Consider the following 117,654-nt stretch of genomic DNA (forward strand, 5'->3'; position numbering starts at 1 on the left):
AATTCCTTAAATAGTAATCCGAAACTTGAAATAAATTATAGGAGCATGCTCAAAAGATATTAAATCCGAACCACAGAAGCGTAGCTACTAGCTTTTGGACATCTCGAGTTTCGGATATACGTCGTTTTGAACATGGCATAGGTTTCGGATATCTCAAGTTTGGACTAACAATAAAATCTATAAGAAGTTAGAATCGTATTCCATTATGATTTTGACGGTAGAATCCCCACGAGAAATACTAAAATTAGAAACAAGAGTTTTTACTCCAACAAATTTTTTAAAATAATATTTAATTATTATATATTACTATTATAAAATTATGGTTACAATAAAATTATATTTCCAGTTTAAAAAAATTAAGCTACACCAATATTAATCCTTTGTCTCAAAATTTCTCTATGTGGTCTCTCTGTGACTCGATACCCTCGCCTTTTCATCTTTCTTAAACTTAATTTCTTCTTTTCCTATATCAAGGAAGACGATCTGCGTTAATTAACTATCGAAACGGCTTATCCCGTCAAAAGTTAAGATAGCCGAAAGCAATTATCATCTTGTGTTGAAACTGCCGAGAACTCGGCAATCCTCAGACAGTTAATATATTGAAGGATTTGGTTACTAGTTACAAGCCGGATATTTTATTTTTGATGAAAACAAAAACTCTTAGTTTTCATATAAAAATTTTTCATAATTTTTTACATTTTGATGGTTGTTTCTCAGTTAATAGACAATAGTTGAGAGTAGACCTTTCGTTAATGTGGAAGATTTATGTGTTGGTTGATTTTTTTTTTTAATTTTATTGATTTCGAAAGGTCATGTTAAATGGAGATTTACTAGTTATTATGGATTTCCGGATAATTATTATTTTTACACAGAAAATAAAAAGAATATAATTAATATATTTAAAATAATAATTTTATATAATTTGTTTAAATATTATTTCATTATTAAATTATTGTTAGAATTAATAATTAATTTTACTTTTTCAATATACATGAAATGGAGATATATTAGAAAATTAATAAATAGATTATCAAATTAAAAAGGGAATGGACCCATATTTTGGGAGAATGAAAAGAAAAAAAACAAAAAATCTATTGCATGGCCAATTGAGCAAGATGAGTCAAAGAAAAACAAAGAACAAAAGAGAAAATTACTTTACCATTCAAATATACAAAAGAAAGTGGGAGAAAGAACAAAGAAAAAGAAAAAAGAAGTAGCAATCGATTGCATGGCCAAAACAAAAACATCAAAAAGTGAGAAATATGATTCAAAAGTAGGGTCCAAATATCATCATAATCATAATAAAGCTACTTTGAACTCATTAACCAAACTACTCACTGCATATTTAGCCTACTTCCTTCCTTTTTACACCAAATTGCAGCCCTCCCTTTGCCTCCTTCTCTCTTCTTTTTTTCACAGAGGCAGCAGCAATATCACACATAATAGAGTCATGTGAACTCCAAGTAGCCCCACTGCCACCTGCATAATCAATTTTCCTTTCAAAACCACTACCTCATCACATGCTTTTATCATCAACATAATGATGAGCTTTTTCTTTAATTTAATTTCTTTCTTTTCATGAAATGTCACTTGTGAAAAGAATGTGTATAATCTAGAGGGAAGATATTTAATCAGTGGATTAATGATGGAGTAGTATTTAAATGTAGAAAATTAATGATGAAGTAGAAGATGTAGAAAGTTTTAATGCTACAATGTAGAAAATTAAGAGATTTTCTGAAGGAAAAGAAAATGAAAAATATGTGTGCATGGGAGGAGAGGCACCTGATGATGATGACCAGAGGCAGGCAACGGGCGTATAGTGGCGGAATCAACTTCACCGGTCGGCAAAGGAACGGCTGGATTACTATTGATAAATGGTATGCCGCCACCTTTATCCGGCACCACTGTTGGAACTGTCAATGGAGAGCTTGTACCACTACTGGGTTCTGGAGCCGGTGAAGATGCTGCTTCTCGAGGATGGAATGGCCATGGATAAGCTGGAGAAGACGACACTTCACCACCGGAAATGGGTGGTGGAATTGGAGTTGGTGTTGGAGGGAACTGTGATGCTGGTAGTGGTGGTGGTGCTTGTGGAGATACCTTTATGAACAGTTTTTGAGAGTCTTGATTGCAAGATTTATGTGAGCCATTGTTGAATCCGAAGTAGTAGAAACCAGGACGTGATGGGTACCACTTGATTTGCATCAATTCGAGATCAGAAACTTTGTTAAACATTTTAGTAAAAGAAATTAAAATTCCAAGCTCTAAAAGGAGAAGAAAAATGGGAAAAACAAGAATTTCAGAGCTAGTCTTGGTATTGTAAAAGATTCCAGTTAGAAGCAAATCAAGAAACTTGAACCAAGTTTTCAAACCCAGAAGATCCTTTAGCCATTTCTCTAGCCTAATATGCATGCATAATGAGAGAGAGAGAGAGAGAGAGAGAGAGAGAGAGATACCGTATAGGAGGTGGAGTTGGGCTTGGTGAGAAGTGAGGCTTGAGTGAAGTTGCAGACATTGAAGGCTCTTAGATTCTGAAAAATGTAGAGTTTGAACTGATACTTGTGTTTGAAAACTGAAAGAAGAAGAAGAGAAAATGCAAAGGAATGTCAGCAATTGTAAGCTATAGTAGCCAAACAAAGAAAGAAACTAAAAGCAACAAATCAGAAACAACAAAGGGGAAAAAAAAAAAGTCTTTCATTAAGTGCTCACTGATTGTGTCTCCTACATGAACATTGGGATTTTTCCAATCTGAAACACCATCTACAAGGATTGTCATGGAGTGAGAAGCTTGAGAGAGCATGAAGAGTAGAAGAAAGAGAAGGAGAGTCATGGAAGAAATCCTCATGGGTGTTCAAGATTATTAGACTATTAGAGGCGGGGAATCAATTAGAAGAGAGCTTATTTATGAGTTAGGAGCAGCAAAAGGAAGCTTTGATTAGAAAAATATTAGAGAGGTGTTTGGCATTTTGATGGGAGGAGAGGAGATTTGAATGGAAAACAGAGAAGGGAAATTGGAGACTGTGTTTAGTGTATGATTATTTTATACAGTAAAAGGTGGTATGATTTTGTTTGTGGAAAATCTGAAACCCATCATCAAAAAAAGCTTTTAAAAAAGTAGAAAGAATAATTAAATAATATCAAGAAGGGAAATTTTGGGTTTGATTCTCAAAAAAAAAAATGATGAGAATTATTATTCTTAAATGATTAGGTCAGTGATTATAAGCCTGCAGTCCTTTGGCTATAAACAGCCTAAAATCACTTAATCTCATTGTTCTTTTTATTGGGTGGTGAAGAATCTAAATTTACTTTCTCTAATCAAATCTCTTACTTTCTTCAAAAAAAATAATAATTATTTGATTATTTAATTTGTAGAATGCAATGATGCTCATAATTTTATGCTTAAGGGAATAAATAAGGTTGTAAAGAAGAGAAAAAGATTTTCTAGTAAGCAGATTTAAGAAAGGAAACAAAGAGGAAAACTAAAGAACACAGCTTGTAAGCTTAGGATACTCATTTTTATTTTACCTAATTTTGTTTAGAATCACTTTAAGTGGTGTGAAAATTCTCTTGCCCATCATTAGTAGTGGAAATTTTTTTTATTAAATTAAATTTTTTTTTTTTACTTACTATGAACCAAAGAGCATTCCTTCTTTCTTAATTATCTAAAAAAATAAATATAAAAATATAATTATTATCAATAATTTTTTTTTTACAAAACTTAATTTAATTGATTTTTTTTATAATCTTATTATTTAAAATGAAAGACTCATTCTTTAAATTCTAAAAAATGTTTTTTAAAAATAAAATCAAACATAATTATGTAAATTTATATTTAAATTATTTTCTTGCATGGAACTTCCACCACCATTATGCATTCTGAATTAATCAGTATAGAATAATATGGTCTTGAAATTGCTTGGGAAGGGAACTGAATCTGAGTGTCAAGATTTATCTATCTAATGTGATATGGAATGCAGAATTTTAATAAAATAGTAATCCACTTTCTTCATTCTCAATAGATTCATACTATTTGGTTAAACATGGCGACAGTTGAGTTCTTGTCTGTAGTGAACACAAGGACTTGCATGCCTAGTTCCCAAGTCCAAGACATTTCAATTTTCAACCACATTGCTTAACTTTATAATTATTTTACTTGAATCAATTGAAGCTTTCAATGATCATTCAGAGAATTCTTGCAGAATCTGTAGAATTTATACTTTGTTTATAATAATGTGAAATCCATTTTTTTTTCAATGATTATGAAAAAAAGTCTTATGATGATAAATGCTAAATTCAGAGAAAGTGCCAATTCTTTTTCACAATATTATTTGACATTTTCATTATTTTTTTTGGGTATTTCATGATTGATATTGTTGGATTCTCAGGTTATAGTAATCATGGAATTATGTTCTAACATTATTGTAAATCGCCTAATGATTTATAAGGTGGATAGTTTGGATTCTGCAATTAGGAATGCAATCACTAGATGTTATCTGATTTTTATTTTTTTTTTAAAAAAGGTTATAACCGGCAAACTGCTCAAATTACACAGAAATTTTTTTTTAAACTAACTTTAATTAAAATTAACAGATTTCAAAATTGAAATGTTAATTTTTTTTTGAAAATTTGAATTTTAATTATTTTAGTTTTAATCAATATTTAGATTAGTCGGATTAGTTTAAACTGGTATTAAATTATCAATTAAGCTTTAAAAATCATAACCCCATTTCAAAGTCTATAAAATTTAAAATAAACTAACAATTATTTTAAACAAATGACTTTAAACTAGAATACGAGCAAAGATCAAAGTTTATCACATTTACCGTAACTTTAAGGACAAATTGGAGCAGGTTTTGTTTGTGAATTTGGGATGATGGGGGCAAAGGCTGTGAAGAATAAGAGGTCTGAGACGAATAGAGACAAGAATTAAAAGACAAAAGAACAGTCACAGATGCTCAGAAAAGATGCATCGAACCCCATAATTCACTTTCTTAAAAGTACATATTGAAAGCAGGTATACATTTCTCCTTGTTATTTGTGTTCTCCTTTCCCCATTTCACTCTTCCCATTTCGAATTTCCCCCAGCAAAAAAGAAAGTCCACCCATTTTAAGATTCCATTCTAATATTTATAGTAATAATTCATTAATAATTCATCTACTTTTACTCAATTCGTTAGGCTTATTTTATTATTATTATTTTAAATTTTCGATTAAAAGAAAAAAGAGCTTGAAAATGTTAAAAAGTATGAGAAGATGAAACCCATTATGAGTCGTATTGATTGATGGAATTTTGCATGATCCTCCTGCATATACTGCTTCATCATAGAATTAAAAGCTGCTGATGAAAATTCCAAACTTACACTCATTGGAATGAATATGTAGCAGTGTCATTTTTCTAATATGCTTTGAGCATGCAGATTCCAGACTACTCAAACTATCACAAGAAGCATCTTTTCTATATTGCCCTCCCAAAGGACCATTTCTTACATCATAACACAATCACCACATGCCTCAGAGAAAGAGAGATTCCCCAACAAGACAGCTCCAGTTCACATCAGTCATCATAAACATGCAACAAATTCTTTCCAGGAAGATAATGCAGCATCAGCTTTAATTTAAAATATTTACCATCCACCAATCTGTATTTTCTAAGCTATCATAAGCTGTCAACACATAAATACAGTATCACAGTCCAGAATCCCTTCCATCCCCCCATCCCCCCTTCACAATAGCAATTGGGAGGAAAAGGAACAAATGTATGCCTTTCTCTACACCTGCTAACTAGATAAATAACTAGATCCTTCTGCCGTCCATCTTCCCATTATAGATATTTCCTAAATTCAGTTAAGCAAAGGAATTCTCCTTTCCATGATTCAGATTGCAATTCCAACCCCCCCCCCCCCCCCCCCACACACACACACTCTCTTTCCCCTTCTATATCGTGTAACACAATTGGTCTCAGAAAATAATCGGGTTCAAATACCTAAATAAAAAGAAAACGAATGTTTTACTAAGAATAATGCTTCTCATTTACTCTCCATGTCAGTGAAGGATATCCATCTTCCATCTCACACCTCGAGCATATATATTCCTACCACTGCAAGGAGTGAACTCTCCGAAGCCTTCGAGGTGGTCTTCTCTTCTCAACAACAGGCACCACTTTCTCCATAAGCTGCAGGCATAAAAAAAATGTAAGGAAAGGAAAAAAAAAAAAACAGCTGATAAGTTCTTTGCCTATGCTTTGCTGTTCCTATTTAGCCTTGTCTCCTCTCTATCAATTTCATATGCTTACATATATGATAAAATCCATGGAACCATGTTCAAAGAAAACAACGAAACAAGTTATAATTTTCCTTCCCCAAATTTTATACCATGAGATAATTAAATATGTCCAAGCATTATAGATGCACACATAGGAAACTACTTTCACATTTTAGTTTTACCCTTGTTTCCTTCTTCTAGTTCTCATCTCTAAGACTTTCTTCTTATAACCTTGTAAGGAGAAAAACAAGTTGGCAGCTCTCTTTATAACATAAATAGTTGACTAGGAAATCTTAGATCTTATACCTTCATGCTGTAACATATCTTGTATTTACCTACAATTCTTTCTTTGCTTACATGGTTCTTTGATACGAGGTTTGGGTGTTGAATTCAAAATCATGTAAAAAATAAATTAAACCAATTTTCTGCTCATGATTCTAAAACATATTCCAATAGTAACTTATTTAAATATTTTCCTTACTTCAAGCTCATTTGGAAAATCTTTACTGCAACTCCAAGTTGCTGTGTAATTGTGTATGAATAATTGAAAGCTGGGAAATTAAAAATACAAATTTCCTTTCATATGTACAAATATAGAATGGGACTTCAAAGGAAATAGATAACCTACATCAACAATTCAGTATTAAAAGTAATTTTACTTAATTCCTGCATCTTTATGAATCTGGAATTCAGCCTTCTATACCCAAGTTACCCTGCAACATTCAGCTAAAAGAGTAGAAATTTCACTTTGGCTCTTTAAAATTATTAGACTGATTAATTTCCACTTCCCTAAATGGCAAAAGCTGTAAAAATAATCTTAAGAGATCTCATCTTTTATGCCAAGAAACATATGAAGAAAGGACTAACTTTCAGATGAGATGGCTATCTACAGGACTTCTCTCTGAACATGCTGAGTATGTGATGGAAACTCATCCAGAAAGAGGCATCTAAATGAATTTCATGCTGCACCAGCAAAACTTAGTCGGGCCTCTTGTGCTAAACAAATCTAGATCTTCCCTATATGTTCAATACATCAACATCAAAAACAAAAGATAGTCTCACCATCCCTTTTTCTCTTAAGATACTTTCAACAGGAAAAATTAAGAAATGTAACATTACCAAATGGTTTTGTCCTTTAATTTTACAAAAGGATAGATAGTCTATGCTCCTATGTAATATCGTGAGATTTGTCCTTCACAGATTCAATGCTTCTAGTTTACACTAAATCAAAAGTTTGTCACAGGGTTCCTTTACAACATGGGAAAGGTCCCAATAAGAGTCCATATATTTCTTAGTACTTCAAAAATAAGCTACTGACATTCTGTACCTATTCTCTTATCAAAATTAGACACCTTTCAATTGTGTTGAAAAATTATATATATATATATATATATATATCTACATAAACACACACAGACAGATACACAAACAAATACATCCTTAGGTACATCAGTCAGCCCCAACCCACAATACTGCAAGGAGAACCAAAACCAAAATCTTTTTTGTTCCTGTACATCTCTAGTACATGTATGGTCCACCAAAACCTATGTTGACAACAAAATCCTCAGTAGGTTAGAATACTAGGCTTCCTTCTCCTTTCTTCATGCATGTCATTTTGTTTTTATGCCAATGCCTAAATAATCCAGTATATTCGCCAATCCTCCATCTCAGTTAGTTAAAAGCTTGAACACGGTTCTCTTTTCTTTTCTTTCTTTCTTTCTGTCTTTCTTTATAATTATTAGTCAAAGAATCTAACCCAACCAAATGCAAGCATAAGAACATTCAAAATAATAATAACAGTATACCTGCTTGAACCTTTCTTTGGTCCTCTCTTCCTGCACAACAAATTTCATTGGTCAGAACACATAAAATACTTTGCTTAGGTAATGTAGAACAAGTAGAACATCAGTATGGCTAAAACTTGCAGGACGGTCCAAGACAAGTGAGAATACAAAATAATATTAAATAAAAATTGGATGTTCTCTTTGACAGTCGCTGACAATTAAAAATAAAAGTACAAACCAAGAGGAGAAACTAAAAGGTATAGCAACTGTGTTTACTTGATCCAATCAATTTTTTCAATATAAACAGAATCAAGAAATGACTAGCCTGCAAAACTCTCCAAACAAAATGAAATATGGTGAATACTTGATGAGATTTAACTTAAGCTTTGGTGCTCAAAAAATGTTTTTAGATAATTCCCGATTAAAAAAGTAGTCATTTAAGTGCCATGAAGATCATCTATATGAATGCCATAATCAGTGTGAGTTGAGCTATACTGTGAGGCTGGGTGAATACTCAGCATATTAAGAAGAGAAATGGAAGGAGGAATGAGGGCTCAGGATGTAGGGAAATAGTAACTCACACCAATTGCCAAAGTCTTACTCATTTAAATATTCTAAAGCTGTTTCAGAGAACTAAGAAAAACAAGTAGAAGAGAAGAAGCAATAGGACTGAAACGGAAACAGTATGAAACAGACACAGGTGCGCAGCTACAAAGTTACAAACTAAGACAACCTGTCTTATATGTACAATGATGCACATTTATTTTTAATTTACCCTTTTCCATTAATGATTAATGACTCCAAAAGTTAGAGAAAATCACAATATTAAACATGCAGATACTAGACACTTCACACTAGTTTAATTTAGCACACGCTGCACACCCCTAATGATGACAACGAGAACAGAATTAGATGCACTGCTTCAGGTAGACAACACCAAGAACATGAAATTAACACCAATAATTGATGGCAGACTTCATTACTTGAATTGATGGCACACTTCACTTCAAAGTAAGCAGCCAAACCAATCACAAAGTCTCTATGTTTTCCTATAGCTCGCCTACAAGTAATTAAGTAGGCAAGTGATAAATCAATAGTTAAAGGCATTTCCCTGGATCCACTGCAGATAGAGCAAGTCGATTCATGTTAAAGTTGTTCAAGGGACCATTCTTAAGGGAAAACCTTATCAACAGGACAATTTTTTTTTCACAACTTAATGGCAAAACATTGAAATAATGCAGAGTGGTGAACTTCAAATAGCCAGATCAGAAAGTTCATTGAAAAAAAAATGCAGTTGAACTTTTGTTATTGTAATTATCATTTTATTTTATACCATAACTTAGCTGCAAGTAGTTCTCTAGTCTGAACACTGCAATGAGAAATGTATTAACTATCAATAAAATTAGAAGTGTACTCTGATTACAGCAAAGGATTCTACACACCTAAAATTCCTTTTTTTCCCTAAAACATTTACAATGAGAAGTTACCTTCTCTTTCAACAACTGCTCATTCTCCTCCTCTAGCCTCACTGCCAAGGACTCCAATTCCACCTGATAAGCCTAAAACCCAGAAGAACCAGCAATTTAGAAAGAGAATGCGCCATAATTGCAACAAAATCCATCAAAAGAACATATATACCTCAGCATTTATGCCAAAAACAAAAAGAGAGAACATATTTCAACTTACCTGCTTCCTCTCTCTAGACCTGGCAGCTGACTCCCTATTCTTGATCATCCTCCTCTGTCTTTGCTGCGCCGCCTTATCTAATGGTTCCATTACGAGAGTCCTACCTCTCTTTCCCCTGCCTACAACATTTCCACCTCTTCCAGCAACCAACTCAGTCTCATTTGGAAACCCAACAATCGACCCCTCTACTTTATCCAACATCTGAAACGCACTGGGTGGAACCGGATCAAACGCATAAACTCCCCCACTCAACCTCTCCGGCGGTGGCATCTTGACTTCATCCTCCTCCCCAACCTCTACTGCCCCAGTCTTGACCAGAAAATCCTCCAACGTCATCATCTCATCAGGCTCCTCCTTCATCTCCTTTCTCCCCGCGACAATTTCCCGCCACACATCGTCCACGGTTTTACTAGCCTGAGGAAGAACACTGTTTATTTCTTGATTATTGCTACTATTAGTATGGTTTGTCTCAATTGTAGCCGGGGCCGGCGCCGGTGGAGGTGTTTCCGAGAGGAGCGGAGCAGGTGTGTCCATGAGAGTAATTTGGGCATCAAGGAGAGTGGACTCAGCCGAAGGAGTGGCGTAGACATTACTTAAGATGCCGTCGACGGTCATCGTAGACGCTGCCGATGATGATGAAGTTGACGTCAGACTATTGATGCGTCTAGTTGGATTAGAAGAACAAGAAAAAGAAGTAAAAGCAGTTAGTGGTTTTGCAGAAGCAGAAGCAGAAGCCGAAGAAGAAGCACGTCGAGATCGAGCCGTTACTGATGAAGATGATGATGAGGTCAGATCCGAACTTTTCGGTTTCGACGACGCCATCATCTTCGACGACGCCATTCCAGGGTAGTTTTCTCCTTTTTCTGCTCCGATATATCCTCTTTCTCTCTCTTTAGGATTTAGTTCGAAGAAATTACGATTCAACCTTCCTTTTCTTTTCCCTTGTTTCTTCACTCAGCTGTGTTCTTCTAGGCTCTAGCTATGGTGTGTATTTGGATTCTCTGTACATATTTTTCAGGTCTGAGTCTAGGGTTTCGGAATTTTGGGTTTTCCGACTGTTGGGATCGGGGGGACTGGGTTTGATGGAGCGTGGGCGCGTGCGCGCTGAAATTTATTTGGATTAGTTTAACTCCATTGAATTAACAACAATTTAGAGGGTTTTTGCGTTTCCCTTTTATTCTAATGGATCAGTTTCTAAACACTACTTTTAAAAAAAATACATTGATAAATAATTTAAAGGATGTGAAGATGTATGATTTAATTTATATTTAAATAGTATTTATATATTATGCTGTTAGTAAGAAGTGTTATTCCAGTTCAAAAAAAAAAAAAGTAAAAAGTGTTATTAATTATATTATTAAATATTAATTTAATTTAAATTAAATTATATATATTGAAATAAAATAATAATAAAAATATTATATATTTTTATTTTAATTAATACTATATTTTAATTGATACAGTTTTATTTTTTTATAACATTAAAAAATTATTACTATTTATTAATAATATAATATATATTAATTTTATATAAATTGAATTATAAATTTTAAAATAAAAATAAGTGAACTCATAAAATAATTTTTTATTTTTTTATATTTTATTTAGATTATATTATTTTGTTAGTATATATTAATTATTAAATTTTTATATTAATATAAATTTTAATATATATTAATAAATTATTATAATTATAAAATAAATATAAATATTATAAAAATAATTTATATATAGATAAAAAAATAAAATTTATTTTATAAATAATTACTTTTTAAATTTTATATATATTATAAAATAAATTATTAATTTTATGTATATTTAAATAATAAATAAATTATATAATATATACGATTATTCATCATTTTACATAAAAACCGCAACCATTAAACATAATTTTATTAAAGGTTTTAGATATTTCAGCTATAATTAATAATCGTTATTAGTTATTAACTATTAGCACCAGCACTACACTATCAATTATAAAATTGATATTTAATAGTTAAATCAAATAAACTTTTAATTTCTATTTAATTTTTGTTAATCAATTAAGTATTTAATTTTTTTTTTTTTGACAATAGACCTAATTACATATAGAATAAATAGATTAAAGCTAATCAAATCGATTTAAGTTAAACCAATCAAAATTCAAAAAATCAATCTAAATTCAGAAAGACCACGGCAATTTCATCGACCTTCTATATTCGACAAACCTACTAAGCTACTGCAACCCAACTCAACATAGCAGACAATCAAATGCTTTAGCTACTTCAAACTCAAATTAGAAAACAAAAATTAGAGACCCTAGAATCTTGAATGAAAGACACAAGCTAAAAATCTGAGAAAAGGACAAACTCCATGCATGTAATTGGAAATATATAAAGAACAACATCAATGGCGAAATGGCAGTGAAGAATCTTATTAACATCTCAATCTCCTATAGTATGAATAAAAATTGTAAAAAAAAATGTGAGGCAATGAAATCTCTAAAACAAAACACTACTGATTACCACATTTTTGTTAAGCACAATAAAAGAGTCACACCAGTACAGACCAACAAAGTCTGTCACATGCAAACCCCAATTCATAAGAAAAGAAGCTAAAACTAAACAAACACTATATAATGAAAGAATAAGACAATGGGAAGGGAATCATCGCCGCAAAAGCAACTCGAAGGACAGACTTTTCCCTTGCCCAGGAGGCAGAGAAAAGCAAACTAAAAAACAACTAACGAGAATCGAAGATGACTGCCTTGTTGCTAGACGAAGTAGAAGTGAGCTTCCCTCCTTGCAACCTTCCTCTTTGCTTTCTTCTTTATTGTTTCTTTCATTCCTCATTTTTCTCCCTCTAAAAACTCTTTCTTTTCTTCGCCCATTAAATTCATTAAAAAAATTATCTTTTCTGTTAAAAAAATTATTGTCAATTAATTTCTTAATAAGAGTAACATCTTTATATGATATTTCATGCTGAATTCTCATATCCTTTCATCCCTCCTCCACCTCTCTCGCTCTTTAATTTTTTTTTTTCGTCTCATAATTATATTTTTATTTTTATTTTTAACTGTTTTAAAATAGTGTTCTCTTTATTTTTTTATATTATAATTTATATATATCGACTATTATAATTTTAATTTATTTTATTTTATTTTCAATATAATTCATAATTAATTATTTTTTTTTTCATATAAAAATTCAAATAACCTTTTAATATTAAGTTCAAACCACATGTCTTTAACAATGATTTACTGTTTCAATGAAATTAATGTCTCCTTTTCTATTAAAAATAAGTATAATAAAAAAAATATTTTTTTACTAAAATAACTATATTTTTATTTATGTAAAAAATAAAGTAAATAAAAATTGAGGGACAGATTGAATATATGCATATGAAGTAGTTGCGTTCTGAACCATTTCCATCTCTAGTCTCTCCATCCCACTGTATCAAGCTCTCTTCTCTTTTTCAACACTTATAAGTAAACCTGAAATAAGAGCCTTCAAACTTTTCAATATGAACTATTATACATTGGTAGGTTTTGCTGCCATTCAAACTTCATCTTCATGTCATTACTACCATTCAAATTGTAAATGGAACTTTCTTCTTAGACAAGGTATCAAAGCAATTTCCCTCAAGGTCAAGAGAAATAAAGTTCCAAATACTAGACAAATTACCATGCTTGACCATTCTTCTTGATGGATAAATTAATATGCAAAATTTCTTTTTTTCCATAATATGGAGTAAAAAAATATGAGTTTTTTTGTTGATAATGCTAAAAAGATGAGCTTGGAATACCAAGCAAGAGAAAATATTTAAGAATAAGTGGGTAACAGGCAATATATGAAAAATGAGAGGAGAGTGGTTAATTTAAATTCGCTGTTTATGGATCGAATTGAATGTAAATTTGTTGTTAATTCGTAACTAAACAGATTAATAACAGATTTTTTATCGATTAGTAAGGAAAAAATTTACTAGAAAGATCTTGTAGTGCTATACAACGGTAATGCAAAGGAATAACGGCGAATTGCTGGTCTTCTTCATTAATTTGTAATTTACATAAATTGCATCATTAAATATTTTTTTTATAAGTAATTAATCAAATACTTATTTCTTATAATAAGTTTTTTTAAAAAAAGAACTTCTAAATATGTCAATCTCTGTATATTTTCGAATATTTATTTCTCTCCTTTTCTGTATGTATACGAATGGCTACCGATTTATTCTCAATAAGCATGTTGGTTGTTTTTTGGGACATTTTATTTAAATATAATACTTTTATATGTCACTTATTTTGTACCGCATGTTATTATTCACGAGAAATTATTTTATTTTAAATAATATTTGATGACCGCTGGATTTTTTCACCCCGGTCTAAGACCAGACCCATTAGGACAGTCTATACTCTGAAGGCTTCTAAGTCTCCTCCAAGAGTCAGGTCCAGCCCACTCAGCTTAAAGACCGGGCTCCAGTCAGATTCTTCAATCAGGCCGGCCCAGCTCTTTCGGCCCAATGAACAGATCCCCTTTGAGCCTAGTCTTAACTTTATCTTCCGACCCAACTCGGAACCAGGAAGGAATTCATCCCATTTGTCCCTCCGCATGTGTGCCCGGGGAGAATCAGGGGCCGTTACGCATGGGGCAGAGATCTGATTTTCTCGTACGTCCGTATCAACGTGGTAGAGACAGGTGGCCCAGTGATAGCCAGTTTGTTATACGTCATTAGCAGACGGAGGAAAGAGAAAAAGTGGAGATACTTCCCTCTAGGTCTAAGTTTTTCTCAAGCTTAGAGAACCCTTGTAAAACCCTATTTTTCTGGATCTCAAATCATCAATTGGCGCCGTCTGTGGGGACATAACCTGGTCCTCATGAGTACGGTGCGCTGAGCGAGCACGCTCAAGCCTGTATAGGGGAGAAAGAACCCTACACAGGTGGATCATAGGTATCCCACATCGGAAAGAGGTTGAAAGGGAGAAGGCCCTATAAGTCTCTACCCTTGAAACCCCAGTGGACGCGTTTTAAGCAAAACCGTGCGGCCTTGAGCCAAAGCGGACAATATTCATTGGTGTGGACTCAGGATCCAAATGACTCAACGTCATCAAATGGCGTCGTCTGTGGGAACATAACCTGGTCCTCATGAGTACGGTGCGCTGAGCGAGCACGCTCAGGCCTGTATGGGGAGAAAGAACCCTACGCAGGTGGATCATAGGTATCCCACATCGGAAAGAGGTTGAAAGGGAGAAGGCCTTATAAGTCTATGCCCTTGAAACCCCAATGGACGCGTTTTAAGCAAAACCGTGCGGCCTTAAGACAAAGCAGACAATATTCATCGGTGTGGACCCAGGACCTAAATGACTCAACGTCATCAATATTTATACTAAATTTAATTTTTTACCATTATTATCATTTATATCTTAATTTTTTATTTATCTTATTATTTGTAATAACTATTTCTCAAAATCTTATAGCTTTTCTAATTAATTTGTTATTTAAAAATTATTGTATTATTTTTCTTATAATATATAGCTAATTAACTTAACACTTTTTCCTTTAAAATTAGTAACATATATTAGCATCTATCTGTTTATATATAATATAAACATGTTTTTGTTTTGTTTTACTATTATAAAAATTAATAAACCACAATAATAATGTATTTAATATATATTATTTTAAATAAGTAATAATAATTATGTTATTATTATTATAATTTTAAATAAGAATAATAATGTAACAGCTGATTAATAACATAAAAGTTTATATAGGACAAAAAATTTTGATTTCACAATTTATTCAAAACAATATTAAATGAATTTTTTAAAAAAATCCAAGTTGAATTTTATATGTTAAAATTAAAATTTTAAATAATAATCTATAAAAATATAAATATTAATACTACATAACACTCACTCAAAATAAATAATAAAGTATTATTATAACACAAGTCACATGACGTAAGTCATAAATTGATATAAGAAATTCTTATCTAAAAGAGGATCAAAACACTATAATACTTGATGTTCCGCCAAATTCACCCCTTCTCGAGTTTTATATAAAAATGTATAGTTAGCGGATATATTTAATAAATTTTCGTTACACTTAAAATTGCGGAATTCTTTATCAGCTCTTCAGTATCAGTTAGATTTCTAAGAGATTAATAACTAATTCTATCTTCTTACAGTAGAAAATTAAAAATACACAAAATTCAATATATGCATTTTTACATACTCGTTCTAAATTCAAAATAATTTATTACATTCGTTTATTTTAATAAATAACTGATTTGAATATTAAAGTGGTTGTAGTTAAACGTTAACCACTTTATTTTTTCTCCTTTACAAATTGATGAATCACAATTTAATTATATTTTCAGTCACATAAGTATTTCCTTAATCATAAATCATAACAAGTTAACAGCATATCTTCTTTTAATTCCAATTAATGACTATGAGATAAGTTGAAATTTCTGTTTTAATTTGGATTGAAAGTTAAAAATCATGAACATTAAACATATACTAGAATTTTCAGTAAAAAATGCTAGAATTTGGGCAATCATTTTAATTTTAAATTGCAAAATGATAATTTATATTGATAAAATTGAAGTGATGGGACCCAAAGAGATGACGTACATTGCATACATATACATGAACAATGTGTTGTGGAAACAAAGAATAGATAGACACATAGATTTCCCCAACCAATTTTAAGGAATTGAAGTAGGGTTTGAAAGATTCCTAGACGTTACAAACTATAAAATTGTATTCATATAACAACCTTAACCTTTTTTTTTTTTTTTTTGGGGTATTTTTTGGATTTGCCTTGCTTTGTGCATAAGTTATGATAAAGGCATATATGCAGGTGGCTAGTGAAGATTTTATGAGGCATTATCTAATAGATACCTACTCTAACTCTGCCACCTTCTTCTCCATGCACGTAGCCTTTTTATCTTCACGTTATTTTCACTTGTTTTTTATTATTGGATTTTTCTTTTGTCTATCCCAAGCTTCATGTACCAGCTCTCACCCATTCTCAGGTGCACCAGTTACTCAAGTTAGCTGTATTTTGCAAGTTGATTTATTTTTGTATATATTAATTAAGGATTGGTATTTTAAATAAAATAGAATACAAAATTTTAAATAAGATAAAATATTAAATTTATTATATAAAAAAGATAACAAAATGATGCAAACCTCAAAAGGTTTGCTTTGATTCGCAATGCATAAAGTGATATTTACACCAATAAAGCTTAAAGTTAGATCGTAATATTAAACTTTCTTGACGAGTCATATGAAGATATAGTAGTTCGAATAAATTAAATTATTTAAAATTAAAATTTTGTAAAATTTTAATTTAATTAATTTTTTATTTAAAATAAAATAATTTAAAATTTTTAATTTAAGAAAAGAATAAAAATCATGTAAGATTATATAAAAATTTATTTAAATTTTTTATTTTTTTAAATTAATAATATCAAATTTATAAATCTTACAAGAAGGAAATCTTGACAAAAAATGGAAAATTATAAGCGAAACGTCTCACACAATTTGTTTTCTAACAAAATATTTGCTAACATAGGGCTAGCCATTCGATTATCAAATCGAAAATTCAAAATTTTAGTATTTATGAAAATCGAACCAAATTGATTTTAATTAAAAATCAAATTGAATCGGTCTGATTCGGTTTGATTTGATCGATTTAAATTTTTAATAATTTTTTTTATTTTTTACACTTTATTTTTAATATTTTAAATTTTAATTGAAATATTTTAATTTTAATATAATTAAAAATAATATACTATTATCATTAATCAATTCGATTCGTTTTTAATTTTTTTCTGATTAAACTCGAACTGAATCGAAATAACGAAATCGAAATAATAAAATTTTTAAAATTAAAAATTAAATAGAATCGAATCGAAATAAATAAAAAACTAAATTAAAATTTTAAATTAATTCAGTTCAATTTGAATCGAATATTTTTCGTTCGGCATAAGATAAAAAAAAAACCCTAAAAAGGAAGAAATATTAAGAGAAATTAAATTTGCTATAAATTATAAAATAACAAACATGTGTGAGAAATAACACAAAATGAGATAGAGATATACATACGCATAATCCATCCTCGGCCGTCATTCAACTTTCCACGTATATATACATAAAATACTCTAATGGATTGAGTATCTTATAGGTCTTTTATTATTATTATTGAGTTGTTTTTTATGCATGAGTTTTTTTGAAAAATTATTAAATTATAATTTTTAATATAAGAAAAAAACTCAACATGCATGATAACTTTATTTCCTGGGTATAGGAAATTAAATCACTCAAATATATTTTATTTTAATTATAAGATTTTTACTATAAATATTTCTTCAAAATTTTTATATGATAACAAAGTAAACTTTTGTGTATTCTAATTTAACGGTAATTAAAATAAATTATATAAATTTCTTATTTCATCAACCCAATTGAAAATGTTAACTACCTTGCATGATATTCAAAGGGTTTGTTATTATTATTATTATTATTATTATTATTATTTTTGTGACAGTTTTGAGCCTCAGGCTCTATGAAAATCTTGTGTTCTAGGTATGCAATAACCAATGGGAAACTGTGCAAAATGACAAAGTGGAGGAACAATATAAGGACAAGTAAACAGGTATAACAATATAAAGACAAAATATATAAAGACCAAAAGCCCTATCCTATGCAATAAAGGTCCTGAAGAGAAGGAGCTCTCTTCAGCAATTTTTGGCCTTAAGATAATTGCAGACAAATTGGAAAAACAAATAATTACTCTCTCTCTCTCTCTCTTTCTAAGATGATTAGATATATATGAAAAGGTGACGTGAATTATATTACTTAAAATGCCTTTTAGAGAGCTTTATAAGACATTAGATGCATAAATCAAAGGACAACCTACGAATCAGAGTTCCTTGTTCACTCTCCATCCTTAGAACCTGTAATTATTATCAAAAAAAAAAAAAAACTAATAGCTTGGAGACTTAGCTGTGAGAATTTTCATTCAAAGTGATTGACAGCTATTTCCATCTCTTAGTCTACCACCGTTCCCCCCCTCCTCCACCTCCTCCTCCTTCTTATACAAGGATTTATTGAGATGTGGGCCAGATTTAGAGTTGCAAAGATCAGAAAAGGTATGTCATAAATGAACATCTCTTTTCATTTTAATAATACCCATGAACAAATTTATTAATTAATTAACATGTTTTGTTGCTTTATCTGCAAAATGTGATTTTGGAGATATTTTCCTGTCAATTTTCAGATGAGAAAGAACTGGGAGATGTTGGTGAAAGCTTAAGCGTTAATGAAGAATATGTTTGTGCATTAAGAACACAATCATATGCTGATTTCTTTGCTAAAGCTCAATCACTTGTAAACCAGCAGCCATCATTTCCATCTTTCTGTCATCACAAATTCTCTCAAGTTCTTCTTGAACCAGATCAAGAAACTATTCCTGCAATTCTTGAATCTGCCATTTTCTCCAAGATCCCTGAACTCAAAGGCCTTATGCTTAACTACTTTGATTTAAGTGCTGAGGCTTCAAGAATTTGCAGTCACCTCCTTAAAAACATCAACCAAATCCAATCAAACCACCAATATATTCAACAAGTACTCGATACCACAGTCAATTATTACTCCCCTGAGAAGGCCAAACTCGCCGTTTCGGAGCTGAACTTGTTCATCAGCCAAAGAAATCCTTTTTCTACCCCTGACAAGAATGACTTCAAGCAGATTCATGACAGATATTCATCAGTATTAAATCATCTAAGATCCAAGAGAAAGAAACTGACAAGGAAGATGAAGCTAATCACATGTATCCACAAGGCAAGTGGGATTTGCATAACAGCAGCTGGTAGCTTAATAGCAATTACAGCAATTGTTTTAGCAGCACACACACTTACTGCAATAGTGATGGGTCCAGCAATCTTCAGCTTTCCACTAAAGGGCTTGAAGAAAAAAATCCAGAGGTTCAGGTTCCTGAGAAACGGATCATTTCTCAGGAAAGCTGAGCAGCAACTTGATGTTGCAGCTAAGGGAACTTATATACTGAACAGGGATTTTGACATAATGAGTAGACTTGTTGCTAGACTGCATGATGAGGTTGAACACAACAGGGCAATGATTCAGCTGTGTTTGGAGAGCAGGGAAAATAAATTTTCCCTGGAAATAGTGAAGGAGCTGAAGAAGAGTGATATTGGGTTCAGGAAGCAAGTAGCAGAGCTTGAAGAACATGTTTATCTTTGCCTTCTAACTATTAATAGAGCAAGAGGCTTAGTGATTAAGGAACTGAATAATTCTGCAGGCATTGGAAGTTTGAGATAGCATCAGTGAATTAGTGCATGATTTTTATGTACAGTGTAATAATCTGTTATTTGTTTTGTATATATACAATTAATTAAATGTAAAGCTTCCCCATAATTATTGTCTGAAAAATGAAAAATAAAGTCATTTTAAAAAAAAAAAGATTTAATATTTTTATTGATAATTTTTCTAAAAAATATTTTTAAGCAAATAAACATTGCTTAATTAGACACTTTTATAACAACAAATATTTTCTTAAATTCCTTATTTGAAATTAAAAAAAATTATGTTTTTACTAAATTTTTTTATTTAAAATGAAAATATTTAATTTTTTAATTTATAAAATTTTATTTTAAAGAAAATAAAAATCATACTTGATTTTGTTAGGAATTAATTTGAATTATTTTCTTATGAAATAAATTATATAGCAAATGGGGGAAAATATTTTAAAAGTTTTAATGTTTGAATCCTCAAAAAATTAAATTAAAGAAAATTGAAGGTCTTTTTTATTTTTAGAAATTTACTAGACTATATGCATATGTTCAACTTCACACTTTAAGAAAATAATCTACTTGAAGAAAATTTACTAGAAGAAAATAATCTACAACTTCACACTTTCTTCTCTGGAAAGTTGGCAGCAACTTGATGCGGTGGAAAAAGTCGGCAACATTATCATATCGTGTGCGAGAGAATGCAACGGGCAGAATAAAAAAATTGAAAGAGAAAAAAGAAAGGAGGAGAAAAAGAGAGAGCCGAGAAAAGCAGCATTTTTAGGGTAAAATCAGATTAACATGCGTTTGGGGGTTTGTTCACCGCTGGATCGCCCTTAAATTCAGAATTTCAGTTCCTGACATCTGATTCTTTAAATGGAACGGTGGAGATCAGATTGAAGGTTTGTCGGTCTACATCTCTCATCCATTTTTTCGTATTTAACATCTTTGTTGTTGAGATTAATTTGTGTATCTGCGACAAGAACATTACGATGGGGTGCTTGTGACCGTATTTAGTTTAAGTGGAGATTTGATGTAGAATCCGGTTTTCCTCTTTGATTTGAAGTGGTTTTCCTGTTACATGTTCTTGTATTCTTGGTAGACTTGATTTGGTTGTGTTTTGAGCAATTTGATGTTGAAGTTTGTTGCTCAAATTTTGATGGATTCGCAATAAATTGGTGCTGGGCTCGTAGACAATTTGGGATTATATGGTTGATCTTGTGTTGATAACCCCCAATAGAAGTGATATCAGAGCAGTGGAATTTTTTATTAACTTACGCATTCTAGAAATGGTGGGGAGAGTGAATAAAATGATTTGTTTGAGTGATTCAAATTACTACCTTTGGAAGTGCAAAATGAGTGATTTATTATTTGTGAAGTCATTGCATCTGCCTGTGTTTGCTACTCAAAAGCCTGATTTTAAAAGTGATGAAGACTGGGAATTTGAGCATGAACAAGTATGCGAGTATATTAGGCAATTTGTTGATGAAAATATTTACAAAAATATTAGCACTGAAAAAAAATGCAAAAGCATTGTGGAAAAAGCTTGAATTGTTGTATGCTTCAATGGAAGTAATAAGTTATTTTTAGTGACGAAATTGATTCCAGTTAAAATATAAAGAAGGGAGTTCTATGGCTGACCACTTGAATGAGTTTCAAGGAAATATAAATCAGTTGGCTGCTGTGGGTATGAAATTTGATGATGAAGTTCTTGGCTTATGGTTGCTGAGTACTTTACCTGATTCTTGGGAGACATTTAGATTCTCACTTGCTAATTCAACTCCTAATGGAGTTATCTCCTTTGAAGTTGCTAAAAGAGGTGTCTTAAATGAAGAAATAAGAAGAAAGACTCAAGGTTCTTCACCTCAATATGAGTTTCTAGTCACAGAAAATAGGGGGAGAAGTAAGCAGAAAGCTCAAGAAGGTAGAGATAAAAGTCGGAGCAAGTCAAGATCGAGATACAAGAATGTCGAGTGTTATTACTGTGGCAAGATGGATCATATACAAAAAAATTGCTTCAAATGGAAAAAGGAAAATAAGGGTGACGGTGCTAAACAAGAAAGAAAAGATTGAAAAAAGACAAACTGGGTTGTTACTGCTGCCATTAATGATCTCTAGGCTGAGTTTGAAACAATGTCCTTCTACAGATGAAGAGAATGAAAACGTGAAGAAAGTTCCTTGTAAATATTATTTTATGGAAAATTTAAAATTATAGAAAAAAATATAAAAAAATGAACTAGATATCCATAACAAAAAAGTTATAAATATTATTTTAATAAATTCATGATATATCATTTGAACTTATATATATATATATATATATACTGCATTTGAATTTGAAATTTTTAATTTAAAATCTTATTCTTTTAATTATATCATTTGGCAATTCTTAAATACCTTCGGGGAGAGAAAAACACATTTACATAGATTAGATATAGCTTTACATAGTAAAATAATTTTTAAGCCTTAGCTTCAATATAAATATATATAGCCACAGATATACGGATAGATTATTATCAAAACTTTAACCCTTAGCTTCCAATTTGTAATTTTCACCGTATGCTAAATTAATACAAAAATTTTAATTTAGGTTAAAATTGACACAAAAAAAAATCGACTATAATTAAAAAAAAAAAAATTTTTTTACTATTAAGCCTAAAGATAATTATAAAATCATAAATTTAGTAAAATAATAAATTTTACTTAATATTATATAATAGTAATTAACAATAACTAATAAAATATAGCTAAAATACATTGAATTTGAAATTTAGTGCTCCATGTAGTTAAAAAATATCAAGTTTAAATATTAAATATAAAATATATTTAAAATTTGAATAAGAAAATTTTACACTATTATTAACAGTCAGTCTAGTTCGAATTCAGAATAATTTTGAATAATTCAATTATTAAATTTATTTAAATAATTTATCTATTAAATTTTAGAGTGCAAGTAGTATATATAAAAAAGATATAGCTAAAAAACAGAAATAAGAAGCATTAGTCACTTAGTTATAAATGGTATTTTTTATTAATTATATCCTTAATTTCGATTGAAAAATTTATTTTTAAATTATAATTTATAAATATAGATCTATAATAATTTTTTTTTAAAACTTGGTTATTTAAGTTTAAGAAGTTAAAAAAAGTCCCATAATGATTATTATTGGAAAACGTAAAAATTAGAGAAGAGTTAGAGAAAAAAGAAAAAGGTAAAAAGAGAATAAAATCTAAGTTTTGTTGGGACGGCCTTCAAGTCTCCCTTCCATCTAATTGTTACTTTGCTTTTAGTCTTTTTTTTTTTTTTTTTTTTTTTTTTTTTTATTTATCGTAACTTGTTAGTGTGTTTACTGTGGTAGTTTTTATCTGTGGTAGTTTTGGATTTGTGAGTTTTGCATGTAGGTGTACTCGATCTACTCCAAGGAGGGTTTTTAAGTGCTGACATCGATATCTTGGGATCGCATCGCTACGTTCGGCAAATTCTGTTGCGTCCTCTCTCTCAATGGTGGTCACTCTGTCGGAGGTCTAGGCCTTTCTTATCTTGTTTTGGATTTTGGTGGATGGCAGAGGGTCGATCTTGATTGATTTATTATTGGTTCAGTTGTAGTGTTGGGCTCTTTTCTTCGACTCATCTGGTAGCTGCCCTTATACTCTTGTGTGGATTATTCTTTAGAGATATACATGGAGTTTTTGCCTTGTTTTCATCGCTTTCTTTCTCTGTTTTCTCCCGTTGTGGTTGTGGCTGTGGTAAAGGAATGGTTAGACTGATCTTTCTGTTGATTTTGAGTTAGATATTTATTGTTGAGTTTGTATATTTTATTTGGCTCTTTGAGCCTTTTAATGCAACACTCTTACATGGTAAAAAAATTATTACTAATAATAAAATTAATAAATTTTATTTTATTTATATTAACTATTAATAATAATGGCAAAAAATCTGTACTTACTAGTTTTGAAAGTTCTACTCAAAATCATAAACTTCTATATATTAATTAAGAAGCTAAACTTGTATATATGATTAATTAAGCTATAAGTTTTTTTTCTCCTTCATCCTTTGACATGGTCTCAAACTTTTTTTAAAAGAATTTTATAAATTTTTGTGAACGTAATCTTTAAAATAAGTAAACAACTTTTTCAACTATTTTTTCAATAATATTTGATAACCGAAAACAGATTAGATTTAGTTTTTTTTTTTGGCAATTGATATTTTTTCTTTTTTATTTAGCCACTTTTGTTTTTTTCCATGGTGTACAAATATTTTATTTTGTTTATTTTCCCAACAAAAATTTTCGTATAGTGTTGTGTCTTTTTTGTACAGTGTATTAAATGCTACTCATAGATTAATTCAACGTATGTTTTTGAAAGAAACAATTGTTATATGGCCCTTTCTTTAAGCTAATATTCCATCCATTATATTTAGACATATGTTTCTGACAGTCACAATATAGCCCATCATACCATCATATTGATGGTCCTCGGTTCCGGACTAATTTTGTTGGTCAGGAAGATAGGTTGGGTTCTTCTAGTTTTCTTATGACGTCTAGTAATATCCTCAAATCCATAATTAGGAATAATAACATCATTCGGTATGAATTAGGCTATTTCACTATTAGAGCAAATGACATTAGGGGAGGTGCTAGTTTATCTAAGTTATTTAGGGGAGCTACTAGCATAACTCTAAACTGCTAATAATTGAATCATAAAAAACTTAAATAAAGAAACGACATATCCAAAAATAAAGCAGACAGTGTGATTAGCAAGACGAAAATGAGTCACTTTCGAAAGGTGTTGAGGGTTTTTCGATGTGCTCACTTGAGGTGGTTGTTAAAATCTGACATGCTTAACTAAGTGAAAATGATTTGTAAAGGCTAAAAGCATAATTTAGTAGGTCAATTTATGAATATTGAAAAATTGAAAACTAAATTGAAACATGGTAAAGAGTTTAGTAGGTTAAAGTGTGAATATAGAAAGTTTAAAAGTAAAATTCAATTTTAGTCCTCTATTTTCTATTTCTTTATCTAAACCCTCCATGTGTTACCTAACTAAGTATGAAAGAAATGACAAAGCAAAATGAAAAATGAGTTGTTTTCTTCCACCCACCTTATGGCCGAAACTTATACCATTTGAAAACAAAAATCTTGTTTTTTTTTTCTTTCACCAAATCCAAGCTAATCTCTTATCAAATCAACTTCTTTCTTTAACAAAAATTCATCCTAAGATCAAAAGCTAAAGAAAGAGCCATATATTGAAAGAATTGAAGAAGAAAAGTTTAGGGTTCTGTATGTATCAAGCTTGAAAATCAAAGGTGAGTTTAGAAATGTGTAGGAAATAGAATCTTCTCATTTTTTTTATGCATGAATTTGAATTATAAAGTTTTAATTTTCAATTTATCCAATCCTTCCCTAAAATATAAATTGACCTAGGCGAAGGAACATCAAAGGAAAAGGAACATTAAAGGAAAAGGAGATAGTTAGAAAGTAGAAGTGGAAAAGAAAGAGAAATTCAAGAAATGTTTAGTATTTGTATGATTTTTCTGTTTTCTCATGAATATGTGAAATTAGGGATTGATTTTACTTGCTGGAAATATTGCTTTGATTGTATAAGTATGTAATAAGAATATTGGAATAATGTTTGAAAGGCTTAAAAAAAAAAGAAATTTAACATGGGAGTTAAAAGTGCAAACCTGGCAGGATAGGCTTTAACATAGCAACATGTGTTAGCAGTTTCATAACTCATTGTGTAATTATTAAAACTAGGCCTAAAATATACCAAATGAAAGCAGAGACAGAGCTAAAATTTTCATGAATTGATCAAATTTTAAATCTATACGTAAGATGATGTAAATTGTAAGCGATTTTAAACTAGACACAGTGATAGAGCATCCGAAATATACTGTATTGATTATACCATAACTTATTATGTACTTAATGAAATTAGTTAAAACTAGGGCAAAATGAATCTTAAGAAGTTTACCTGAAATTTTATATAAGATACTTAAACTTGAATTTGTATGAAAATGTATGCATCTGATATGTTTTTTGATACTATAAATAAGTACCAATACTTCACTTATTAAGATCTTATTGAGCAGTTTGTAAAAAAAAAATTTATAACTTAAGGTGATCAGATTTGCATAAATTATATCTTGTTGGAAAGATAAGACATAAATACACATTTGTTATGAATAAATTTAAGTCAATTTATAATTTTAAAGTACTTAAAAAGTTAATGCAAAATTTGATAGAATGCAGTTTTTTTGAATTGAAATGCATAAAATTGACATGTTTACTTAATTGGTAAGAACTATGGACGTACTTGCTTATCGTACTTGATTTTCTCACGTGCTTACTTGATAATAAAACTTATTTATGCATGATAATTTGAGTAAACTTGTCATTCTTTACTTGTTAGTGGTATGAAATGTAAGAAGTGAATTGACTTAACGCACTATTGGAATGCTAAGTCGACAAAGTTTTGCACTATTGCCATGAGTTTCTTATCTTCTTAATCTTGACATATGATATATGTACTTTAAAAATAATTTCAAATAACTTCAAATGACATGCATTTATGTTGAATAATTGATACATTGAATTAATGATACTTAACCCTGTTAAACTTAATAGGAGTCGAGGTTAGTTTAAGGGTATAACATGCCATATAAATATATAGAATTTTGCAGTATTGCTACTGATACATATATATATTTGAGATTACATATCAAGTAACTCATAAGCATTACTTGCTATCACAGTTTTGGTCTCTGAGCCTACCGTTTGGCACTCTGTGTCTATCGTTATAACTCCTTATCTATCTACTCGACCATACTATGTATTTATAAGGACTGAGAACCTAATTAGGATTGATACTCGATTTTTTTTGTGAAATTATCAGTGAATGTTAACATGTTTACATTTATTGCATGCATAAAGTTATGGTGATTTACTATAAATATAAAATATGCAATAGTGACAAAAGAAGATATTTTATTGAATCTAAAGAAAGTTCTTGGTGTGCATATGGATACATACGACACTCATATCTTATACAAAAAAATTTGACAAGTATGATTTGTATCATGTTGACTGCATTTGATAATGCTTGTAATTGTTTACTTAATTATCTATATATATGAATTTGTTTACTTAATTAGAATATATTTACTCTATTTTGTTATTTGCTTATATCACATACTAAGTATTAGTTCAACGTGTTAGTTTCATACAGGTTGTAAATAAAGTAATCATTATAGTGGTTGTCAGAGATCAATAGCAGACATCAAAACCATTATCATAGCGGGTTGTTTTGAGTTTTTGAGTCATTGTACAGTGATATTTTGACATATACATATTAAATAAAATGGGTTATGAATGCTATCTAAGTTAAAATAATGTAATCATGTAGGGATAAAGAAAAAGAGCTAAACGTCTGCATGTGATGATACTCATAGAAAAATAAGGGATAAAATTATTATGAAATATGTGCTAAATTAATAAATAGCAAGATGCCAAATGACAGTTGATAGTATAATTATAAATTTTTTTTAATATATACTACAGGTTGAAATACTAATAAAATAAAGGAAATTCTATTAAAATTTTAATTTAAAATCTCACATATACTTTATTCACTTTATGAAATTTACATGAACTAATAATTTGGTAATTAGATATAAAGGAAATGGTTTAATTTTGAAATATTTAAGAAAGTATAATTTATGATAATTCTTACTATATTTACACTTTGATAAGGAATGTTATATGTCTACTTGGACCTGTGTCACTCATAATTTTCAATCCATAACGGCTCAGTTCAATATCAAGTGAACCTTAATCGGCTTATTAAAGCATAATCCCTTTTTATATTAATATTTAAAAATATACTTTAAAAAAAACTATATTTCAGCCTCCACATCTTAATAACAAATGAGACTTAATATATGATAGTAATTTATTTTACCTATTTTTTCAAACTGGTGGAACTCTTTTTTTCAAAAAATGAAAGTGAAATATGACTTTTGAGAATACAAAAATATATTTAAAAAATATTTATCAATTAGTTTATTTTATCATTACTTAATTTTGTTTTATAGATTAAGATAATAATAATAATAACAATTCCTTAAACAAATTAGTAACAATTTGGTTAAACTTTTTTTTTACCTATTTTAATATTGGGTTAAATTTAACTATTAATTAATAGTCCTTCAATTTCATAATTTTTTATTATTTTTTAGTTATCTTAGTCTATTTTTTTATATTATAATAATTATAAATCGACTACTATAATTTTATTTACTTTATTTTATTTTTAAAGTATTTTTTAATATTTAATAAAAATTATTTTTTTAAATAAATATAATTAAAAAATTAATAAAAATTATTTTTTAAATATATATAAAAAATAAAATAGATAAAAATTATGTGAAAAAAATATTATATATTTATTCAATATAGTATTTAATATTTTCCATGTTTGAGTTTTCTTGTTTGTAAGGAATAAATTCTACCATTCATAATTCAGAAAAAAATTGAATTTTTACTTACGTGATAGTTTTGAGTGTATAGGATAATTTGCTTAAAAACATAATGATTTGAATTTATTAAAAAATTAATTAATTCATGAATTTTAAAAAATAGGACCTAAACATTGATTCCTTTTTCAAAAATTAATGATGTCATTTAAGAGAAAATCCACTTACTAGCAGTTAAAAAAACAAAAAGACACAATTTAACTAACCAAACTTCCACTGCCAAGTCGCCCACTTTTCTTACACCGCACTTTGGTCTCTTTTCCCGAAATCATCGTCGCCAGCGGCCAGACCATGAGGCGTTTGCCATCGGCGCGAACCACCGGCGGTTTAGGGGTGGCAGCGATGTCCTACGTGGCGGTGGATTACCTGCGCCACCTATCCCCAACTTGGCACGAGCGTCTACAGCCAGTACTTTGGTCTGTACTAGCTCTAATCGCCATTTCTCGGGTCCCTGTCTACAGGCACTGGTCCTCCGAGGTTCGAGCTGCCATCCCATTTGTTGCTTCCATGTTCTTTATGCTCGCCTCTCTTCTCTTCGAGGCCTTATGTGTGCGCTTCGCCACCGCCGTGCTTGGCCTGGATTGGCACCGGTAATTGCTTTGCCATTTTCTTTTGTGCTATAGTTTTTTGAGTTGAAACTGGAGCAACCCAGATGGTGAATGCGGTGTTACATGTGGTGGGGTTGCTTTATTTTTTTGTTTTTCTGGGTATATCATGTGGGTCGAGTTTGATTTGTGTTACTTTCTGTTCATTTGATTTAGAAGTGGGTCAAGTTTGGTTCTTCTTCAGATTTCATTTTCTGTATACTTTCTGGGTTGTGCAAAGTCTGCGACTAGTTTGAAGTAGTTTAGATCCCGTTTTCTTTGTCCTGTTCAACATCGATGTTTAATGTTTACTTGGGTCTGTTTTCTTTGCATTATACCAAGTTACTGATTTGGAATCTTATTGAGTTTCAGTGAGATTTGATCTTTATTGATTTTAGTATCCTGGGATATAAATGTGAGTTAATGTTTACAAGATACTGTTGAATCTAAAGTTCTTAAGGTTGCTAGTACAGTAAATCCCGATCTATCTCTTGCTCCGTGTTTTTCTGAGCTAGAATGCTTTTAATTGGTCAATCTGCACCATATGACTACTCCAGTTAAGAATTAATTTTGCTTGATTGAGTGGAAGATTTGAGTAAATTCTTCCAGAATTTTTTTCCCAGAATGTCTTAAGGTTTTGTTCAGATTGCTTTGTTTCATTAAATTTTCAGACTTGCAAATCATAAATATAAATTTATTTTGTAATTCTAAAAATTTTATCCAAAGACCAAGTTCACATTTGAAACAAGCATAAAATTATGAGTTAGGATCTTAGGCGAAATTTTCATTAATTCTATCAGAGGTCATACAACACAGTAAACTTTTCATGGGATGTGGTTTGTTCAAATTTTGTTGGTATGGTTGTCCAACATACTTGCTATAAATTATAGCTGAACTCAGTCTTGTAGACTCAGTTATTGAAAGTACATGCAGAATAGATATTCCATGAAGAATCATGCTCTAAATCCTGAAAAATTAGAATGTTGTTCTCTTAGTCAAAATCTCCACTAGTTGTCCAGTGATTCCAAATTTATCATGACTTAGATTTAAATAAAAGGATATAATGTGCCTCTGATTTACATTTGTATAAGTTGATATATTCCTTTCTCTTGCAGGAAGTTTCATGCTGCGAGTATATTTAACCTCCTATAACTATTTTATTTTTTTTTACATATTGTCAATTATTGTTAACGGGACTATTGATTGGCTTGGTAATGTTGAACAGTGATACATCTCCTCTTCCTGACACGGGCCAGTGGTTGCTCCTCTCACTGAATGAGAAACTTCCTGAACCATTGGTTGGGATACTGAGGGCTCGTATTATTGGACTGCACCATTTCCTGATGTTATTTATGATGCTGGCTTTCTCTGTGCTATTTGACTCTGTAGAAGGCCCTGGTCTTGGACTAGGAGCAAGGTACATGTTCACCATGGGAATTGGCCGTTTACTTCGGGCCATTACTTTTGTGTCGACTATCCTTCCATCGGCCCGGCCTTGGTGTGCTGCAGCTCGGTTTTCAGTTCCAACATACCCTCATCATTGGGCTCAAAAGTATTATGTCCCTTATGCCTCTGATGCTCATGCTATTCGTCAGATAATACAATGGGATATAGCTTATGGTAAGTTAAATTATTATGGACATCTGTTTTATCTTCTTAATTTTTTGTTTTATATTTGAACCCAAAGATTACATTTTCTTGTTAGGTTGAATTTCCAATTGTTCCTCATGAAGCTTTTGAATTTTTCAGTGCTTTTTAATGGGATTCATGTCCAAGCTACATTTGTTATGATGAGGTGCTAGTGAGGACTTTTGTCCTACTGTCATAAAGTTGGTTATTTAGAGATTTGAGATTTTTTATCACTGTGTTCTGATAATTTATTCTTTTGGATGCTTCAATTTATAGATTAGGCAAAACCCATTGTAGAGGCACCCATTAAGATTTAGAAAGGTTTACGATGATGGGACTTAAATTTTTGTTAATATAATGAAGCCGCTTTCGATTCTTCCTTGGACTTGTGCTCTGTTCTCCTTTGTTAGCTATTCTTTGACTAACTACAGAAGAGATCCTTCAAGCTCAAAATATTGTATTCACGTCTTTTCTGCAATTTTCCAGCTGACACGGGGGAGTACCAGGGTGATTACCGTCCGGATTGGGGTTCAATGAGTTTCCTTATAGATTTCTTGCGACCAACTACACAAGGATCATGGTACAGTCTTCTGAAGAAAGCTGGAGGTGGCTGCAATGACCTCATTTACAGTGGTCACATGCTTGTTGCCGTACTAACAGCTATGGCTTGGACGGTAAATTTGTAGCAACAGAACTGCATTCTGCAATCATCTAATGAGCATTACTCAAAGTTTGTAACGCCTAATAGTTTCTCGCGTCTCACTGCTGCAGGAAGCTTATGGAGGTTTTAGCTCAGCTTTCATATGGCTGCTTGTATTACACAGTGCACAAAGAGAAATACGAGAACGACATCATTATACTGTAGACTGCATTGTGGCCATATATGTAGGTATCCTTCTGTGGAAAATGACTGGCTATATCTGGCCAACTAAAGACGTCACGAGAAGTCGAAAACTCTTGAAGCTTGAGAAAATTCAGAGTAGATTAATGCAAGCTGCAAAAGACTCGGACATGGACGAAGTGAGAGAGCTACTTAAGGAGATTGAGTTAAGCAGCCAAGAGAGCCAGAACAAAGGCCAAAGCAAGTCTATGTGGTTGTTTGCTTGTGTGACGATATTCTCAGCGCTTACAATCGTCCTTCTAGCCTTCACTTTGACGAGCGATGGGTGATCTTCTAACAATTCTTCCCACGAGTTTGAACATTCGAAATTGTATGCGCATGTAATTTGAACATTGACAGTAGAAATTGTCTGAAATTCAGTTGAGATAGTTTAGTGGATGCAGCATCATAGTTGAAATCTCTGTGACCATGTCTGTGGTGCTTGGATTTGCAAGTACTCAAAACATAATTGAAAGAGTGAAAATTTTCTGTAAACAATATCTGGGAAGAAGTTTTTGGAGGTAAGGAATGGATTTTTAAAGTATTGTTTATTTGCATACATTGATACTTCCATGTATCATACCAGCAGTAATGTAGGAGGTATTTTTCTATAACTTTTTTTTCTAAAGAATCTTTAGAATTATCACTGCTTTCTATTGCCACTGACAATCAAACTAAGCTTTCTCAAGAGATGTAAGATTTTGGAGGTTTTAGGATCAGTGAACGACTTCTATTTTAAGGTAAATTACACTTTAATCTTTAAATTTTAACTTAAATTTTAACGTAATTAACGGATTAATTTATGTGTTTTTAAATTTAAACACTTAAATCCCTTTATAATCAATTTAAATTTTATCAAATTCATCTAAATTTGAAATTCTTCTATTCATAATTTTATTATTCAACTGGTCAAAAAGTAAATAAATACTTCAAATACCTAAAATACTTTTATCACTTAAATCCTTATCAATGTAAATCCTTATCAATGTAAGTGAAACATTTTATATTGAGCGAATTACATTTTAGTATCTGAATTTTAGTATAATTAACGGATTAATTTCTATATTTTAAAAATTAAATCTTAAATCTTTTTATATTCAGTTCGTTTAAAATTATAATTTTTCATCAATTATAAATATTAGTTTAAAGCTTATAGATGGTCAAACACATAAAAGTACAATTTATTTCTGAAACTTTTTATAAAAGTTTTTAACCTACTTAAAATTACTTAATACCACGTAAAAAAGTTTTCAACTTACTTAAAATTACTTGACACCATTTAAAAATAGTTAAAGATACTAAGTATTTTTTAAAAGATACTAAGTATTTTTTGAAAGTTTTTAAGTTACAAATACTCAAATATTTTAATGAATGAAAAGTAAAAGAGAAAAAGTGTTATAAATTAATTTATACTAAATAAAAAATTAAAGTGTATTTTATCTATTTAAAAAAATAAATATATTTTTATATTTTTAACAGTAAAAATAATTGAAAATATTTTTAATTTGAATGAACTCGTTATAAAAATATTTAAATTATTTATTTAAAAATTATAAGTTTAGATGAACTCATTATAAAAATATTTAAATTATTTATTTAAAAAATATAATAAATATACATTTATATTTTTAACGATAAAAATAATTAAAAGTATATATAGTTTGGATGAACTCATTATAAAAATATTTAAATAATTTATTTTAAAAATAGACGAATCAATTCATGACATAAAATTTAAAAATTAAAATATAATTTATTTTTTTTAACCGTCAAATTTGTTGGCCGGAAAGCTTTTGATGCCTTGAACAGCTGTAAAGCTTCTGCCTTTTCTCTTTTTCTGGTACCTTTCTCTTTTTTTTTTTTTTTTTTTTCTTTTCTTTTCTTTTAATTTTATTTATTTATTTATTTATTTTTTCCTTTCCTTGAAGTCGAAGTCGATTACTTCATAATTCTTCACAGTGAAAGTATTATGCTTGATAGTGGTTCCTCTCATTCAAAAATCAAAATTTGGAAGGATATATATTTCGAGTGGCATTTCCTTCTCACGTTTATGTTTTTTTTTTTAATCACAAGAATAGATAAAGAAAAGAAAAAGAAAGACAATAATAAGAAAAATCTTACCACGAATTTGTAATTGATTTTATAATAAAAAAAGAATATTATTGTTATTCTATTTATATTTACAAAATAAAAATAAAAAATTATAATTTTTTTAAAATAAATTTCTGTACCTCTAAATTTTATTAAAAAAATTTTATAACATTCTAAATTTTTTTAATTATATAAGCTATTTAAATGTAAAATTAAGACAAGTGCATTTGTATCCAATTTAGATAACGGTAATAATGAAAGAAATAGTATAAAACTATAACACTTCATTTTTGTGTGTGCATTGATGTGTAATTATTAATTATTAATTTATTATGTTATACTATTTTTCGTAAAAAAATTAAAATAATAAACATATAATATATCTAAATTTTATTGTAGAAATTAATTATATCTTATTAATAATAACAATGATTGTATTATTTCGCTTTAGACACATAAGAAGTTAGTTAACACTTAATTTTTTTATTAATATTTAATACTTAATATTTATAAATATATAATTATTTAATTTTACATGTGATTTCCCTCCCTGAGGTGGGGTTTTGGATTTTTTCTTCTTTAGTTTATATGTCTTGCTTGGTTGGCAGATGTGTAAAATGTTGAGAGAAGACTTTTTTTTTGTCGTGCGGAGACTGTAATCGGCTCTATCACTTTAATCTATTCTGTATCCAATGAAATTTGGTTTGGAGGAGCTCACGCAATTTTTTTGGAGGGCGTGAGTGAGTAATTAAAGAGTAACCCTCCGTCATTTTCTGTTTATTCACTTTGGGTCGGTTTGAGATTTTCTCGACCTTGAGAGTACTTATCTAGTGTCTCTCTAATAGTTGCATATATTGTTCTTCCACTACTTCTCCCCTTTTAAGTGGCTAAAAAGCTTTAGCTTGTTAGATCTTTTTCCTTTGAATGTCAATGGTTTTTATATGACCGAACATATTATTGTAGAGAGGACACTAAGCTAAGGTGACCAAAGGAATAAAGGAGAAGTGACAATCATGTAAAAATTGTAATGAGAAATTTTTGGTTGTCTTGCGAGTCAAGTTTTTAGGACTTTAAATGCTTGGATTTGCTTTGAACTTTTCATATATATTGTATTTGGGCATTTTTATGTTGATATTGGAATCTCTGTTTGCAAGCTTGGCCTGTTCTCTTATGATCAATGAATTTAATTTATTAAAAAAAAAATAAAGGTAAGGACTTTTCATATGTATTGTATTTAGGCATTTTTATGTTGATATTGGAATCTCTATATGCAAGCTTGGCATGTTCTCTTATCATCAATGAATTTAATTTATTAACAAAAAAAATAAAGAAGGTAAGGATGCATGCAGATAAATTACATGCTAATAATAACATAAAGAAAACCATAGAAAAAAGAACTAATTATAGCCAAATAAAAATATAAAAAATTACATTTTCTAAAAGAAATTCTATTATAAACACAAATCTATAATAAAAAAAGCAAAATAAGAGTTAGTTATCTATAAATTTCAATACAACTGGAGAGAAACAAAATTCACGCTCTGAATAGAAAATATGATTTTTGAGCTCTTATACATATAAACCTGTATTTATCGGTTTTTTAGATTTTTTTATATGATGCTGAACCTGATTGTGATGCTATTATGCAACTTTTATCTCTTATTTTGTAGCATATATGAAAGACATGAAACAATGAAATATTTGAATTCATTCTTTCAAATCCTTTAGCTATTTCATCTCGCATTACTCTTGGCATTGTGAAATGTAGACAATATGAAATTTTTGCTACTTTTTCATCGAGTAGCTCTATGTGTCAATTTCGACATAAGGTTTGATTACCTCTTTTTTATGGGACTTTAAAATATAACACATACTAGTTAAAAAAATATCAATTTTTTTCAACGGTTATTGTTGTAAGAGTTAGAAATAGCAATAATGTTTTAATAGATGAGATAACTAAACGTATTTGGAGTTGGCTCGTGCCGTATTTGAAACTCTTCGATTAATCTTAGCTCGAAGTTTATGATCTATATATATTATTCGTGTCATTGACTCATAAATTTTATTTGCAGTTTTAATTAATACGACTTCTTCATTATTTTATGTTATTGTGACTGCTTTTTCTTTTGAGTTTGTCCATGAAAAAACTAATAGAGCTACTGATATAGATGCTAAACTTTGTTTCATAAATATTTTAACGTCCGCTTGATTTGTGACTAGCTCTATTGTGTAGGGAAAAAAAAAAGTAAATATGGCTGTCCAATTGTTCCCTACTCAAAAAAATCAGAGGACTGCCGCAGATCAGATCGATTTGGGAGAAAAAAAAAAAAAACCGAACCGCAAAGTAGAAAACCAACGAAAACTGAGATAGTCTGTCTGGTACAAACTAGAGGGGAGACTTCCCGGTGGCAATCTTTGACCACAAGAAACAAGTGCAATTCCATCAACAAGGACAAATTATCTCCACGTATACGCCCCACCTCAATGGCGCGTGAACGGTCTCCACAGATACAGGAACACTATCCGCTCCCTCGGCCTCGAGTCCTTACCAAATCTTCTGGCGGTACAAGGTGGATCCCACCAAGCACCAATCAACGGCTCAAATCACCGGTTCTATCCTATTATCCTAGTATCAGCAGTATGTTCCAATTAACAAATAACCATCAAATTCGTTGGCTCTCTCCCATCTTCGTTTTCCCAATTTTTGTGTTCTTGCGCAGCGAAGCAGATTTTTTTTGCCCTTTCGTTCTATCCAGAGGAATTTGTTGATTCTTTTTATCGGTGGTAGAAGAACAAGGAGAAGAAAAGTCTAGAAAGCTATGGCGATTTCTTCACTCTCGGCTTCAACAGTTCCTCCTTTGAAGACTCCTCCCTCGCAGTTGAGTGCTAATTTGACTTCTTTGTCTTCGCTGCAGTTCCCGGTGCAGCTTCACAGGCTTCAGTTTGGGAATAGAGGGATTTCCTTTCTTTCCAGGTCCCGAATTTTGCCTTTGGTAATACTCTTACACTCGATTCCCCAATTTTTGTTTTGTTTTGTTTTTCTTTTCATTTTCGGATGAGCTAGAAGGATTAGCGTAGGTGATACGGATTTTGGAATAGGATAATAATCAAATTATGTTCAGTACAATTGCCTGTCTTGTTCAATATTTACGTATGAGATAGGTAACTGAGTTGAGGTCAATTTGAAGAGATACTTGCATATTCCATGGAGATTGTTCTTGATTTTCGGGAATTTTGGAAATTTTACTTAGGGTTTTAGCTGCTGTCAATGATTCTTTAGTGCTTGGTGTTGGATATCTTTGATTTGGTCGGTCAGCTAAAGGAGATGAATGATAAAGGGGAATATTAAAAAACTTGGTTCATGGGAAAACTGGAACTTCACGGTTTGAATCTATTTACTACGCATTATGCATGGAGCTGTAAAAAATATAACACTTGAAAAAGAGAGAGAGAGAGGGTGGTATGGGATTAAAAAGGGTTAACAAAATAAGTTTAATGGTTAATGGTTAACCTCTAAAAAAATTTCCTTTCATAGGTTAACTATTAATCTATTAACTTTTCTCAAAAAATAAAGAATACAAGAAGTTGAGAGGTTAAAATGTAAACCAACGTGATATAATTCATTTCGGATGTTGCACTAGGGGAGGAAGTGTAATGAATATGGGCTCACCAGGGGTGATATATTAACTTAGTCTAAATTTTAACCCAAAACCAATTATAGCTAAATGAGGTTAACTATTACTTTGTCATATATAACCCTTCTTTAACCCCATAGTTGAATAGTAACCAATTTTAATATGTGCATAATCCATTAAGTGTCTTTAGATTTTTCTGCTGAAAGGGAATTTGTGTATAGTCATTGACTCATCAGGGAATAGTTTGTAAGCTTATGGCCTCAAATCGTGTTGTACATAATAACATAGAGGGAGTAGCTAGATATAGAGTCATCATATCTGTTTTGCAATATCATCGAAAATTATTTATTTAAGGACTATGGCCTTTTTCTCTCGATTGTTCTAAAGTACTTTAATTGTAAATGCTATAAATAAACAGATTGGATGGGTCTTAAGAGTTGTTTTATCTACTAGTTATGTTTGCAGCTGTACTAAATTGACTTTAAATTTCCTTTCTGAAATTGAAGTGGTGGTATTTCTTTGGATAAATGATTGCTGCAGGTTGCAGCAAAGAAGCAAACGTTTTCCTCCTTTGATGAGTTGTTGGAAAATGCTGACAAACCAGTCTTGGTTGACTTTTATGCAACCTGGTAACTTCTTTTCATTTCTTTTCTATGTATTTTCTTTCTAGCCTTTCTTTTGGTGCATTTTATGAGAAAAAGATATAATGAACTGGAGATGGTGTCTAATCATCTGTTACCTAAAGCCCTGATCTGATTATTTGGAGAATTAAATCTTTCACTGTCCCCAAATGAAGGGAATAAAATAATTACAGTTGATTTGCTGGGCTTAGGAGATTTGGTTTACATTTTGCACGAAAGACTATTACAACGCGGAATGTTTAAGACTGCTTATTTTGAAAACATTGGAATAGGTTAGATTATTAGTTAAGGAGTAAGAGTAATCAAGCTCTTGTTTGCAGGTGTGGTCCTTGCCAGCTTATGGCTCCAATTCTTGATCAAGTCAGTGCCACCCTGAAAGACACAATCCAGGTGGTGAAAATCGATACTGAGAAGTATCCTAGCATTGCTGACAAATACAGAATAGAAGCATTGCCTACATTTATCATATTTAAGGATGGGAAACCTTTGGAACGCTTTGTAAGTTCGTTTAATATCTGTAAAACTTTTGTGGAAAAAAAAATTTACCTTTATGTCTCCTCTCTCCAGGATGATAACCTTCAAATACACAAAAGCTCCTTTTGAGGCCATCAGCAAGAAGTTTTAGTGTATCTGATTGCTAATTGTCTTGTCAATGGCATTTTTAATGTTAGGAAATGAAAATAGAATTTGAATAGGAATAAGGAGGAGTCATAAGAAAAATTGTTTGCTGCAACCCCTATAATCTGCATCTGGCAGAGGAGAGTAGTTCACTGTATTTATCACCATGCTGGATTTTTTTTACTCTGAGGCTCTGTTTGTTTCACAAAAAATATTTTTTAGGAAAACATTTTCTACAATTTTTGACGTTTGGCTCACTCAAAAAATTTTAGGTAACGGAAAATATTTTCGTGGTCAAAGGAAATATTAAATTATTATATACTTCATCTTTTCAAAAGAGGAAGTCATTTTCCACACTAGATTCTTATTAAGATTTCTATATATAAATTTATCAATATATTTTATTTTTAAAATTAAAATTAAATAATGAAAAATAAGTTATTGTAATTGAAAACATTTTCAATGGAAAATATTTTCCACAAAAAATAGTTTTCAAATGCAATTTATTTTTCACAAACAAATGGAGCCTTAGTTTGTTTTTTCATGTTTCCCTGTCCATATACTGCCATCCAGTTTCTGAGTTTGAGTTTTTAGTGATCTTGCTGCTGTGATGTGATAATTTTTCAGGAGGGTGCTTTCTCTAAAGATCGGTTCATCGAACGAATTGAAAATTCACTGCAAGTGAAGCAATAGTTAAGGTAGTACTTCTGTTATCCCTTCTAATTCTATGCCTTCGAAATGCATTTGCATGCTATGAGACACTAGAGAATAATCCACTCATTTTTTTACCTCAGGTTTTTACAAGGAATGCAGTATGAAGCCGTTACATATGATATGAATTTTTACTAGGAAGGTCGCCCATTCCTCCCCTCCCAGAATGTTGCAATGGCTGTTGTTAACCTAAAATGTTTGACAAACGCAAATTCTAATGGAATATTTGTTTGTAACTCCTGGAATTTTGCAAAAATGGTTGTATTTGTTTTGAAACTTGACAAGGGAAGTCTTTTTTAGATAGTTACTCTTGCGCTACTTGTGCAGACTTTGCAGAGGTCAAGATTATGTGTTGAATGCCTTCATCTCATTGCAATTTGTGGATAGACTAGGGCTAAGCTAGTAAATCAAGTGCTCAATTCTGAGTGTTTTAAAGAAGGGCTTCAGAAAATAATTGTCGGGGCAGGCAGCCCACGATGATTTGCAGCTAACTGTGGAAGCTGCTGAGTTTAACCTTTCTTCTTGGTTAGGTTCCATATAGGTTCAAGTATCCAAGAGAAACACTCGTGTTCCCAAAGACCTTCCTTTTCATGTTGCCTTGGAGTTTTAAAATTATGACTTGCGAATTCGAATTTCTCAAACATTTAATAGCAGGATGATCTTAAACTGTTCAAATAACTTGAAACAAGTGATAAGGGATGGAAGTATTCCATTTCCACATTTCTCTAGCTTACTTGATCTTGGGTTTTAGGAGTTCATTTCTCATAAACATTGCGAATATTAATCAAGCCTAACGTTGATAACCAATCCTAATGGTGGAAATTTTCTAGAGTTTAGTCCAAATTAAATAAACGACGCCGTAAAATGCAACACCATAAGATGCAGCAGGAAACCAGTCCACCCAACATATAATTTGCCGTACGGTATCCCAAAAATGGAAGATGAAATGGTGAACACGGAGATGCAGATGAGAGCCGGTGAGGACATAGGAATCGGCGAAGACATAACCCCTCCACTCTCTCCACTCTCCTTCTCTCTCCACGACTCTTTTATTCACTCTCACTGTTCTTCTTGCTTCTGCCCACTCCCTAATCGCCCTTCACATTCCACCACCATTCCTCACTCTCTCCTCTACTGTTCCCCCCTCTGCTCCTCCTTCGGCTCCCTTCTCCACTTCCACTCCGCCGAATTTCACCTCCTTCGTTGCCTTTCGTCCACATCTCCTCCCCCCTCATCCACCTCCGACCTCCGCGCTGCTCTCCGCCTTCTACGCCTTCTCCCTTCTCACTCCTCCCAACTTGGCAGGACTTCCGGATTGTTGACCAATCGCCACAAGTTGCTCGCAGATGAACAGATAGTCGCGAGAATTCGATGTGGAGCCAGGGCTATGGCGATCGCCAGGAGATTGCGAGATGGAAAACAAGAATTGATTGAGGTGGATGAAAATGAATATGACGCTGTGTTGTTTGAGGAGGAGGAGGCCGCTCTGTGCTTGGTGCTAACGAACTCTGTGGAGGTGCAGGATAATGATGGCCGGACTCTGGGGATTGCTGTTTATGATCCTACCTTCTCCTGGATTAATCACAGCTGTTCTCCCAATTCTTGTTACCGATTCTTGATTTCTCCACCGAGTACAGCCGCATCTCCGGCGGACTCCAAGTTGCGAATAGTTCCCAGCTGCAGCAATGTAAAGTCCTACTCTTTATAGCTGAAATATTACTGGCCTGTATTTCATTTTTTAAACGGGAGCTGAGAGATTAATACTGATTGCAGGGAGAGAAGAGTGTATATAGCAATATTGAATTTAGAAAAGGTTATACTATCTATCACTCTTTTTCCCCCTCGATTTGTATTAGTTTTTGTTTTGCGAATTGTTTTTTTTTTTCTTTTTTTCCTTTTTGAGCTTGTTAGTTTGGCTATTTTCCTGATTAGTTATTTTGCAGGATATGGTGAATATGGGCCAAGGATGATCGTGAGGAGCATTAAGAGGATCAAGAGAAGCGAGGAGGTAACAGTGGCATACACAGACTTGTTGCAACCTAAGGTGAGGAGGTAACTCCTTTTTATTCACTGGTCGCTTTTTTTTTTTCTGGATTTTTATTCATAAAGGTCTTGTAATTTTTGTTGAGATCTTTTGCAAATCAGTTCATCTAATTGCCATTGATTATGTTAATCAAATGTGTGCTAGTTTCCTTCTTAAATTATGTGTATGTATTAACTCAATTATGAGAGTATTGCATTCTTATGTCATTCACAGGCAATGATATTGATACCATTGGTGTTGCTCATAGCCTGCATGCCAGTGCTTGTGTATACAGCAAATTGATGCTGTGGTGGAAATACTATTGCGTTAGAAATGAATGCATTATCACCTTAGCAAAATGTTCCTGTATTTCATAGTTTGATTACTGTGGGATTTTTGATGGTGGTGATGTGAGTTCACCCTCCTGCCATAGAACAAAACAAATACTTTGCTATGTCCACCTTGGGTTTAATTACAACAGCTGATATACTATTTGCACCAATGCTTTTTGGCAGGCAATAAGGCGGTCAGAGTTGTGGTCAAAGTATTGTTTTATTTGTTGTTGTAAACGATGTAGTGCCTCTCCACCAGCTTATGTAGATCATATATTGCAGGTAAGTATCATACTTTCTTTTTCATAATGCAATCAAGGAAATCTAACTTCAGGAATTATTTTGATTTTTTCGTTGTAAAATTAAGATCTTTATCTCAAATTTTCTAGTACAATTTCTATTAGCAAGTTAGGATTCCTATTATTATTTAGGAATAGAAATTCAAGTACTTCTATTAGATTTGGTATTCCCAAATTAGTCTTTTTAGTGTTCTCTTATGTTGGGATTCCTAATCTTAACTGTAGCAGGATTTATTTTATACTATTGTCACGTATTTTAGGAAGAAATATAGAAATAAGAGGGACTAAAATGTATAGCAGTTAATATTATAGCTATTATAGGCTTTCATAGCAATTAATGAAGGTTTTTACAGCTAGGAGTGTACAACTGTCAAGTTAGTTACCGAGAAAAATAGTATATATCTCAGCACAGTGCACCTGTAAAGGCATCCAATGCATCAATACAAATATAGCCTGCTTCCCTCTAAAACTCTCTTCTTTATCCAAGCACTCTCTTCTCTTCTCTTCTTCTTCTTCTTCCCTTCTCTATTTCCCTGTTCTATTCCTATTTCAGTCTCGTTAGAGCCATTACTCTAACATTTGGTATCAGACCTAGCGCATCATTGGGTGATTGATTCTTAAGGATCAGAATTATGACTCAACCAGCTGTAGTGAGTCGAGAGATGGTAAAGATTGTGGAGCTAGAAGAACAACTTAGAACGCTATAGGAAAATACCCAGAAGAATAGCAAGGAGCTAAAGGAGTTCAAAGAGAAAGGAAGAACTCTCGAGATACCAATGCGATCTTGGATGAATTGTGCTCCTTGATGATTAAGTAAAAATTTTGGAAGGAATTTTTTATTCTATTCCAATTGAATTGATTTTACAAGGTTTGAATATTTATACACAAAAAATTAACCTAAATCAGGAATATTTATAATAAGAATAAAATTCTTATAATCAAGCCCTATAATGAAGGCTAATTAGGATCCCAAATATCTGAATCTCCTAATTAGGAGCCTTTTATGTTGGTTAACACTCCCCTCCAAGTTGGTGCATAGATATAACACGTGCCCAACTTGCAAACCAAGGTGTGATAGATCTTGTTGCTGTTCATTAGAAGTCACATGATCTAATCTCAAGACATTATTTATTAACTTCTCTTTAATGAAGTGTCGATCAATCTTTATGTGTTTCGTTCGGTCATGTTGAACCGAATTATGAGCTATACTGATGGTAGCTTTGTTGTCACAGTATGAGAGAAGTTTATCCCTCTCCAGTAGTTTTAATTTCTCCAACAATCTCTGCAACTATAGGAGTTTACAAACACCTTATGCCATCGCTCTATACTCCGCCTCAGCACTTGATCGAGCAACTAACACTTTGCTTTTTGCTTCTCCAAATGACAAGGTTTCCTCCTACAAGTGTGCAGGAACCACTAGTCGACCTTCTATCATCAAGTGATCGAGCCCAATTTGCATCTGTGAATGCGTATATGCGGAGATCGTGTTTAGAGAATAGGAGATCTTTTTCACTAGCAGAGGAGATCGTGTTTAGAGAATAGGAGATCTTTTTCAGGAGCAGACTTCAAGTATAGCAAAATGCAAAGAACAGCTTGCATGTGAATCATGCATAAACTGACTGATTAAGCTAACTGCATATATTATGTCTGGTCGAGTATGCGAAAGATAAATCAGTTTGTTTACCAACCTCTGATATTTGCCAATATCCACCGATTCACCAATCCCTGCATATAGCTTGTGATTGCTCTCGATGGGAGTTTTTGCTGGTTTGCAATCTAACATACTAGTTTTTTTCAAAAGATCCAAAATGCATTTTCTCTAAGAAATAAAAATTCCTTTTTTTGATCCGGCAACCTCGATTCTCAGAAAATATTAAAATTTCCCTAAATCTTTAATTTCGAACTTCTGTACTAAAAGTTTTTTCAGTCGAGTCATCTTTTCAGTGTCATTCCTTGCCATTACTATATCGTCAATATAGACTATGAAAAGAATAATTTTACTCTTGTGATGTCTGATAAATAGAGTATGGTTAGCATTCCTCTGTTGATAGTCAAAGGAAATCATATCTCTGCTGAATTGATCAAACCAAGCTCTGTGGGACTGTTTCAACCCATACAAAGTCTTCTTTAGCCTGCACATCTTTCTTTGTATTTTTTCATCAGCAAAACCAAGAGGAGTTTCCATATACACTTCCTCCTTCAAGTCTTCATGGAGGAATGCATTTTTCACATCAAATTGGTGTAGGTCCCAATCAAGATTGGCAGTGCAAGATAGCAATGCTATGACTGAGTTCATTTTGGCAACAGGGGGCAAATGTCTCATGGTCACTCTGTAGGTTTGAGTGTATCCTTTAACAAGTAGTTTGGCATTGAAATTTTCAATTGATCCATCTGCTTTGTGTTTCATAGTGAACATCCATATATAGTTAACTGTTTTTTTTCAGGTGGAAGAGACATCAACTCTCAGGTTTCATTTTTAGTCAAGACTTTCATTTCTTCAATCATTGCTCTCTTCCAATTAGAATCTTTTAGAACTTCCTTCCAATTCTTTGGGATAGACACAAAGAAAATAGATAAAGCAAAGACTCTATAGAATGGAGACAAAAGAATCATAAATGTTTTATGCAAGGCCTAACTCCTTTTCTTTGAGCATTTATCTAGATTATCAATGGGTTCAAAGTTTAGGGATGACTCACCAGATGGAGAAGAAGATTCATGACACTGAATAAACTGCACAGTGGCTTTTTCTGCTTCTGTTGTGTCTCTTATTGAGTATCTCCTTAAATCTGGTTTATCCAAACGCTCGATTATTATCTTTTCCTGATCACCATTAGTCTCCCCCTTATAGTAGTCTCCTCTAAAGTAAAACGCTCTAGAGTTATAGGGTTAGGAATCACCTTTCTCTCTCATTCTTCTCCCCCTGAAGAGGTAATGGAATAGTACTGAAGTAAGGTTCATTCTCTCTAAATGTAATATCCATACTAATAAAATATTTTCGAGATGGAGGATGGTAACACTTGTAACCCTTCTGTATGGGAGAGTATCCAACAAATACACATTTAAGAGCCCTCGGATCGAGCTTTCCACCTGTCCTAGTATGAACAAAACACGTGCATCTAAACACTTTTGGTGGAACAGTATATAAGTATTTTTCCCTTATAGCACCTCTAAAGAGCTTTTAAAGGCAATAGCTTTTAGAGGCATTCTATTAATAAGATAAATTGCGGCTAAGACTTCATCTCCTCAATAGGTTTTTAGAAGGTTCATGATAAAAATGAAAGATCGGGCTACTTTCAATAGGTGCCTATTTTTTCTTTCAGCAACATCATTTTGGGTACTGGTGTAAGGACAACTAGTTTGATGCAGTACAGAAAAACGTCCATTCATGTATTCTGTGCCATTATCAGTTCTCAAAACTTTTATTTTAGTATCAAATTGAGTACAAATTATCTTGTGAAAAGATTAAGAGCAAGAAAACACATCACTCTTTACCTTTATCAAATAAATCCAAGTCATACGAATGCAACAATTAATAAAAGTAACAAACTAACGATTACTAGATAGTGAGACCATTTGAATAGGTCCTCAAACATTAGAATGGATAGTCACAAAAGGGATTGTACTCTTATTGTCACCGGAGGAATAAGAGGTTCTTGTATGCCTAGGATACTCACAAGTATCACAAACTAAAAAATCACATTGAGCCTTAGAAAATAAATCAGAATAAAGTTTCTCTAAAACAAAGAAGGATGGGTATCGTGATTTCTTTCAAAAAGAGTCCGAAATGAATTCAAATCCAGAAATCCTTCCAATATATATAAGCCATCGTGCAATCTACCATAGCCAATCCTCTTCTCAGTTTTAAGGTCCTGAATAACACAATGATCCAAAAAAAAAAAACTCAATTTTACGGTTAATGGCGTTGGCTTAACAGGAAAATGAGGAACATAGAAAACAGAGGATAACTTAATATTGGAAGTACAAACAATCGATCTGGTTCTGGAGACAGGAATAAAAGAGTCATTAGCTATTCTGACTGTGTCCTTTTGTAGACACAGAAAGTAATTAAGGAAGTGTTTAGAGGAATTCGTCACGTGTCTATTTGCATCAGAATCAATAATTCATGGAGTAGTATCAAAAACATGTACATCACCTCCATTAGTGCTTTTTTTTATCTAACATTTTAAAGGTAAAAATGGGCTAGCAACACAGAGGTAGAAATGACCAAGTTACTATTAAAACACCTTAAAAAACCCAAAGGAGAATTCGGTCACGGAACAGGACCGGTCAAAGGCGCGACATGCTGGAAAGAAGCGCCGACGGAAAAGGACGCCGGAGGAAAGCTCACGCGCTGGCACATGGAAGGAGACGCAGAAGCTATGGCACATGAGTCTCACGCTCGTGATTTTCTAGCGTCGTAGTTGGGCGGTCTGGCCGGCGGCAGTCCGACGATCCTTCTAGTGTCGATAGTGAGATGTGAAAAGGTCTTAGATAGGGTAGTACTAAAAAGGTAGATTTAGGATTTTGAAAACTAAGAGGAAAAAATAAATTTAAATTCTAAAATCAGGAAAAAATTCTAATACCTTGAAGATTTTGGGAGGAATTTTTTATTTTATTCCAATTGAATTGATCTTTACAATATTTAAATATTTATACAGAAAGAATCAAGCTAAATTAGGAATATTTACAATAAGAATAAAATTTCTATAATCAAGCCTAATTAGGATCCCAAAGATTTAAATCCCCCTGATTAGGAACCTTTTATGTTGGGCAACAGTAAGCATGTAGCAGAAAAGGGTAAAGAAACTAGCAATTCCAATGAAGATGGAAATAGAGCATTGCAAGCTGTTTCTGGACATGACTGAGTAGTGTTGACAAGCCAAAATCAGTCCACCTAAGCTAAAGAGAAATATTCTGGGTTCTCAACTTATGTTTCTTTCAATGACTTCTCTCTTTAATCATATGACACAAATGCTTTCCAAGATAGAGTTAGCCACCTTTGATGGGAAGGAGCCGAGAGCTTGGCTGAGGAAGTGTGTGAAATACTTGGAAATTTATATGGTTCTTGCATAACAAAGGGTACAATTAGCAAACCTATTCTTAATGGATAAGGTGATTGCATGTTTCCTTAATTGGAACAAAGGACGAGAGCTTAATTGGGATGAATTTGAAAGGAGAGTCTGTAATAGATTTGGAGATGAATGTTTAGAAGATATATTGGAGGGGTTTGTGAAATTAAGGCAGGAGAATTCTGTTGAGGAATACCATGATGAGTTTGAGGACATAAGGATTAGATTGGAGAGGTTAATGCTGGAATTGGGTGAATCTTATTTTCTTTCTGGATTCATTGGAGGTCTCAAGGATGAAATTAGACTCATGGTGAAGATGATGAAACCTGTGTCTCTTTCTCAACCTATGGATATGGCCAAACTACAAGAGCAACTGTTAGACAAAAGTAAGCTGAAGGGGAACCTCACCAGTACTTTTAAAACCGCAATAAGTTCAAATCAGCCCCTCAACTTTTTGTTGAGGACCAAATAAGCTCAAATTATTTTTTTTTGTCAAATAAATCCATAACTATCCATTTAAGAAGATACAATTTGAAAGTTCATCGTTGAAGGACTTGTGGTACAAAAAGCAAGAGGATTGGATGAAAATATGAATATCAAAATGTATATAGGAGGATTAATGCTATTAAGATTTTTGGAGAATTGAAAATTTTGGAGATTAAATTGCAATGGGTAGAGTGACAGTAAGATAACGTTGGTTTAGATGAATAGGTGAAAGTGCAGCAAAAAGAGTGAAGAGTGAAGAGAAAGAAACAAAGATAAAATATATATATAAAAGGCTTCTTCCTACAGTTCTTTTTGTTGCAGTTGGACTATATATATACATATATATATATATATATATATATATACATATTCCCACAGCAAAAAGGACAAGTCCCTTTGATGTGTGTGTGTGTGTGTGTGTGTGTGTATATCCAAACTCCAGCTGCAAGAAGAATAAGGATGTCGAGTCTTCCTGCAGTGGGACTTAATCTCCTTCTTGTTGGAGAATATATATATATATATATATTAATATGTGAAAGTACACGTTGTCTAGAAGCTTATAGTTGGTTCTTTACCATTTAATCATTTGAAAACTTAATGAGCGATAAATGAGTTTACAACAAAACTAAAAACCTATCTCATTCAGCCTTCAGTGCAGCCACACACACACACTAAATGACCCAATGCTTTGAAGCATTCAATAAACTCAGCCTGCAGGGTGAAGATGGATTGATAAAAAACTGTTTTAGTTGCCACTCACCGGTGAAGGAAGCAAGAAGGTGCAGGACTTGTTGCTGTTGGATGTCACCTCTCTTAGTGAAGTATGCAGAGAAATTGGATCCGACAACACAACAGAAAATAAAAAAGGTGGTGGAGGAAACTTTAGGGTAAGTGGACATGGGAACTAACTAGTAGCAGTTTATTTTTTTTCCCTTTTTTTCCAAACAACTAGTAGAAGTTGATCTTGATGACAGGTTTATACATGGTGTAACCTTTTTTCTTTTAATTTTGTTTCTCTCCCCACTTTAATATTTTATTTTAAAAATAATAACTTCACGCTCCTTGTGCTGCCGTGCATTTCAAATGAGTTGTCTTTTACTGATGTTTGGTCTTATTTGGCCATTTTTGAAAACTTGATGGGTAATTTGGCCAAAATTTTTAAAATGGTCTTATTTGGCTCTCGACATATAATTGAGGGGCAAATTTGGACTTATTGCCTTTTTAAAACCTACAAAAGCATTAGCACTAGCCAAGCAACCCAATCCAATTCCACCAACACTTGCTCCAAACCAAACTAGCCTTATCAGTACTCCTTTAAAACCTATAATATAGACCAGAAACCCACTCTGTCTAACTTTGAAGGACCCCCAGTCAGCAACAATAGTTTAACTACCCCCAATGCAACCAATTCAGCCTCCACAAACATAACCATAGCCTCAAAAACTTCTTAGATACCAATCAAACACCCACTTGTACCTTGTTTTAGATGTGGAGATAAATATTTTCCTGACCATCAACTAATCCTAAGACCTGCAATTTGTTCACAGGAAAAGGAAATGGATGGAGCAGATGAAGAGATGAAGAGTGGTATGAAGTGAAGGGAGCTGAAGTAGATGAGGATGTGGGGAGGCAACTCTGTCTGTACATGCATTGGAAGGTAGCTTTGGAGTGGATACAATTAGGATTTTGGGATTTCATAAGAATAGATAGTTAGTAATCCTAGTTGACAGCGGTAGTACAACCAATTTCTTGGATAAATGGGTGGCATTGGAGATGAGACTGGATTTGATGACCATTCCTCCATCTTCTGTCACTGCGGCAGATCACAGATGGAATAAAGCTATGCTCTGATCATAAATGCCCTGGTTTCAAGTGGAAAATGCAGGAGCATGAGTTCCAGTTTGATGTGAGAACACTTGAATTAGGGGGTTTGATATGATATTCGGTGTAGATTGATTGAAAATCCATAATCCTGTTTTGTTGGAATTTAAGGCTTCAACAATCACCATTACCAGACAACATAAACCAATATTGTTGCATGGTTTTGGTGAAGGAGCTCTACAATTTGAGTTATAATATTCTGGGAACCTGTTACAAAGGAATGGAGAGGACTTGCAGACCACAATTTTCTGTATTTGGTAGACTTGAGAGCATATACAAGAGTCTCAGGATTAGGGAGTCTGTTGCTCCTGTCTTGACTGCTATTACTCATGAGAATGCAATCCTGCAAAGGTTGTTGCAACAATATCACTCGGTATTTGATGACCCTCAAGGATTACCACCTTAGAGGAGCTATAATCATGCTATTCCACATATGCCAAACACTCTGCCAATAAATGTGAGGCTTTACAAATACCCCAAATGCCAAAAAAATGAAATTGAAAAATTGGTAGTTAACATGCTCCAATCCTTTCTCCTCCAGCCTAGCATTAGTCCATATCTCTCCCCTATACTACTAGAAAAAGAAGGATGAGACTTAAAGATTTTGTGTGGATTACAAGAAGACGAATGAGGTAATTATTAAAGATAAATGTTCTATACTCATTATTGATGACCTTCTAGATGAATTGAAAGGAGATGCATTCTCTAAGATAGATTTGAAGGTTAATTATCATCAAATCAGAATGGGGGAGCATGATATTTCTAAAACTGCCTTTAAAATATACCATTGTCATTTTGGATTCAAAATTATGCCATTTGGTTTGACCAGTGCCCTTGCCACCTTCTACGCTTTAATGAATCATCTCTTTTGGCTCTTCCTTAGAAAATTTGTATTAGCAGTGTTTCAGGTGTTACTGGATCAACAACTATTTGACAAGCTCTCTAAGTGTTTTTATGGGCAAAATCAGATTGAATACCTTGGGCATATAATCCTTGAACATGGATTGGGTATGGATTTTGTGAAAATTGAAGCTATGGTTCATTGGCCAACACCACTTCTCTTAAAGATCTCAAAAATTTCCTGGGACTCACAGGGTACTATAGGAATTTTATCAGAAATTATGGGACTATTTGCAAGCCCTTAACCAATCTCTTGAAGAAAGATGCATTCAAATGGGTTGAGAAGCTCAGTTAACATTTGACCAGCTTAAACATTTTAGCCTTCCCAGGCTTCTCACTTCCATTCACCGTATAAACTGATGCAAGCAATTGGGGAATTGGGGTTGTTCTACAACAACAAGGACACCTTGTAGCCTACATATCTAAGGCTTTTGGACCCTGGAATCATGCTTTATCAGTTTATGAAGGGGAGTTGTTGGTTATTACCTTTGCAGTGAGTAAATGGAGGCATTATTTGGAGCAAGGACAGTTTTTTTTTTTTTATCAAAATAGACCATGAAAGCATTAAATATCTCCTAGAACAAAGATTGTACACTAACCTGCAATAGAGGGGCATTTCCAAACTGCTGGGTCTTGATTGCGAGATATTATACAGAAAAGGGGTAGAGAATAAGGTGGCTGATGCCCTTTCTAGGAGACCTCCTACTATAGACAACCAGCAATATAGCTTGCATTCAGTGGTCATCCTTTTTTGGATGCAGCATTTGGAGAACAATTATGAAGGAGAGATCTCAAGGCCACTAAATTAATCAAGCAACTTTCCCTTGCTTCTGCTGTTACCACTAATTAGCAAGTGAAGAATGAAGTCTTGTTTTATAAACAAGAATGTATATTGGGACAGCTACTAATCACTTATTTAAAGCTCAAAAAGTATTTTTACTGGCCTAGCATATTAAAGGAGGTAATGGAGTGGGTTAGAAAGTGTAATACTTGTGCAAAATGTAAAAAATGAATATTGTGCTTATCCAGGCTACTTGAGCTTGGAAAGAAATATCCATGGATTTTATTGAAGGACTTCTTAAGTCAAAAGGGAAGGACACTATCTTAGTGGTGATTTATAGGCTTACAAAATTAGCCCATTTTCTACTTCTTACTCACCCTTTCTCTGCCACTACAGTAGCCAATTTGATTCATGGTTCATATCGACAAGTTGCATGGTATTCCTAAGATTATAGTTTCCGGCAGAGACAAAGTCTTTACCAGTTTGTTTTGGCAAGAATTGTTTAAGAGCTGGGTGTTAAGCTGTTCTTTAGTTCACCTATCGTCCTCAATTTGATGGCCAAACTGAGAGGGTTAATCAGTGCCTAGAAACCTATCTGAGGTGTATGGTTCATTTGAAACCACAAGCTTGGATTCAATGGCATTCTATGGCTGAATGGTGGTATAACTCTATCCCTCACAGTGCTTTTAAGATGTCTCCTTTTCAAGCACTTTATGGCTATCCTCCTCCTAGCTTTCTTATGGAAGTTGTATTGCTGTTGACACTGTGGATAACTTTTTGCAAGATACACAGAGATTTGGACAACTTTTAAAGGAAAATTTGGAGTTGGCTCAGAATAGAATGAAGCAGTAGGCATATTCCAAAAGGACTAAAAGAGAATCTGCTGTAGGTGATTGGGTTTATTTAAAGCTTCAGCCTTATAGACAGATTTCATTAGCCCTCAGGCAGTCTCTAAAGCTGTGTGTTAAATATTATGGGCCTTATTAGATCTTGGCTAGGGTAGGAAAGGTAGCATACAAATTGGAGTTACCCTTGAATCTTCCCTTCATCCTGTTTTCCATGTCTCCTTTTTCAAGAAGAAAGTGGGAGACTGTCAACATTTCTTCAGAACTGCCAGAACTCTAGCATTATAGGCTATTATAGTTAGTAGTGAAGATTGTTACAGCTACGAGTGTACAACTATCAAGTTAGTTACTGAGAAATAGTATAATATTTCAGCATAGTGCACATGTAAAGGCATTTCAATACATCAATACAAATATAGCCTGCTTCCCTCTGAAACTCTCTTCTATATCCAAACACTTTCTTCTCTTCTTCTTTCTTCTTCACTTCTCTATTTCCCCGTTCTATTCCTATTTCAGTCTCGTTGGTGCCACCGCTCTAACAATTGTCAATACCTATATCATCTAGGTATTTTAGTAAAGAACTTGTAATGATTATTTTTGACAATTAATTTTGAGTAGTTTACTCCTTTCCCCTTTGTTTGCTTTATTGTTTTATTCCTTCCTAATTAGGTTGACTATGTAGATTACTAGCTTCTGTAGATGACTGTTTTTAACTTCTATTTATCCTGAACTCTTATATCTAGGAAATTACTGCTTCAAATCATGCCCCTTCAAGATTAAGTTCTGATCACAGTTCTTCCAGAGATGAAGCAAACAGAAAGCTGACAGATTATGTAGATGAAATTATATCCGAGTATTTATCTGTAGGTGATCCTGAGTCTTGCTGTGAGAAACTTGAGAGCATACTCGTTCTTGGTCTACATGATGAGCCATTGGAGACCAAAGAAGGAAAAATACAGTTGAATTTTAGGTTGCATCCTCTGCACCATATGGCACTGAATGCATACATAACACTGGCTTCTTCATATAAAATCCATGCAAATGACATGCTTGCTCTCTGTTCTGAAATGAATGGACATCAGTTGAAACCTTTCCACATGTCCAGGGCCGGTGCAGCATACTCCTTTCTGCTTGCAGCTGCAGCTCACCATCTGTTCAGCTTTGAAACTTCACTTATTGTCTCTGTTGCAAATTTCTGGACAAGCGCAGGGGAATCCTTGTTAACTTTTGCTAGAAGCTCGGCATGGGATTTGTTTGGGAAACAGGAAATAACTGGCTTGGAACTTCTTTCTCATGGTAATCGTAAGTGCTCAAAGTGCTCATTTCTGGATAAATTTGAAGCCAATTTTTCTCTTAGTCAAAATCTAAATGAAGATTTTGAGAACATATCAAGCAAATTTCTTGATTGTATCTCTAGTTATTCACGTGAAGTTTGGAATTTTCTGAGTCAGGGCAGCCATTACTTGAAGATGTTCAAAGAACCATTCGATTTCAGTTCTTCGGCAAACATGCCAAAGATATCAGACCTTGAGCCTACTTTATGCAGGAAAAATATGGATTCCTATTGCTGGAGCAGTTCTGGATTAGAGGAGGCACAGCAGGCCACAAACCAGGAAAGGATAAATATTTTGCATCTTGGCGTCCATTGCTTACTTTTTGGGGAATATCTAGCAAGCATATGTTATGGTACGCATTCGCATTATACCAGACAGGTTCAGAGACTTGTATATTGTGACGACAAATAAAACAAGTTCCTTTTGTTTTGCATTATCCACCATCTTTGATTGGAAAGTGAACTCGAGGAAATTTAGGTTGAAACTTTTCAGGCAGCTGCAAATTCAGCTGACGCCTCTCTAGAGATGGAGAATTTATTAAATTCAGTTGCTGTCTATTTAATGGATTCATTATAACAGTGACTATGGTGGAGTTTGTGTTAGTTCCATTATCATAAATGATGAAAATGTGTCCATTCGCTGCATTGAATAGTTTTCAAGCTGCTAATAGAAGCAAACTCTAAATTTAGCTGACACCACCTTCTTAAAGATGGAAGAATATTAAATACATTAGTTGTATGTTCAAAACATATATTGTAGTATTATTAATAATTAAAATTTAATTGTATTATTTAATTGTATTATATATTCTCAATATTTCTTAGTCTACTTTGCTCTTTTACTAAGAAATAATAGTTGCATAGTTGAGTCAACAATAGTAAATTTGTAGTATTTATATGGACTTGCACAAATTTCCTGTTTGCTCCTGATGTGTGCAAGACAAGGGTGTTCATAAATTTCCATGTGCATTTATAAACTAAATTAAACTACTAAACTAATCATTGTTAATTTATTAATAAACTAATCATTGTTGATTTACTTAATAATAGTTATTTATAAACTAAATTTACTATATATTTAATATAGTTGTTTATAACCTAAATATACTACATTAAAAGTTTATTGATTTTTTTTTAACATGTGGTATTTTTTAATACATTACGAATATTAAGTAATTACCCACATCTCACTGGTGCTTTTTAAAAAAATTACTTTTTCCAAGTCATATTAAAATTGAATTATGCATTTTTTGTTTTTAAAAATTAATATTTTACACAAATTAGATTAAAGATTTTTCTGTTGAATTGTTTTGTTAACTGTTTGAGAAATAATTAAAGGTTATTGAAAAAAATTTAATTCACCTTATATTTAAAACTTTAAATTTTTAAATGAAAATTCAAAATTTTCAATTTATCACAAATGAAATTGAATCTAGGAAATTTAACGATAAATTATAGTACTTTTTAAAATTTTATATTAATAAAATGTATAGTCCCTTAATTTAATTTTTTTTATTAAAAAAAATTATATTATATACTTATCATATGCAATCATAAATAGTATATATATATATTAAAAATAAATTTTTATTACGTAACATATAATATATAAATATTATATATTAAAGTATTTTATTACTTGATATTATAAATAATGCATATATTTTTCATATATAAAAAAAATTACTTCATATCAATAATATTAAATAAAATAATATATATTTTAATTTATTTTTTTTCACATTTTTAAATTTACATTAATTTATGATATGTATATAAGAGTAGGAATGAAGGGTAAATAATAATATATTTTAAAAATTATTTTACTAGTCAAATAAAATTTGAGAAATTATATTAAAATTTATTATTAATGTTTTAAATTTTAATTTAATATTAAGGTTAAATGGTTATAATAATGATAAATTAAAAAATTTAAATTTATTATTCAAAATTTTATGACAAATTAAAAATTAAAAATTTATTATTTAAAATTTTAAATTTAAAATATAAAATATGAATAAAACATTTAGATATTGTTGTTTATCAGGCCAATAATTAAAGTATCCTTAAAGTTAAATAATTTTTTAGATCCTGACATTATGTCAAATTCACGCATGTCCCCCAACTTTTAAAAGATGAATTGTTTAATCATTGTATTTTAATTTATTAAATTGAAAACAAAAATACATTTTTTTTTTCAAATATAAACAAATAAACTTTTAATTTCGTGAAATCAAAAATAAATCATTAATCTTTAGAAATTAAGGAATGTATTAACTTTAACGACGACTAAAATGGAAAAATTGGTTAGCTATGTTTTCTTCTTTTTGTTTTTTTTTTTTTTTCCCTATCATGAGAATTGCATTAATATGTTCTAATGGTCTAAAGGTACAATTAGAGAATAAAAAATAAAGTCTGAAAATCCAAATTTAGCCCATTTCAGAACAAATCAAATCAATAAATCAAACCAAAACAACCCAATTAAACAGCCAACCCAACCCTTTCCATGTAATCCTAGGAGATGAACCGACAACGGTCGTCGTCGCTGTTGCTACATTGGAAAACTACCAAACATCTTCACAGAAACTGGAATAAAACAATTCGGCCTCAGGGTGTTTCCTTCCAGCCAGATTTAAAGCACATTTCTAACAGCCACATAGACATTAAAATTAGTAAAAAGAACAAATCCATCACCGAAAGAGGTAAAAACGACAAAAAGAAATACAAGAAATAGAACTTTCCCTGCCCAGAAAATAGGGAAACTCACCATAATCTACAAGATCTCGAGAGTCAGCGACTCCGAGAGATTTCTGAGAAAGGGGATCGAAGAAGCACAAACTCTTATTTCCTTTTTCCCATTTCTCTTCATTAAAAGTTCCGTTTAGATATGTAATATCATGAAAAGCAGGTTTGTAATCCATTTGTTCATTTTTGTGTCTGAGAAAGATATGCTTTGACCTATACAAATCCTAATTTAAACTGCTAATATCCAATCGGACTAATCGAATGAAATTCATCATTCAATTAATAAACAATAAAGTTTTTTAATAAATATATTAAAAATATTGTAGTTTATATTCCTCTTAAACTTGGTTATTTACTGTCGAATTTACAAATATTTTGAGATTTTTTCTGGCTTTCAACCAGGTATTTATTATTCTCTATTTTCTTTTTCCCATTTCCATATTAAAAAATAAAAAGATTGAATAATTCTGTTGTATAAAAAAAAAAGAAAAAAAAAACGAAAACTTCACTAAAAATGTTTGTTTTATTTTATTTTTTTCTTGTTCTTTTCTTTCTAGCTAGCAAGAAGAATCGAGAGACTTAATTGTTAAGTTTTGAATTATTTTTTTCTTCAGTTTTGAATTATTGTTAAAATACATGAAATTTATTATTTGTAATTTGTGACATGAAATTTTGAACTTAATATATAAGGTCTTTATTGTCATTTTATAAATTTTAATTAAAAAAAAATCATATTTGATGACCGCTGGATTTTTCCACCCCAGTCAGGGGCCAAGCCCTCAATCGCGGCCCATCGCTTAGAAGCCCACACATTCTCTACACTAACAGGTCTGGCCCTTTCGAGCCTTGATACCGGGCCCCTCTGAATTTCTCAACCAGGCTGGCCTCGCCTTCACTGTACCTTGGGCCGATCTCCTTTGGGCCCAACTTTGCTCCTATCTCCCGGCCCAGCCCAGAACCAGAAGGAAAACTCATTTATCTGCCTTGTGGACCCATCTACACGTGCGTGAAGAGGATCAGAGACCGTTACGCATGGGGCAGAGATCTGATTCCCTCGTACGTACGAATCAACGTAGCAGGGACAGGTGGTCCAATGATATACGTTCTGTTAGCACGTCACTAGCAGACAAAAGGAAACATATAAAAGGAGAAATACTCTCCTCTAGGTCTAAGCTTTTTCTAGTTTTACAGAACCTCTTGTAAAACCCTATTTCTCTGGATCTCAGATCATCAATTGGCGCCTCTGTGGGAACGAAGGAGATCTTTTCATCACCGAAGTTCCACTCTTAACAAAACCCACTGAGATACACGATGGCTAATCACAATGAAAGCAACCTTAACATCCAAAACGACCTGAACTCTGCCCAAGAGGGGCAGCAGGTCTCCTTTTTTAGCCCTGCAACACTAAACAACCAAACACCCATTCCTCTCAATCCCTCGCCAAGCTTGGCAGGGAATGCTCCCAATGCTGCCTTATCTAACCAGGACCTTCAAACCACGGCCCTCCAACTACAGAACACCGCCCAGTGGTTGGGGCAGATGATGCAATAAAGGGGCCTCAGCACCCCGATAAATACACTCCTAGTGGTAAAAAAACCCCAAACCAATGAGCCCCAACCTATCCCCGACCGCCTTCAAACCAGCAGCCGCGGTACCGAGGAAAGGGAGAGAAGATCCGGAGAAGAGGAAGAGCCAGAGGCCCGAATCCATGGAAGGAGGGTGAGGGAGATGATAGAAAATGATGAGGCTAACAACTATTCCGCCGGGACAACCAGGTGGACCAGAAGTGAAGCAGAAGAGGAGGAATACCGCCCGGAGAAGAAGCCTAGGCCGGAAGATGAGGACGTGGACCAAAAGCTGCAGAAGTTGAGAGAGCAGCTCTTGGCCGAGCTGGGAAAGAAGGATCAAAGCCAAACCTTCCTGCCCACTTCTTCACCTTTCTCGAAATGGGTGCAGCAGGAGACTGTTCCTAAGAAGTTTATGATGCCATCAATGGCGGCTTATGATGGAGCTGGTAACCCGAGGGAGCACGTCATGAACTACAAGACCTTCATGGAATTGCAAACTTTATCGGATGCCTTGATGTGCAAGGTATTCCCAACGACGCTCTCGGGGCCAGCGCGAGCGTGGTTCAACAGCCTGGAGACCGGAAGCATAGGAAGTTTTGGAGATCTGGTCACTCGCTTCATCAGCCGGTTCATCCTCGGGGTGCCAGCGGACAGGAAGACGAGCTATCTAGAAACAGTAAGGCAGAGAAGGGAAGAATCGCTTAGAGAGTATGTAGCTCGTTTCAATACGGAGGCCCTGCAGATTCCCGAGCTCGATGAGGGAAGGGCGGTGGAGGCCATGCAAAAGGGGATGAACTCTGCCGAGTTCTTCGGCTCACTAAGCAGGAAGCCTTCGACCTCACTAGCCGAGCTGATGCAGAGGGCTGAAAAGTATATAAGGCAGGACGATGCCTTAGTGACAAGCCGATTCGCCAAGGGAGCGGTAGGTAAGGAGAAAGCCCCGGAAGAAAGGAGGCCGGAGAAGCATGAGAAGAAACATGGCAAAAGGCCTGAGCCTTACAGACAGCCCTGGGAACGAAGGGACCAAAGACCTTTCCCTCCTCGGGTCTCAGAACAAAGGCCACTCCCTCCGTGGGTCCCAGAGAAGCCGACCCCACTTAACGCTTCTAGAGCCGAAGTACACATGGTCGTCTAAGACAAAGAATTCGTAGAGTGGCCCAGACCCTGAGAACAGAAGCCGACCAGCGAAATCCTGACAAATACTGTCAGTTCCATCGCACTCATGGCCATGATACCAATAACTGCTTCCAGTTGATCGCAGAAATCGAGAGGCTGATAAAAAGAGGGCACCTGAAGAACTTCGTGAAGAAACCGGAAGGACAAAGACCTCAGCCCAATTCGACAACCCAAGCGCCGAAAAGAGCGGGAGCAGTGAATGATGGGTCTAGTGGGACCATTAACATGATTGTGGGGGGCACAAGAGGTCGGATGAGCCGTAGAGGAAAGAAAAGGAGTCAAGAGGGAGAAAGTAGTGGCGCCGAGGTCATGCAGGTCATCGAACACTCTCCAGTGGCCATCACTTTCTCTCCGGAGGATGCTCAAGGTGTTCAAATGCCTCATGACGACGCCCTTGTCATTGAAGCTGTCATCCACAACTATCGGGTGAAGAAAATCCTAGTGGATGATGGGAGTAAGGTCAACCTGCTACCCTACCGGGTCTTCCAGCAGATGGGAAGGTGAAGCTGGCCCTCACCCTAGGAGAAGCACCGAGGACTCGCACTCATTATGCGGTGTTCCTGGTAGTCAAACTTCCTCTGAGCTACAACGCGATCCTGAGAAGACCTGCGCTGTTTGACTTTGAGGCCGTCACCAGTATCAGATACCTTGCAATGAAGTTCCCAACAGAAGCAGGGGTGGGAATAGTTCGAGGAAGCCAGGAGGAAGCAAGGGCAGTGTACCTAGCCACGATAGCAGAGCTGAGCTCAACAGAGGAGAGGCTGGATTCAGAAGTCCTGGAGGTCCGAGACGAGAAAACAGAGGCCAGAACAGAACCGGTGGGGGAACTGGAGATTTTTCCCTTATCAGAAGTAGAAACAGATAAAGTCTTCAGTCTCAATGCCGGCCTCACCAAAGAACAGAAAATTGAGGTCATGGCCCTGATCCGAAGTCACGCATCAAGCTTCGCCTGGAAGCCTTCTGACATGCCAGGGATTGATCCAAAAGTGATGACGCACCAGTTGAATGTCCTCCTTGAAGCCAGACCGGTAAAGCAGAAGAAGAGGGTAGTAGGAAGGGAGAAGCAACAGGCTACCAAGGAGGAGGTACTGAAGCTAGAAGAGGCGGGCTTTATTAGGGAAGTCATGTACCCACAGTGGTTAGCTAATCCTGTACTAGTCAAAAAAGCCAATGGCAAATATAGGATGTGCATAGATTTCACTGACCTAAATCAGGCCTGTCCTAAAGATTGTTATCCCCTCCCTGATATTAATAAAATGGTTGACTCTACGGCCGGTTTCGATTACATGTCTTCTTTGGATGCTATGTCTGGCTATCATCAAATCCCAATGGACAGGTTAGATGAAGAAAAGACCTCGTTCATAACATAAGATGGGACATACTGCTACAAAGCCATTCCCTTCGGGCTAAAAAACGCCGGGGCAACATACCAAAGACTGATGAACAAAATCTTCAAAAGCCAGATCGGCAAAAACGTAGAGGTTTATGTAGACGATATGGTAGTCAAAAGCCTAACTTTCCAGCAACACATAGCAGATTTGAGGGAGGTATTCGGAGTATTAGACCAATACAGAATGAAGTTGAACCCAGTGAAATGTGCCTTCTTCATCAGAGGAGAAAAATTCCTGGGGTACATGGTGAGTGGAAAAGGCATCGAGCCCAACCCAGAGAAGGTAGAAGCCATATTGAATATGCCAGAACCGACCTGTGTAAGGGACGTCCAGAGACTGACCGGGAGAGTAGTGGCGCTTAATCGATTCATGTCGAGGTCGGCAGAAAAGTGTTTACCATTCTTCAAGAAGTTGAGGAAAGTGCCAAACTTCGAATGGACAGAAGACTGTCGGGAAGCCTTCAAAGAACTCAAAAGCTATCTCAGCTCGCCTCACGTGCTTAGTAGTCCCACGGAAGGGGAGGAACTTCTGATATACCTGGCGGCCTCTGAGCAAGCAGTCAGCGCAGTATTGGTAAGGGTGGAAGAAGGAGAGCAGAAACCTATTTTCTATGTCAGCAAGGTGCTTAAAGACGCCGAGGTCAGATATTTGAATATTGAGAAGATAGCATACGCTCTACTACTGGCAGTCCGAAAATTTAGGGTTTATCTGGAAAGCCATCAGGGAGTTGTAATGACAGATCAACCCTTGAAGAAGATTTTGCATAGACCGGAGACTTCAGGTCGGATGCTAGCTTGGTCCATTGAGATTAGTCCTTACTGCCTAGAGTATCGACCTCGAGCAGCCATAAAATCTCAGGCCCTTGCTGATTTCATAGCAGAGTGCACATTCAGTGAGGAACAAGGAGAATCACCCTCAGAAGTTTCGGGGAAGGAAAGAAATGAAGAACTTTTCCAAAAATTCAGCTGGAAGTTATATGTAGATGGGGCTTCAGGCGCCGAAGGCAGCGGTGCTGGAATAATGCTTAAGGGGCCTGGAGGATTTAAGGTTTGCTACGCCCTACGTTTAGAATTCAAAGCCTCCAATAACATGGCGGAGTATGAAGCCTTAATAAACGGGATGCTGGTGGCAATGGAAGTAGGGGCAACTGACCTTGAAGTAAATAGCGACTCACAGCTGGTGGTCAACCAGATAACAGAGGCATATCAAGCCAGAGACCCAACCATGCAGAGCTACCTGGTAAAAGTAAAAGCTATAGAGGCTGAACTCATAAATCGGGGAGTTCCCATCAAATTTCAAAGAATACCTCGAGAAGAAAATGAGGAAGCCGACCTTCTTAGTCGGTTGTCCAAAGAAGAATTAGAACAGCTCCCCAATGAAGTGTACATACAACACGTCCACACGCCTGCTTTTAATAAAACAAACACGGTATTGCAGGTGGAACAAAACCCGACTTGGATGACCCCCTACCTAGAATACCTGGAGAAGGGAAAGCTCCCTGAGGATAAAGATGAAGCTAGAAAGATAGCAGCTCGTGCTGTCAACTATCAAGCAATAAGGGGGACCTTATACAAAAAAGGGAAATCCAGCCCGTGGCTCCGGTGTGTGAGCCCGGATGAGGCTACAAAGGTGATGGAAGAGATACACAGGGGAATGTGCGGAGCTCACGAAGGAGCAGGAACCTTAGCTAATAAAATATTCAGACAAGGGTACTACTGGCCCACTGTTAAAAGGGAGGCAGAAGAGTTTGTCCGAAGATGCGACGTATGCCAAAGATTTGCTAACGCCATCAAAGTCCCAGCCACTCCTTAAGCCAGCATATCCAGTCTATGGCCATTCTCACAATGGGGAATAGACATCCTGGGACCCTTCCCCAAGACCACTAGGCAGAGGAAATTCGTAGTGGTGGCTGTAGAATACTTCTCCAAATGGCCAGAGGCGGAAGCAATAGCCACGATCACAGCTCGCAAGATGATAGACTTCGTATGGGGAAACATCATCTACAGGTTTGGCATACCGAGAGTACTCATATCTAACAATGGCAGACAATTTGACTGCAGCACCTTCAGAGCATTTATGACAAACATGGGCATATGGCACAAGTTTTCTTCAGTGGCCCATCCTCAGACCAATGGTCAAACAGAGGTTACCAACAGAGCTATCCTCCAGGGATTAAAGAAACGGCTAGATGGGGCAAAGGCGAACTGGGCAGAAGAGCTCAATAGTATCTTGTGGGCACTCCGAACTACCCCCAGAACGTCCACTAAATAAACGCCCTTTGCACTTGCTTACGGCACAGAGGCCGTAGTCCCAGTCGAGCTGCAAATACCCACTCATCGAGTCCAATTTGCTAATGAGAACAGCAACGACGACAAGTTAAGGAACAACTTGGACGCTCTCGAAGAAATTAGGGAGGAAGCTCAAGTCCGAACTGCTGCTTACCAACAACGGGCAGCCCGTTATTACAACCAAAGGGTCAGGGAAAGAAGTCTAAAGGTAGGGGACCTGGCCCTAAGAAACTTAGAAGCTACGGGAAAAAGAGCAGCAGAGGGCAAGTTGGCACCGACCTGGGAGGGCCCATTCAAGATAGCAAAAGTGGTTAAGCCAGGAGTATACCGAATCGAAGATATGCAAGGAAATCCTGAGCCCCACGCCTGGAATATCCAACACCTGAAGAGATATTTCCCCTGAAATATTTGTAAAGAAAAGCATTGTACTCTGAAAAACATGAATGAATAAAATAACATCATTCCTTCCAAAACGAGATTATCTTTATTATTAATGATTCTCTGCAGAAAACAAAGAACAAAGCTCAGAAGACCTTTCTGAGATATAAAAATCTCAGAAAGGTAGAAGACCTCACTGAGATATAGAGATCTCAGAGAGATAGAAGACCTCACTGAGATATAGAGATCTCAGGGAGGTAGAAGACCAGGATCCCCAAGATCTCCTGGCACCAAAAGATCTCACTGAGTTATAGAGATCTCAGAGAGATAGAAGACCTTACTGAGATCTCAGAGAGATGGAAGACCTCACTGAGATATAGAGATCTCAAGGAGGTAGAAGACCAGGATCCCCATGATCTACTGGCACCAAAAGATCTCACTGAGATATAGAGATCTTAGAGAGATAGAAGACCTCACTGAGATATAGAGATCTCAGAGAGATGGAAGACCTCACTGAGATATAGAGATCCCAGGGAGGTAGAAGACCAGGATCCCCAAGATCTCCCGGCACCAGAAGACCTCACTGAGATACAGAGATCTCAGAGAAGTAGAAGACCTCACGGACCTCACTGAGATATAGAGATCTCAGAGAGGCAGAAGACCTCACTGAGATATAGAGATCTCAGGGAGGTAGAAGACCAGGATCCCCAAGATCTCCTGGCACCAGAAGATCTCACTGAGATATAGAGATCTCAGAAAGATAGAAGACCTCACTGAGATATAGAGATCTCAGAGAGGCGGAAGACCTCACTGAGATATAGAGATCCCAGGGAGGTAGAAGACCAGGATCCCCAAGATCTCCCGGCACCAGAAGACCTCACTGAGATACAGAGATCTCAGAGAAGTAGAAGACCTCACGGATCCCAGGGAGGTAAAAGGACATAGTTCCGACCTCCCACAAAAGATTGGGGCAATCATAAGAGGCACCGACCTCGAAAAGTGACCGCTAGTCCTAAACCAGCTCAACTAGCCCAGAGAGAGGTCTAAACAGCAAAGAACCCACAAAACGCTCGAGGGTAGGCAGCTCGGAAAAAGAAAGACTAAGTCCGACCTCACAGGTAACGGTCCGGATTGTAACGCCCCGGATCCGGGGCGTTACATCACAAACGAGCTCGGAACACCAAAGCGAAAAAAGCAAAATTCCGAACTCCTAAGCTCGCGAAATAAGCAGCGTCACGGACTATAGGCATAAAAACCTAAGCAAAGAGCAAAGAACCGAGCTCCCAGCTCGGATAGACTCGCAACATGAAACACTCAGGCAGAATGAAGCTAAGTATAGAGGAAATAACAGAGAACCGAGCTCCCTCTATGAAAAGGCCCATCAATGCAGGAACGTATAAGAGGATAACTGAAGCCATGCAAATACAAATAAAGTACAGGGATTTACTCCCTCACTAATTATGTAATAAGTACTGAGGAAGTAAAGGGGCAATCCGAGGAAAATCTAATGACACGAAGCAAATAAAACCTCAGCTCTAGCCCCTGTAAAGATAGAACTAAAGGCAGAAAGACGAGCCCTGCTCATCACCTAAAAAGGTACATGATCTGACTTATCATTATTAAGCAAAGGGTACGAGCCCGAAGTGGTAGTAACGAAGTAATAAGGACGTCTTGGAATCATACAAACATGTGGGTCAAGAGCTCAACTCACTGGTTAAAAACAGAGCTCGCGAGTACGGTTAGTCCAGCTCGAAAAGAGTAAACCAAAAGCGGTTAGTCCAGCTCGGAAAGAGTAAACCAAAAGCGGTTAGTCCAGCTCAGAAAGAGTAAACCAAAAGCTCAGTTGGCTAAACAAACTCTAGTTCTGATCGGCTAGGAGGCGAGGAGGAAAAACGATACAGCGGATCCCTCAGCAAAAATTACGAAACATGCGGTCTAAATACTTCGCTCATGATAAGGAAAGAACAGCTCGAATATGAACGAAAAACAAAAATTTCATTAAAAGAAAAATACATTACAGCATGTTACAGATACCTACACTACGGGATGAAAGGCTACCCTTAAAGGATTTACATGCCCGGATACATCATCATCTACGTTTACATCATTATCACCTACACTACTATCTTAGCTTTCAACTTTAGAGAATCCTTATAGATCGGGAGACAAGCTTCACAGGCCTGCTGGATTCCCCCTTAGACATTTCTCTCGATCCAGCCGAGCCTAGCCACGTCACTATAGGAGAGCTGAACGAGTTGATTCCCATAAGCATCTCTCACTGTTCCGCCATAGGCAGACTTCCTATGGCCCAAGTGTGATGTACGATACACTCGAGCAAGCCGAGGAAAATCGGCGAGGCATTCTGAAGAGCAATGGAACAAGTGAATGTTGCAAATCTACACACATACTATGTTGGACTAATTTTAGCAGGTTACCCTTGCTAATATTACGTGAGTAGACAGCATCTCGTATCTCATAATAAGCCTCAGAAATCATGTTATTCCATGAGTTCGAGTCAGGAGCAGACATCAGGGGCACCACGAGAATCTCCTCCTCATCCCCGGGAAAAAGAAAGACAGGAGCCCGGGCAGGAGCAGGGGGAGGAGGTCGTCCGGACGACCTGAAAAACATGATTCTGGCAACTTGTCGAGTAACCTCCCTCGCCAATTGTAACAGCCCGAAAACCGGTACCTCTCTGTAACGGCCCAAACTGCTCGGCGCTAGGATTCAGATCGGGTTAAGGCCGCCAGAACCCGTAGCAAGCCTAACCTGAACTCCAAATAGATGACAAAATCCCATACATGATCCGACTCGACTATTAGCTTTTCAATCTTTTTCTGTAAACCTACCAGACTTAACCTTAAAAACAATCAGATATACCAATCTGAAATAGCCCCCAGGGCGTACACCAGTAATCCTGTCCATAGAGTCACGGGAATCAAACCCAGTCTTCCCTTACGGTCTGATCTTGGGTCACGGGAATCAAACCCGGTCTTCCCTCACAGCTTGGTCTTGGGTCAAGGGAATCAAACCCTGTCTTCCCTCACAGTTTTATATCTACTAGAGTTTTCGAAACACAACATCTATTAAGCATGGTTTGACTCATTTCTCATCAAGAAACATAAAACAGGATACATGCATACACAAGGGATAAAGCACACACTAGGCAAAGCACATTCTAAACCATAACACACTGACTTACTATCTATTACATGCCTTTACATATATTTCTTTAATTTACATCATGTCCACACTATTCTATTACACAAGCACTCCTCTGCTGCTCGACTTCCCAGCTAACTCTGACCCTGCAAAAACTGGGATTACGGGTAAGAGATGAGCTTCTAAAGCCCAGTGAGTAGAAACACTGAAAATAGTTCATTAATTACACACTTTCATGAAATGCGTCACAACACAAACATTTCACATCTCGGATTAGACATGACCTCAAAACTCCCTCTGTCGGCACCCGATTCCCGAAGGAACTCACATAGGATTTTCACTACCATGACAGATCGTGGGCTATTGATGTCGCCTTGGTCCAATCCCCACTATCAGTAAATAATACAATGCACCATAGTCGTGAGTCTAATGCAATCACCCTAATACATAACATGGCATCCATGATGCATGAACTATGCTAAAGCATTCCAGTTTCTCAGTATAAAAGATTAAGTTTAGTTCTATTCACCTCTGCTCCTCTAGCAGAAAACTGAACTGACTCTGCACCACCTAACACTGGTGACCTCCTCGATCTCTCGGGTCCAATCCTACACAAATGGACTCGAATGAGGTGTCAAACATACTCTGAACAACTCATAAACACCTTCCCAAAACTCCTCAAAAAGCTCCTAAAATAATCACATAAAGCATGCAAAAGAAGGCTGGACAGAACACTTTCGGCGGCAGGTTCGGCGGCCGAATGTCCTCTCCAGAGCCGAAACTCAAGCACCTTCGGTGGCCGAATCTCTACTTTCGGCTGCCGAACCCTTTCGGGGGCAAGGTTCGGGGGCTGAAAGACACTCCAGAGACGAAAGTCTCTAACCTTCGGCGGCACCTTCGGCGGCCGAATCCCCCTTCCAGAGCCGAACCTCAAAACTCTTGGGGGTGAGCTGTGGCAGCCAAAGCCACCTCTCAAGGGGTTCGGCGGCCGAATGCACCTTCGGCTGCCGAACCTGCGTTCATCCAGAACTCAGCTTCGTGCACAACCAAGCTCCTCAATCCATTCCAACTCTCAACACATGCATATCACAACTCCTTAACTCACATATACTCACGTATATGCACAAAGGGGTCCAAAACTAACTTACAACCCCAACAAAAATAACACACATAACACATAAACATGCTTTCATCATCAAAACACCAAAAACATACTTTAAACCCTAAACATGCATCTCTACCCATAACTTCCATAAAACCTCTATAAATCCTCAAAAGAAGCTCAGAATCTTCACTTACCTCTTGATAACAATAAGCTGAACGATCTGAACTCAGAAATCTAGAGCAACTCCCCTTCAAAATTACCAAACCACCAAACCTTAGCTTTTGAACTCAAAACCTTCAAAACCATATAAAAACATTCAAACCTTTGCATGATTTGATAAAACCATGAACATGACTCATGGAGAACGTGGCCTCACCTCAGGCAGTGAAAAGAAGGCAATCCTTATCCATTTCACCTACTGGAGGCACTGATATAGAGGGCTGACCGACTCACCTTCGGCAGCCAAACCTGCATGCAAAACCATGCAACGTTCGGGGGCCGAACGTGAACTTCGGAAGCCGAATCTAAGGCACTTTCAGCGGCTGAGCATTACCTTCGGCGGCCGAACCTGGCAATTGTCCCCATAGTCTTTTCTCTTTAAAACTTAGGAAACCTTTAAAATACTTAAAAAACATTTTAAAAAACCTTTCTCTTACCCTTCTAGAGACCTTTGACATCCTCGAATTCCACCGGACGGTAAGAATTCTGATGCCTGATCTAGCCGGGTATTACACCAATCGCCCCATTAGGAAGACATCCGAAGCAACGTTCAAGCTCCCTGTGGTCGGCGTAAGAGTCTTAGGGGGCGTAATCCGGTTCATATTTACCCCCAAAGGCTGCAAAAATCACAAAAGCAAGGTTAGGACAGACCCCTATGAAAGACGTAGCAAATTCAAGAGAAAACATAAAGAGAGTAAAACCAGGGGCCAGCGTCAGAAAAACAATTCCGAAATATTGGAAAACCCCGTTGAAAGAAGGAGATAAGAGAAGGATAAACCATACCTTTTCCACATGACAAAGAAAACTAAACTTGCATCTTTCGAAAGATCAATTGAACTAGAGAAAGGAAGATCGGAAAGAGAGATCCCGTTGTCCCGATAAGGAGCCCGAGGATGAGAATGAGGTGTTATTAATATATAGCCAGAGGCTGAGATTTTAATGTAAGACAGGGCGACCTTATACTCTAGGCTAGCGGCATCAGAATCCTTAAAGGCTATTCACAAAAGAGGAAAGAAAGCGTATCGAGAAGATAAAGGCAGGAAAGTGAAGATAACAGTGCGCACAAAGAGCAGAGGAAAGCTAGAAATAGAAAAAAGACGGAGAAGATTTAAAGCTACAAGTGACAAAAAGATGAAAGGGCGTCATAGAGCAAGCTGAATTCAAACAGGCGCAGTCATAATGATTCTTAATGTTTACCCCCTCGACAGTTGGGGCAATAACTGCCGAGGAGGTAAAGGGACAATTGATGACCGCTGGATTTTTCCACCCCAGTCAGGGGTCAAGCCCTCGATCGCGGCCCATCGCTCAGAAGCCCACACATCCTCTGCACTAACAGGTCTGGCCCTTTCGAGCCTTGATACCGGGCCCCTCCGAATTTCTCAACCAGGTTGGCCTCGCCTTCACTGCACCTTGGGCCGATCTCCTTTGGGCCCAACTTTGCTCCTATCTCCCGGCCCAGCCCAGAACCAAAAGAAAGACTCATTTATCTGCCTTGTGGACCCATCTACACGCGCGTGAAAAGGATCAGAGGCCATTACGCATGGGGCAGAGATCTGATTCCCTCGTACGTACGAATCAACATAGCAGGGACAGGTGGTCCAATGATATACGTTCTGTTAGCACGTCAATAGCAGACAAAAGGAAACATATAAAAGGAGAAATACTCTCCTCTAGGTTTAAATTTTTTTTAGTTTTACAGAACCCCTTGTAAAATCCTATTTCTCTGGATTTCAGATCATCAATATTATTGAAAATAATTGATATAAAAGCTATAAAAAAGACAATCGCGATGCTACTAGAATGGACAGTTACGTTTCAATATTTTCCAATATCTTAAATTTGACGTATATTTTTTTCTTTTCTTTATGTGAGACTTTCGAATTATTGCTGTCTTTGAATTATTGTTAAACCACATGAAATTTATTATTTGCACATTACATGAAAATATTGAATTTAATATAAATAGTGTGTATAAGGTCTTTATTGAAGTCTTACAAAATTTAATAAAAAAAATAAAAATTGCACCTTATCGAAAATAACCTTAAAATAATAATTTCATTAAATATATTAAATTTGATTTTAATAGAACAAGGGAACCAGGATGGAAAATATTCTCATTGCATATAATTTTTTTTTATATATATAAAAAACGATTCTTTAAACTAAAATAATCTAACGAATATAAAAAATATCTTACAAATCAGTCTGTATTAATTTTACTATAACTCTAAATAGATTCGAATATTATCTCAATGGTAAAATAATTTTCGTTTGGTATTGAGAAAAAATATAAAAAGAATAAATCTAAAGAATTTTCTTTTTCTTTTCTTTTTTTATCTATTCAATGTAAATGTAATTGAATTAGAAGATTGAACCATGAGTTGAAAGAGATCCTTTAAGAAAAAGGAAGAAATCACTTTAAAAAAAGTCAAATTGTATATTTATTTTAAGAATTATTAATTTTTATAAAAAAATAATATAATATTTTTATAAAATAATATGTTAAAGAATTTAAGTTTAAATCAAGAAGTCATTATGTTGATTTAGCAGTATACAGATTTAACCTAACATATATTGTTTTATTGAATATTGGTTCATTTAAAAATAATTATTAATAAAAGAAAAGGAATTTAATTGACTATCGTCGTCCCTTTTTACTTAAAGCAACAGCTAATCATAGTTAAAAATTTAAAGTTTCTAATAAAAAATTTTTATATGTGATTCCCACTAAAGAATCAGTTAATTTTGGACCAGTGATATTAAAATTGTGAAGAGTTGAGATTTTGAGTTCAGTTGGTGGAATGAAAAAAATAAAAAAAAAATTTAATTATATTTATGATATTTAAGTTTTTAATACTCAGGGAAAAGACTAGATCCTAAAAACGAACACAGTTTCAAATGTGATAAAAGGTAAGGGAAGCGAGTTCAATCAATTCGCAGCTCTGCCAGTATGTGCACCGGAAGGAATTAAATGGTGCCTCCACACCGTGGAGAGGTGTTCTGACGCATCTGTACGTACGAATCTGAGTGATAGAGACATGTAATACTGTAGTAGAGAAAAAAGCGGTTAGACATCATTAGCAGACAAAAGAAAAAAGAATAAAAGAGAAAAAACGTCTTTTTCTCCGGTCAAACTTACATATCGAATGTCTAGATATCAGAATATCAATATTATTTTGAATTCAATTTTTTGAATTAAAAACATTATTTTATGTTCAATTTCTTAAAATAAAAAAAGTTTTATTATTCAACTCAATAATAATAATATATAATCAAAAGAATGAAACATACCTCGGGCACCCATCAACTTATAAATAGCTTATCCCAAAGTTTTAAAATACATGTAAAACTTTTTTTAACTCTCTTAGAACCACAACTATGGCAGAAGAGAAGCACCATCACCTATTCCGCTCCAACAACAAAGGCGAGCAAGTTGTTTATTACAAGGAGGAGAAGTATCAAAAGCATCTTGACCATCTGGGCAAACTAAATGCTGGTGTTGCTAGCAATTACGCCTTGATTAAAAAGGAGCTAGTTGCAACAACAGCAGTAGTACCTAGGGGATTTGCCAACCAAGAGTATCGGGAGAACAAAGAAGTCAAGAATGAGGAAGAAGAAGTGAATGGAAAGAAGCACCACCACCTCTTCTACCACCACAGGGGAAAAAAGGAAGCTATTGACTACAAGGAAGACGAGAAGCACCGTAAGCATCTTGAGCGATTCGGTAAACTAGGTGTCGATGTTGTTGGTGCTTACGCCATGGTATTCTTGATATCTTGATCATCTTATAATAATAATTGGTTTTTTTAGATAATATACTATAAAAATAAATTTATTTAATTTTCTTATATTAGCATGATGAGTATGGGGAGCAAAAAGACTTAGATCATGCCCACATCCACAAGGTAAAAGCGGAAATAGGTGCAACTCCTACATTAGGAGTCGAGGGATTTACCTTCCATGAGTATCATGAGAACAAACAAGCCAAGCAAGAGGATGAAGAAGCATATGGAAAGAAGAAGCACCACCACCCCTTTTATCATCACAAGAAAAGCGGTGAAGCTATTGACTACAAGAAGCCGGAGGAGCACCACAACCATCTTGAGCATTTTGCTCAAGTAGGTGTCGGTGTTTCTGGTGCTTGTGACTTGGTATGCTTGATCTCTTGATCATCTTATAACAATAATTGGTTTTTTTGGATTATATATTATAAAATTAGACATATTTAATTTATTTATGTCAGCAGGAGAAGTACAAGATAAAGAAAGACTTGGATCATGTCCACATCCATAAGATAAAAACACAAATAGGTGCAGTGGCTGTGGTAGGAGCTGAGGAATTTACCTTCCACGAGCATCATGAGAAGAAGATATCGAAAGAAAGCGAGGAAGCTATCGACTACAAGGAAGGGAAGCACCGTAAGCATCTTGAGCACGTGGATAAACTAGGTGTTATTGTTGTTGGCGCTAATACCTTGGTACTCTTAAACTCTTGATCATCTTGTAATAATAATTTTGGATTATATATTACAAAAATAATTTAATTTAATTTGGTTATGTCGACATGAGAAGCATGAGGAAAAGAAAGACTTACAGCATCTCTACAATCAAAAGGTGAAAGCAGAGATAGCTGCAGCAACTACAGTAGGAGCCGAGAGACTTGCCTTTTATGAGCATCATGAGAAAAAAGAAGCTAACAAAGAGGAAATATTGCATGGAAAGATGCATTACCTTCACTTTTATCATCAAAAGGAAGGCGGGAATGTTGTTGATTACAAGGAGAAGCACCGCAAGCATTTTGAGAACTTCGGCGGGCTTGATGCTATTACTGCTGGCGCTTACGCCTTGGTACCTCTTGAATTCTCGATCATTTTATAATAATAATAATAATAATTTTTTTAGAATATATTTTATGATAATAGATTTATTGAATTCGCTTATATAGTATGATAAACATGAGGAAAAGAAAGATACAGAGGATGCTCACAACTATAAGATAATAATAATAATAATAATTTTTTTGGACTACATATTATGAAAATAGATTTATTGAATTTGCTTATGTCAGTATGATAAGCCCGAGGAAATGAAAGATGTAGAGCATGTCCACAACCATAGGATAAAAGAGGAGACAACTACAGCTACTGCGATAGAAGCTGAGAGATTTGCCTTCCATGAGCATCATGAGCAAAAAGAAGCTAACAAAGAAGATGAAGAAGCAAATGGAAAGAAGCACCACCACTACTTTTACCACCATAAGGAAAATATCAAAGCTTTTGACTTTAAGGAGGAGGATAAGTGCTACAACCATCCTAAGCACTTGGGTAAACTGGGAGCTGGTGTTGCTGGTGCTTATTACATGGTATTCTTGAATTCCTTATCATCTTATGATAATAATTTTTTTAGGTTGCATATTATGAAAATAGTTTTATTTAATTTGCTTATGCCAGCATGGGAAGCATGAAGAACATAAAGACTTAAAGCATGCCCACAACCATGAGGTTAAAGTAGAGGTAGCTGTAGCAGGTGCTGTAGAAGCGGAGAGATTTGCCTTCCATGAGGATAATGAGAAAAAAGAAGCCAAGAAAGAGGATGAAGTGCATAGAGAAGAGAATTATCACTACTTTTACCACCACAAGGAAGGTGAGGATGTTGTTAATAACATGGAGGAGGAGAAGCAACACAAGTATTTTGAGCACTTGGATGAGCTCGGTGTTGTAGCTGGCGCTTATACCTTGGTACTCTTCTATTTTTAATCATCTTTGTAAATATTAATTATTTTTTTAGATTATGTATTTACAAATATAATTTTATTTAATTCGCTAATTTTAACAGAAGGACAAGGAAAAGAAAGACTTAGAGCATACCCAAAATCACATGGTGAAAGTAGATGCTGCTGCAGTAGGAGCTGAGAGATTTGCCTTTGATGAGAAAAAAGAAACCAAGAAAGAGGAAGTAGTTCGTGGAAATAAGCAATATCACCACTTTTATCATCACAAGGAAGGAAGGAGTGTTGCTGATTATAAGGAGGAGAAGCACCACAGGCATTTTGAGAACTTGGGCAAGCTTGATGCTATTACTGTTGACACTTATGCCTTGGTACTCTTGAATTCTTGACCATTTTATATAATAATAATATTTTTAGGTTGCATATAATGAAAATAGATTTACTTCATTTGCTTATATCAGCATGATAAGCACGAGGAGAGGAAACAATCAGAGCATGCCCACCTTAAGATAAAAGAGAAGATAACTACAACAAATATAGTAGGAGCTGAGGGTAATGCCTCACATGAGCGTCATGATAATAAGGAATTTAAGAAAGAGGATGAAGAAGCGCATGGAAAGAAACACCACCACCTTTTTTACCACCACAAGGTGGAGGATAAGCATCATAATTATTCTGAGCACTTGGGTGAACTGGGAAATGGTGCTGCTAGTGCTTATTCATTGGTATTCTTGAATTCTTTATCATCTTATGATAATTTTTTTTTTTGGATTGCACATTATGAAAATAGTTTCATTTAATTTACTTCTGTCAGCATGGAAAGCATGAGGAAAATAAAGACTTAGAGCATACCAACAACCATAACGTAAAAGTGGAGATAGTTGCAGTAAGTGCAGTAGGAGCCGAAGGACTTGCCCTCCATGAGCATCATGAAAAAAAAGGAGCCAAGAAAGAGGATGAAGCATACGGAGAAAAGAGCTATCACCACTTTTACCACCACAAGGAAGGCGAGGATGTTGTTGATTACGAGGAGGAGAAGCAGCACAAATATGTTGAGCACTTGGATGAGTTGGGTGTTGCTGCCGCTGGGGCTTATGTGTTGGTACTCTTGTATTTGTTTATCATCATATAATGATAATTGTTTTCTAGATTATATTTATAAAGTTAATTTGGTTAATTTGCTTATGTCAGCATGAGAAGTATGAGGAAAAGAAAGACTTAGAGCATGCCCATAGTCACAAGGTAAAAGCGGAGATAGTTACATCAGCTGTTGTGGGAGATGAGAGATTTGTCTTTCATGAGCATCATAATAAAAATGAAGCTAAGAAAGTGGATGAAGTTGTGCATGGAAAGAAGCAGTACAAAGACTTTCAGAACTTGGATGGGCGAGATGTTGTTGTTGCTAGCGCTGACAATTTGGTACTCTTGAGTTTTTGATATTTTTATAATTCTAATAATTTTTTTTATATTACATATTATGAGTATAGATTCGGTTATGTCAGCATGAGAAGCACGAGGAAAATAAAGACTCAGAGAATGCATGCAACTACATGATAAAAAAAGAGCTAGCTACAGCAGCTATAGTAGGAGTTGAGGGATTTGCCTTACATGAGGATCTTAAGAAGAAAGAATTTAAGAAAGAGGATGAAGAAGCATATGGAAAGAAGTACTACCACAAGGAAAATGAAGAAGCTATTGGCTACAAAGAAGAGGAGAAGCACCACGATCATCTTGAGCATTTGAGTAAACTTGGTGTTGGTGTTGCGGGCACGTATGACATGGTACTCTTGAATTGTATATCATTTTATATAACAACAATAGTTTTTTGGATTACATATTACAAACTTAGATATATTTAATTTGTTTATGCTAGCAAAATAAGCACGATAAAAAGAAAGACTCAGAGCATAACTACAAGTATAAGATAAAAGATGAAATAGTTACAGCAACTGCAGTAGGAGCTGAAGGTTTTGCCTTCCAAGAGCATCATGAGAAAAAAAAAGTAAAGAAAGAAAACGAAGGAGCTAGCTACAACAACTACATGACTAAAAAAGAGCAAGCTACAACAGCTATATTAGGAGTTGACGGATTTGCCTTCTATGAGGATCATAAAAAGAAAGAAGTCAAGAAAGAGGATGAAGCATATGGAAAGCACTACCACAAGAAAAGCGAAGAAGCTATTGACTACAAAGAAAAGGAGATGCACTACGATCATCTTGAGCACTTGAGTAAAATTGGTGTTGGTGTTTCTGGCACTTATGTCATGGTACTCTTGAATTATTGATCAATTTATATAATAATAATAGTTTTGTGGATTACATGTTATGAACATAGATAAATTAGAATTATTTATGTCAGCATGATAAGCACAAGGAAAAGAACAACTCAGAGCATGCCTACAACTATAAGATAAAAGAGGAGATAGTTACAGCAGCTGCGGTAGGAGCTGAAGGATTTGCCTTTCAAGAGCATCATGAGAAAAAAGAAGTAAAGAAAGAAAATGAAGGAGCTAGCTACAACAGCTACAAGATAAAAAAAGAGCTAGCTACAGCAACTATAGTAAGAATTGAGGAAGTTGCCTTCCATGAGGATTATGAGAAGAAAGAAGTCGAGAAAGAGGATGAAGAAGCATATGGAAAGAAGTGCTACCATAATGAAAACGAAGAAGCTATTGGCTACAAAGAAGAGGAAAAGCACCATGATCATCTTGAGCACTTGAGTAAACTTAGTGTTGGTGCTGTCGCCACTTATGCCATGGTACTCTTAAATTGTTGATGATTTTCTACAATAATAATAGTTTTTTGGATTACATTTTATGAACTTACACATTTAATTTGTTTATGCCAACATGATAAGCACGAGGAAAAGAAAGACTCAAAGCATGCCTACAACTACAAAATAAAAGAGGAGATAGTTACAGCAGCTGCGATAGGAGCTGAGGGATCTGTCTTCCAAGAGCATCATGAGAAAAATGAAGAAAAGAAAGAGAATGAAGAAGATAGCCACGATAGCTACATGATAAAAAAAGAGCTAGCTACAGTAGGAATTGATGGATTTTCCTTCGATGAGGATCTTGAGAAAAAAGAAGTCAACAAAAAGGATGAAGAAGCGTATGGAAAGAAGTATTATCCAAAGGAAAGCGAAGAAGCTATTGGCTGCAAAGAAGAGGAGATGCACCACGATCAACTTGAGCACTTGAGTGAACTTGGTGTTGGTGTTGTTGGAACTTATGCCGTGGTACTCTTGAATTGTTGATCATTTTATATAACAATAATAGTTTTTTGGATTATAGGTTATAAACTTAGATATATTTAATTTTTTTTATGCCAGCATGATAAGCAAGAGAAAAAGAAAGACTCAGAGCATACCTACAACTATAAGATAAAAGAGGAAATAATTACTCTATAATTATTGATCATTTTATATAATAATAATAGTTCTTTTGATTACATGTTATGAACTTAGATAAACTTAAATTATTTATGTCAACAGGATAAGCACGGGGAAAAGAACAACTCAGAGCATGCCTACAACTATAAGATAGAAGAGGAGATAGTTACAGCAACTATGACGGGAGCTGAAGGATTTTCCTTCCAAGAGCATCATGATAAAAAAGAAGTAAAGAAAGAAAATGAAGGAGCCAACTATAACAACTACATGATAAAAAAAGATCAAGCTACAACAACTATAGTAGGAGTTGAGGGATTTGCCTTTCATGAGGATCATGAGAAGAAAGAAGACAAGAAAGAGGATGAAGCAGCAAATGGAAAGAAGCACTACCATAAAGAAAGCAAAGAAGCTATTGGCTATAAACAAGAAAAGGTGCACCGTGATCATCTTGAGCACTTGAGTAAACTTAGTGTTGGTGTTGCTGACACTTATGCCATGGTACTCTAGAATTGTTGATCATTTTATACAATAAAAATATATTTTGGATTACATGTTATAAACTTTGATATATTTAATTTGTTTATATCAGCATTATAAGAACGAGGAAAAGAAAGACTCCGAGCATGCCTACAACTACAAGATAAAAGAGGAGATAGCTACAGCAGTTGCGATAGGAGTTGAGGGATCTGCCTTCCAAGAGCATCATGAGAAAAAAGAAATAAAGAAAGAGATTGAAGGAGCTAGCTATAAAACCAACATGATAAAAACAGAGCAAGCTACAATAGGAGTTGTGGGATTTGCCTTCCATGAGGATCTTGAGAAGAAAGAACTTAAGAAAGAGAATGAAGAAGTATATGGAAAGAACCACTATCACAAGGAAAGCGAAAAAGCTATTGGCTGCAAAGAAGAGGAGATGCACCATGATCATCTTGAGTACTTGAGTATTCCTGGAGTTGCTGTTGCTGGCGCTTCTGCAATGGTACTCATAGATTATTGCTCATTTTATATAATAATAATAGTTTTTTGGATTACATGTTATGAACTTAGATAAAACTAATTTATTTATGTCAGCAGGATAAGCACGAGGAACAGAACGACTCAGAGCATGCCTACAACTATAAGATAGAAGAGCAAATAGTTACAGCAACTATGACAGGAGCTAAAGGATTTTCCTTCCAAGAGCAGCATGAGAAAAAAGAAGTAAAGAAAGAAAATGAAGGAGCTAGCTATAATAACTACATAATAAAAAAAGAATTAGCTATAGCAACCATAATAGGAGTTGAGGGATTTGCCTTTCATGAGGATCATGAGAAGAAAGAGAATAAGAAAGAAGATGAAGAAGCAAATGGAAAGAAGCACTGCCATAAGGAAAGCGAAGAAGCTATTGGCTATAAAGAAGAAAAGATGAACCTCGATCATCTTGAGCACTTGAGTAAACTTAGTGTTGGTGTTGCTGACACTTATGCCATGATACTCTTGAATTGTTGATCATTTTATACAATAAAAATATATTTTGGATTTCATGTTATGAACTCTGATATATTTAATTTGTTTATGTCAGCATGATAAGAACGAGAAAAAGAAAGACTCCGAGCATGCCTACAACTACAAGATAAAAGAGGAGATAGTTACAGCAGCTACGGTAGGAGTTGAGGGATCTGTCTTACAAGAGCATTATGAGAAAAAAGAAGTGAAGAAAGAGATTGAAAGAGCCATCTACAACACCAACATGATAAAAACAGAGCTAGCTACAATAGGAGTTGAAGGATTTGCCTTCCATGAGGATCTTGAGAAGAAAGAAGTCAAGACAGAGGATGAAGAAGCATATGGAAAGAAGTACTATCACAAGGAAATCGAAAAAAATATTGGATGCAAAGAAGAGGAGATGCACCACGATCATCTTGAGCACTTGAGTAAACTTGGTGTTGCCATTGTTGGCACTTCTGCCATGGTACACTTGGATTACTATCATTTTATATAATAAAAGTAGTTTGTTGGATTATATGTTATGAACTTGGATAAATTTAATTTATTTATGTTGGCAGGATAAGCACGTGGAAAAGAACAACTCAGAGCATGCCTACAACTATAAGATGGAAGAGGAGATAGTTACAACAACTACGACAGGAGCTGAAGGATTTTCCTTCCAAGAGCATTATGACAAAAAAGAAGTAAAGAAAGAAAATGAAGGAACTAGTTATAACAACTACATGATAAAAGAAGAGCTAGCTACAACAACTATAGTAGGAGTTGAGGGATTTGCCTTTCATGAGGATCATGAGAAGAAAGAAGACAATAAAGAGGATGAAGAAGCAAATGGAAAGAAGCATTGCCATAAAGAAAGCAAAGAAGCTATTGGCTATAAAGAAGAAAAGATGCACCAGGATCATCTTGAGCACTTGAGTAAACTTAGTGTTGGTGTCGCTGGCACTCATGCCATGGTACTCCTGAATTATTGACCACTTTATGCAATAAAAATGGATTTTGGATTACATGTTATACACTTTGATATATTTAATTTTTTTTATGTCAGCATGATAAGAACGAGGAAAAGAAAGACTCTGAGCATACCTACAACCTCAAGATAAAAGAGGAGATAATTACAGCAGCTACAGTAGGACTAGAGGGATCTGTCTTCCAAGAGCATCATGAGAAAAATGAAGCAAAGCGAGAGAATGAAGGAGCTAGCTACAACACCAACATGATTAAAACAGAGCTAGCTACAACAGCTACAGTAGGAGTTGAGGGATTTGCCTTCCATAAGGATCTTAAGAAGAAAGAAGTCAAGACAGAGGATGAAGAAGCATGTGGAAAGAAGTACTATGACAAGGAAAGTGAAAAAGGTATTGGCTGCAAAGAAGAGGAGATGCACTGCGATCATTTTGAGCACTTGAGTAAACTTGGTGTCGCTATTGACGGCACTTATGCCATGGTACTCTTGAATTATTGATCATTTTATATAATAATAATAGTTTTTTTGGATTACATGGTTATGAACTTAGATATATTTAATTTTTTATGTTAGCATGATAAGTGCGAGGAGAAGAAAGATTCAAAGAATGCCTACATTCATAAGATAAAAGAGGAGATAGTTACAGTAGCTGCGGTAGGAGCTAAGGGATCTGCCCTCCAAGAGCATCATGAGAAAAAAGAAGTAAAGAAGGAGAATGAAGGAGCTAGCTACAATAGCTACATGATAAAAAAAGAGCTAGCTACGGTAGGAGTTGAGGGATTTGCCTTCCATGAGGATCTTGAGAAGAAAGAAGTCAAGAAAGAGAATGAAGAAGCATATGGAAAGAAGCACTACCCCAAGGAAAGCATAGAAGCTATTGGCTGCAATGAAGAAGAGATGCACCACGGTCATCTTGAGCACTTGAGTAAACTTGGTGTTAGTATTGCTAACACTTATGCTATGGTACTCTTGTATTGTTGATTATTCTATACAATAATAATATTTTTTTTTCGATTACATGTCATCAATTTAGATATATTTAATTTATTTATGTCAGTGTGATAAGCACGAGGAAGAGTTAGACTCAGAGCATGCCTACAACTACAAAATAAAAGAGGAGATAGTTACAACAGCTGCGGTAGGAGTTGAGGGATATGCCTTACAAGAGCATCATAAGAAAAAAGAACTAAAGAAAGAGATTGAAGGAGCTAGCTACAACACCTACATGATAAAAAAAGAGCTAGCTACAGTATCTACAATAGGAGTTGATGGATTTACATTCAATGAGGATCTTGAGAAGCAAGAAGTCAAGAAAGAGGATGAAGAATCATATGGAAAGAAGCACTACCCCAAGGAAAGCGAAGAAGCGATTGGCTGCAAAGAAGAGGAGATGCACCACGATCAACTTGAGCACTTCAGTAAACTCGCTGTTGGTGTGGTGAACACTTATGCTATGGTACTCTTAAATAGTTGACTATTTTATATAATAATAATAGTTTTTTTGGATTATATGTTATGAACTTAGATATTTTTCTTTCTGCATGATAAGCATGAGGAAAAGAAAGACTCAAAGTATGCTCACAATTATAAGATAAAAGAGGAGATAGTTACAGCAGCTGCAGTAGGAGCTGAGGGATCTGCCTTCCAAGAGCATCATGAAAAAAAAGAAGTAAAGAAAGAGAATGAAGGAGCTAGCTACAATTGCTACATGATAAAAAAAGGGCTAGCTACAGTAGGAGTTAATGGATTTGCTTTCAATGAGGATCTTGAAAAGAAAGAACCCAAGAAAGAGGATGAAGAAGGATATGAAAAGATGCACTACAACAAGGAAAGCGAAGAAGCTATTGGCTACAAAGAAGAGATGCACCACAATCAACTTAAGCACTACAGTAAACTTGGTGTTGGTGTTGTTGAAACTTATGCTATGGTACTCTTGAATTTTTTATCATTTTATATAATAATAATAATATTTTTTGGATTACATGTTATGCATTTAGATATATTTAATTTGTTTATGTCAGCGTGATAAGCACGAGGAAAAGAAAGACTCAGAGCATACTTACAATTATAAGATAAATGAGGAGATAGTTACACTAGCTACGGTAGGAGCTGAGGGGTCTGCCTTCCAAGAGCATCATGAGAAAAAAGAAGTAAAGAAAGAGAATGAAGGAGGTAGCCACAACAACTACATGATAAAAAAAGAGCTAGCTACAGCAAGTACAGTAGGAGTTGTGAGATTTGCCTTCCATGAGGATCTTGAAAAGAAAGAAGTCAAGAAAGAGGATGAAGAAGCCTATGGAAAGAAGTACTACCATAACGAAAGCGAAGAAGCTATTGGCTACAAAGAAGAGGAGAAGCACCATGATCATCTTGAGCACTTGAGTAAACTTAGTGTTGGTGCTGCTGCCACTTATGCCATGGTACTCTTAAATTGTTGATGATTTTCTACAATAATAATAGTTTTTTGGATTACATGTTATGAACTTAGATATATTTAATTTGTTTATGCCAACATGATAAGCACGAGGAAAAGAAAGACTCAAAGCATGCCTACAACTACAAAATAAAAGGGGAGATAGTTACAGTAACTGCGATAGGAGCTGAGGGATATATCTTCCAAGAGCATCATGTGAAAAATGAAGAAAAGAAAGAGAATGAAGAAGATAGCTACAATAGCTACATAATAAAAAAAGAGCTAGCTACAGTAGGAATTGATGGATTTTCCTTCGATGAGGATCTTGAGAAGAAAGAAGTCAAGAAAGATGATGAAGAAGCGTATGGAAAGAAGTATTATCCAAAGGAAAACGAAGAAGCTATTGGCTGCAAAGAAGAGGAGATGCACAACGATCAACCTGAGCACTTGAGTGAACTTGGTGTTGGTGTTGTTGGAACTTATGCCGTGGTACCCTTGAATTGTTGATCATTTTATATAAGAATAATAGTTTTTTGGATTATAGGTTATAAACTTAGATATATTTAATTTTTTTATGCCAGCATGATAAGCAAGAGAAAAAGAAAGACTCAAAGCTTACCTACAACTATAAGATAAAAGAGGAAATAATTACTTTATAATTGTTGATCATTTTATATAATAATAATAGTTCTTTGGATTACATGTTATGAACTTAGATAAACTTAATTTATTTATGTCAGCAGGATAAGCACCGGGAAAAGAACAACTCAGAGCATGCCTACAACTATAAGATAGAAGAGGAGATAGTTACAGCAACTACGACGGGAGCTGAAGGATTTTCCTTCCAAGAGCATCATGATAAAAAAGAAGTAAAGAAAGAAAATGAAGGAGCTAACTATAACAACTACATGATAAAAAAAGATCAAGCTACAACAACTATAGTAGGAGTTGAGGGATTTGCCTTTCACGAGGATCATGAGAAGAAAGAAGACAAGAAAGAGGATGAAGAAGCAAATGGAAAGAAGCACTGCCATAAAGAAAGCGAAGAAGCTATTGGCTATAAACAAGAAAAGATGCACCATGATCATCTTGAGCACTTGAGTAAACTTAGTGTTGGTGTTGCTGACACTTATGCCATGGTACTCTTGAATTGTTGATCATTTTATACAATAAAAATATATTTTGGATTACATGTTATAAACTTTGATATATTTAATTTGTTTATATCAGCATTATAAGAACGAGGAAAAGAAAGATTCCGAGCATGCCTACAACCTCAAGATAAAAGAGGAGATAATTACAGCAGCTACAGTAGGACTAGAGGGATCTGCCTTCCAAGGGCATCGTGAGAAAAATGAAGCAAAGAGAGAGAATGAAGGAGCTATCTACAACACCAACATGATTAAAACAGAGCTAGCTACAACAGCTACAGTAGGAGTTGAGAGATTTGCCTTCCATGAGGATCTTAAGAAGAAAGAAGTCAAGACAGAGGATGAAGCAGCATATGGAAAGAAGTACTATCACAAGGAAAGTGAAAAAGGTATTGGCTGCAAAGAAGAGGAGATGCCCCACGATCATTTTGAGAACTTGAGTAAACTTGGTGTCGCTATTGACGACACTTATGCCATGGTACTCTTGAATTATTGATCATTTTATATAATAATAATAGTTTTTTGGATTACATGTTATGAGCTTGGATATATTTAATTTTGTTTGTGTCAGCATGATAAGTGCGAGGAGAAGAAAGATTCAAAGAATGCCTACATTCATAAGATAAATGAGGATATAGTTACAGTAGCTGTGGTAGGAGCTGAGGGATCTGCCTTCCAAGAGCATCATGAGAAAAAAGAAGTAAAGAAGGAGAATGAAGGAGCTAGCTACAATAGCTACATGATAAAAAAAGAGCTAGCTACAGTAAGAGTTGAGGGATTTGCCTTCCATGAGGATCTTGAGAAGAAAGAAGTCAAGAAAGAGAATGAAGAAGCATATGGAAAGAAGCACTATCCCAAGAAAAGTAAAGAAGCTATTGGCTGCAAAGAAAAAGAGATGCACCACGATCATCTTGAGCACTTGAGTAAACTTGGTGTTAGTGTTGCTAACACTTATGCTATGGTACTCTTGTATTGTTGATTATTCTATACGATAATAATAGTTTTTTTCAATTACATGTCATCAATTTAGATATATTTAATTTATTTATGTCAGCGTGATAAGCACGAGGAAGAGTTAGACTCAGAGCATGCCTACAACTACAAGATAAAAGAGGAGATAGTTACAACAACTGCGGTACGAGTTGAGGGATATGCCTTCCAAGAGCATCATGAGAAAAAAGAACTAAAGAAAGAGATTGAAGGAGCTAGCTACAACACCTACATGATAAAAAAAGAGCTAGCTACAATAGGAGTTGATGGATTTACCTTTGATGAGGATCTTGAGAAGCAAGAAGTCAAGCAAGAGGATGAAGAAGCATATGGAAAGAAGCACTACCCCAAGGAAAGCGAAGAAGCAATTGGCTGCAAAGAAGAGGAGATGCACCACGATCAACTTGAGCACTTCAGTAAACTTGCTGTTGGTGTTGCGAACACTTATGCTATGGTACTCTTAAATTGTTGACTATTTTATATAATAATAATGGTTTTTTTGGATTACATGTTATGAACTTAGATTTTTTTTTTCTGCGTGATAAAGCATGAGGAAAACAAAGGCTCAAAGTGTGCCAACAATTATAAGATAAAAGAGGAGATAGTTACAGTAGCAGGAGCTGAGGGATCTGCCTTCCAAGAGCATCATGAAAAAATAGAAGTAAAGAAGGAGAATGAAGGAGCTAGCTACAATTGCTACATGATAAAAAAAGAGCTAGCCTCAGAAGGAGTTAATGGATTTGCTTTCAATGAGGATCTTGAAAAGAAAGAACTCAAGAAAGAGGATGAAGAAGCATATGGAAAGATGCACTACCACAAGGAAAGCGAAGAAGCTATTGGCTACAAAGAAGAGATGCACTATAATCAACTTGAGCACTTCAGTAAACTTGGTGTTGGTGTTGTTGAAACTTATGCTATGGTACTCTTAAATTTTTTATCATTTTATATAATAATACTATTTTTTGGATTACATGTTATGAATTTAATTTGTTTATGTCAGCATGATAAGCACGAGGAAAAGCAAGACTCGAAGCATACTTACAATTATAAAATAAAAGAGGAGATAGTTACAGTAGCTACGGTAGGAGCTGAGGGGTCTGCCTTCCAAGAGCATCATGAGAAAAAAGAAGTAAAGAAAGAGAATGAAGGAGGTAGCCACAACAACTACATGATAAAAAAAGAGCTAGCTACAGCAAGTACAGTAGGAGTTGTGAGATTTGCCTTCCGTGAGGATCTTGAGAAAAAAGAAGTCAAGAAAGAGGATGAAGAAGCATATGGAAAGAAGCACTATCACATGGAAAGTGAAGAAACTATTGGCTATAAAGAAGAGGAGATGCACCACGATCATCCTGAGCACTTGCCTAAACTAGGTGTTGGTGTTGCTGATGCTGGTGCTTACTCCTTGGTATTCCTAAATTCTTTATCGTTCTATGATGGTAATTGTTTTTCTATTTTATATTGTGATAATAACTTTAATCAATTTGCTTATGTCAGTATGGGAAGCAAGAGGAAAATAAAGACTTAGAGCGTGCCCACAACCATAAGGTAAAAGTGGAGATAGATGTAGCTGGTGCAATAGGAGCTGAGGGATTTGCCTTCCATGAGCATCATGAGAAAAAAGGAGCTAAGAAAGATGATGAGCTGTATAGAGATAAACATTATCACTACTTTTACCACGATAAAGAACGCAAGAATGATGTTTATTATAAAAAGGAGAAGCATCACAAGTATTTTGAGCACTTGCGTGAACTGGGTGTTGTTGCTGCTGACACTTATGCCTTGGTACTCTTGTATTTTTTATCACCTTATAATAATAATGGTTTTTTGGATTATATTATCTAAACATAGTTTTATTTAATTTGCGTATACCAGCATGGGAATCATGAGGAAAAAATTGATTTAGAGCACGCCCACAGTTACAAGGTAAATGCAGAGATAGCTACAACAACTATGTTAGGAGCTAAAGGATTTACCTTCCATGGGCATCATGTGAAAAAAGAAGCTAAGAAAGACGATGAAGTAGAGCACGAAAATAAGCAGTACCACCACTTTTACCTCCACAAGGAAGGCGAGAATGTTGTTGATTATAAGGAGGAGAAGCACCAGAAGCATTTTCAGAACTTTGCTAAGCCAGATGCTGTTGAAGCTGGCGCTTACACCTTGGTACTTTTGGATTCTTGATCATTTTATAATAATAATGTTTTAGATTGCATATTATGAATATGAATTTATTTAATTTACTTGTGTCAGTATGAGAAGCACAAGGAAAATAGAGTCTCAGAGAATTCCTACAGCTACATGATAAAAAAGGAGCTAGCTACCGCAGCTGCAATAGGAACTGAGAGATTTGCCTTTCATGAGTATCATGGAAAGAAAGAAGTCAAAGATGAGGATGAAGCAACTAGAAAGAAGCACCATAATAAAGAAAGCGAAGAAGCTATTGGCTACAAAAAGGTGGAGCAGCACCACAACCATCTTGAGCACTTAGGCAAACTAGATGCTGGTGTTACTAGCATTTACTCCTTGGTAATCTTGAATTATTAATCATTTTATAATTTAATACTAGTTCTTTTTGGATTACATGTTATGAACATAGATATATTTATTTGTTTATGTCAGCATGATAAGTATAAGGAAAATAAATACTTAGAGTATGGCCACAACCACAAGATAAAAGAGGAGATAGTAACAACAGATACAGTAGGAGCTAAGGGATTTGCTTTGCAAGAGCATCATGAGAAAAAAGAAATAAAGAAAGAGGATGAAGAACTGCATGAAAAGAAGCACCACCACCTCTTTTACCATTTCAAGCAGAGCGAGAAAGCTATTGACTATAAGGAGGAGGATAAGCACCACAATAATCCCGAGCACTTGGGTGTTGGTGTTACTGTTGCTGGCACTTACTCCTTGGTATTCTTGAATTCTTTATAATCTTATAATAATTATTTTTTTGGATTACATAGTATGAGAATAGATTTATTTAATTTGTTTATATTAGTATGGCAAGCATGAGGAATATGAAGGCTTGGAGCATGCCCACGGCTCCAAGGTGAAAGCAAATATAGCTGTAACAACTATGGTAGGAGCTGAGCGATTTGCCTTTGATGAGTATAATGAGAAAAACGGAGCCAAGAAAGAGGATGAAATGCATGGAGAGAAGTATTATCGCCACTTTTACCACCACAATGAAGGCAAGAATCTTGTTGATTATAGAGAGAAGGTGAAGCACCACAAAGATCTTGAGCACTTGGGCGAGCTGGGTGTTGTTCCTGCCAACACTTATGCCTTGGTACTCTTGTAGTTTTTTTCATCTTGTAATAGTAATTGTTATTATTTTTCTATTCCATATTATCAAAATAGAAATTTGATTGTTTTATGTTAGTATGAGAAGTATGAGGCAAAAAAAGATCAAGAGCATGCTTATAGCTACAAGGGAAAAGAGGAGATAGATGTTGCAGCTGCTGTTAGAGCTAAGAGATTTGCCTTCCATGAGTATCATGCGAAAAAAGAAGATAAAAAAGAGGATAAAGAAGAAAAACAACACTACCACCTCTTTTACCACTGTAAGGAAAATGAAGAAGCTATTGACTACAAGGAGGAGAAGCACCACAAGTATCTTGAGCACTTGGGTAAACTAGCTGTTGGTATTCCCAACGCTTACTCATTGGTATTCTTGAATTCTTGATCATCTTATAATAACAATAATGATTTCTTTTTAGATTATAATTGATGAGAATAGTTTTATTTAATTTGTTTATGTTTGCATGAGAAGCACACAGAAAATAAAGACTCAGAGCATGCCCACAACCACAAGGTAATAGCGAAAGATACAACAAATATAATTGGAGCTGAGGGATTTGCTTTCCATGCATATCATGAGAACAAAGGAGCCAAGAAAGAGGATAAAGAGTTGCATGGAAAGAATTACTATCACAACTTTTACTACCAAAATGAAGGCAAGGATGTTGATCACAAAAAGGAGATGTACCACAAGTATTTTGAGCACTTGGGTAAGTAAGATGTTGTTGCTGTCAATTTTCTATCATTGTATTATAATAATTGGTTATTATTTTTCTATTACATATTATCAAAATAGATTTATTAATTTATTTATTTTATGTCAGCATGAGAAGTACGAGGCAAAAAAAATACCAAGACCATGCTTATAGCTACAAGAGAAAATAGGAAATAGCTGCAATAATTGTAGCTGGAGCTGAGAGATTTATCTTCCATGAGCATTATGAAAGGAAAGAAGGCAGGAAAGAAGATGAACAAGCTCATGGAAAGAAGCATCATCATATCTTTTAACTCTTTTAACTCGATATATATATTTGTGTGTGTGTGTTCATGGATAATAAAACATTGATCATTTGGATCAAGTCTGGTGTGAAATTAAGCTTTCTATTGCTTTGTACTTCTCTGTACAAGTTGCAAATTAATCATATGCTTCTCTTTGTTATATGTGCTTTATCGTAGGGCTTATTACTAAATATATGTGATCTAAAAAAAATTATACAAAGCTGTATTTGAAAAAAAAAATATTTCCCAAACCATAATAAAAATGGTGATGCAGCAGAATTTCAGTGTGTGCCGCTTGTATGACCGGCACATATTGTATCCAGGGGTGTTATCAAAAACTGAATTGAAGGCATTTTCTTAAACTGATCTGAACAAGAGGAAAAATTAAATCAAATCGATTTAATTTAATTCAATTTAATCAGTTCAATCGATTGGATCGATTTTTAGGCTTTTCACAATTTGGAAAGCTAGCTAAGAATTCCTTACTCCAGCTATCTACGGCCCTTTCAATCAACTATTGCTTTTCATTCTTAACCAACTCCGCTAGGCTTCAACTTGAGATTCAATCTCCATTACTGAAAAAATCTCACATTTGGATTCTAGCTAACTTTTTTTTTTCTTAATTTGTCATTTACGTATGATATATCAGAAACTTACAAAAGCAGAGAAATTATTGAAAATTCATCGAAACTGAACTGCTAAACCATTCATATTCTTGAAAATTACTTTTTCTAATAAACTAATCACAAGATCAAATCACTAAATCGTTCAAAGTAATTACGATCTTTGATTAATTCATAAATTATCCTGCTAGAAAATGATCAATGGAGTATTACCTGTAAGAACTTAATGATATTACTAGCGCCAAACACGCGATGAGCAATGGTGAACTTTTTCGGTTCAATTAGAGGAAAATACCGAGCCAAGACACATTTCTCAGCACTTCTTCGCCTGAGAATCTCACAAGTAGCGCAAGGACTAATAACCACCTCAGGCAGCAGCGGCAGCAGCGCGAGGAGCGGCCAATGAGGAGCTCAACCAGTGAAGAAGGGGCGACGGCCGACGACGACAGGGGCCGATAACAAACCTCTCGATCTTTCTGAGAGTAATCAACGACGGTGTGAAAGGGGGGGAGGAGATTGGAGAGGGTGACTTCGTGATCTGAGATGAGCAACCGGCAATGCATGACAGCGTGACTCCGTCTGCATGCGTGAGGAGATTGAGGCGGAGAGAACGTCTAATATTTAGCTGCCGTTCCTAATATATAAATCCTAACTTAATATTATTAAATAATTAATTTAAGTTAAGTAAAGGTCTACCTGTACAGAAAGCGGTGAAATCACCGTTACACCGGGAATTATAATATTTAAGGGTATGATTCTAATTTAATAATTGTATTAGATTGATAAATTATCAATTTACTTATCAATTGAATTGGTAACATATAAATTTAATATAATATTAATAAATAATTTGAATTAATTATTTTAGATTAAATAAAAAATAAATTTAAAAATTATTTAGATTGATTTAAACTAAACTATTACGGAACAAGAGAAAGAAAATCGATGATGTAGGATTAGGGCGGTATTCTCTTTACCATGTTAGTTTTCCAAATTGTATTGATTTCGGTTTAATTAAAAAATTTCCCATCAAAATTAAACTGAATTAAATTATCGATTTTTAAAAAATATAAACTGAATCGAATAAAAATTAAAATTAAATTAAATTTTTAAAATTAATTAATTTGATCGATTATTTCGATTTAAATCAAATACTCTCAACGCTATAATAGGTAGCATGTTAGAAGATTTAAAATATAATAATCATTTCAACAGCCATGCTAGTGGTAAGGCTATTTCTGAAAATTTTTATCAAATTCTTTTTGTCGCTAAAGATGGTGAATTCATTTAAAAATCAAGAAGGTATGAAGCCTTATATATAACTTACTTGCATATAAGGATTGCAAGTAAAAAGAGATATCAATTAACGATTTAGAGACCAAATTATGGGCAGCCTCATTTTCTTGATCTCTTAACAAACAAGAAACGAACATCAACAAAACAATTAGCTAACAAAAAGATATCCTAAAGTAGAAATATCAAAGGAAGGATTCATATTATTAACAGCCTGAATGACAATTAAAGCATTACCTTAAAACTAGACACTAGAAAAACCTCTATTTTTAGCCAGTATAATCGCATCTCTATAAGCCCAAGCTTCTGCAACCAAGGCACTTAAAATAGCAAGCCACGTATGAAATAGACAAACTATGGTGGTCTTGAACAATAGTAGCAACAGCCCTTTTCTGTTGATGACGGGAGAAAGCAGCATCAAAATTAATTTTAAGAACACTAGAAGAAGGAGGCAGCCACCTTTGTACTGAAAAAAAATGTATGGATTCTATGAGTTTTTTTGTCAATTTAGGGGTGGGAGATTTTTAATTTGTGAATTAGGGGTTGGGAGAAACTATCTTCTATACCTCTGAAAATGCAACCATTTCTTAATTTCCAAACATATCATAGCAGGACCAGCTAAGAAACCAAACTCTTTCATACTAATTTCTACCAGATTAGTGTGCCGATTACAAGGTATTCAAAATACATTTCACAAAATTGCAATGGTTGAGCTTGTAAATTTTTAAAAATATTAAGGTAATTATATAATTTTTAAGGAAAAAATTTAAAATTTACCATTGTACCTGACCACGATTTAGTTTGAACAATAAATTAAATATTGTACGTTGGAGTCAAACATAGGATCGGACTGTAACTACTTAGTACGAAGACTAAGTGTCATCTTACAATATGCCAGTTTGAATCACTAGTTTCGAACCAAACAACTTGATTCAATTTTTTTATTTTTCTTTTTAAAATTGCATTACTTTATTTTTTTTATTGTAAAAATTAAATAAATTATGTATCATAAATTTATATTTTATAAGTCATATGACTGGAAATGGAGTTGAGCTGTAATTGGTCAATCTGCAAAAGAGAAAGAGTGAAGTGGTTAGCGCCTATCGACAGCCACTCTGACGCTCAAGTCAGTAAATTACTAGAGAGGACGAGTGTAATAGATTGCTTTTTGTTTAGAATGAGTGTGTATTTTGTTTAGAATGAGTGTGTAAGAATGTGTACTTTAAACTTTATACATATTTACTTTTATACTATAAAAAGATGGAGTTAGTTACCGAATCTCTTGGAAATTCGACTGATATCGGATAATGGATAAGGGATCCCGTGATTATAGGCGTAATGGAAATCTGATAGATTATATCCTCTAACAGTAACTTTATTCCATGAAAGACTCAACCAGCTCAGGAGAGGAGAGTCTTGGGAGAGCATCGAGTGTTATGATGTCTTGGTCTTCCTTTGGGTAAGACTTTTGCAACCATGTGTTAGTTTATCAAGCCTGCGCTACATAGCTCTATCCTATGGTGACAGCTCATGGTTTACTTTAGGCGATTGTTATGTTGTATCAGAGGTCTCCCCCCCACCTTCGACTCTTCAGATTCGAAGATTACATTTGTCTTCATGATCTTTGCCATGTGGCATGCCCGGGATTGGCTCTTCATACCCACGTTTCTTCGCTTGGTGTTCTGAACATAAATGATGATTGCCTTACTTCTCGAGCTGCATTTAAACCTGTCGTCGAAATCTCAGTATAAAATCCCTTCTTCTCTTTCGATTACCACTTTTGCTCTCAACTACTCTCATCTCTTTAAAAAAGACTTGACCACCTAACATTCTTCTTTCACATTTGCTTAAGGTACTTCCTTGTTTCTTTTCGACATTTCTCGAGATGAATATCTCTTCCTCATTGTCTCCTTCTGGTGGAAGCTCCACTTTAGGCTCCACTTCAAGCTCCTCTTCCGGCGACCCCATCCGCGCTTTGGCTCCTATTGTTTCGCTAAGGCAATTCATGACAATGGTAGTCTCTTAAAGAACGACATTCCATCCATGCTAACAAAAAAGGACGTGGATTGTCTATACAATCACTACCAGATCTCCCGAGAGCTCTTTTTGGTTCATGCTCAAAACCCGTGTGTTCATGTGGATGACCGAATCCCTGCAGAGGGCATAATCATGGTTTACAATCACGTCCCACATCGGTAAATTATGAAAAAATAGAATTGCATATAATAGTTAGCACAAAAATACTAAATAACTTGGGTTAACCATTTTGGATTAAGTAAAAAATGGGTCTAAAAGTTATTTGGGTCAATTTGGATTGAGCCGTTACAATTGGTATTAGAGCCACCCTGGATCAAAAAAATTGTGCAGAGCTAGTGGGCCTGCGAGACGAGGTGGAGTCGCCCGAGGCTCTAGCAAACCATAATACTTGAGAGTCCGGTCTTGGCATAACAATTATACTCGATTCAGCACAACTAGATTGCAATGGGAACTTTGTGAAATTGAGTGGGGAGAATTATCACGTTCCACATCGGAAAATTACAGAAAAATAGAATTGTATATAATAACTAGCACGAAACTACTTGGGTTAACTATTTTTGGCCAAGTGAAAAAATGGTCCAAAAGTTAATTGGGTCAGTTTGGGCCGAACTGTTACAATTGGTATCAAAGTCACCCTGGGTTAGAAAAATTGTATGGAGCTAGTGGGCCTGCGAGGAAAGGACTATCCGTGCGAGATGAGGTGGAGCCACTCGAGATACTAGAGAACCACAATACCTGAAGGTCCGGTCCTGGTGTAATAATTGAGTGGATCGTAACGGGGATGTTAAATTGAGTGGGGGAGAATTATCACATCCCACATTGGTGGGTGAAGAAAAATTTAAGGGGTATATATTGGCCAGCTTAAAAACTACTAAGTAACTTAAGTTAACTATTTTGAGTCAAGTGGAAAATGGGTCCAAAAGCTATTTGGGTTAGTTTAGACCGGATTGTTACAATTGATATCAGAGCCACCCTAGGTCAAAAAATTGTGCAGAATTAATTGACCTGCGAAAAAAGGGCTACCCGTGCGAGATGAGGTGGAGTCACCCGAGACACTAGCAAACCACAATTATCGGAGGGTTTGGTCCTGGTGTAGCAATTGTACTAGATTCAACATAACTAGATTGCAGCGGGAACGTTACAAAATTGAGTGGGGAAGAATTATCACGTCCCACATCGACAAATTATGAAAAAATAGAATTATATATAATAGCTAGCTTGAAACTACTAAATAACTTGGGTTAACCATTTTAGGTCAAGTGAAAATGGATCCAAAAATTATTTGGATCAGTTTGGACCGAGCTGTTATAGCATATCTAGAGGACCTTCTTATTACTTATTTGGCTAATAATTCATTTGTTGGCAACTCGTCCTCCATCAAGAACCTATACACCGGTGTCATCCACGATTCTCCTTCCTCAATGGACAAAGACACCTCCTCACCAGTTGCCGGAGTACATAGCTCTTCAAATTGGAATGATCGACTTAAGTGTTGCTCTCCTGCCGCCACTATTTTTGTCAACTGATCAACTTCCTCGTTCTCGTTTCTTGCTATTTGGCAAAATTCATAGTCGCCTTTTTCTGTCTTTGATCCTCGTTATTAAGGACCTAACTTTCTCTTCATATTTGACGAGATTAGGATCTCAGACTTTGAACTATCCCTGACATTGATTAACAATCAATTGTGAGTCGCTAAAAATAACAAACTTTTTTATACTTATTTTTGCGACAATTCTTAGTGCCATAATCACTACTTCGTACTCAGTTACGTTGTTGTGGCGTTGAAGGCGAGCTTTGCTGTGTAGCAAAGCTTTATTCTCGTCTGACTTTGTAAAAGGATTCCAATTCTAGAACCCACGGCTCCACAAGCACCATTTGCCCAAACCTTCTATTCTTCAACCGACGGTTCTAATGTCTCTAAAGATGGAATCATTTCTGTAATAAAATCAACTACAACCTAGGCTTTCATCGCATTTATTGGGACATACTTGATGTCATACGCTAATAGCATCACCACCCAGGTGGACAATCACCCTGACAGTTCTAGCCTGTGAAGTACTTTTCGCAGAGGATAATTATCCTTACTTCTATGGTATGAGACTCGAAGTAGAGTCGCAGTTTTGTGGCAAACATCAAGACTGCAAAAGCCAACTTCTTAAGAGGGGGATAATTTAGCTCTGCCCCCTTCAAGACTTGGCTGGCGTAGTAGACGGGGATTTGCTCTCCCTTATCCTCTTGCATGAGTACAAAACTCATTGTTTCCTACATAATAGGTAGATACAAAACCAACGCCTCACCTTCGACGGGCGAGCTTAGCAAAGGAGATAATAAAAAAGTTTTTAAGTTTTTAAATGCTTCAACGCACTCTTTCCGCCAAACAAACTTATTTTTGCCTTTTAAGACTTTAAAGAATGGGAGGCACCTCCTGGTTGAGCACGATATAAACCGGCCAAGAGCTGTGACCCCCCCCCCATTTAACTTCTATATATAATTTATGTACCTGGGTGCTTCCATATCTTGGATGGCTTTAATATTTTAAGGTTTGTTTCTATGTCACTTTCAGAGACTATATACCGTAGGAATTTTCCAAACCTTACCCCAAAAGTATATTTTTCAAGATTAAATTTTATACCTGCATTATCTAGTAAGTCAAAAATCATCTGGATGTCGCCTGAGTGATCTTCTAAGGCTCGACTTTTCATGATCATGTTATCTATGTATAGTTCAACCGTTTTTCCTACCAAATCTTTAAAAATGGTCGACACGAACCTTTGATAGGTGGCCCCTGCGTCTTTTAACCCAAATGACATCACCTTGTAACAAAAAAACCCCTTCATTAGTGATAAAAGTAATTTTTTTCTGCATTTTTAGGGTCCATCAAGTTCTGGTGGTAACTTAAAATGGCATCAAGGAAGGAGACCATTGCATGGCCTGAGGTAGAGTTTACTAATTTGTCAATGGACGGGAATGGATAGTGATCTTTTAGACATACCTTGTTCAGGTCCGTGAAATTCACGCAATCCTCCACTTCCCATTTGCCTTCTTAACCAGTAATATATTGGCGAGCCATATAGGATACTAGATATCTTTTATCAATCCTGCACTTAAAAGTTTATTAACCTCCTCCTTAATCACCTATTGTCTCTCCGGTATAAATTTTCTTTTCTTTTCTTTTGTTGTACCGGTTTTATTGTCTCGTCGATAGATAACTTGTGGGTGATTAGAGTCGAGTCAACACCTTTTATAACTTCTAGAGACCAAGTAAAAATAATCATTTTGCGTTTTAGCAATTCTATTAAATATATTTTACTTTGTTGCTTAATGTAGTTCCAAAGTGTACCTTTTTGTCAATTTCTAACTTGACTTCTTCCACTGGGTCTGTTGGCTTTGGCTTCATATGGAATCTGGTTTTTCCAGTAAATCGCTGGGCATCGTTGCCTTTCCGAGGCTTTTCATTGAGTTCTTGTAACATTCCTGTGTTGATTTCTATCTACCTCGAACAACAGCTAATCCTCCTGGAGCTGGCAGTTTTAAACACATAGCCCCATGCTAATAACTATCCCATGGTAGTTTAAGATTGCGCGAGCGAGTGTTATATTGTAAGTGAGTAGAATGTCTACCACCATGAACTCTACATATAACTCTTGCTTGTATTTCTCATTCCCCAACATAAGGGGGAGACTAATGGTACCTAACACTGTCACGGTCTATCCCCTAATCCCACCAATGGGTAGAAGACTTTAGCAAGATTATTTTTATCTAGACCTAGCTTATTAAAAATATCTAGAGTAATGAGGTTGATGGAGCTACCTATATCGACCAAGACCCACCTCACATCATACCTATTTAAATGGACACTAATGACTGACGGGTCATTGTGAAAACGTCCTGTCACCTTATCTTCAGGTCCGAACTTTATCAATTGCTTTGCCCATGGCTCCTACTCTACGAACAAGAAGTCCTTAGCGATATGCTTGTTCTTGTCCTTGCCATTATTAGGGCCACCTGTGATCACATGTATAACCCCAACGGGTTCACTATTAGTGGAGTTTTCAGGAGTTCTTACCTTAGGCTTGGATCTCCTTTCCTCTCTGTCTTTTCTAGTGAACTTTCACAGCATACCGTCCCTTATCAATCTATCGATTTCATCTTTTAGCTATCGGCATTCCTCCGTTATGCCTGTGATCTTTGTGAAAATGGCAGTATTTGGTCCTGTCTCGCTTGCCGGCTTTCTCAGGATTGAGCTTAGAGGGCCATCTGAACTCCTTATCATTTTTCCTAATTCATATTAAAATGTGCATTTATGAGTCATTCAATGGTGTGTAACTCTTGTACTTACCTCGATGGTCCCTTCCTCGGGACACTAGATAATTCCTGTAGTCTCCCTTATACCCTCACCTTTATGGCCTGGGTCTTATTTTGACTCGTTCTCATATCTTTCCTCAGGACTTTGTCATCCAGCCTTATGTACTTGTGAGCTTTGTCCATTAATTACTGATAAGCAGCGGCAAGGTTCTTAATCGAGGAGTCCATGAACTTAATGTAGCGAGTTCTCATTTTCAATGTCTCGCACACTGTTTCATGATTTAACTCTTCAACCTGTATCACTTTAGCATTGAAATGTGAGATGAAACTCCTTAAAGACTCATCCTCTTCTCAATGGATCTTCTATAAGTCTGAGGAGAGCTTTTTAGGATGTATACAGGTAATAAATTTAGATTTAAACATCATAGCAAACTGAGTAAAATTTTGAATAGAACATGGACTTAGATGTTGGTACCATTTCTTAGCCACATCTGTGAGTGTAGATGGGAACACTCGGCATAGCATAAAATCATTGACATCCTGAAACTACATCGTTATTCTGAAGATAGCCAGGTGGCTTCTAAGGTCTGTTATCCTATCATATTTGTCTAAACTAGACAGTTTGAATTTTGTAGGAAAGGTCTCTGCAAGGATTTCCTCTGACAGGGCTGAGGCATTGTCCAGGCCATAGTTTTCCTCTTGCTCCTTCCGATACCTTTGTACAGTATGGACCAATTTCCAATCGACATCTTTTGGAGCCTCGTCCGATGACTCCTCATCCTCCAGCTTGGCCTTTCCTTTGGACTGAGTTTGAATCGCTTCCGTACGAGTCCTCAGCATCTCAGAGGAAGCCTCTTCCCTTGTTCTTGGAGTCATAAATGAGACCTCCTCCCTAGCTTTATATTGATTGAGAATTGCCTGTAGCTTCTTAATATATTAGAGCATCTGCTCATTATTCAAGTTGTTAAACTTCGCTTCATTAATCATGGATAGAGTGTTATGTCTACTGCTTGGTGTAGAAGAGATGATGGCTCCTTTGTTGGCAGCGAAAATAGCAATAGCTTGTGAGTTGTCAGTCATTTAAAGAATAGAGGGAAAAGAAAAAGTGTTTTTAACAGAAAGTGTTTAGGAAGCTAGATTTAATCCAAATGAACATGAAGAATTCAATAGAGATCTCGGCAATACAACCAAATGATGTGGCTGGAAATGGAGTTGAGTTGCGATTAGTCAATCTGCAAAAAAAAAAAAAAAAAAAGTGAGGTGGTTAGTACCTATAGGCAACAACTCTGACGCTAAGTCATTAAATTGCTAGAGAATGCGAGTGTAATGGATTGCTTTTTGCTTAGAATGAGCGTGTAAGAATGCGAATTATGTGCATGTTTACTTTTATACTATAAGAAGATGGAATTAGTTATCGAATCTCTTGAAAATCCGGCTGGTACTAAATAGTACCAGCCGGATTTTCAAGAGATTCGATAACTAATTTCATCTTTTTATAGTATAAAAGTGTGAATATGGGATCCGGCAATTATAGGCGTAATGAGAATCTATTTGATTATATCCTCTAATAATAACTTTGTTTCATAAAAGACTCGATCAGCTCAAGAAGAGCAAGTCTAGGTAGAGTATCGAGTGTTACGGTGTTATAGTCTTTCTTTGGATAGGACTTCTACAATCATGTGTCAGTTTATGAAGCCCATGTTATGTGACTCTATTATTTTACTTTAGTCGATTATTATGTTGTATCAATAAGTTTATGTTATAAAATAAAAAATATTAATATTTATAGATTTAAAAATTTTTGAATGGGAGTTGAAACTGAAACGAAATTATTTTTAAATTATAATATTTTTAAACCAAAATCAATTTAAACTGTCATATTGACGAACTGGCAGTTCAAATTCGACTAACCTATAAAATTAGCCAGGGTCTAAAAAAGCCAATTTTAACAGTTTTTGGCAAAGTTGTTATCTCATTACTTTTTATTCAAAGTCAAATAAAATACAATTTTTTATATAAATAATAAATTTTACTATTTAAGTTTTAATTATATAATTTTAAATATTAAAAATATTTATCATATAAGAAAAATAAAAGGAAAAAATAGAAAACCTAATATCTAAAAAACCATTCCACATTGTGAATTTATTTTTAAAAATTTAAAAATAATTTTAAAATTTACTAATGAAATTATAAAAAAATATTGATAAAGTGAATTATCAATTATTTACCATCATTTAAAATATCGACTATTAAATTATATATCATTAATTTATTAACTATTTTCTGATCAAATGTTGTAACTATTTTTTATATTTTTTTAAAATATAGAAACATAAAAAGCCATAAAATTAATTCCTTGTTCATAGAGTCTTCTTCTTTCCTTTCTCAAAAAGCTACTTCACAGTCAGTTTCTTCGGCCAAAATCCATTCTTTTTCTTTCCTTCAAAACCATATTATATTTTAGGAATTTTTTTCCTTCGAAATACCCTTCTCGTTTTCTCTCTATCTGTGAAATCAAGAATAGACAATGTCGACCTTAGTGGATATTGAATTTAGAAATACGTCTCCAATAGAATCGACACTAAAAATGAGTTTTCCACGTTTATTTTTTTTTATTATTATATTTAAAATATTTAAAATTTTAGGATAAATTATAAAAAGAGGAGATTGATCCAAAAACCTCAAAATCGATATGCATATGTGTTGTCATCATACTAAGCGAATTTTGACTCGACGTTTATGTTTTAATGCTTAATACAATGTAAGACATACAAAAACTTATTTATAAAAAATCGGCTCTAGTCTTCTGCCTAGTCTCTCACGTGACTTGGGATATTACTAACTTTAGGTTTGTTGAGTTGAAGGTGTTTCTCAATATATGGGTTTATGGGTTGAAAGTGTTTTTCATTTTATGAATTTTTAAAGAAAATGTAGATTATATTAAATACATCACTTATGTGAGCTTGAAGCATGGAAGAAGTATTATGCTTTCACAAACATACTAGAAAACTATTTTTATATTCAACCACAAATAGATTCTAATAAGTTTAACTTTTAATACTTGCTCAAATATTTGATTTTATGAAAAATTTCAAGAAAAAGATGAGATGCAAGAAGAAACTTAATTTGGATAGACTGAAAACAAATTAAAAGTGCTATCAAATGACTCTTAAAATATAATTATAAATTTATTGGATTTTTCTTTTAAAGCAAGTTAAAAACTGATGTGAAATAATTATCTTTGAATTTTATAAAAGACTTGAACTTCTGACTCAAATGATAAATAAAATGGCTTAGTTTATATTTACGACGTTCGTCAGAAACCCACAATAATTTTTTAAAAGAGAAATTTCAAAACAGATGACTTTCAAAAATGCCACAAGAACCGTAATCCTGTTATAAAGTTTGAAACTCAAATTCTATCGTTTAAAAAGTCAATTTATATCTTAATTGTTTTTAAATTTTTTTCGTAAATTTTTACATTAGGATCATTGCTATTATACATAGTCATTTTCTTTATCGTTTAGAGGATTTTAAAATTTTCAAAAATTTTATAAGAAATTTTCGATGAATAATAAAAGTGCTAAAATAAAGATTATAGGGATGAGAAAGTTAAATAATATGAATTTATAACAGTTTAGATCTTATAGCTTACATTTACTCTTCAAGATTTCCTTTCAAAGAGTTTTTCTCCATTATCGACTCTTTTTAAGGAAGATGAATACAGAAGGGCAGCGGCACTCCCCGTAAATCCATCTTACAAAATGGGTCGAGTTCGGTCCTTGGGGCAATAAGGTCATCTACTGTGGTTTGGCTGTTTTTTGTTGGTTGGATCATCCTTTCTTAGAATCATGGGCTACCTTAGTATTATTGTTGTTTTCTTTTTTTAGTTATACTATGTAAGGCCTCTGGACTTGTATGAACTCTTGTATCTAGACTTCCCCCTCAATGAATTTTATTTTATCTTTGACACAAAAGAAAAAAAAAATTAGCTAAGTTTTTGAATTTAAAAAAAAAATACTTTGATAGTTTAAAGTTCAAAATTTCCAAAAAAAAATAAAAAATTTAATTTATTAAATGATATACATATATAATAGAAATATTGCAACTATAAATTATTACCATAAGTGAATAATAACGATTTAAAAATTATTAATTTATTTTTTTATTAAATTAAAAATCGTTGTATTTATTTTTTTATTGAATATATGACAATGATTTACTTAATTTTTTTAACGACAAAAAATATGAAAAAATTATAATTTTATTAAATAAAAATAATTTTTTATTAAAATATATTATTATTATTAAAAAATAAATTTTTTATATAAAAAATTAAATTATTATTTTAATAGTATTAAAAAATAATTTTATATTAAGTACTAAAATACTATTATATAAAATTTAAATTGTATAACAAATCGGAGACTAACAAGTGAATAATACGTTGTTAATTATTGGATTAAATCAAGGTAAGCAGAATATTTTTTTAAAATTATTTTTTAATAATTTTTTTATAATATATTTTAGTATATACGCACTGTATAATAAAAAAATAACTCTTTTTTATATTTTAAAAATTAATGTTATTGGATATTTAAATTTTCACAAACAGGAGTCATGTTAAAGGGTTTCTTAAAAGCCAAACAAGTGTGTCCATACAGTGTCTATAAATAGTATAATAAATATTTGAATTTTCTTAATGTTATATTTCATTAAAGTTATTATTAATTTAAATATCAAAGACTTTCTATCCACTGAACCATTTGATTTTTACCTTCATTTCATCCATTCGATTAAAAATTAAATCAAATCGATAATTAAATTTCATATTTTATATTTTAAAATTTAAAAAATAAAAATTTATTTTAATTGTGTAAGTTTAAATAGAGAGAAAAATATTTTTTATTTATTTTTTTTTATTTACTAGTAACGTTTAACTGTCTTTCTATTACAGTGTTGCCGCTTGTCTTTGTCATGTACGAACATGTCAGACCATTTTTTATGCTAAACGATTATTTAATTTCTCCGGCATACATGCGGATATGACTGTAAAATGACTGAATCTACTATTTCTTCTTATGTTACGTTTGTCTGAATCAGAATCTAAAATGCTGAATTAATCAGCCTAAAGACCCGCTAAATTTGAACTACTATAATGTTTTGGATTTGATATACGTAGAGTGGATGAGAACCGCGTTCATCAGTATCTACCATATTTAATATAGACAATTAAATTTAGGATTTTTTTTTTCAAATTTTTATTAATTTCTCTGTATAGTCATGTCATTCATAAAAGAATCATTAGAAAGCTCTTACAATGAAATAGAATATATTTGAGAATTTAATTTTTTAAAAAATGGTTAATATTTAAATTATCTTTTAAATGATTTGATCTTAATTCTTTTTAAATATCTTATATTATTAGTTATGAATCATCAATGGCAAATCGTATTTTAGATTAAAGTTTAATATATTCACAAATAAGAAAACTTGATGATTTAAAACAATAATTAAAAAAAATAAAATTATTTGAAAATGTTTAAATCTATGATTTCAATAATATTTAAAATAATAGTATTTAAATTCAATTAACTCATGATTCATGAATATAATTATTACAAATTATTATAAAGGATCAACAAAACAAAACTAGAAAATGCAAAAATGAGAATATTTTTTAAATGTTCTTAAAAAACAATTATATGATTCCTTTTCTTTAATTTAGTTTCAATTGTACTTGAATTTGAGACATTATAGATATAAAAATAAATTTAAATATTCTAATTTATTTATTATTTTGTTAAACTTAAACACATAATTCATTAAATTTTAATTTGATAATATAATGAGTTAAAAAAATCAATAATCCTCCTCAAATAAATTTTCATGAAATTTAATTAGAACTAAAAATAACTAAAAAAAAAGAATTAAAAAGAAAGGAAAGTTTATTTTTTAAATAATAATAGTAATACATTTTATTTTTTAAGTAAAAGGTAAAGGGAGTGTGTCCACCACCATAGCAAATAGCAAAGTATAATTGAGGAGGATTATTGAAAGATGCAAATAGCAACGGTTCGCAGGGAGCTGTTTCCTTTGCGGCTTTACCACATCCTTATTTTAGCAAAGTATAATTTTTTTTTTTGAAATAGGAGTTGGGAGTCGAACCTTAGACCTTTCAAGACTACAGGATGCACTTTCCATCAGGTTAAGCCTTGGAGTGCTTTAACAAATTATAATTGAACTTTTTAATTTTAAATAAAAAAAATTCAATTTTCACTCTAATTTTTTTTTTACTACTTTTGATATTTAATTTTTATAAAAATATAACATTTTAACTTTTTAAAAGTCTAAAATACTTTTAAATTGAATCATATACAGAAATTAAATAATTATATTTTATAAAAATAAATGTCAAAAATTAACAATTGTGCGAATTGAATTTTTATATAAAATTTAGTGGCAAAATTATATAATTAGCTTTTTATTTTCAATCTTTATCTTATGAAAAATGCAAGGAAACATGATGAAACTCACATTTTGTTTGTTGAGCGCACGTGTGGGAAGACAAAATGATGTCAATTATTATATCCACTTAGTTTTCATGTCCATTTTCACCAACTGCATGGCAAATTAAGGATAAACTGAAATTTAGATCCTCTAATTTAATAAAATATTTATTTTATTTTTTATATTTTTAAAAATTTATAATTTAATTTTTTATATTTAAAAATTATAAATTAGTTCATTAGAATTAGAGTTAATTTATTATTAATTTTTATGAAAAGAATTAAAATGCTCTTTAAATAAAAAAAACTCATTCAGACATCATTTTTCACTTTCAAATATGTGGATTTCACTATGTTTCCTTCTCAATTTTTTTTTTCCTCCTCCCTTTTCAATAAACCCAAATGTTACGCTCAATCTTATCATTAGTGACATGTCCATTCTCGCTTTTGCTTTGGATCTCGTCGTCATATCCATCATCATCGATGCAACTCTGTCTTTCCAGTGCTGCTCTAGCTTACCTTTACTTTGGATCTCCACGTCATCATCATCATTGCGGTGCTGCTATATCTCGCCTTTGCTTTGGATCTCGTTGTCATTGCCATCATCGCCAATGATACTTTAGCTCGCCTTTTCTCTGGATCTCGATATCATCCTTATCATCGCTAATGCTGCTTTGTCTCACCGTCATCACCGGTGCTACTCTGTCGCGCCCTCAGTATTGTACCAGCCACAACTCTCTCTATGATGATTTTATATTTATAATTATAATTATAATTAGTTTTTTTTTTTTTTAAGAATCGAAGAATTTGTTTACGAACCTATTGAATTTTGAGTGATTTTACGATTGATTTAACCATAGAATTAGGAAGAAGCAAAAGGATGAAGCGTGCATGTTATACCTTTAATTTTAGTTATTCGAATTGAATCAAATCAAATCAATTTGTTTTGATTCGATTCAATTATTCTCTAATTTCCATTCGATTTTGGTTATAATTTTTTATGATTTTGATTTTTTATTATTTGATTTCAGTTTAGAATCGAATTGACCGGATGCTGACTCCTAATTATACCTTTTTCTTATTTTAGTTTGATTTTTAATATCTTAAACTATAAGAATTTATTTATAAATATTTATAATACTTAATGATGCTACGTAAGATTCGCTCAAAGTAGGTAGTGAGTTGTCACCATAAGATAGGATCACGTGGTCAGATCTGATAAATCTATACGCGGTCCCACCTGTAGAAAAAAAGACTTGAACGCTTCAAAACAGTTCAACCTTAGGTCGGACAGATTCGCCCCTCTCAACTTCAGTGCGAGACTTTATAAAGAAATTATCATTAATAGCTACAAGCCAACAGGTTCTCTTTATACCTACGATTACAGGATTTTCGGCCAATTAGCCGATGAAGATTCCTTACCAGTAAGTCGGCCATATCATTACCAGTTTATCATAAGATACTATATTTATTTCCACCTTCTTACAATATAAAAGAGAAACAATCACAGAGACAAACGTATGTTATTCTCTTATACTATTTAAATTCTAAGTAATTTATTACATTCACATCATTTTTCATTATACTGAGTTGAGCATCGAAATAGCTGCTGTGGGCATCCACCACTACCTCACATTCTCTTCCTTGCGGTCTAACTAATCACAGCACAACTCTATTTTCTAACCGCATCACTTAAAAATTAATTTATAAAAATATAAGGGCGTTTAATAAATAACTACAATATTAAAAAATCAATTTATAAAACTAAAATAGCGTATTTCAAAATACACGATAGGTATTGAAGGATTATTTATAAATAATTTAATATATTGAGGTTGATTTTGAGATTTTATTTCTAAACAATTATAAAATATAAGAATTAATTTAAAAAATTATAGAAATTTTATTGTAAATTTAATTATATTTAAAGGACTATATTGTTTTAAATTAAAAATATATACTAAAGGATAGTTTAGTTATTTTTATTAAAATAAATAAAAGGTTAACTGAGAATTAAAAAAAAAGACTAAATTATAATTTTTTTAAATATAAAAAATTAAATTATAGATTTTTAAAAATATAAAAATTAAAATAAATATTTTATTAAATTATAAAGAGTAAACTGCAATTTACTCTTAAATTAAACCTGCACCTTTAATTTTACAGTAAATGCATTAAATTAAACTTTAAGAAATTTACCGTTCAATTCTTCCATTCCTCAATTTTTTATAAAAATAATATTTTTATTTGTTGAATATTTAAATAACTAATTTTTATTTTAATGGACATTGCATGTTATTTATATTTATTTTAAATATTCAAATTTTATTTTGTATTAATTTTATTATATAATAATTTTATCATCATACATTAATTTTTAATAGCCAAATAAAATTAGTAATTCATTATTATAATATTATATCAACATGATTGTACTTTACACATATTAAAGTTTATGTATAATTTTTCTTTCTTATTTATTTAGTTTGTTAGTTTTAAATAAAGTAATAATTTTTTTTAAAAAATACGGTTAATCAATAAATAATAAGACGATGTCTTATATATAGTATTCTAATTATAATAAATATAACCATTTTATTTTTTAAAAAATATTAACTTAATTTATTAGACCATCAATGTCAATTAACTTTTAAAATTTCAAGTAATCCTACCCAACCTATCCCTTTAGCATATTTATTTTTTTTATTTTAAGAATACTCATATATATATTTTACTTAATATATATATATATTAATTTTTAATAAATAATTAAAATTAGTTTTTTATTGTTATTCATAATACCAAATTATCATAATATTTCTATTTTTCCTATTATTCCTCTCACACTTATATATACATATGCCATCTATAAATATTAATTTTATTTTATTTTATTTTAATTGCAATTCATTTAATTGATTCGTAAATAATATTTATTGATTTAAAAATAATTATGATAAAAATTTAGAAATAATTATATATTTAATTAGCCAATATTTTCCAATAATGAAATAAAAAATGTAAAATCATAAAAAAATAGTATAGACCTATAATGAATTCTTTTATGTATTCAATATTCGAAAATGATATAGTTTGTACACATGTAAAAGGGAAGTATATAAAAAATATTATATAATTTCATTTATTTTCATTTAAAATTTATTATTTAATTTATTTTAAAATAATATTTTATAATATGTTATGCGTAGCAATTAAAATGTAATTATTTATTAATATTTTTTAATATTATTAAAAAATATATTAAAAAATACTATACGATGTTATACAATAATAGCGAAAAGTAGGCAGTGAACTGTCATTGTAAGATGGGATCACGTGATAATGATCTGATAAATCAATACACGGTTCTACCCATAGAAAAAAAAGTTTGAACGACTATAGTATTCGAAATGGAGAGAAAAGAAGATCCGGACGCTTCAAGTCAGTCTCAAGTCAGGTCAACCTTAAGGTGGTTCAGTTCATCAAGACTCACACTCTCAATTTCAGGGTGAGACTCCATAAGAAAATTATAGCTAATAATTATAATCCAGCAGATCCCCTTTATGCCTGTGATCACGGAATTTTCAACCAATTTAACTGGTGAAAATCCTTTACTAATGAACCGGTCACATCATTGTCAGATTTTTAAGGAATATTATAATTAACTCTACCTTTTTACAGTATAAAAACTAAATATCACAAAAATAAAGATATACAATTCTCTTATACAACTACTCTCAAGTTCTATATTCGCTCTATTCTCTAATTTACTGACTTGAGCATCAGAATGGCTGCCGTAGGCATCCACCACCTCACGTACTCTTTCTTGCAAATTTAGTCAATCACAGCACAACTCTGTTTTCTGACCACATCATTTTGTTCCACTACCGAGAGATCCATTGAATTCTCTTTGTTCATCTGGATTAAAACTGGTCTCTTATCTCTTCTCTCGGTAAAAAGAAATCTCTCTTTTATCTTTCACTGATATTTCACGAGCTGCTGCTAAGGTTGTTGTCAATGAGGATTCCATCATTTCTTCCACTCCTGGCAGTGGACAAAACACAGCCTCTATGGTCAACGAAGCATATCTCAACAATTTGAGTATCGAGCAAATGCTACAGTATGTTAAAAGGTTGTAAGTTACATTCGAGCAATGTAAAGCTCAAGAAGAGGCGTCACTCATGGCTCTCAGGGGAAGGGAGAAAGCCTCCATTGATACCTAAAGAACTTGGACAAAGGCAATCCAGACACATTCCAAAGACAAGTTCAAGAAAGGAGAGTCATCAGATAACACTCCAAAAGGCATCGACTGAAAGTCGGTATGAGCCGCTCAAAAGTAGCGAGAAGAATAGGAGGATGACAAAAGGACGAGCTAATAGTCAGACTAAAAGTCGGAGAGGCAAGGATATGAGGGAGAACACAAATTACCTAGTCCCCAGAGGAAGGAATAACCGAGGTAAGTACAAGAATTACACTCCACTGAATGACTCACGGATACATATTTTGGTGTAGATTAGGAAAAATGACAAGAAAGTTAGATAACCTCTTAAACTCAACCCTAAGAAAGCTGGAAGGCAAGATAAGACCAAGTACTGCCGTTTTCATGAAAATCATAGATATACAACAAAGGAGTGCCGGTAGTTAAAAGACAAGATCGAGAGTTTAATAAGAAATGACACACTTTGAAAGTTCATCAGAAAAAGTAGAAAGATAGGAGGCCCGAGCTCAAAATAACAATTCCTGAAAGTGAACCTGTAGGGTAATTACAGGAGGACCGAGTGTTAATAGGGGTGACAATGAGGAGAATGTCACAGATGTTCAACTCCTGGGTCAAACTCTGAGTTTTAAAATTGATCAAGTCAGACAACCGAGTCTTTTATTTTATCCTTAGAAAAATATTTGTGATTTATGAAAATGTTATAAAACCAGGATGCATTCTTCAAGTTTCTTTTTTTATAGGAAAATCAGAAACGTTGGATGGATGAAAGCGTGCAGACAAGAACAAAGGTTACAAGCAAGTTCTGCTAGGCCATCCCAATGTTAGTCCCACTAAAAGGCTACAAGATCATCCGAGCGTCAGTTCCACATAACAAGGCATCTCATGCCAGGCCATAAGGCAACTTTAGTCAAGCTATAATCTAGGCGATGGACCGTGGAAACAGAAACAAACTCATAAAAGGTCATAAGGCCATTCAGACGTCGGTCCAACATACAAGACATCTCATGCCAGGCCACAAGGCAACTTCAGCTAGACCATAATTCGAGCATTGGACCATAGAAATAGAGACAAACTAAGGCCATAAGGAAGCTTCAACCAGGCCATAATTCGGGCATTAGACTGTGGAAATAAAAACAAACTAAAGCTATAAGGCAATCGCCAGGCCATCTGGGCATTAGACCCATAAACAAAGGTCATAAGGTAATCGCTAGACCATCCAGGTGTTAGACCTACAAACAAGGGCAATAAAGCAATCACCAGGCCATTCGGATGTTAGTCCTACTAAAACAATGCCATAAATTGGAAATCCATCAAGCCGACCAACCGGATGTTATTCTCATTTCATAAGTTTCTAAGGCATTTGATGCCAATCCGCAAGGTGGGAATACGTTAGGCCGACTAACTGGATATTAGTCCCATTTTGCGAGAAGTTTTTAAGGCATTTCACGTCAGGCCACAAGGTGGAAATACGTTAGGCTGACTGACTGGGTGTTAGTCCCGCTTCAGAGAAGTTCCTAAAGCATTTCATGCTAGGCCACAAGGCAGAAATATGCCAGGCCGACCGACCGGGTGTTAGCCCTACTTCACAATAAATTTCTAAGGCATTTGATGCCAGGCTGCAAGGCATATATATGTCAGGGCCAACCAACCGGGTGTTAGTCTCATTTTACGAGAAGTTTTTAAGGTATTAGATGCTAGGCCACAGGGTGGATATACGCCAGACCGACTAACCGGGTGTCATTCCCGCTTCACAAGAAGATTCTAAGGCATTTGATGTCCAGGCCACAAGGTGGGTATGAGTCAGGCTACGCTACCGAGAGCATTGGTCCCTTCTCACAGAAAGTCTCCCAGGCATGTTTTACTACTCTTACAATCACTCTCGGGAATCAAAAACTTTTTGAGAAGGAAGAGGGCCCATTATAGGCAGGCAAGACTTTTTGGCGATCGGCGAAGGCGGGATAGATTGCTGAGCGAGCAAGTGAATTCCGCAAGGAGAAAAATGATCAGAAACTCGTCAGAGCTAGTTAGAGGCAAGAAAATACCCGGAAACTCGCCAGGGTTGGAAAATACACGGAAGCCCGTCAAGGTTGAAAAAGGCCAAAGAGCTTGCAAGCGCTAGAAAATGCTCGGAAGCTCGTCAGGATTAGAAAATGCACGGAAGCCCATCAGGGCTGGAAAAGGCTAAGGAGCTCGCAAGGGCTAGAAAATGCCCGAAAGCTCATTAGGACTGGAAAATGCACGGAAGCCCGTCAGGGCTAGAAAATGCCAAGGAGCTTGCAAGAGTTAGAGAATACCCGGAAGCTCGTAAGGGTTAGAGAATGCTCGGAAGCTCGATAGGGCTGAAAAATACTCGTCAGGACTAGAGAATGTCCGGAAGCTCGATAGGACTTAAAAAAACTCGAAAACTCATCAAGGCATCGCTATATCACTCAGATCAACTCTAGCCAAAGCGTTGGATAAGATCTTGGACCTAACTGATCGGTACGTTAAGTAAGAAGAAAGCAAGGATATCGTATGCCCAACCTAGATAGGAGCCTCACGATTCCACTTGGGACAATCAATACGATGTACACTCTAGGACTGTAATACATTTTGCGGCCAGAGCACTAGGGAAGGAAAAGCGATGAAAGTATGAAAGGTCAACCTGAACAAGCCACGTGCCCCAGATCACGAAGACAACTGTCACCTTCGAATCTAAAGAATCGAAGATTAGCGGAGGACCTCTGATATTATATAACAATTGCTCAAAGTAAGTAGTGAGTCACATGGTAAGGATCTGATAAACTAATATGCGGTTTCACCCGTAGAAAGAAAAGTCCAGACGACTATGGTGCCCAGAACCGAGAGAAAAAAAGACCCGATTGCTTTAGGTTGACCTTAAATCAATTCAGTTCGTCAGGACTTGCCCTCTCAACTTTAGGATGAGACTCCATAAGGAAGTTACCGTTAACAGCTAAAATCCAACAAATCCCCTTCACGTCTACGATCATGTGATTTCCAACCAAATAGCCGATAAATATCCCTTACCAATAAGTCGGCCATATCATTACCAGATTTCTAGAGAATACTATAATTAACTCACTTTCTTATAATATAAAAGCTAAATACCACAAAAATAAAGATATGCAATTCCTTTACACAATTACTCTCTAGTTCTATATGCGCCATGTTCTCCAGTTTACTGACTTGAGTATCAGAGTGACTACCGTGGGACCCACCACCTCACGTTCTCTTTCTTGCAGATTTAGCCAATTACAATACAACTCTATTTTCTGACCGCATCACTATACATTTTTACTCATTTTCAATTCAGAATCTATAGTTTAATTTATATTAAATTAATATTTTATTATTTAATTATCATGTCAACATTTTTTCATAACTAAATTATCATTATTTATTAATAGTATGATATAATAAATATCATATTGATATAAATTAAATTATAGATTTTAAAATAAAAATTTAATAAAATGGAGGTAGATTTTTATATTTTTCAATATAATAATATGCATATTATGTCGACTATTTTATTAAATAAAATCTATATATGACTTTCATTCAATAAATCCTTTAGTATAATCAATTAGTCTATCTTAAAGAGATAAATTCTTAAAATAAAACTTTTTAAGAGATTGAGACGAAGAAAGTTATATTTATGTTCAATATCTCAACAAATTAATTTTCTTTTATAATCAATGTGTAGTTATTTTTGCTGCACAGTGTAATAAATAAAAAAAAATTTATATTCATTTTATTTTATTTTATAGACAATCACAATTAAAAAATTATATATTTTTTTTCACTAACTTAATTCAAGAAATTCTTATTGAATAAAGAATAGTGGCAGAAGCTATTTATACATAACTTGCCCTTTTTTATTTTTCTATTTAAAAATAATTTATTTATTTTAAATATTAATTAAATTCTTAGTGAAAATAAAAAATATTAACGTTTTTTAATTAATTTAATCTTTAATTGGATTAAAAATACTTATTAAAAGTGATTATAATATATTAAATTATAATTTTAAATAGAAAACTAATTTAATTATCTAATCATTGAAATTATAAATTTTTAAATATTATTCAAATTAAATTCTATGAAAATATTTTAAATTTAAATTACAAATTAATCAATTTATTAAGCATAATAATTACTAAAAATGAATTTCATATTTCTTTTAGTTATTTTTTCTTTAAGTAAAAAATAAATCAATTTTTTTCAATGACGGTAACCGTGCCAAAAAAGCTTGACTTTTCTAATTTTAGCCAAAATTCGTTTTAAATAATAATACAAAACTTAATTAAGTAGAGTTTGACTACAAGTAGTCATTTAAGAATTTTAAAAGTATATAAACCCTAGAACTATAATTTGATATTATAAATTACTTTTAACCAATCAAGATATAGGCTTTAAAAAAAAACAATCAAAATATAAAATAATTTATTATTATTAAAATAAACCGTGAATAGTTTTCTAAATACCTTTTCACTTTTATATATTTTATAGATAAACATAAAATTATGAAGTATTAATGTAGCTGAAAAATAAAATTTTAGTATGATTAGCCACACCTGCAATAAGGAAGAGGTGTTGAGTGTCCACGGCTTCCACCCAAAACCCAAATTAGTAGAAATGAAGTGAATGTAATGAATAGTTTAAAACTCGAGTAGTGTAAAAAAAAAAAATCTTTATTTATATAATTCTTTTTTTTTTATACGATAAAAGATAAAGATAAATATAATATTTTTCGATAATATAGTAATGATGTGATCAGCTATTTAATAAAAGATATCGTCAGTTAATAGATTAATAATCTCACGATTACAGACATAATGGAAATATATTAGATTGTATACAATAATGGTAATTTGATACTAAAGCTAGTATAAAGATAAATCTATATGGGACTGCGCTCGATATTAAAGAAATAATGAATTTTGATAATAAACTGGGTGTTAAAGTGTTCGAATCTTCCTTTTTTCATACTGGGCGGTTCCATTTGGGACAGTCAATATAATGTATACTCTAAGATCGTGACACATTTTGTAACCAGACCACTTGGGAAGACAAAGCTATAAAAGTATGAAAGGTCAACCTAAACAAGTCATATACCCCACATCATGAAGACAATTGTCAATTTCGAATCTAAAGAATCGAAAATCAGTGGGGGATCTCTAATATTACACAACAATTGTCCAAAGTAGATAATGAGCTATCATTATAAGACAAAACCACGTGGCAAGAATTTAATAAATCAATATACGATTCTATCCTTAGAAAGAAAGGTCCAGACGATCATGATACCTGAAATCGAGAGAAAAAAAGACCTGATCGCTTTAGGTCAACCTCAAATCGATTCAGTTCGTCAGGACTTACCCTCTCAACTTTAGGATGAGGCTCCATAAGAAAGTTACCATATAATTCAACAGATCCCCTTTACGTTTACGATCATGAAATTTTCGACTAATTAGCCGGTGAAAATCTCTTGCCAACGAGCCGGCCACATCATTATCAAATTTCCAGAGAATACTATAATTAATCCACCTTCTTATAATATAAAAGCTAAATACCTCAAAAATAAAGATACACAACTCTTTTAAACAATTACTCTCAAGTTCTATATACATCTTATTCTCTAGTTTACTGACTTGAATATCGGAATGACTGCTACGAAACCTACCACCTCCCATTTTCTTTCTTATAAATTTAGTCATTCACGGTATAACATTATTTTCTTACCGTATCACTATATATTTTTACTCAGAATCTATAGTCCAATTTATATTAAATTAATATCTTATTATTTAATTATTATATCAATATTTTTTTGATAATAAGATTATCGTTGTTTATTAAAAGTGTGATATAATAAGTATTATATTAATATAAATTAAATTATAAATTTTAAAGTAAAAATTTAATAAAATTAAAAGGTATATTTTTATACTTCAATATAATAATATGCATATTATGTCCACTATTTTATTAAATAAAATCTATATAGCCCTTTCATTCAATAAATCCTTTAAGAGATTGAGATGAAGAAAGTTATATTTATGTTCAATTTCTCAACAAATTAAATTTCTTTTATAATCAATGTGTAGTTATTTTTGCTGCAGAGTGTAATAAATAAAAAAATTTATATTCATTTTATTTTCTTTTATGGACAATCACAATAAAAAAATTATAAATTTTTTTCACTAACTTAATTCAAGAAATTCTTATTGAATAAAGAACAGTGGCAGAAGCTATTTATACATAACTTTCCCTTTTTATTTTTTATATTTAAAAAAATTAATTTATTTTTAATATTAATTAAATTCTTAGTGAAAATAAAAAAATTAATTTTTTAATTAATTTAATCTTTAATTGGATTAAAAACACTTATTAAAAGTGATTATAATAGATTAAATTATAAATTTAAATAGAAAACTAATTTAATTATCTAATCATTGAAATTATAAATTTTTAAATATTATTCAAATTAAATTCTATGAAAATATTTTAATTTTAAATTACAAATTAATCAATTTATTAAGCATAACAATTACTAAAAATGAATTTCATATTTCTTTTAGTTATTTTTCTTTAAATAAAAAATAAATCAATTTTTCAATGACGGTAGTAACCGTGTCAAAAAAGCTTGATTTTTCTAATTTTAGCCAAAATTCGTTTTAAATAATAATACAAAACTTAACTAAGTAGAGTTTGACTACAAGTAGTCATTTAAGAATTTTTAAAGTATATAAACTCTAGAACTATAATTTGATATTATAAATTACTTTTAACCGATCAAAATATAGACTAATTAATTCTTTAATTTTTTTCTTTTTATACGATAAAAAAATAAAAATAAATATAATATTTTTTAATAATAATGTGTCTGATTATTTAATAAAAAATATCATTAATTAATAGATCGATGATTTCATAATTATAAATATAATAGAAATACACTGAATTGTGCCCGCGATAAGAGTAATTTAATATCGAAATTCATCATATTCTGGAAAGGACGAATTTTAACGACAAATTGAGTGTATGTATGAATCTTTCTTTTCTTAGCCAGACTGCATTATTAATTTATTAAATTTTTATAACGTGAATCGTGATAATAATTTATAATTTATATTAAATAATTATTTTTTAAAAAAAATAAATTAAATGATTGTTATATAATATCAATTTTATTTTAATGTATTTTACATGTCATTTATATTTATTATATATATATTATAATTTTTTTATATAATTTTTTTTTTTTTGAAATAGGGGTTGAAAGAGTCGAACCTTAGACCTCTCAGGTCTATCAGGATGCACTTTCCACCAGGCTAAGTCTCGGAGTACTTTTATATAATTTTTTATTTTTGTAATTAATATAATAATATTATAATATACTTTGAATTGTATCAATTTTCCTTAATAGTTTTTAAATATTAAAGACTTCAAAAAAAAAAAGTTTTTAAATATTAAATTAATGATTTTAAATTTGAAATTTCTAAGCCTTCTTATTATTGAGTATCGAGGCCTGATGGATCGTTCTCGACAGGTGTAGATTGGACACTACTCTCATGAAGTTAATAAAGTGGCAAATAGTCAAAGCTAATCTAGTTGTCAATGGTGCACGACAGCTAGAGTTCATATCGTCTCCGCTTAAGGGTGTTGTTGATTTGGTCGGATGGGATATCTATGAAATTGCTTTTCCTGCGTTGATTCATGCCCAACTATTTTAGTAAATTTTTTATTTCTTAAACATCTCTTTTATAAAAAAATAAATTAAATTAAATTAATCATTAAAGTAAAACATGTTTTTTAAGAAAAATATATTTTTTATTGTAAACAATTTTTTTAATAAATTTGAATTATAATAAAATTAATTAATATAAATTAAGTATAAATAGAATTAAGAACTTTAAATTTATATAAACTCTAAAATTAATTTAAATGAAATTTAGATTTAAAAATTATACAAATTAAATATTATAAATAATAACAAATTTCTATTATTTATGTGTAATTTTTATTAATTTTATATAATATAAATAATTATGATTTATTATTTGAATATATAATTAAATTTAGTTTTGTATTATCATAATAACAAAATATATTAGGATTATAGTTTACATCTAATTAGAGTTATCTATATGTGTGAATTTTATTATTATAAGTGTGATGGTAAAATATGAATTTTTTATTTAGGTAATAAGCATTTTTTAATAATTATTATTATTATAGATTATAAAATATATTAAATTAAATAGTAATATAAGTAATAAAAAATTTTAATAAAATTTTAACAACTTTAATTTTAATACAAACATTTATATAATTATCTAATTAAATTGGAAATTTTTAAATGAGAATAAAATAAAAATAAATTTTTAATTATTATATTCAAAGTAGGAATATTTTTTGCAATATTAATATTACTCTCCTTTCTATTTTTATATATATTATACATATTTTTTTTTCTCAGTTGGACTGATTTTATATAATTATTAAAAATAACATTTTAATTAACCAGTAACCCATTATGTAACAACTTCTTAATTTAAGTGAACCAGCAAGCTTTTGTTATTTTTACCGGGCGTATGCGCTATGTTGGATTCAAAATCAAATCGAATTAAATAAATTAAAATTAAAATTTTAGTATTTATAAAAATAAAATTGAATTAATTTTGATTAGAAATTAAATTAAATCGAATCGATCTGATTTGATTTAATTTGATTCGATTTGATCGATTTAAATTTTTAATAATTTTTTTAATTTTTACCATTTATTTTTAATATTTTAAAATTTAATTAAAATATATATCTCTATATTATTAAAAATAATATATTATTATCATTAATTAATTTAATTTTTTTTTAATTTTTTTTATTAAAATTGAATTAAACTAAAATAATTAAAATTTTTAAAATTAAAAATTAAATCGAATCGAAATAAATAAAAAATTAAACAGAATTTTTAAATTAATTCGATTTAATCGATTTTTTTAATTTAAATCAAATACTACCCACTCTTATTATAAAAAAATTTATAAATTAAAAATTAAAAAAATAAAACTTAAAATTTTTAAAATTTATTTTAATACATTTATTATTGAATTAAATTTGTGAATGCTAAGAAGCAAGCGAATATGCAAATCTGATTGCTAAATAGAAAGTTCAAATGAAGATGTAAATTCACAATTAGTTTTCCGCACATAGTTTTCGAGGAACGGAGATTTGTGCATAAATAAATTGATTTTTGGGTTTTTTCTGGTGCTGACTAGAAAGGGATCTCATTTAATCATTCTTGCTGACAGGAAATTATTTGTAGCAAAACGTCACATTTATTTTTAAATTATATTGTAGAGTTAAAATTATTAAATTTTAGCACTCCGAGACTTAGTCTGGTGGAAAGTGCATCCTTATAGTCTTGAGAGGTTTAAGGTTTGACTCCTCCAATCTCCTATTTTCAAAAAAAAAATTATTAAATTTTATTTTTATTAAATTCGAATTTAAATTATTATTAAAAGTTTTATTATAATAAATTAAATAAAAATATAATTATAATTTTTTATTAATAATCGGTTGATAATTTTTAATAATTTTATTATTGATATTTTAAATAATTGACTATTTTTTCAATAATTTAAGTAATAAATTTTATCAGTACTTTTTCATTTTCTTGTAAGTAAAACAAATTCAATTTAGCTTATTTAAACTCCCAATATAATTTAAAAATAAATTTGAATCGAAATTCTATATAATTCATGAATAAATTTAACATTTTAATAACCCATTATTTGTATTCAATGTTAATACTTTCATTGCATAAATAAAAAAAAAAAAAAAAAAACTTGGCTAGAGGTGTTTGTTTTGTTATTTTGTTTTTTTTTTATTTTCTTTCTAACAAAAAAAATCAGGAGACTTAATTCTTAAGATTTGAATTATTGTTTTCCTTAAGTTTTAAATTATTGTTAAAACACATGAAATTTATTATTTGTTTATTACATGAAAATTTTGAATTTAATATGTATGGTGTGTATAAGGTCTTTATTGTCTTTTACAAAATTTAATTAAAAAAATCGCATCTTATGTAAATATTATGTTTATTTTAAATTATCAATTAAAAAAATAATATAATGTTTTTATAAAATAATATGTTAAAGAATTAATTAAGTTTAAATCAGCAGATCATTATGTTGATCTAGCAATATAAAGATTAAACCTGAATTTATTAATTCATTTAAAAGTAATAGTAATTATAAAATAAATATTAACATAAAAGGAATTAATTGTCTATTATTATTATTCTTCCTTAAGAAACAGCTACTCGTAGTTAAAATTTTAAAATTTCAGCTAATACATTTGATATAATATTTCAATTTAAATTATAATTGCGATACGTATATATAATTTTAAAAAATTTCAGCCAATGATGCACGTTCTGTAAAACTGGTCTAGAGGAGAATATTTCTCCTTTTATATGTTTCCTTTTGTCTATCAGTGACGTGTTTACAGAACGTGCATCATTGGACCACCTGTCACTGCTACGTTGATACGGACGTACGAGGGAATCAGATCTCTGTTCCATGCGTAACGGCCCCTGATTCTCCCCGGGCGCGCATGCGGATGGTCCCACAAGGCGAAGGGGCTGAACTCCTTCATGGTTCTGAGCTAGGCCGGAGGATGAGGTTACAATTAGGCTCAGAAGGAATTTATCCATTGGGCTAGAAGAGCAGGCTGGCCTGTTTTAAGAAACTGATTGGAGACAGAACTGAATCTGGTTCTTGAAGGGGACCTAGAAACCTTCAGATTATGAGCTGCCCTAATGGGTCTGACCTTATACCGAGTGAAAAACCCAGCGATCATCAATACCACTAATAAATTTTAACTTTATCAAAATACGAAAT

At 33.4% G+C, this 117,654-nt stretch overlaps 7 protein-coding genes across 34 annotated transcripts; 5 read left to right on the forward strand and 2 right to left on the reverse strand.

The window, feature by feature from the left end:
- Positions 1-1,135: 1,135 nt before the first annotated feature.
- LOC110608475 (early nodulin-20) lies at positions 1,136-3,015 on the reverse strand. The gene is made up of 4 exons (XM_021747714.2): positions 2,710-3,015; positions 2,457-2,572; positions 1,783-2,193; positions 1,136-1,479 (listed from the first exon to the last, which is right to left on the reverse strand). Exons 1-4 carry the CDS (start codon positions 2,843-2,845, stop codon positions 1,414-1,416), a joined length of 729 nt encoding a protein of 242 aa, XP_021603406.1. The 5' UTR covers positions 2,846-3,015; the 3' UTR covers positions 1,136-1,413.
- Positions 3,016-5,582: 2,567 nt separating this feature from the next.
- Positions 5,583-10,895, reverse strand: LOC110609760 (G-box-binding factor 4). 3 transcript variants are annotated; one of them, XR_006350060.1, is made up of 5 exons: positions 9,732-10,895; positions 9,533-9,604; positions 9,021-9,105; positions 8,067-8,096; positions 5,583-6,172 (listed from the first exon to the last, which is right to left on the reverse strand). XR_006350060.1 is itself a non-coding variant. In XM_021749551.2 (4 exons), the coding sequence occupies exons 1-4, from the start codon at positions 10,569-10,571 to the stop codon at positions 6,092-6,094; spliced, it is 1,023 nt and encodes a 340-aa protein (XP_021605243.1). In that variant the 5' UTR covers positions 10,572-10,888; the 3' UTR covers positions 5,583-6,091. The 3 variants fall into 3 exon arrangements, 1 of the variants encoding a protein (XP_021605243.1); XR_002487080.2 differs by lacking the exon at positions 9,021-9,105 and adding an exon at positions 7,129-7,278 and having other exon boundaries at positions 9,732-10,893; XM_021749551.2 differs by lacking the exon at positions 9,021-9,105 and having other exon boundaries at positions 9,732-10,888.
- A 7,442-nt stretch (positions 10,896-18,337) lies between these two features.
- Positions 18,338-20,061, forward strand: LOC110608974 (UPF0496 protein At1g20180). The gene is made up of 3 exons (XM_021748265.2): positions 18,338-18,376; positions 18,776-18,872; positions 19,001-20,061. The coding sequence occupies exons 1-3, from the start codon at positions 18,338-18,340 to the stop codon at positions 20,059-20,061; spliced, it is 1,197 nt and encodes a 398-aa protein (XP_021603957.2).
- Positions 20,062-28,759: 8,698 nt separating this feature from the next.
- Positions 28,760-32,213, forward strand: LOC110609895 (protein PHLOEM UNLOADING MODULATOR). The gene is made up of 4 exons (XM_021749727.2): positions 28,760-29,153; positions 30,373-30,767; positions 31,263-31,450; positions 31,548-32,213. Exons 1-4 carry the CDS (start codon positions 28,855-28,857, stop codon positions 31,944-31,946), a joined length of 1,281 nt encoding a protein of 426 aa, XP_021605419.1. The 5' UTR covers positions 28,760-28,854; the 3' UTR covers positions 31,947-32,213.
- A 4,175-nt stretch (positions 32,214-36,388) lies between these two features.
- Positions 36,389-39,655, forward strand: LOC110607818 (thioredoxin Y2, chloroplastic). Of its 2 annotated transcripts, none has more exons than XM_021746989.2 (5): positions 36,389-36,740; positions 37,923-38,011; positions 38,344-38,521; positions 39,269-39,333; positions 39,436-39,655. In XM_021746989.2, coding segments are annotated over exons 1-5 (507 nt in total). In that variant the 5' UTR covers positions 36,389-36,566; the 3' UTR covers positions 39,437-39,655. The 2 variants fall into 2 exon arrangements, with proteins under 2 accessions (XP_021602681.1, XP_021602678.1); XM_021746986.2 differs by having other exon boundaries at positions 36,391-36,740; positions 39,269-39,339.
- Positions 39,656-39,793: 138 nt separating this feature from the next.
- LOC110607793 (protein SET DOMAIN GROUP 41) lies at positions 39,794-53,885 on the forward strand. Of its 5 annotated transcripts, none has more exons than XM_021746969.2 (7): positions 39,794-41,039; positions 41,126-41,165; positions 41,296-41,396; positions 41,891-41,989; positions 48,311-48,448; positions 52,712-53,270; positions 53,420-53,638. In XM_021746969.2, the coding sequence occupies exons 1-7, from the start codon at positions 40,287-40,289 to the stop codon at positions 53,497-53,499; spliced, it is 1,770 nt and encodes a 589-aa protein (XP_021602661.1). In that variant the 5' UTR covers positions 39,794-40,286; the 3' UTR covers positions 53,500-53,638. The 5 variants fall into 5 exon arrangements, with proteins under 5 accessions (XP_021602661.1, XP_021602670.1, XP_021602648.1 ...); XM_021746978.2 differs by having other exon boundaries at positions 52,712-53,264; XM_021746956.2 differs by having other exon boundaries at positions 52,712-53,885.
- Positions 53,886-70,672: 16,787 nt separating this feature from the next.
- Positions 70,673-87,915, forward strand: LOC110607907. 21 transcript variants are annotated; one of them, XM_021747071.2, is made up of 39 exons: positions 70,673-71,095; positions 71,188-71,484; positions 71,577-71,810; positions 71,905-72,180; positions 72,401-72,694; positions 72,783-73,070; positions 73,168-73,431; positions 73,522-73,785; positions 73,875-74,162; positions 74,252-74,479; positions 74,563-74,841; positions 74,934-75,326; positions 75,419-75,817; positions 75,917-76,297; positions 76,553-76,948; positions 77,040-77,429; positions 77,522-77,893; positions 78,012-78,401; positions 78,496-78,891; positions 78,984-79,382; positions 79,476-79,865; positions 79,960-80,358; positions 80,452-80,829; positions 80,924-81,322; positions 81,424-81,804; positions 82,056-82,454; positions 82,546-82,944; positions 83,038-83,427; positions 83,521-83,910; positions 84,004-84,375; positions 84,457-84,861; positions 84,951-85,238; positions 85,329-85,619; positions 85,707-85,982; positions 86,076-86,366; positions 86,455-86,745; positions 86,839-87,123; positions 87,229-87,466; positions 87,581-87,915. In XM_021747071.2, the coding sequence occupies exons 1-39, from the start codon at positions 70,712-70,714 to the stop codon at positions 87,583-87,585; spliced, it is 12,879 nt and encodes a 4,292-aa protein (XP_021602763.1). In that variant the 5' UTR covers positions 70,673-70,711; the 3' UTR covers positions 87,586-87,915. The 21 variants fall into 21 exon arrangements, with proteins under 21 accessions (XP_021602763.1, XP_021602804.1, XP_021602791.1 ...); XM_021747112.2 differs by having other exon boundaries at positions 86,839-87,096; XM_021747099.2 differs by having other exon boundaries at positions 79,960-80,340.
- The last annotated feature ends 29,739 nt before the right edge of the window (positions 87,916-117,654 follow it).

The sequence above is a fragment of the Manihot esculenta genome, chromosome 2 (assembly GCF_001659605.2).
Source record: "Manihot esculenta cultivar AM560-2 chromosome 2, M.esculenta_v8, whole genome shotgun sequence".
In the NCBI taxonomy this organism is placed as follows: Eukaryota; Viridiplantae; Streptophyta; class Magnoliopsida; order Malpighiales; family Euphorbiaceae; genus Manihot; species Manihot esculenta.

What these genes read in the sequence shown, in the direction of transcription:
- LOC110609895 (XM_021749727.2), top strand. Translation starts at nt 28,855, where the DNA reads ATGAGGCGTTTGCCATCGGCGCGAACCACCGGCGGTTTAGGGGTGGCA. An exon ending in CTTGGCCTGGATTGGCACCG is followed by an intron (nt 29,154 to 30,372) that starts GTAATTGCTTTG and finishes AATGTTGAACAG; the next exon opens with TGATACATCTCCTCTTCCTG. An exon ending in TAACAGCTATGGCTTGGACG is followed by an intron (nt 31,451 to 31,547) that starts GTAAATTTGTAG and finishes TCACTGCTGCAG; the next exon opens with GAAGCTTATGGAGGTTTTAG.
- LOC110607793 (XM_021746956.2), top strand. Translation starts at nt 40,287, where the DNA reads ATGGAAGATGAAATGGTGAACACGGAGATGCAGATGAGAGCCGGTGAG. An exon ending in TAGTTCCCAGCTGCAGCAAT is followed by an intron (nt 41,040 to 41,125) that starts GTAAAGTCCTAC and finishes TACTGATTGCAG; the next exon opens with GGAGAGAAGAGTGTATATAG. An exon ending in CAATATTGAATTTAGAAAAG is followed by an intron (nt 41,166 to 41,295) that starts GTTATACTATCT and finishes GTTATTTTGCAG; the next exon opens with GATATGGTGAATATGGGCCA.
- LOC110609760 (XM_021749551.2), bottom strand. Translation starts at nt 10,571, where the DNA reads ATGGCGTCGTCGAAGATGATGGCGTCGTCGAAACCGAAAAGTTCGGAT. An exon ending in AGCAGTTGTTGAAAGAGAAG is followed by an intron (nt 8,097 to 9,532) that starts GTAACTTCTCAT and finishes TTTGTTGTGCAG; the next exon opens with GAAGAGAGGACCAAAGAAAG. An exon ending in CCAAAGAAAGGTTCAAGCAG is followed by an intron (nt 6,173 to 8,066) that starts GTATACTGTTAT and finishes TTATGCCTGCAG; the next exon opens with CTTATGGAGAAAGTGGTGCC.
- LOC110607907 (XM_021747071.2), top strand. Translation starts at nt 70,712, where the DNA reads ATGGCAGAAGAGAAGCACCATCACCTATTCCGCTCCAACAACAAAGGC. An exon ending in CTGCTGGCGCTTACGCCTTG is followed by an intron (nt 72,181 to 72,400) that starts GTACCTCTTGAA and finishes TGCTTATGTCAG; the next exon opens with TATGATAAGCCCGAGGAAAT. An exon ending in TTGCTGACACTTATGCCATG is followed by an intron (nt 76,949 to 77,039) that starts GTACTCTAGAAT and finishes TGTTTATATCAG; the next exon opens with CATTATAAGAACGAGGAAAA.
- LOC110608974 (XM_021748265.2), top strand. Translation starts at nt 18,338, where the DNA reads ATGACAAAGTGGAGGAACAATATAAGGACAAGTAAACAG. An exon ending in ATATAAGGACAAGTAAACAG is followed by an intron (nt 18,377 to 18,775) that starts GTATAACAATAT and finishes TCCATCTCTTAG; the next exon opens with TCTACCACCGTTCCCCCCCT. An exon ending in AGTTGCAAAGATCAGAAAAG is followed by an intron (nt 18,873 to 19,000) that starts GTATGTCATAAA and finishes GTCAATTTTCAG; the next exon opens with ATGAGAAAGAACTGGGAGAT.
- LOC110607818 (XM_021746989.2), top strand. Translation starts at nt 36,567, where the DNA reads ATGGCGATTTCTTCACTCTCGGCTTCAACAGTTCCTCCTTTGAAGACT. An exon ending in GGTCCCGAATTTTGCCTTTG is followed by an intron (nt 36,741 to 37,922) that starts GTAATACTCTTA and finishes TGATTGCTGCAG; the next exon opens with GTTGCAGCAAAGAAGCAAAC. An exon ending in GTTGACTTTTATGCAACCTG is followed by an intron (nt 38,012 to 38,343) that starts GTAACTTCTTTT and finishes TCTTGTTTGCAG; the next exon opens with GTGTGGTCCTTGCCAGCTTA.
- LOC110608475 (XM_021747714.2), bottom strand. Translation starts at nt 2,845, where the DNA reads ATGAGGATTTCTTCCATGACTCTCCTTCTCTTTCTTCTACTCTTCATG. An exon ending in TCATGTAGGAGACACAATCA is followed by an intron (nt 2,573 to 2,709) that starts GTGAGCACTTAA and finishes TTCTTCTTTCAG; the next exon opens with TTTTCAAACACAAGTATCAG. An exon ending in CCTCTGGTCATCATCATCAG is followed by an intron (nt 1,480 to 1,782) that starts GTGCCTCTCCTC and finishes TTGATTATGCAG; the next exon opens with GTGGCAGTGGGGCTACTTGG.